The 144,179-nt window shown below is 46.2% G+C and overlaps 2 long non-coding RNA genes and 1 pseudogene across 3 annotated transcripts; 1 reads left to right on the top strand and 2 right to left on the bottom strand.

The window, feature by feature from the left end:
- The first annotated feature begins 20,769 nt into the window (after positions 1–20,769).
- On the top strand, positions 20,770–25,063 carry LOC127490572 (uncharacterized). The gene is made up of 3 exons (XR_007918605.2): positions 20,770–20,992; positions 21,484–21,691; positions 24,947–25,063. It is a non-coding gene; the product is annotated as an uncharacterized lncRNA (long non-coding RNA).
- A 23,185-nt stretch (positions 25,064–48,248) lies between these two features.
- On the bottom strand, positions 48,249–140,211 carry LOC127490573 (uncharacterized). Of its 2 annotated transcripts, none has more exons than XR_011389108.1 (3): positions 139,738–140,211; positions 49,787–50,127; positions 48,249–48,612 (listed from the first exon to the last, which is right to left on the bottom strand). It is a non-coding gene; the product is annotated as an uncharacterized lncRNA (long non-coding RNA). The 2 variants fall into 2 exon arrangements; XR_007918606.2 differs by lacking the exon at positions 139,738–140,211 and adding an exon at positions 50,210–55,876.
- Positions 107,225–109,197, bottom strand: LOC138850005 (thioredoxin-like protein 4A pseudogene; annotated as a pseudogene).
- Positions 140,212–144,179: the final 3,968 nt, after the last annotated feature.

Raw genomic sequence — 144,179 nt, 5'->3', positions numbered from 1 at the left:
TCTGCCTCACAGATCTCAAGGTCTAATGGAAGAGGGAGAATTTATTTCTGTGTTTATTTTTAATGATAAGTTTTATGACAAATCCTGTAGTAGACTGTTGGTTCACCAAGAGCAAAGTCTATGCTAAATAATATCTGTCTTCTTAGAGACAGGCAAGTAGCATGTGTAACACCTAACAAACACTCCCTAGGCAGGTGATGAACAGATATGTGAATGGGAAGGAAGTGGGAGTAAGTAGATAATATAAAGGATCATTGCTGACTTTTCAAAGACGAGCTTCAGCCATGGGTCTGTTGGTTTCCTTACAAACATATCTCTATGATAACTGTGTTTCAAATGTAGTCCTACTTTTAGAAGCTATTAGAAAAAAAAAAAACAATGAAAGGAAATCTGACAGCCTGTGATGTATGCAGGCTAACCTTACTAGCATTTTACGTGACTGACTATGGTGATATCTATAAGAAATTACAGTGTAAGAAATGTAAGAAATTACAGTAAGCACAAGCAATATTGTTAAAAAAAATCCTGACCAGGTTTAGAAGCAGAGGTGATATATCTGATTCTTCCAAAGCCTTACTTTTAAACTGAATCTTTCAAAGGAGTACAATAAAGAAACTATTACTTCCTGAGATAGGCATTGTGATGCAGTGTGTTAAGCTGCAGCTTGCAATGTTGGCAGCCCATATTGGAGTGCCAGTTCCAGTCTCAGCTGCTCCACTTGCAATCCAGCTCCCTGCTAATGTGCCTGGGAAGCAGGAGATGATGGCCCAAGTACTTGGGTCCCTGCCACCCATGTGGGAAACCCAGATGGAGTTCCTGGCTCCAGGGCCTCAGCTGTTGCAGTCATTAGGGGAGTGAACTAGTGGATGGAAGATCTCTCTGCTCTCCCCCTCTATTACTCTGCCTTTCAAATAAATAAAATATTTTTTGGAAAACTTACTTCAGTGCTAAAACCTCACAATATATGACTGCTCCTATTCTTTATCATAAAAATAATAGACATAAAAATCAGACAAAAGGAAACTCAACTCAGAGGAAGTATTAAAACTACTTGTAATATAATACTATGAATAAATGATGGCTAAATATCAAAACTTACCATAGATGTCAATGGCATAAAGCCTTATCACCTTACTTAGAATTTATTATTCTGTTTCACTAAACTAGAGAGAGTTGACCTAAAGGTAATAGCCAGGCAGTTCTGTTTGGAAGTGGTTTATTCACTAGGAAACACATATTTATGGTGTATGGTGTTATTTTATTTTATGTGAAGGTGTGAACAGGGAAGTATGATTTTATTCTTTGCATGAGCACCATAATCAACCCCCCTTTGCTGCTATAAATAGGGAGCAACGAATGAGCCATTAGCTATGTTTAAATATTTGTTCTAAACTTTAGGAATCTAAGTCGCATATTTGCCATTAAAATTGTCATAGATTTGAATGCAGCTTTTTTTTTTTTTTTTTTTTTTTTTGACAGGCAGAGTGGATAGTGAGAGAGAGAGACAGAGAGAAAGGTCTTCCTTTTGCCAATGGTTCACCCTCCAATGGCCGCCACAGCTGGTGTGCTGCAGCTGGCGCACCGCGCTGATCCGAAAGCAGGAGCCAGGTGCTTCTCCTGGTCTTCCATGCGGGTGCAGGGCCCAAGCACTTGGGCCATCCTCCACTGCCTTCCTGGGCCACAGCAGAGAGCTGGCCTGGAAGAGGGGCAACCGGGACAGAATCCGGCACCCCAACCGGGACCAGAAGCCATTGTACCGGCGCCGCTAGGTAGAGGATTAGCCTATTGAGCCGCGGCGCCGGCCTGAATGCAGCTTTTCATTAACAAGATTTATTTTATTTATTTGAAATGCAGAATGACAGAGAGAGAAGGGGAGAGAAAAAGAAATCTTCCATTCACTGGTTCACTCTCCAAATGGTCACAACAGCAGATGGTGGACCAAGCCAAAGCCAGGAATCTGGAACTCCATCCGGGTCTCCCACGTAGGTGGCAGAAGTCCAACTGGCCCCTCAGATGTGGGATAGCAGTTATGCAAGCAGAGATTTAACCCACTGCACCACAACTCCAGCCCTGCAAATGCAGCTTTTTGCTTTATCTCTTCTTTTAAGTGAATCAGATAAACCAAGTACATTAAGTGAGGTTTGTTATGAATGTATATTTAAAATAAGAGTGTTACCATACCAAATATTCTACTAAGATGGGCCATTAAAATATATAACATCAAGGTGGGCATTTGGCCTAGCAGGTTAGGTCACCTCCATCCCACATCAAAGTACCTGGGATCAATTCCCAGCCCTGTTCCCAAGTCCAGCTTCTTGCTAATGTGCACCCTGGGAATCAGCAGCGATGACTCAAACTGAACACCTGTTCAGCTACAGGTCAGGAATGGGTTCCTGATTCTGGGGCAGCAGCAGGAGCATGGGCAAGAGGGCTGAAAAAAGGTTAGATGAAGGTGAGTGAGAGAGAAGGGGACACCAGTAAGGCCGCCCAGTGTAGTTCAGAGGGGAAGGACCCCAGCAAGAGCTCACTGTTTGAGATTCAGAAGGGTTCCTTGTGACCTCTCTGAGAAATACTTCTTTAGGCCAATAGATGATTGTATGAGGCATAGGAGAAAAAATAGGAAGTTCTTTTTTTCTTAACATGGATGAGCTATGAGAGACTCGTTTCTTCTTTTTGTTGCTGTTGGTTTTGTTTTTTAAAGATTGATTTTTTATTTGAAAGTGAGTTACACAGAGGGAGGGAGAGACAGAGAGAAAGAGAGAGATCCTCTAACTTTTGGTTCACTCCCCAGATGGCCACAATGGCCAGGGCTAGGCCAAGCAGAAGTCAGGAGCCAGGAGTTTCTTCCATGTCTCCCACATGGGTAGCAAGGACCCAAGCACTTGAGCCATCCTCCACTGCTGTCCCAGGTGCATTAGCAGGAAGCTGAATCAGAAGCGGAACAGCCAGGACACAACCAGTGCCCATATGGGATGTAGGCATTGCAGGCAGTGGTTTTACCTGCTATACCACAATGCTAACCTAAAAATGAAATTTTTAAAGCCTCAAGAAAATGTGCTGCTTTCTTGACAAACATCAGCAAGCTGTTGGGTATCCTCAGGAATAGTATTGACAATAAAACAAAAAGAATACCTTTAGCAAAATCATAATCTAATACTCCTTGGAATGATGCCTGCAGGCCAGCCAGCAAGCTTCAATGATAGACTGAAGTTCTAGAAGACCCAGAGGATAATGCTAACATAAAATAAGAATACTGTACACAATATAAGAGACAGGTGCAAAATATGCAAGAGGGAAAATCACCCACAGAAAACATGCATTGATTGTTGGGAGAACAAGCTGTAGGCAGACCTCAGGACCTTGAGAATACCGCCTTCAAATCACAGGCAGGACCAGAAGCAGCCAAGGAGAGAAAAGGAGCCTGCTGGAGCGCTGTGACAAAGCCTAGGGGAATGGGGTGAGGGATCCATCGAAGCAGGTAAGGACAGAGCAAATGTGGATGGCAGCAATGAGTAGGTCCCTGTGTTGGGAACAGAACCAAGGAGCAGAGACACGACAGTGAATCAGACCTGAAGAAGGGGCTATGCGGGATGCAGGACAAGACACTGGAGGAGCAGAAGAAGAGACAAGCCCAGCAATGAGTTGATGAATCTCACCATCGAGACTCCCCACTGTGTGTCCTATCTACTACAGCATGCACCTGAGAACCTTGTCACCAATGCTAAAATACACAAGTATGCAAGTGATTTACTCTCTTTTTTAAAAAAGATTTATTTATTTATTTATTTGAAAGTCAGAGTTACACAGAGAGAGGAGAGGGAGAGAGAGAAAGAAAGAGAGAGAGAGAGAGAGAAAGAGAAAGGTCTTGTATCTGCTGGTTCACTCCCCAATTGGCCCCAATGGCCGGAACTTTGCCGATCTGAAGCCAGGAGCCAGGAGCGTCTTCCAGCTCTCCCACACGGATGCAGGGGCCCAAGGACTTGGGGCATCTTCCACTGCCTTCCCAGGCCATAGCAGAGAGCTGGAAAGGAAGTAGAGCAGCCGGGACTTGAACCAGCGCCCACATGGGGGGTTGGTGCTTCAGGCCAGGGCGCTAACCCATTGCACCACAGTACCGGCCCGTGAGTTACTTTCTCAAAAGGAAGGACAAAGAACCCATTATTGTGGTGCCACAGGTTAAGCTGCCACCTGCAATGCATCCCACGTGAGCACTGATTTCAAGTCCTGGTTGCTCCACTTCCAATCCAGCTCCCTGCTAAGGCACCTGGGAAGGCAATGGAAATGCCCACGGGCTAGGGCCCCTGCCACCCACACGGGAGACCCCAGTGAAGCTCCGAGCTTTGGCCAGGCCCAGCCTTGGGTGTTGCAGCCATCTGGGGGAGTGAATCAACAGATGAAATATCTCTCCCTTTCTCTCCCCCTCTCTCAATAACTCTGCCATTCAAATAAACAAAACTAAAATCTTTAAAAAATAAAAAAGGATTAAAAGGAAGAAGGGAGTGAGGAAGGATGAAGGGAAAGGGATGACAGGAGTGAGGAGGGAAGGAAAAGTAGAGCGGATTTAAGGTCACTCGTATTTGCTCACATTCCAATACAATTTGGTGAACTGCTGATAGTGGAAGAGCAGGAGCTGGTGCACTTGGAATCGCTCATGACCATGCCCTGCGGAAGAGGCTGAAGGGAAATGCCAGACAGACTAACAACGTGTTACAGGAATCCAGGCGAGCCAAGGTGGTGGGACAGGCATCCATAAAAACTGTAAAGGAAAGAGCGCCCTGTGCGGGACCGCCGTGGGGGCAGGTGCTTGCCGACCCTGGGAAAGGCGCCGTGTGGCCGGAAGGAGGCTGCCTTATCTCCGCCGGAGGCCTGGCTGGAGCACCGGCGTGGGTGTAGGTGCACTGTGGTAGGGAATGAGTGGTTATGAGAAAGCACCCCGATGCCCTTGGCTTTCTCAGTGACTCATGAAGTGAGCTTGTCTGCTGGGAGTGAGGGGGTGAGCACCAAGCCTGTGTCCACAGAGGAGTTGAGGACGTCTATAAATAGCCTACCTGATAATTAGCCCTGCGGGGTCAAAGCAGAATCCGAGGTCAAGAGGTGGGCACCTCCACTGGGTGTTGCATGGGTGGCCGTGCATCCTTAGCCTTCAGGAAGGGACATGGGAGCCGATGGCTGACTTACGGAGCCTACCCATGACCCAAGTCTTAGCCAACTTCGATGGTTCTAGGGCCTTGAAGAAGCGATTGATTCTCAAGCAGTAGCTTTTCAAAAAATGCTTTGATTTTGATTGTGAGTTTGTGGTGTGTGCTGTCATACCATATGGCATATGTGTGCATGTGTGTATGATGTGTGTGTGTTTGTGTGTATGCTGTAGCAACCATTCACTCAATATATATTTGTTGAGCACATTCTATGTGCCAAGAACTATGCCAGACAGTGAAGAGTAAAACTGAACAAAAATAGATGAAGTGTCTCTCATGGGGTGAATAGCATAATGGTTAATATAAGAAGACACACAAAGTAGTATAAAATTATATTAAGCCTAGTGCTATAAAGAGTAGTAAGAAAGTTCAGTCAACACAGATTAGGGAATGAGGGGGAACTGACCTCATTGCACCCATGTCACACCTCAACATGTCCATATCCTTCTCCCCATTGCATTAAAATTCCTCTGAAGTTTGAACATCGCCATTGCCAACCCCTCTCTGATTATGGCACCTGACTCGTAACTGTGCACACAGCAGGTACTCAATGTGTGTTTGATGACTAGAATAATGTCATGGAATGCTCATCAGCAGTCTTAATTAGAACAGCCATGGGAGACACCAGCCTTGCTTGAACAGGAAAACTGCAGTTGAACATCTATGATAATAATGGAGCATTCCCATCTGTCATGCTAACTTGGCAGGAACGGCAAGTGCAAATACCACTGCAGGACTCTGCTCCCTAAAAATAGAGTGACATTGACATTTTCCTTTTTTTAAAAGTACGAATCAGTGGGCAGATATTTGGCCTAGAGGCTAAGACACAGGTTAGAACACCCGTGTCCCACACTGGAATACCTAAATTTAATACTTGGAGGTGGCTCTTGACTTCAGATTCCTGCCATTACAGACCCTTGTACATAGCAAGTGATGACTTAGATGAATGGGTTTCTATCACCCACATGAGAGACCTGAACTGAATACCGGGCTCCTAGCCTTAACCCAGCCCTGATCATTACAGGAATCAAAGGAGTGATGGGATCTCTCTCTATGTATATAAATATATCTATGTAAATATAGATAGATATAAAACAGCAAATAAAACATAACTTAAATATTTTTAAAATAAATAATTAAAATAAAATCTCTTTTTAAGTACAAATAGCATTATTCTTTATAGCTACATACACTGAGAAATCTGCATGCTTGTGTCTCTTTGCCTTTCAGGGTAATTTCTGTTGGTCCTCAAAGAGCCTTCTGGATAGTAATGTTCATGTGCCAGGGGAATATCCAGGGGGTGAGAGGACAGGGAAGGGTACATGTGAGGGGCAAACAGCAAACAATTTCATAGTCAGTCTAGAAACACTGGCACTTTTTTAAAATGAGGCATAGATATATTCTCATTGTAGTTTTGAAACAATACAGATGATACAATATAAAATTACCCTTCACTTCCCCCCCATGTCTTTCCCTTCATGTGAATACTCTCCTGACCTTTGTCTGTGTATTTATATGTTTGTACATATATAAACAAAGAAGATATCCTTATCTGTTATGGCAGGAAAGTCAGTGTTCCTCCAAACTTCTTACGTAGGAACTTAACCCCCAAGGTGATGGTAAGAAGTAAGACATTTGGAGGTGATTAGGTCACAAAGGAAAAGTCCTCATGAATGGGTAAGTTCCTTTATAACAGGATTTGAGGGTGTGCATTCACCCCCTTTGGCCCTATCCCCTATATGAGGATGCATCCAGAATCAGCTAATGCTTCTATCTTCAACTCCCCAACCTCCGTAACTGTAAGCAACTAATTTCTATTATATACAAATATTACCTAGTAAGGAATTTTGTTATAGCATCCAGAATAAACTAAAGCTTTACCATAAATGCAATCATTTTGTATGTTACATTCTGGACCTGTGCAGTTAACAATATATTTTCAAGATTATTTCATGTCACTATATATTCATCTACTATCTGGCATTTTATGATCTATAAATCACTTCTGTATCAATGAACATTTAAGTCATCTCCAATTTTCACATCCAAAATTGCTTTCCACTTCACAACCCACAAATTTACCACCAAAAATACTGATCTAATTAGTTTTCTCTGCAGTATCCTCCACATCAAAGGACTTGTTTTATACAATTTTATCCAAGTGATAGTTTCTTAGCTTGTTGAGAAACTACCTCTTTCTTGTTGCATATACAAAATAAATTTTACTCTGGCTAAAACAATACAAAAACAAATTGTCTCATACTCACTTGATTCAAAAGGTGGAAAAAATAATAAAATCAGTGATTCAGTGATGTTTCTGCTAATTTGTACAATTGGACATATATTTGCTGCTTGAGTTCAACATCTGCTCCTGACTTGTTCAGTCTCCTGCTATCTTTGATCTGGATGGTTACAGCAAAATCCTCCACTTTTGAGCCCTTCAAATACAACCAGAGTTGTATTCTCTTTTTTTCTTTCTTTTTAATTTTTAGAAGTTTTATTCATATAACGAGAATGTATTTCTAGGTACAATTCTGAGAAGATAACCATACTTCCTCCCTCCTTTCCCCTAACCTCCCTCCTTATCTCCTTTCTTTTTTTCTCTAATTTTTGCAAAAACATAATTTCAATCCATTCAAAAACCACAGACATTTAATGCACCACTAACCATAATATTCCGGAGTCATACTTCTAAAACAGAAATCTGAACAACCTGGTGCTTGCAACATACTAATCATATAGAAAATACTGGTCATGACTACAACTCAATAACCACCAAGAAAAATAACAACAAAAATAACAACAACAACACACAGCCAAACTCAAATGTAGGTGAAGGACTTGAATTTTCAAAAAATGGTATACATATAGCAATGAAGCATATAAAAAGATTCGCAACAGCACTGGTCATTATGATCATGCAAATCAAAACCACAGTAAAATACTACTCACACCACTAGGATGGCTGCAGTTAAAAAATATTGGTGAAGACGTGGAGAAATGGGAATCTTCATACTATTGGTGGGAATACAAAGTGGTGCAACCTCTGTAAAAAAACAGTAGCACAGGTCCTCAAAAAGTACTTAATGACACTGAATTATTCAGTGAATATGGTTAAGATAGTAGATTTTTGTTATATATATTTTGCACAGTAAAAAAAATTACCCCCAAAAAATAAAGCTTGGAAATTCTGATTACAAACGTATGAATGAATACCAGCTTTCTTCTGAAAACCCTTCAATGGCTCCTGATCATTACATCTCACTGTACCAGGCTTGCAAAGCCCTGTTTGTGTCCTGAATCCATCCTTCTGGAATCTTAGGCCAAGCAACTTGCAATGTTCCCATCCTGCATCGCTCTAAGATGACTCTGGTGCTTGGGCAGGGCCTTGCCTCTGAGATGTTATCCCAGCCCCCACCATCCAGCTAAAAACACCCTCTCATGCTCCTCTGTTCGGCCTCCTCTAGAGAACTTTTACCAACACCCATAGCACCCCTCACCCCCAGCCAAGGAAATGACTGTTCTCTTGCTTGCTCCCTCACTTTCCCCTTGTAGATCATTATCACAGCCAATAGAATGTCTAATGCACTAGTTTATTTATAGGCCTGTCTTCCTGTGCTATAACAGGTGGGCGAGGGCAAAGCTTTTGTCTTATTTATGTAGTGTGATATTAACATCTCTGGTTCCAACGGTATGACCTTGGGAAGGCTATTTAAACTTTTTTAGGTGTAAGCTTCATCTTTTACACAATAGGAATAATTATAGTCTCTATGTCATAGAACAGCTATGAGGAATAAATGAAATCATTCAAGTGAGATGCTTAGCAGAATGTCTGACACACAATAAACAATAACATGTTTGAAGAAAGGAAGTGCGTAACAAGTAACAATTGTTCACTGGTTGAAGGCTAGAACATTAAGGTCAAGAGTTTGCAAGAAGAATGAATAACCTCATCCCTGATGTTTGTTTAGAAAGACGTATAATAAAGTGGAGTGACCTGAAGGAGGAACACTATAGGGCAGCTTCTCTTGGTCTGTGTACCATTAACGTGGTCAAAATTCTTCTAGGGACTCCCCCAGGTTTCAGGTTTCTGCCACGAATTCTTCCAGTCCTTCTCAAGCCAGACTACTCCTTCTGCAGAGCTCTCCTTCACCAAAAGAGCACAGTCCTCTCAGAGAAGAAAAACAAAAGCAAAAAGCCAGTGAAACAGAAAACAAAAGCTTACGGCTAAAGGCTCTGCTGCCAAACTGGTGGTAGATCTGCCTGTTGGAAAGACTATAAAATGGTCCTCCTGTAGACTTTTGAGAAATTCTGGAGTAAGTTATCTATACTGACACATTTACACCAAAATAATTGTACAAACTACCCTCACTCCTGGATGTGAAATCAATAAGTAACCCTTTCTCCAAGTCAGCCTGGCTTTGGGCGTGAATTCTTATTTCACATGAGCAGATTTCCAGATATACAGCTGGCCTGTGCCATGGGCCCCAAACAATATATGACACATACACTTCAGTTCTTATAAAGCAAAACTCACTGCATGGACCACTTCCAGTGTTTTCTTGGTCACTGTACTCAGCTTCCATGCTGTCCCTTGAAAGCTGAATCCACACCCAGTCCCAGGGGTGGAGCCTGTGACCCAGACCTAATATGTGACCTGGTGAGAGCACACGAGATGGACAGTTTTCACTGCATCTACTGAAAAAGAAGCTCTGACCTAAAATACAAGATAACGAATGGGTTCACAGAGACACTCCTGGCACCCTCAAAACTTAAGGCCAAAATCAACATAATAGAAGGAAGGCACACAAGGATCTAAAAATGACCAGGGTGCTACTGATATGCCGGAGCCCTGAATGGAGTTAAGCCTGAAGCCGGCCCTCTTCTTTTCATTTGCTTCTGTTTTGATTCAACGAATTTCTTTTGTGACAAAGCCAGTTTGGCTTAGGCTTTCCTGTAACTGCAACTAAATAATCCCAACTGGCATTGGTCAAAGGCACCCGTCCCAAACAAGAGCACCACAGTCTGATTCTGTGGAACAGATAACCGGCTTCTTTAGAGAACTCCTGTGCAAGTGAATCAGGGCACATTCAAGGGACTTGGTGTCTGGGTAAGGCAATCTCTCCTCTGGGGACGTCTGTGGTTCACATTTCTGTGTGGGCTAGGAAACTCCTATAAATTTCACCTGTTAACACATTTTCTTTGCAAGAATGTTGTGCTACTTCATGAAGAGGACCGGAAGCAGGTGGAGAAAGGAAGGCATGAGATGAAATATGAATGATTATGCAGGAAGCCATATAGCGGATGGCCTTTTTGCGAAGGGCAGGCATGTGGGTACATGCGATGTGAATTCCTAGTGGAAGAACTAATCAGACAACGGTATCTGATCTGGCACAGCTGGGAAAGGCGAGTCTCTTTCCTATTCCTCTGGTTTGATATGCCTGAAAGCTGTCACCAAGGTGTTAAACTGGCATTGGAAGTATCCAACCAGAAACTCTCACTCAGGTTGTACTAAAGTGAGGAGCTGGGTTTCAGGTAGTTTTCCAATGATCAATGGTGATCTCATTTTCAGAATGAAGCTGGATTTTGGTTTTGTAAAATCCAGGGCAAGTTCTGTACAGAAAACAAAAGTCAAACATGCTGATGCTTGAATATCAAGAGGTAGCAAGTTTCATAAATTCTTCTCAGTAAAAGAAACTGGTCACCAAGCCTGGAGCTAAGGATAGGTTGTAGGAACAGAACCACAGTCTGTGAGGTGTTTTTTTCCACAAAAAGAAAAAGCCTAAGCAATTCTCTGGAGTAGTCCATGTAAGGCCCCAGAGTTTGCAGGAAAGGGGCTGTGACTTGGTAGCCAGCCTGGCTTCAAAGGTTGTTTCCACCTTAACTGGCTCTGTGGCTTCAGGCAAGTTCATGAACCTCTCTGAAAGAGGATCCTCATCTATAAACCTCAAATAGGTTCTTGGAGAAGCAAGTTTGTTGAATCATACTGAGTCTCATAGAGTCCATGTTCTATAAGAAATAAGATACAATAGCTCTCCTTTAGCCATGGTTTCACTTTCCATAGTTTCAGCTACCAGTGAAATGCTAAATGGGTAATTCTGGAATAAATAATTCAAATTTTTAAATGGTGCACCATTCTGAGCAGTGATGGAATCTTGTGCCATCCTTCTCTTTCCCACATTTTGTCTGGCATATCCACACTATATATACTGCCTAATCATCAGTCGCTTAGCAGACAGCTGGGTTATTTTTTTTTTTTTTTTTTGACAGGAAGAGTGGACAGTGAAAGAGAGAGAGACAGAGAGAAAGGTCTTCCTTTTGCTATTGATTCACCCTCCAATGGCCGCCACGGCTGGCGCATCACTCTGATCTGAAGCCAGGAGCCAGGTGCTTCTCCTGGTCTTCCATGCGGGTGCAGGGCCCAAGGACTTGGGCCATCCTCCACTGCACTCCCTGGCCACAGCAGAGAGCTGGCCTGGAAGAGGAGCAACCGGGACAGAATCTGGCGCCCCGACCGGGACTAGAAACCGGTGTGTCAGCGCCGCAGGTGGATTAGCCTATTGAGCCACGGCGCCGGCCAAGCTGGGTTATTTTTAAAAGATTTTATTTATTTATTTGAAATACAGGACAGAGGACGAGAGAGAGAGAGAGAGGTATCTTCCAACTGCTGCCTCACTCCTCAAAGTGCCATAATAGCCATGTCTGGGGTCTTTCACATAGGTGGCAGGGACCCAAGTACTTGGGCTATTTTTTTTTCTGCCTCCCAGGTACATTATCAAGAAGCTGGATTGGAAGTAGAGCAGCGGGGACTCAAACTGGCACTCCAATATGGGATGCTGGTGTTGAAAGTTAGGGCTTAACCCACTGCACCACAATACCAGCCCCCTATTAAAAAAAGATTTTATTTATTTATTTATTTATTTGAGAGGTAGAGTGACAAAGAGAGAGCCACCAGGGTTTTCAGATCAAGTGTCAAAATATTGTAGTGCTGTGTTTAAGTAACCTTTATTTTATTTAATAATGACCCCAAGGCCACAACCGTAGTAACACTGGCAATTTTATTACATGATGTTGTTATATTGCTCTATTTTATTATTAGATATTTTAGTTAATCTCTTAATGTGGCTAATTTACAAACTGAACTCTATCAACTCTATTGTAGGGTAAACTATAAGAAAATACATAGCATACCTAGGGCTCGGTACTATGCAAGGTTTCAGGCATCCAGGAGAGGTTTTGGAATGTGTCCCCTACAGCGGTGGGGGAGCCACCTCAACACCATAACTGTAGGATGTCATTGAACCTGGGCGATTTACCTGGAATACTGGGCAATAGGTACCTAGATGTTGAGATTTTGTCATTCGACAGCCTGAAGGATTTGGGCTGATTTTTTTTTTTTAAGATTGATTTATTTATTTGAAAGGCAGAGATACAGAGAGACAAAGGCAGGGGCCGGGGCGGGGGATCTCCCATCCGCTGGCTCACTCCCCAGATGGCCAATCCCAACCGGCACTGATCCGAAGCCAGGAGCCAGCATGTTCTTCCAGGTCTCCCACTTGGGTGCAGGGACCCAAGACTTGGGCCATCTCCTACTGCTTTCCCAGGCCTTAGCAGAGAGCTGGATCGGAAGTTGAGCAGCCAGGACTCTAACCAGTGCCCTTATGGGATGCTAACACTGCAGGCGGCGGCTTTACCCCATATGACACAGTGCCGGCCCCTCAGGTTTATCTTAACATGGTTTTCTGCGGAATTTCTATTCCTCAAGAGAAAAATAGCAATTTGAAGTCAAATAGCTATATTTCTCCAACTGCTTCTAAGCTCAGCAAAATCTTGTTCCTAAACTGTGAGGTGAGTGATTCTGCCACACAAAGTCATTCTGGAATGCCCAGGGCATGTCCTCACCAGCTCCATCAGCATAAGGACATGGAAGACAGCCAGGAGAAGCTCGCTTTGTTTTAATGATTGAACTTTAAGGCAGCACACTTGTCATTCACACTTTTGTTCCCATTCCGTGACTAAGACCCTTGTCACAGGACTATACCTAGCAGCAAAGGCAGTTGCAAAATGGATATACAGGGGTCGGCGCTGTGGCGCAGCGGGTTAACATCCTGTCCTAAAGCGCCGGCATCCAATATGGGCGCTGGTTCAAGACCCGGCTGCTCCACTTCCTATTCAGCTCTCTGCTATGGCCTGGGAAAACAGTAGAAGGCCCAAGTGCTTGGGGCCCTGCAGCCACATGGGGAGCTGGAAGAAGCTCCTGGCTCCTGGCTTCCAATCAGCGAAGCTCTGGCCGTTGCAGCCAATTGGGAAGTGAAACAGAGGATGGAAGATCTCTCTCTCTCTCTACCCCTCCTCTCTCTCTGCCTCTCCTCTCTCTGTGAAACTCTGACCTTCAAATAAATAAATAAATCTTTTAAAAATAGATATACATTTACTGTTAAGAGAATTAAAGACATGCCACATGAAATTTGCAAAGCTTAAAAAGGTCTTATACCCAGAATATATATATATATATATATATATTCTTTATATATATATATATTCTCAACATTCAATAATAAAAAACTCTCAACACTCAATAATAAGAAAGCAACATACTCAAAAACAATGGACAAAATATTTGAACTTATACCAAGATAGACAACAAATAAGTGTGTAGAAAGATACTTAACATCAGTAGTCATAAAATGTGAGGGAAACACAGGCTACCACAACACACCTATTAGAATGGTCAAAACTGCAAAGACTGACTACATTGACTGTTGGTAAAGATATGGAGGAACTAGAACCCTCATATGTTTTTAGTGTCTGAGTTTTAAATTGTATGACAAAATAGAAAAGTTTGTCAGTTTCTTGAATATTTCATGACCTAGACTTTCTACTCTAGATATTTACACAAGAGAAATCATATGTTCACACAAAAAGTTACACATGAATGTTCATTACAGCTTAATTTATAATTCCAAAACCCAGACAGCCAAGTGTTGAGCAAAAGGAAAATGGATACACTATGTAATAAATGGCATAATTCCATTTATATTAGACTTTAGGAAATGAAAACAAATATGAACTTACTTCAAAAGTTGGTGAAAAAAAAACAGAATTAAAAAATAAATTTACTTTGGTACAAAAATTTACTTTTAACTCCAAGCATAGTTATTCATAATATACATATTCTACGAACTTTTTTGAAGACCCTGCAGATATTGTCACAGCCTGGGGAAGAGGGGGCAAGGCAGAGAGGGACAGGGGAAAGGGAGATTGGGAAGTGGCACAAGAAAACTTGGTAGAGTAATAGATATATTCACTTTCTAGATAGACAGTGGTTGTGGTGGTTCCATGGGTGCACATGTATGTCAAAATTAGCAAATTGTACACCCTTTAAATGAGCCATTTGCTGTGTGTCAAATTCCACCTCAGTATGAAAAGATTATGTTCTCTGTTTTTATGGATAATGGGGAGAACAGCATTTAGTGGTCCATCAGAAGTATCCTTTGCCGGCGCTGTGGCACAGCGGGTTAACACCCTGGCCTGAAGCGCTGGCATCCCATATGGGTGCCAGTTCGAGACCCAGCTGCTCCACTTCCAATCCAGCTCTGTGCTATGGTCTGGGAAAGCAGTCCTTGGGCCCCTGCACCTGCGTGGGAGACCCGGAAGAAGCTCCTGGCTCATGGCTTCAGATCAGCACAGCTCCGGCTGTTGTGGCCAGTAGGGGCATGAACCAGCAAATGCAAGACCTCTTCCTCTCTCTCTCTCTCTCTGCCTCTTCTCTCTCTGTGTAACTCTGACTTTCAAATAAATAAATAAATCTTTTAAAAAAAGAAGTATTCTTCACATATGGTTTCATTTTGGATATTTTGCTATTGCTAGGGTTTGGATGTAGCTGGTTCCCCAACGGTTCACATCCTGGAGACTTGAGCCCTGCATCGAGGTGGTGCGACCTTGAATAAATGGGCCAAGTGCAAGGTAATTAGGTCACTGGGTGCTGCCCATTGGTCCCTTGTGGTGAGTTAGTTCTCCAGAAAGGGAGCTATCATAAAGTGAGGCCACCCTGCAGGCTTGATCCCCTTCTGCACAAAGCCATTTCTCTTTCCACATCTCTGCCAAGTTGTGACAGAACCAGAGGAACCTTTTCCAAAACTTAAACTAGGGGCCGGCACTATGGCACAACAGGTTAAAGCCCTGGCCCGAAGCACCAGCATCCCATATGGCCGCTGGTTCTAGTCCCGGCTGCTTCTCTTCCAATCCAGCTCTCTGCTGTGGCCTAGGAAGGCAGTAGAAGATGGCCCAAGTCTTTGGGACCCTGTACCTGCGTGGAGACCCAGAAGAAGTTCCTGGCTCCTGGCTTTGGATCGGCGCAGCTCTGGCCATTGCGGCCAATTGGGGAGTGAACCATCAGATGGAAGACCTCTCTTTCTCTGCCTCTCCTCTCTCTGTGCAACTCTGACTTTCAAATAAATAAACAATCTTTTAAAAAAAAAAAAAACTTGCACTAAAGACACTTCTTTCCTTTATAAAGAACCCAGCCTCAGACATCTTAACGTCAACAGACAATGCACTAACACAGTTACAAGTTCTGGGAGCTTCTGGAACAGAGAAAGGAGAGCTCCAGAAGGAAGAGTCTGGTTGAGAAATGAAACTGAAGTGAATGAACTACAGTTCCAGCCCCAGCTTCTGGCTCTTGCGCTTCTCAAATGCCAGCTTCCGCCTCTGGTCTTGATCCCTTTCAGCAAACACATCCCAACCTGTACAATCCCATTAAAATCGCCCACCCACGACCAAGCCACAGCACCAACTGTCCATGACTGCACAGCAGCCTCAGCTCTGCCTGCCAGACCACACCTCCCACCAACACTCCGCCAGCATTGCACCCTGCTGCGAGGCAGTCCACAGAACAAGTTTCTGGCTAGGTCCAGGCTAGCCTGGCACACTGGATGATTTTGCATTCTCTAAAATTTCCAGCAAAGTGCAAAAAGTTACTATGCTGTGTCCCATGGAAAGTTGCTTGAAACATCACCCTAGGTTTTTGAGCAGCGTCAGTGGGACTTTTTCTCCCAACACCCTTTCAAAAGGCTTCTTGCCTAAGCCCGGTGGCAGCTGCCTTGCTCCCTCGCAACAGCACAGCGCATTCTCGGGTGGCGCTTTGGAGACTCCCTAGGTGAAAAGCTGAAATATATAAAGGCATCATAAAAGAATTCTAGAGGGCTTGGGCAGGATTACTCTAAGAATTTTATCCATCCACTTCAAGCCATTTCTTCTGTTGACCTTAGGGATTACTCCCGAAACAGCCAAAGCTTTTACTGATTTATCCCAGAATATCATCCTGTTGATGCACGGTTATGCAGTAGCACAAATGCAAAAGTTTTTTTCCCCTCTGACTGGCTCAAAGTAGGATACCAGAACTAAGTATGAAATAAGCCTCTATAAGAATGAGAAGATTTAAGGATTATAATTGATTCTCATAAACTTAGTTCAGGAGGACTGGGGAAATGATTTTCCTCTTCCTCCTATGCGTATCCAGACCTGGCCTGAGAAACAGAATGTACCAACCTACCGTGCCTGGAAGGCGAAATTTTTCTTGAAGGGTGTGTGTGGGCGTGTGTGTATGTGTGTATGTGTGTGCGTGTGTGTATGTGTGTATGTGTGGGCGTGTGTATATGTGCATGTGTGTGTGCGTGTGTGTGTATGTGTGTGTGCGTGTGTGTGTGGTATGCCAGGGCTTGCCAGCCCTGATCAGTGGAAATTGTGCTAACTGGGGAGAGAGCTGCTGTTGAATCGAGGAAACACACAAGAGAAGTGGCCATGGAAAATGCCAGACGTTAGCGATGGTGAATTACACGGAACAATGAGATCCGGCCGTCCTACCGCCTGAAAGCCTTACCTTTTGGGTTCTCGGAGCAGAACTAGCAAAAACAAACTGCAGAAAAGCCTCTTCTGCAGCCAGCATTCTTAGCAGGCAGTCATGTGGGGGTAATTGAGCCTTTGTCTGGCTCTGGCTCCCTCCTCGCCTTCAGCTCCTGCAATTTCTGCCTGAATGGACAGAACCGTGGCTGTGGTTGGATCTTCACGGAGTCTGCGAGTGGGGGAGGAGAGGGAGCTCCCAGTAGAGGCCCCGCCATTCAGACCCAGGCCTGGCCCGCTACCTTGCCTGCGGGGAGAAGGGCAGAAGGCCTCTGCAGGGACCCTGGGTCTAGCTGCTGACCGACCCGTGCTGGGTGATTTCTCCTTCGATACCTACCTTGCCCTTACAGCGTCCTAAGAGATGGGACTTAAGAAGCCCATTTTCACAGAACACAGAACTACGGAAGAATAATTGACAGAATAATCTCGCCTCAGAATAATTTCATCTCAGGAGGAGCCAGCTTAGGTCTGCAGTTGGTTAAGCCTCTGCCTGCAACACAGACATCCCATTGCATTTGGGCAGCCATTTCAGTCCTGGCTGCTCAGCTTCCAATCCAGCTCCCTGCTAATGTGCCTGGGAAAGCAGCGGAGGATGGCCCAAAGCCATGGCCCCCTGAACCCATGTGAGAAACCCAGAGGAAGCTCCTGGCTTCCCGTGGCTCATTTGGGGAGTGAAACAGCAGATGGAGGATCTCTCAATCTCCCTCCCGTCTCTCCTCTCTGTAACTGTGCCTTTCAAAGAAATGAACACATCTTAACAAAACAAAGCATGAGTTTATTTTTTTAATTCACCTCAGGAAGGTTAAGTTAGTTGCACAAACTTCGCAGTGACAACGTGGTGAGCTTGAGATATGTTTCCACTTCCGCCAGCGTGTGGCCCCTGACTCACCAGTGAGGAGACAGTAGACAGGGAGTGGGGTGGACCACATGAGGTTCAGTGTGGCAAATCAGGAGAGTCAGGTGCTCAGGACAAATGATACCCCAGTCAGGGGGCAGGGGCGAGAGAGAGAGAAAGAGTCCAATTTATTTAACTTTTTTTATTTGAAGGCAAAAAGACACAGAAGCAGAAAGACAGAGGAAGGATCGGAGATGGGAGAGATCGTCCATCACCCGTTTCACTCCCAAAATGGCCACAACAGCCAGGGATGGACCAGCTCAAATCAAGTGGCCAGGAACTCCATCCAGTTCTCCATCGTGGGTGGCAGGGGCCCAAGCACTTGGCACATCCTCCACCAGATGCATTAGCAGGGAACTGGATTGGAAGCACAGCAACAAGGACTTGAACCAGCACTGATCATGCCTGTCTCAGACCACTAGAATATTTTGGTGTGGAGACTATCATTTCCAGATGATTTGTAAGAAAAGGGGGTCAAAATGACATCTGCTGCTATAGATTTTTCCTACCTAAATTTTTTGAGACATTGTTAGAGATCAAGATTTTAGATGTCTAATTCCAGTTAGATTGATGATATAAAGATTAAGAAACAAATTAAACGGAAAGAAAAAAGAGGAAATCATCTGAATAGTAGAATTTTTTCTGTCTCTTGGAACTTCCTTAAGGAATATTCCCAACTACTTTGGGAATAAGCATGACCACCACCAGAGTCAAAAGCCTCGTGACTGCAGCCACAGAAAGCACAGACTATTGGGCATTTGTCCAAACACTAGAGAGACAACAGACGTGAATTTCCCAGCCTCCCCTGCAAGGAGGTAGGGCAATGACCCAGCAATAGTCCTGCTCTGGTCAGTGGGAAAATGAGAAGAGTTAATAGGTATGGATCCCAGGTCTGGATCATAAACCCATATGCAGTCCTCTGCGTACTGTTCTCTTCCCAACTGGCTAGGATGCGAGAGCCCTGGGACCATGCAGGAAGCCACATGTTAAACCTGGCAGAAGGAGTCTGCATGGAGCCTTGCGGTTCAGATGCTCTCATCCCACCTCAGAGTATCTGGGTTTGCTTCCTAGATCCAGCTCCTGACTCCAGCTTCCTGCATTTGCAGATCCTGGGAAGCAGCAAGTGATACCTCAACTGATTTGGTCCCTATCAGCCACATGGCAGACCTGAGTTGAATTCCAGGCTCCTGTCTTCCACCAGCCCCAGCCCCAGCTATTCTGGGCATTTCAGGAGTGAACCACAGGATGAGTGATCTGTCTGTCTCTCTATATGCCTCTGCTTCTCAAATAAATAAATAACCTCCTGATGGAGTTACAAGGTGAGGAGAGGCCAGGCCTTCAAAGTTCGTGGTGAGAAGGAGCTGCCCAACAGGAAGCCCAGCCTTGGAGTGCTATGTGAGTGTGATACATACAATCGTGTGAGGATGCAGGGATGGTTTGGTTGTAGCAGCTGGCATTGCCTTAGTCTGCTGGTCTTGCAGAGGTTAGGATGTGAGTCTAAAACCACAAAGACTGGAAAAATGAAGAGCACTCTTCTCATAAAGAAAACCTATTTCTGAGTCTTCCAGAATTTTCTAAACTACAATTGCATCCCATTTACAGAGTGCAAAGAGTTTGGAAAATATTTATTTGTATGTCTTCAGAAAGCTGAATTTGGGGCCCCCATTGTGGTGCAGTGGGTTAAGCTTCTGCTTGCAACACTGGCATCCCATATCAGAGCACTGGTTCAAGTCCCAGATGCTCTACTTCCATTCAACTCCCTGCTAATGCACCGGGGAAAACAGCAGATGATGACCCAAGTGCTTGGGACCCTCACCCACATGGGAGACCTGGATGGAGTTCCTGTCTCCCAGCTTTGATAAGCTTCAGCCTTACTCATTGAAGCCATTTGGGAAGTGAACCAGCAAATGGAAGATATCTCTCTCTGTGTCTCTTTCTCTTTCACATAGAAACAGAAAAGAAGCAAAGATGGGTTCAACTGTGGCAGCAAAAATATACAAGAGATTTTTAAAAAGTTCTTGAAGTGTGTGTCACAAAAAACTTTACATGGATTTCAAATATTTTTGCACTTAAATAAACATGTGTTTTAATTCCATTTTTCTATGAACTTTTTGAAGTACACTCATACTTTTCTGGAGGGTAAATTCATGAGATCAACCATTCCTTTGCAAGCTGACTATGGAGAAAGTCCAAGTAAGTTAGCCAAAAAAAGTGAAAGATAGGGGACCAATGTTGTGATGTGGTAGGTTAAGCCTCGACCTGCAACACTGGAATCCCATATGGGCTCTGGTTCGAGTCCTGGCTGCTCCATTTCTGAGTCAGCTCTCTGCTTTCTCTCTAGGACAACAATGAAAGATAGCCCAAGTACTTGACCCCTGTACCATGTGGGAGACCTAAGAGAAGCTCCTGGCTCTTCACTTTGGATAAGCCCAGCTCCAGCCATCATGGCCATTTGGGGAGTGAACCAGCAGATGGAAGATCTCTCTTTCTCTCTCTGCCTGTCATTGTAACTCTGCCTCTCAAATAAATAAATAAATGTTAAAAAAGAGTGAAATATAGGACTTTCTGTCATTTTATTGCAGTAAACATAAAGTAGGCTAAACCACCCCCTGGCTATCAGGAATCTTTGAAGACCTTTGTGAATACAGAGGACGTGGGTGTATCTGGCATCATCTGATGGGTACAACATGACATTTTAAAGCACGTGATGGTATTTAAAACAGTTTTTCTCCTAAACACTTTAAGTTCACCCTTCCTACAAATGTGTTTAGCCTAGTAATGCACACAATCTATAATTATCTCAGCAACGAGTAAATTTCATTCCAGCTTCTGTGGCACTACATTGAATGAGGCTTATTGACTTGGTATGGTTCCTATTCACTCAGTGGTGGGAGGAAAGTTCTTGACTGGAATCTCAGATGGATGATGAAAGATCTGCTGTGAAAGCTGTGTCTTCTGCAAGAACCAAAGGAACCGGGACACAGAAGCCTGCAATGAGGTAACCGTCGGGAGGGGTTGGGTGCGCACAGGGCAGGGTTCTCTGAGGTCTTGACTGGTCTCCATGGCGTAGGTAACCAGAGACGATCACTGGCGCATAATTTATCTATGACGGGATACAGGGTGTGCAGCTCAGAGCTCTCCCCAGGGCTGACTCATGCGTTTATTAGCCCAGGTATGGGAAAGAGGCGAGACAGGCCCAGCAACCTGTCTCTATCTGCATGCAGATCCGGAAGAACAGTAAAAACTGACTGCTTCCCTTTCAACACACTTGAGAAGACGCTCAAAGCAGGCCAACGGCCCTCAGCAGAGCCCAAGGCCAGCAGGACTGGCTCCCTGTACCAGGTGACTTTACAACGCTGCAGTGTGCGTGTGGCTGGCCCCGGAGTAACAGCTGCAGGCCAGCGAAACCTCATCCAGCAGAAGTAGTCGGTTTGTTTTAGCAACTGCTTCCCCTGCCCTGGTCTCCCATTACTTTTCTGCATTCCCTAGATGCTGGCCCTGTCCTCCTCAGAGACGGCAGCAGGTCCCCACTTGCTCTGCACAACCTCCAGGGAACTGCTCGTACCCAGCCCTGACAGCCCACACAGTGCCACCTCTGGGTTCACGGCTGGAATCTGATGCCCTCCCCCAGCTTCTCTGGTGGCAACCCTACCTGCCCCAGATTCAAGGCCTGCGTCAGCGGCTGCTCCAGGAGGAGGTAGGGGTGACCCTGCTTGGTCGTGTCTGGGTCCACCTTCCTCAAGCAGTGCCAGGCAGCTAAGAATAGTTCTGAGTCCGGGGGTGGCAGAGTAAGGTTTCTTACAGAGAGCTACACTCCTGCTCTGAGAAACAGTCCCCACTATTGAGTAGGGGGCTTCAGAGACATCTCCTTCCATTAGTTACAACACATTGGATACAAGAGACAGAAGCCTCGTCAAACTAGCTTGACAGGGAGAATTTATTGCTTGGGAAACAAAATGTGCAAATCCAAAGAAACAACAGGAGGCAGGCACTGTGGTGTAGAGGGTAAAGCCACTGCCTGCAGTGCAGATATCCCTACGGGCGCCAGTTTAAGTCCTGGCTGCTCCACTCCGATTCAGCTCTCTGCTTTGGCCTGGGGAAGCAGTGGAAGATGGCTCAAGTCCTTGGGCCTCTGCACCTGCTTGGGAGATCCAAAGAAGCTCTGGGCTCCTGGCTTCAGATCAACTCAACTCCAGCCGCAGCCATTTGGGGAGTGAACCAGTAGATGCAAGATCTCTCTCTCTCTCTCTCTCTCTCTCTCTCTCTCTCTCTCTTTCTCTCTGCCTCTGCCTCTCTGTAACTCCGCCCTTCAAATAAATAAATAAATCTTAAAAAAAAAAAAAAAAAAAAACAAGGAACAGTAGTTATCAGGTAAAATTGTATCCACAGTGAGCTCAGATGTCATTTTCAGGGATCTTTCTCTCTCCATCTGAGAAGTGATGAGTCCACCAAACTTTCAGGATGGCTGCCAAAAAGCCAAGACTTTCATCCCAACACTTAGCAACTCCAGAGAAAGGAGCCAGTCTTTCCAAATGCTCTAAGACAAAATGTTCATCTTAATTGGCCCAGCCTGGGCCACACAGTCATCTCTGCACCGGTCTCTGCAGCCAGGGGAGGAGATCCCTGTCATTGGCCAGACCTGAGCCACACACTCATCCCTGGGGCTGAGACGAGAACTCAGGTACCCCAATCAAACCATATTGAAAAGGTGTTCCAGGAAGAAAATGAGGCTCAATGAAAGCCCATTTTTAAGCCTTAGGCCTTATGCAAAGGGTTAACCTCTCCTTTATCCTTGAACCCCTGTGTCTACATGCCAGCACACCCCACTGGTTTTCCTCTTCCCTGGAATTTTCTCTCCCAGCTGTCTCTGGTCTTCTTCACCTCCCATCGTGCTGGAAGCTCAGCCTTTGGCCCCTCTCATCTATCTTCTATCCACTCTTTCTCTTCTACCTCCTGCCTATCAATAATCGCATTTAGTCTAATGACCCCAATGCCATCTACTCGCTGCAGGCCCCCAAATATTCATCTCAAGCACTGTCCTCTCCAGACTCCACCCCTCCACTTGAATAACCTACAGGCATCTCAAATGAGCACTGAGCTCCCGATTGATCACCCCCACTCCAAACTGCTCCTTCAACCCCGTCACCTGCCCATGAACGACAGCTGCTCAGGCCAACAGTCTCAAAAACACAACTGTGCCCATGCTTTCTCTTGCATGCCACATTCAGGACACCAGCAAGTCATGTCATTCTGCCTGTCGGTCTGGAGTCTGACCATTTCTCATCCCCTCCAGCCCTGTCAATCTGGTCCAAGCCATAGCGTGTCTCCCCTGTGCAATTACAGTCATTTCCCACCTGGACCCCCATCTATGCCCAGGTCTTCTTTTGGTTTTCTCCTTTCCTCGCTGTCAGAGTGAAGCTGAGAATATAATCACCTAAAGACTTCCTCTTATTCAAGCCCTGAGGTGGCCTCCAAGTCACCCATAGTAGAACTCTGGCAGCAGCCTACCAGCCCTAGCACCTTTCCTCCCCCACCCCTCCCTGCTCCCTCTCTGACACAGGATCTACCACCTGCCTCTCCCTAGCTGTAGCTACATAAGTTGCTTTAACAGCTTGCAATTCCCCAGCCCAATTATGCTTCAGGGCCTTTGCACATGCTATCCCCTCTGCCAGAAGTCTTCTTTCCCCGGATTTCTCATAGCTCCCTCCCTTGTGTCCATCAGATTTTCAATCAAATATCTGTGTCAGTGAGCCCTCCGTCCTCCCTGTGTAAAACCGCAAAGCTCATCCACACTCTGGGACTTCCTCCTATAAATATATATATAAAGAGAGAGAGGTAGAGGCAGAGAGAACGATAGAGATGTTCCATCCATTGGTTCACTCCCCAAATGGCCGCAATGTCTGAAGCTGGGCTGATCTGAAGCCAGGTGCTTCTTTTGGGTCTCCCATGTGGGTGCAGGGGCCCAAGGACTTGAGCCATCTTCTACTGCTTTCCCAGGCACATCAGCAGGTGGCTAAATTGGAAGTGGAGCATCTGGGACTTGAACCGGTTCCCATATGGGATGATGGCTCTACACGCTGCGGCTTTACCCACTATACCACAGCACCAGCCCCAGGCCTTCCTCTCTTCTTCACAGCTTTATTTTACCCTACAGAAGTAGTTACATTCCACCACATTTATTCACCGACTTTAAAATGTTTTTTTTCTTTTGCTTTTGCTTATTTCTTTTCTTTTTTTTTCTCATTTATTTTAATTCTGGTTTCCTCAGCACTCAGCTTCCCAGGGAAGGTGTTTCTTTTGTCTGTGTATTCAGTGCTGGAAACCCAGCACCTACTGACAGACTCTTAAGGACTTAATGAATGAGTGAATAAATGAAGGGCAGTCCTGAAATCTGGCTCCTACTGGAGCCTGGTGGCCTTCAATTTCCCTCACCCTCCTCACCCTCTAAGTCCTCCTCACCAAAATCCTGCCTGCAGGGAGCAGGAGGCAGCACCAGGTCACAGCACAGGCCACAAGCAGCTGGCAGCATCTAGCCAGCAAAGGTGAGGCCAGACTGCAGAGGGCAGGAGGGGGTTGGACAGCAGGGAAAACGCAGGGGAGGAATCACATCCCAGTCATGGGATGGGGCCCAATGTGGGGGTGACTGGACGTGGCAGGGGAGTCTGACTGCAGCAGTAGGTGGAAGTCATATGGCCGCCGTTCTCTCTGGGACACAAGGTGATTGCCAGGCCCAAGCAGGGTAAACAAGGGAACAGAAATCATGAGACTTGCTGAGGTCAAAATGAATGCGAAACAAAAACATGACGCCTGCCCAGCCAGCTCAGGCCCAGAGGCAGGACCTGTCTTCCCTTCCATGTGGGCTGTCTCACCCTCTTCCCGGATGTGGGCGCCCCTGCAGCCGGTGCCTTCTCTCACCTTGAAGACTCAGCTCAGCATAGCTTTCATTTAACAGGCTGTGCCTCTGCAGGCAAGACCCCAGTTACTGGTTCTGGCAGCCTCAGGAGGGCAGCTCTCTGGCCTGACCCACACCCTTGAGGGGCACGAAGGTATGGAATGCCACCATATCACCTCCCCACAACAGCCATCAGCTTGGAAGAGACCCCATCTTCCCAACTCCCCTGTGCCTGGAGCAACCTTCCCAGCAGTACAGGATGTAAAGGCACCTTGGTGACCCTCTCGTCCAGTGTTCTCACTTTACCCATCAGAAACCTAAGGTCCAGAGAGTTGAGTTAGTTACCAAGACCTCACAGCTGGCAATGGCCGTGCAGGGTAGATGCTCTGTTTAGCTCTTGACACAGCCCCAAGTTGTCTGAAGGAGCTGTATCTCGGAGAACTGGCTAATGGTGGGCCAGGCCTGGAAGCTCTGTATGTGAATTAGAAGCCCCTAATGTCCTAGGACTCTGTAATGTGATGGGGAAGATAATGAAGCTGACACTGCAAGGAGGCTATTTGCTTCACCCCCTTGCTCTTCTCTCTGCTCCCCATTTCGTGATGGGATCAGATGAGGTCACTCCTCAGGTGGATGAAAATCTCTGCCCTCCCAAGCTGCTCTCTCTCCCTAAGCTCATTATCTGACGGGCTCCTACCTTCCCACGGCTTGCAGAGAGCAGGTAAAGTAATTAAGTGTTTTTCTTAAATGGCCCTTCCAGTTGACAGAAACAGCTGCCCAGGGATACAGTGGCCTCTCCTTCCCTGTTCTCTATTAGCTGATGCTGGAGGGTGCCAAAAGTGATGGAGAAAACCAATGATGGGACTGCTACCCTCTCCAAGCTAGTCCCCACAGCAGAGCACCTGGAGCAGATGATGGAGGAGGATGGCATCACTCTGAGGACCTGTGTGTGCCCAGGTCGGCCTGCTCTGTTCATGGACACTGCCCAACACATATGTCCTTGGGTGCTGGTGGCCCTGATCGGGGACAAAAAGAACCCAAACTTTCCTCCTGCCTTGCATGCCCCTGTTACACCAATGCACTGGTCTAAGCCCATTGTTGGTGATGTTTAGTGTCCTTTTTCAGTCCAGAGCATGCACTGCTGCTGCTTGGAGAATGCACTGTGTGAGGGGAATAATAATGCCCTACTGAGCCCTTATAGGCTGGGGGACGGGACAGAGGACACAGGCAAAGCACAAGGGACACTGCCCCCAGACTGGATGGATGAAAAGGTAAGTCAGCAATCTTCTCGGACAAATGAGCAAAACATGTATTTACACATAAAGATGAACTTGAATGCAAAGGGTCCAGTATCAAAACACAAGGACAAAGCAAAAGAAAGAGTGGAGGAAGAAAAAATACAGTGGAGACAAGCAGGAGAACTTTTGAAGCAGGCAGTTACTTATAAGGTTATAAGTAACTGCTTACATCAGACCCCAAAGAGTTAAGTCCAGTCTTAGCTAACAGAGCCTCCGGTGAGTCCAGAATTCAGCATTATTGTGTCAAAGATAATAGCAGCCTTATTACAACAGAGCGCTCCATATACATTAGTGCCCACACACTGTCACCTATCTGAATTTAGCAGTATTTTGTTCACAGAATAATGCTGAATTGCCATTGTTACATCTTAGAATTACACATTCATTAATGGAAACACAGGATTAGTGGTTCTTCTGTTCAGTGCAAAGTCCCAAATGAAGACTCATTGTGGAGTAGCCCCAAAGTCAGTAATGGCCATCATTAGAAGAACGTGCATCGAAATCAAAGGATCTGTAATTATTTTACATTTTCCTAGTATCATCTGTGTTCCTCCAAATTGTCCAACACTCTTGGTGTAATCTGACATCCTTCTGACCTCTCTGTGCAAAATTTTATTGCAAGCTGTTCAAAGTTATAGAGACTTTCCCAATAGAAAGTTTATTAGCAGCCATTTTGCTTCAAATTGGACCTCAAATTGTAGTTAATATGACTTTACTATCATTAAATAGTACACCAAAAATTTAGCCCAAACAAAATCAACCAAGTTCTTCAGATTTTATCATTGGAACAAACATGCTGAGAACAAAGTTTCTCCCTCTTTTGTATTTTAGGTTGTGATCATTTGAGTTGGCCACCCTAATCTAGGGAAAGGGAAAGAAGCTGATATACCTGGTGACTTTAAAGAGTTAGAGGGAATAAATGAAATTAAAGATAAGTGTATTATGGCACAAAAAACTTTTTTCAATCCTTGCATAAGTTTTTTGGTTTGGGGGTTTGGGATTTTTTTGAGAGGTAGAGAGAGTGAGTGAGCTCCCATCTGTTTGCTTACTCCCCAAATGCTTTCAATCACCAACACTGGGCCAGGACCAAAGCCAGGAGCCAGGAACACAATCCTATTCTCCCATGTTGGTGGCAGGGACCCAGTTATTTGAGCCATCACCACTGCTTACGAGGGTCTGCATTCGTAGGATGCTAGAGAGACACTAAAGGCAATTTTATCAAACCCAGGCACTGTGATGTGGATACAGGCATCTTTACCAGCATCTTAATTACTAGGCCAAATACCCACCCTCAAACACAATGTTTTCATAATATGCATTCCCCTTGAATTTTTGAAGTTCCTTCATACACGAGGAAGCTTGGTGGGGAGGAGATGGTTTTGCCAAAGTTGTGTTTATTGCTGTAGACATTCCTAAACCTTTCCTGTATCCAGTTCTCCCTTCCTCTTAGAGGAAGGCCATTTGACAAGCAAGCTCTGGCCTATGAAACAGCAGTGGAAGTGGCATGGTTGCTTCTGGGCTGAGTTTAGGTAGAGTATGTGCTACCTGAATCTCTTCTCTTCCCTCTTTGCTGTGTCCTTGTGAAAATCCAACGAGGTGTACACTGCAGCGTACTTTTCTCAGTGAAAAGGGTAAAAATAGAAAGCACTCCTGAGTCAGTCTTGCCTTGGTGGGATCCCTTAGTTCTCAAATTTCTACCAGCTGATGTCTCCATCACCAGACTCATCATTTTTATTCACTAGCTAATGTTAAAAATGCCTTCTCCCCAATCAGAGGATCAGGTGCACAGGATCTATCGAGGGAGTGCTTTACAGAAAGAAGCAGCAGGGAGGGAAGGAGTGAAGCATGGTTGAGCAAGGTTGAGTCTAACCTTTGTCTAACCAGTGATGGAATGGGGCAACTCTGGAGCATAAACAGAACTGGAGAACTAAGCTACACCCTCCATCTGATGTAAGAGGTCCTGACTTTTATACTCCAATATCAGTCAATGGCTATGGGTCCTCCTAGCCTGGAGGGGCAGTGTGCATTTTCTGGGCAAAGCTATTCCCATCAGATGAGAAAAAATGAAGTTTTTGGAAAAGCAAGTAATTGATAGCTATTATCTATTGGCACACTAAGCAGCTGGAGCCCTCAGCTCAGGACAGTGGAGCCGAGCAGCACCTACTATAGTCGATCCCTTGACTTCATTTCCACTCTCTCCTCACATTGAGCTCACTTCATCCATATATAGTTTCCACAGGACTCTGTGTAACAATTCCTAAGGGAACTTGCAAGAGGATTGAAGGTAGAATGATCTTCAGCCTCCACTGCTGTAGCTGATCCCAAAGCCATCACCAACAACCATCATTTCCCTGTTCTAGCACTGTTTTAGTTGATTTCTTACTACCACATAACAGAACACCTGTTTCTGAGTAGTTTAGAAAAAGCAAGGATTTATTTATCTCATGGTTCTGTAGGCTGGAAAGTCCAAAAGGATGATTCTGTCATCTGATGAGGTTTCTTCTTGCTGTATCATAACATGGCAGAGGGCATCACACAGTGAAAGGGACCAAGTGTGCTAGTGTCGGTCTATCTTCCTGCTCCTAGAGAGCCACTGATGACACGATAAGGGCTGTTCCTCGTGACCTCACCTAATCCTAACTACCTACCAAAGGCCCTACCACCAAATATCATTAACTTATGACTTTGAGATTAAGTTTCCAACAAATGAATTTGGGGAACACATTCAAACCGTAGTATAAAAACCATCCCTGAGACTCATCAAAATGCCAAACATGGCCCCTTGGCCCCTGTGTGTTTTCAGCGCACGATAATCAGGAACAGTTCCTTGTAGGATGGTAGATGTTCTATGCCTGCTTGCCTACAGGCATCAGAAGACCAAAGTGAACAGAGTGACAACCATGCTTTTACATTAACTGGGACTTTTACTGTATTCCTTGGTGGAAGCAGTCATCTCTGAGAAGCAAGATATCTAAAAAATGGGAATGAAAATAGAAATTTCCCCAGTCAGTTATGATGATAGAAATGATGAACAAAGCCATATTTACCTCCTGGACCCAGGTCTTCTACCTCATATGGATACAGTGTGTGTAATAGCATGAGTTTGAATAGCCTAATGCATCCTAAGTCATCTACACCGGATGTCTTATTCAAGTACATGACTCATCTTCTATTTAGGAGGCCTTTCTACTATTCAGTTTGTTTGTTTGTTTTGCTTTTTTTTTAAAGATTTTATTTATTTATTTATTTATTTGAAAGGCAGAGTTACAGGCAGAGAGAGGGAGAGACAGAAATAAAGATCTTCCATTCACTGGTTCTCTCTCCAAATGGCCACAGTGACCGGTGGTAGGCCGATCCAAAGCCAGGAACCAGGAGCTTCTTCTGAGTCTCCCATGTGGGTGCAGGGGCCCAAAGACTTGGGCCATCTTCTACTGCTTTCCCAGGCCATAACAGAGAGCTGGATCAGAAGTAGAGCAGCCAGGACTAGAACCAGCACCCATATGAGATGCTGGTGCCACAGGCTGAGGCTTAGCCCACTATGCCACCAGCACAAGCCCCTCCACTATTCTATTAGGTTGTCAGTTTCTAAATAGTGAGGCATGCCATGAAACTAGTGGATCCCATGATCATGGGTCATGTGACACATGGCCACACCTCCTTTGCCATAAGTGAGTCTTTAGTTCAAGAAGATGTTCAGTGTGACCCAATGTCAGCAAATCAGACACTCTGTGAGCCCTTGGAGAGTTTGATGGCCAAGGCCTTGTAAATAGGAAAGACAAATCCATGTTCAGAATATGCATCAACCTCAGTGAGTATGAATCACTACTCTATACAGGATGGGAAAGGTCACACAGAACAGACACCACAAGTATCCTTCAGATCTAAAACAAGAGTTGAAGCTTCACTAGGCTTGCAATGGATTGTTGCTGGGCCTGTAGGACACCTCATACAATGCTACCCATAATTACCCAAATAAATGTCAAGGGGGTCTCTTTAGGGAAGAACTGAGAAATCTCTACTATATACACTTGCCTCCGTGTTATAGAATTCTTCCTCACTTGACATGACTTTCAATCCTTGACTCGACCTTCAATCAGTGGGGTTATATGTCTGAGAACAGGCTAATTTTCTAATTTGAACAATAAATTGTGAGTTCCCATTGGGACTTTGCCTTTCTGCTCTCTTCATTTGTGGGACTGATGCTATCCAGCTCACGACAGGCAGTTTGGCATTTATTCACTCAATATCCCATGTTTGGATGCTCTGTCTCTACTGGTGCCAATAGCACAGCAAGAAATGGTTTTCAAATGATATGTAGTCCTCTGCAAATGACTTGAGCTTGTTTTAGAACCCCAGAGTCTTTGCTGGAACTTCTCTTTAGAGACTTCCTGGAGCCTGTACTCAGTATTGTATTCTCCCCAGATGCTTCTAGGACCATGGTGTCTCCTAGGCCACATGGATCACCAAAGGAGTGGTATATGTGCACCTTAGGAATGTCTCTTGTTCTGTAACCAACACAAAACTTTCAGCCTTTCATGTCACTTGATAAGTGAGTTGGAGAAATATTCTCAAGTACAGAATATACTGCCTTTAAAACCCAAAAAGATCTAATAATTGCGGTGCTTCTTTCTGAATAGTAACACGTGCAAATATGCATTTATTCCTGGCTTTGTTCCTTACTAAGAACAAGGCACTTGCTCCTTACCTCAGAAAAACTATCTTAGCATGGCCCAGACCACTGCACATCTATAACCTTCACTAATGTGGCAGGCCCTGGCATCTTTGTTGAGTTTATCTCCCGCTTTTGGGACCATTTGTCTGGTAAGGCATCTGGAGTATTTGCCAGAGTGGAGCAATGTTCTTCAGAATGTTTGGTCAATCCAGATCCTTTCAGATTATTTTATGACAGAACGCATAAGAATCGACATACTTCTGGAGCTCGATCCTGACTCTACAGTGTTGTCCAACCCAGATGGATGCTAACTGCTTCTGTTGCCCCTTCCTCAAGGAAAAGAACACGTTCAGCAAATCTGTAATGCATCCCCCATACGTGAGGCTGTGCTAATCTGTTCTAGTAAAAATAGCACATCAGACAAAGAAGCTCTAATTGTTGCCATTACTTGGTCAAGTTTGTGATAGTTTGTTATCATCTTCCATGATCAAACTGGTTCTGCAAGGACCAGACAGGAGATTATGATAAAAGCCACTACCTTTGAGTCATGTGAGTCATGTAGTATAGCACTTATCTCTGTCATGCTTTCTAGGATACTGTGTGCTTTTGAGTTACTGCCCTGATATGGGAAGGAATTTTAGGGGCTTCCATGTCGCTTTTCCCATAACATTAACTCTTAGTCCCTTCCCCATGAAAGACCACCAAGCTCAGTATACTCCCACCATTTATACAATCAAGCCTTTGGGAGACAGTCGCCTTTTGGTTTATGGACCTAGGAGGCACTGTGAGGTGGATAAGGGCCATGACTCCATTTATTATTACTTACCCTATAAAGTCCTCCTCTAGCAAGGATCTGATAGTGCTTTGGGTCCCCAGGGATCAGCATCTACTCAGATCGGTAACCAACAACTGGGTATAATCTATTCTTGAGGGACTAATTACCCAGGTAAATGTCAAGGGGTCTTTTTAGGAAAGAACTGAGCAATCCCTATTGGATACACTTGCCTCTGTGTTATAGAATCCTTCCTTACAGGGCCTTGACCTTCAATCAGCGGGGTTATATGTCTGAGAACAGGCTCATATTTCTAACTTGCGCAACAGATTGTGAGTTCCCATTGGGACTTTGGCCTTCTGCTCTCTTCATTCTTATTCCTTTCGGAGGCCATATTTCTGAAAAAATAAACTATAATCACTGTTAGAGATATAAGGTGGGACAAATGGTGAAAAAAGTACAGTTCCTCACCTCATGGAACTCCCCGCTCCACCTTTCTATGATGTGAATATTTGTGTCTTCCTCAAAATTCATGCTGAAAGCTTAACCGCCATCATGTCTCAGCCTTTTGACCAAGATCAAGCAAAATCCTAACCCTTAGGGCAATGATATCAGGAAGTAGGACTCTTGGGTGATTAAGTCATGAAGGCAGAGCCCTCATGAATGGAAGTACTGTTCTTACAAAAGAGACCAAAGAGAAGCTAGTTGGCCCCTTCCACCACATGAAAAGAGAGTGAAAAGATGGAGTTTATGAACCAAAGAGTGGGCCCTCACCAGACACTCATTTTGCCTTGATCTTGGACTTCTCAGGCTCATACCGTGAGAAACAAATTCCCATTATTTACAAGCCACCCTGCCATAACATTTTGTTACATCAGCCCAAATAGATTACGACAACCTTGTCTTAACTTCCCAGGCTGAAAAATTGGAATACTAAGATGGAAAATGCTGTAGATTCTCAGTGGCTGACAAAGTTGAAAGGAAAAATGACAACAGTAATAATGGTTAACATTGAAAGATTACCATGTGTTCTAAGTGCCTTACCTATGTCATTTGATTTAATCCTCACAGCCCTGTGAAATGGGTTTCCTCATTCTATGGATGATGAAATTTGCTTTTAGAGAAATGGCCAAAGTTCAAATTGCCTCCCTAAAGCTGTTTGTGACCAAATAAATACAAGATCAATCAACAGCAAAAAAGAGAATTCAAGTTGAATGGTTGGCATCGTGACCAGAGGAGGTCAAATTCTCCAGAACTCCTCACTTGAGTACAGAGTACTCATTTAAATAATTCTTTTTTTATGATTCAAGCCAATCTGGAAATGCCAAGGAGTTCAAAACTCAAGAGATTAAGTCATCTAACTCAACAGTTATCCATTGGAAACACCTGCCATGTACTGAGGCTTGAGGGGGAAAAAAAGCCATTCTGTCCTGAAGGCTCTTGTGTGCACTGATAGGTAATGAGTCACACAAGAACTAAAGACCTGGTTGTCCAGTGTTTTTCAAATCACAGGTCCCAATCCATTAGTGAATCATGACAACAGCCTAATAGGTTTTGACTAGGGTTTAAAAAGATGAAATAGAACTTATTCAAAGTGACTATATAGAAAATACCAGATTGTGTCTTTTGTAGTAAGAATACTGTTTTTGTGAAATTTTATTATTCCAATGAATTAAAATGTATTTCTTAGTGTTGGTTGTGGTCAAAAAACTTAAAAAAAAAATTGCATAGGACATATGTAAAAATACCTAAGGGAACAACACACAACAGACCAACCTCAGATCAAGGGGCAAAGGAGCCACCAAGTTGACATCATTTGAGAAAAAAAAAATTAAATGACTAAATCAGAAGCTTAGGGACCAGAGTTGAAGAACAGCGGGTTAAGCCTCTACCTGTGATGCTGGCATCCCACACGGGAGCATTGATTAGTGTCCCAGCTGATCTGCTTCCAGTCTAGCTGTCTGCTAATGCACCTAGGAAAGCAGCAGAAGACATTCCCAAGTACTTGGGCCTCCAGAACCCACGTGGCAGTATTTCTAGCCTCCTGGCTTTGGCTGGACCAGCCCTGGCCATGGTATCCATTTAGGGATTAAACTAGCAGATGGAAGATCTTTCTGTTTCTCTATCACTCTCCCTTTCAAAATAAAGAAATAAATAGTTTATTTAAAAAAACACTTTCTTGGCTATCTGAGATTAACATAAATATTTCTATAGCCTATGGAGTCATATGTCAAAATTTTCTAGAAAGAGGCAGACATAGGGGTACAGCAGGTTGAGCCACCACTCTGAACATCCACATCCCATATGGGACAGCTTCATTCAAGTCCTGCCTCTGCCTCTGATTCAGCTTCCTGATATTGTGCACCTTGGGAGGCAGCAGATAATGGCTTAAGTACTTTGACCCCTGCCATTTATGTGGGAGACCCAGATGGAGTTCCCAGCTCCTGGCTTCAGGATGGCTCAGCCCCAGTATTGCAGATATTTGAGGAGTAAACCAGTTAATGGAATTCTCTCTCTCTCTCTCTCTTTCTCTCTCTCAAATTCTTCCTTTCTCACTTTCTCTCTCCCATTTCAAAAAACAAATTTTGAAATGGAAGGTTACCTGACACCTAATCCAGAAACATGTTTTTTGTTTTTTGTTTTTTACAGGCAGAGTGGACAGTGAGAGAGAGAGAGAGACAGAGAGAAAGGTCTTCCTTTTGCCGTTGGTTCACCCTCCAATGGCCGCTGCAGCCGGCGCGCTGCGCTGATCCGAAGGCAGGAGCCATGTGCTTCTTCCTGGTCTCCCATGGGGTGCAGGCCCAAGCACTTGGGCCATCCTCCTCTGCACTCCCGGGCCACAGCATAGAGCTGGACTGGAAGAGGGGCAACCGGGACAGAATCCAGTGCCCCAACCGGGACTAGAACTCAGGGTGCCGGCGCCTCAGGTGGAGGATTAGCCTATTGAGCCGCAGCGCCGGCCAGAAACTTGCTTTTAAAATAGCCCTTTCTTTAAAAAACCAGGGCAGGGGGATGGAATTAAAAGACCATGGGCATTTCCCATGAACTTTATGAACACAGCAACAACAAAGAACCCATTTAGGCTTTGACCATGACCATGATGCGGAGACCTCTAGTAGGGATACCTGTAATGCCCAGCATCGCTGCATGACCCCGAAGCACCTCTCCACCACCATTCCCAGTGCTGAGTGCTCATTTCTCCACACTGGGTCTGAGGAAATGGCCGTGGGCACACAGACCTGAGGGGGCAGACTGGACGTGAACAACGAGGACCCCAGAGGCTAACATGCCCTTGAAGGAGCTGTCCATGCTGCTCAAAGGCAGGCTTTTGAGGCTGCACACGTCACTGTTTGTTCCCACTTTGCTATTTATGTTGGCCACTGCTCATAAAAACCCAGATCGCTCCTCCACGAGCCACACCACCACATGAAATCTCCTGCTTGACACGCCAGTGTGGGTCCAAAAAAATGTCTAAAATGGAAAGGAGGAAATTTATAAATTTGCAAAGCACTTTTCACTCGGGCAGGGCTCTATATGAGTCATGCTTCGTATTAAAACAGCACCTTCCTTCCTAAATGGTTCTGAGAGCTGCACTCTGCTTATCACAGTCTCCCATATGGGAAGCACCAACAAAGATCCTTCTTACAGACTCCCAGGGGCTCCAGTCCCTAAAACAGGGTTGGATCGGGTACAGCCTGGAGAAGGAGGATATGCACGCTTCTAACCACCCCCGGGACGCTGCACTTGCAAAGTCACGAAGCACAGGCACAGCAGGCAATTTTATGCTTGATTCATAAACCAGAGCTCTGAAGGGCGGCGGTGTCAGAAACTCCAGTCGCACTCAGCTACCAGAAGGGATCCGCAGAGGGGGCTTTGCAAAAACCGCCCAGGCGTTTTATCCAGAGCTTGCCTAGGCTGTGTCTTCGGCCAGAAGATTCTTCCCTGCCACTCTGTACTGGCCTCATTTCTTCTCATCCGCCATGCAGATGTCACCCTGTCAGAGATCCCCTCCCTGACTTCCTTCCCCAAATCAATTCTCTCTCCATGCATCCTGCCCTTCTCCTTTGCAGCACGGATGGCCGTGAATAATTATAAATGCTGATCTGTGTGCTGAATACCTGTCTTTGCAGGTGACTGAGGTTCTGTAAGAGCTGCAGGCTTCTCCATGGACACCCAGCACCTCGCCGGCTGAAGACCTGAATGCTTATTGAAAGAGTGAATGAGTTTTCTTTGTAAAACTGAAACTTTGTTACCTGGGACTTAGCAGGAAGTGGTTGTTTTGCTATCAAATTTTAAGGAGATAATCATGATTCTGAAAATGTTAACTGGTAGATTCACCCGTGTTCATAACAGCATGGTTCACAGTAGCCTAGAGGTAGAAGCCATCCAAGAGTCTGTTAAGGGATGAACACAAAATGTGGCCAGATGAACAGTTAATGGGATATTATCCAGTCTTTAAAAGCAAGGAAATCCGCTACCTTCTCCAACATGGATGAACTCTGAGGAGGTTAGGCTAAGTGAAATAAGCCAGTCACAAAAAGACAAACGCTATACAATTCCACTTGCATGAGGTACATGGAGTAGTCAGATTCATAGCCACAGAAAGCAAATGATTATTACCAGGGTAGGGGAAGGGAGGAATGGGGAGTTGTTGATTAATGAGAATAGTTCTAGTTTGGGGAGATGAATACTTCTAGAGATCAATGGTGGTGATAGCAGCACAGCTGTGTGTTCAGACACTAATACTCTTAAGCTGTCCACTCAGAAGGGATCTGTCTTCACTTCTTGTTGTTTTTTTTTTTTTAAGATTTATTTATTTATTTGAAAGGCAGAGGCAGAGAGAGAGAGAGAGAGAGAGAGAGAGAGAGAGAGAGATCTTCTATCTGCTTGTTCATTCCCCAGATGGCTGCAATGGCCAGAGCTGTGCCAATCTGAAGCCAGAAGCCAGGAGCTTCTTCGGGGCCTCCCATGCAGGTGTAGGGGCCCAAGGACTCTGGGCATCCTACACTGCTTCCTCAGGCCACAGCAGAGAGCTGACCAGAAGTGGAGCCGCCAGGTCCCAAACCGGCACCCACATGGGATGCAGGCACTGAAGGCGACAGTCTAACCCACTATGCCACAGTTCTGGCCCCTAAATAAATAAATTTTTAAGTAAATTTTATAATATTAAGTATTTACTGCCACAAAAAAATGCATGGTTTTGGTGTCCCAGCAGTATGGGGCATATTGTGTATAAATGCTAACAAACAAATAAGACAAATGTTGGTGACACACTAGGTGAAAGGTTTGAATTCTGGCCGTGGTTCAGTAGAGCTTTCAGATTTCCTCTTCCCTAGCCAGAGAGACCCCATGTGGAGCCCAATGTCCTCCACACAGCAGGTGTTTAGAAATACTCCTTGAATGGGTGGCTGGAGAATCTTGAATAACAAAGACGGAATTTTAAATTGTGTTACACTGTTGTGTTTCTGAAAAGAGTGCTTCACTTTCAAAGGTTAACAAAGAAATCACAATCTTCATGGTGAAAGTTTACAAGATGGCTACCGTAATTAACCACATTTTACAGAGAGGGGTCAGCACCTTGCTTAGGAGCATGCGTCTAGGCTTGGCAGCACCAGATGGCACGTTCTTAACCAGAGCGTTCTACCAGCTCTTGGGAGGGCAAGAGAGGGGAGGCAAAGGGAGAGAAGACAAGCTGCATTTCTTAAAGTTTAAAAGTCAAGACACACTTAACTATTTGACCCATTTTAATGCGCACATCTTGATACAAACAACTAAGCACAGGGTTCCTGTGTTGTCTCCCAAGCCACATCTTGAGTCTTATCCAGCATAGCCACCTCTTGTTTCCCAGGCTGCTGGCCCCAGAGCCTGCGCAGAGATCCTACCCACCCCCCTCCACACACACACACACACACACACACACACAGCCTCACTCACTCTTCCGGTCGCAGATGATAACTTCCCTTAACACCCCACAGTTTCCAGAAGGCTGCATTGTTCGAGTCCTCATTTTGCAGCTCCAAAAGACCTCATTTCCTCTGGCTATTCTTTGCTGCTTCCTTAGTTGGTAGGGAACAAAACCAACCCTCCCATTCACCTCTGTTCTGGTTCATCACTCTCTAGGAACCTTAAAAATACTCTTAAAGTGGTAAGACACACAGCAGGAGCAGAGGCAGAATACAAATGTGGTGCGCCTAGTGGTGGCCGGAGCTGCAAGGCAGGTAGGAGTCATGGAGACAGAACTCTACAAAAGAAAAGTCTCGTGAAAGCCACAGAACACAAAACATCACACTGGGTGCACCCATAAGTATCCTTGAACTGGCGCTTATTCTGATAAATGTTTTTATTATTGATGTCAACGCAAGCCAGTTTGTATGAAAGAACACTCAGAAACCATCATCTAAAGAGAAAGAGGAAAAGACTTGAGAAGGGGAGGGTCTGTGTTTACTAGCCCTCTGCTCTCCTGGAGATGTAATTTATCACCCTTGCTAGGGTGTCTGCCTGGTCTGTATTCCTCTAACGCGTCTGAGGAAGGCTTCCTAGGCCTAAGAGAAACGGCACTTGTGTTCCTCTGGGCAGACACCGGCAGCTTTGTGCTAGCATTTCCATTACACTAGACAGACGGGTTATGTTTTTTTTCCTCCTCTCTCTGAATTCTGGCCATGGCCTGACAATGCAGAGCAGCTCTCAGTAATGGTGAGACAGGGCAGTCACCTGCGGCTGGCAGCAAGGGCCCAGGGCCATTGCACAGCTATTCTCCAGGATCAGATTCAGCACACATTGGCAGTCCCTCTCCTGCTTTAGAGGCCGTGAAATCTTAAAATCACTCTTTGGTGACTTGCCTTCTTTGACTAGTAGACTTTGTAGAGAAAAAAACAGAAAGCGTAGAGAGTCCAGCTGGAGATGCAAACAGTGGAAGGAAACAATGGGCTGTGGTGATTTTGAGCTCCTGAGAACGCTTCAGCCTTGGTGAATGAGGAGATGCACACTCTGCTCTCCTGCCCCCCTCCATCACGGTGCCTAGAGAATGGAAGGCTGTAGTTCTCAAAAGACAAACCAAAGATCAAGTTCAGTAGCCCTGTGTATGCTTGAAGCAATTTGCATCTTTATTTTCAGGCTTAAACAAATTTCAGAGTAACTGAAAAATCAAAAAACACCATAATACATAACTGTATCATAATAACAGGATCACATAGAAACTAATTTCTTTTACTATATATATATTTAAAGGTTGGGGGGGGGTCCCTTCTGCTGGTTCACTTCTCAAATGTCCACAGCAGCTAAAGCTGTGCTGGGCCACAGCCAGGATTTCTCCATGTCTCCAAGTGTTTACCAGAGCCCAGTTACTTGAGCCCTCACCTCTGCCTCCCAAGGCCTGCGTGAGCAGGAAGCTGGAGTCCAGAATTGGACCTTGGAACTGAACCCACTCACTCCAAGGTGTAACTTGTGCATCTTAGCTGATTTCAAAATCAACTGATTTTTCAAAAATGTATCTTTTCAAATAATATTCTCCATGTTTTTCTTTAATCTCCAGATTATCGTTTGAATAAAAGACTATTAAAAGGATTAGGTCTAATTGTCAGTCTGAGAAAGTAGACTGTGTCCACTATGCAAAACATCTAGATACACAGGGAAAACTGTGTGTTTATCATGCTTTTATCCTACATATCCTGATTTTTTTTTGGGTCACCTGTACAAGGGACTTCAAAATGTTTATAGAAAATGGAATTAAAAGATAAGTTTATTTTGGTGCAAAAATTATTGAAATCCATGAATACAAAGGGTCTTCTAAAAGTTCATGAAAAATGTTTACCATGAAAGAACTATGCATGGATTTCAAAAAAGGTTTTTTGACACCAAAATAAACTTTTTTTTTTTTTTGACAGGCAGAGTGGACAGTGAGAGAGAGAGACAGAGAGAAAGGTCTTCCTTTTGCCGTTGGTTCACCCTCCAATGGCCGCCGCGGCCAGCGCGCTGCGGCCGGCACACCGCGCTGATCCGATGGCAGGAGCCAGGAGCCAGGTGCTTTTCCTGATCTCCCATGGGGTGCAGGGCCCAAGCACCTGGGCCATCCTCCACTGCACTCCCTGGCCACAGCAGAGAGCTGGCTTGGCAAAATAAACTTTTTTTAAGATTTATTTATTTATTTATTTGGAAGGCAGAGTTACAGAGAGAGAGAGAGAAAGAGATCTTCCATCCACTGGTTCACTCCCCAAATGGCCATAACAGCCAAGACCCAGCCAGGTCGAAGCCAGGAGCTTCTTCTGGGTCTCCCATGTGAGTGCAGGGGGCTGTGCACTTAGGCCATCCTCTACTGCTTTCCCCCAGGCACATTAGCAAGCAACTGGATCAGAAGCAGAGCAGCCAGAACTTGAATCAGCACCAATATGGGATGCCAGGACAGCAGTCTGGGCTTTTTAACCTTCTGAGTCACAGCCCCAGCCCCAGTAAACTTTTCCAAAAACTTTTTTAAGAACCCTCATCTTTTTCACATTTTTTAAAAGTTCTTCTTTTCCTTTCTGCAGCCACTGTATTGGTTTTCCCTTGGGAACTGCTGAATTTAACTTCACAGACAGCAATTGCAAGGAAAATCAAGTCTCACTCAGATTTTCATTCAAAGTTACACCTACTCTTGTGATACAATGAAGTGGAGTTCACCAAATAACATATGTGGCAGCGAGCATCAGAGAACTGGTAAAACTTCTGCAGGATTTGACTTGCATGTGAAATTTGCAGCAACTAAACTCATGGAAGCAGAAAGTACAACGGTGGTGAGAGGCTGGCTGGTGTGGGGACAGTGAGGAGATGCTGGCCAAATGGTGCAAAATTTCAGTAAAGTGGAAAAATATTTTTAAAATCTATTGTACAGCATGATGACTGCACTTAATAACATTGTATATTTCAAAGTTCCTAAGAGAGTAAATTTAAATGTGGTGGATATGTCAATCAGCTTTATTGAATCTTTCCACTTCAGACATTAAAGCAGCATATTGTACCCCATAAATACACCAAGTACAATTTGTTACTTTATAATCAATTGATAGATACAATTGGCAAAGCTTCTTATCTAGGTATCCCAAATATTCCAAGGTCATTTCTGGCTTCTCAGGCTCTGGGTAAGGAATTGTTGACTTCTAAAGCCTGAAGCTGTAGTCCCAGGGTAAAATTCGATATGATCCTAGCTCTGGACTCTCTCCTTGAACTTGTGGTTGACTGGGCAGACCTCACAGAGCTGTCACTGATAAGATGAACAGACAGAGGACTACTTCTCAACCTCAGTGACTCAGTCCAAGGTGCTAAGACAGGGTTTATTTGCAAGATCCAACAACTGGTCACAGAGTTGAAACTTCGGACTATCTTGTTTATGGATATAAATGTCATTTGTATTGTGCTTGTTGAGTAGTAGCCAGTGGCAAAGACCCTATGCAAGCAGAAGTGACACCACAGGTGTTGAGGGAGGTAGGGGTCAACCGAATCTGGCCAATATCATGACCAGGTTGGGAACAGCTCCTCAACAGTGTCATAAGTCCCTGGATACAGAGGTAATGAGGAAAGACCCACTTGCACTTATCACTGGCAGAAGGCTTCCATCCTTGCCTGTGATAGGTCAGGGATGAAGGCATCTCTTGTGGGAAACCCCCTTGGGTCTTTGTTCTCTCCTGGATCCCACTTCTGTTTCTCCCCTCTCTGAGCTATGCCCCTGAAGGCTCTGTCTTACTTGGTCCAGGTCTGTCCATATGCAGAGAAGAAAGGACAGGACTTCCTCCAGTTGGGTACCGTGGCATTCAGCAGGAGAACCCCTGTGTGGTGCTGGATGACATCTCTGGGTCACCCTCCCCACCATCTGCCATGTGACTTTGTATTAACCTCCCCTGTGGACCCTTACTTCCCACCTGTCCATGCTGGGCCCAAGCCTGGGACTTGTTCTAGGCAATGGCAAAATGTAGAGGTAATACAAGCAAAGGGTATATGACTGTACGCTCTTTTGCATGAGAAGAATACACCAGAATCAGAACCATTTGGACCAGAGCTCAGGTCCTCCAACTTGTGAGAACTAAGAAGTGGCTGTACTTTGAAGCTCATGAGATTCAATAGATAATATTTTGAGGAGATGGCTTATCTCCTCACTACAGCCTATTGTGTTGATCAGTTGCACTATGATTTTATTTAATAAAAGATGCCTCAAAGCAAAAAGGCACTGGAAGGAGAAATAAATAAACTCTCATCCCGGATTGAATACATGCATTAGACAACAACTCTGCACCCCATAATATGGATGACTTTGAAAAAATAACGATTCACCTATTCTCTGCCCTGCCTCTGTGGTCTCCCCTTGCAGGATTTCACATGCTAGATGCAAAAATGGAAGAAATACTTCACACAGAGAAGAGTCATCCTCTGGCTTCCTCTCTTCAAAGTCCAACTTTTCTTTACAGTACAGAAACATGCACTGTATCCCCAGATTCCCCAAGGGATAACTGACAAAGACAACAGGCATCAGCCCATTGGTCAACACCATAAGAGGCTTCATCCCATGGGTTACCCACATAGGGTGATCAGAGTGGCTTCAGAAAAAGACTCACACACATAAGTTATCAAAGGCAGAGCAGCAAGACCCTAGTGGAGCAGAGCTTGTCACAGAATCTAGCCTCCACCCTCTTGCTGGTACTTGGTCTGAGAAAATGGAGCATTTGATGACCAAAGGAGGAAGACCACAGAGCAGGAATGTGTGAGCACACAGCTGAGTCCCCCCCACCCCGATCTTCACCTGCTTCCTTCACCCTTGATGCCCTGACTATCCCGCAGGTCTCTGTGTTGCCTCCCAAGTGGACCCAGCCCTGACTTAACCAGAGCAGAGTTTTGTCACCCTTGATACACCATATACTTCCCAGTCCTGGTCTCAGCTTTCCAGGCCAGCTATTTCTGGCTGAGTGATGCAACTTGCTCCCCGTACTCAGTCCTTTAACACACAATGTCTCTGACCCTACATGGATATCATGTTTCCTTGTCTAAAAACCAAATTTCCACCACTGTATTGTCCCTATATTTTATCTCCCCCCCCCCCTTCAGTCTTTCAACCTAAACCCAGGAAACTCTCAGTCTTCTATCTCCTCTATCATACAATCTTTTTTTTTTTACAACTTTTCCTCTGGTTTCTACTTTCACTTAAGATATATACCAGCTCCTGTTTTCTTGCTTCAACTGCATTTTGCTCCTCATGAAACCCCACCTGTTCTATGGAGAATTACATTGGTAAAAGCCACTAATCACCCTGTCCCCATTCTGGACTGAATTATTTATGCCACCCGTGCTGCTAGGTTTCAAGTTCCTCAATGGCCAGGAACTCTGCAATTTGCTTGGTGTATTTCCTTTGCTGTGCACTTCTGTATAATGACAGAATCACAATGTGAAGCCAGAAGGGGTAAAACGACAGTTTTTGTCAAAGGCGCAGAGAAAAATTGGGGTGTTGTGAAATATTCTGATTCTTTTCACTTTAACAGTGCCACAGAAGTCACCCTTTTAGTATTTTGCTCTGGACAAGTCTTGGTGCAGAGACAGACCAAAAAGGATTTTGCGGCAGGGGTCGGGTGGGGCAGGGTCCTCTTCCTTGGGAGAGGGCACAGGTAAGGTTGTACAAAGAGGGCTGCAGATGCCGTGCTACACTAGGGGCTTCCGGATGACTGAGGCCAGACCAGGTATGCCAAGAAAGGAGGTATGCCAAGGAAGGCAAAGCCAGAGTATGTCTCCTGCCTTCCAGTGACTGCCTCATCCCTAGTCCACCCTCATCAGGCCTTCATCTTCAGCCTGAGAACCAGCTGCCTAGGTACCAGCCCTGGCATTTTACCCAGTGCTCTTCTGACAGAATCTCTCCTTCCTCCCTGTGTCATCAAAATTCTCTTCTGTCTGGGGCCGGTGCTGTGGTATTAACAGGTAAAGCCACCGCCTGCAGTACCAGCATCCCATATGGGCACTGGTTCAAGTCCCAGCTACTCCACTTCCGATCCGGCTCTCTGCTATGGCCTAGGAAAGCAGTAGAAGTTGGTCCAAGTCCTTGGGCTCCTGCACCTGCATGGGAGACCGGAAGGAAGCTCCTGGCTCCTGGCTTCAGATCAGTGCAGCTCCAGCCATTGCAGCCATTTGAGAAGTGAACCAGCAAATGGAAGACCTTTCTCTCTCTGCCTCTCCTTCTCTCTCTGTGTAACTTTGCCTTTCAAATAAATAAATAAATCTTTTTTTAAAAAAAAAAAAAAAGAATTATCCTCTGTCAACTATAATAACTTCAATTTGCCAGGTTGCTCAGAACTTTGCAGACTTGGGGCTTAAATAAGCAATCTCATTGAATCCTCACAAGAACCACACAATGACTTCTGTGTTACTATTATCTTCATTCTATGAAGAAACTGGAGCCTTAACAGAGTTCATACCTGGGCCTGGTGGTGTGGCACAGCAGATAAAGCTGCCTTCAGCAGTGCCAGCATCCCATATGGGCACCGGTTCTAGTCCCAGTTGCTCCACTTTCTATCCAGCTCCCTGCTACTGCACCTGGGAAAACAGTGGAAGATGGCTCAAGTGCTTGGGCCCCTGCAGCCCTGTCAGAGACCTGGAAGTAGCTCCTGGCTCCTGGCTTCAAATTGGCCTAGCTTCTGCCATTATGGTCCATTTGGAGAGTGAATCAGTAGAAGAAAGATCTCTTTCTCTATCTCTCCCCTCTCTCTTTCTGTAACTCTGCTTCTCAAATAAATAAATAAATATTTTTTAAAAAGAGAGGGAGAGTTCATTCCTCATCCAAAGTTACAAACCCAGACACAGGTGTACTGTTCTGTGGTTCTCCTTCACTGACTTTAACAAAGTGTTTGGACAGTGTGGCTGAGGAATATGATGACTTCCAGGTGGTAAAAGAGCCATCGTTTTAGACAGGAACCTTCTCAGAACCTTGAAGAACTTGGTATTGGGTGTACAGTACGTGTTCAATAAATATCTGTTGACTAAATGAACAAGCATTCTTTTGGCAGCCTACTTCTCTTCATGGGGTAGAATCGCACCCTATGGTGGATTGGCCACCATATTCTATAAGCCTGGAGGAGGTCAGACTTTGTACAATAAGAACAAATCACTACGTTTGTAGGAATACAAATGTCAAGCGTGCAAAGATGTAGTCACCATTATTCTCCTGCACCAAATATAATCACCTCTCTAGTTCCCCATTTCCACTGATGGAAAAGTTAATCTCGATTGTGACATAGCAGCATTGTGACATAGCAGGTCAACCCGTTACCCAAAACACCGGCATCCGATAGGGGTGCCAGTTCGAGTCCTGGCTGCTCCACTTCTGATCCAGCTCCCCGCTAAGAAGCCTGGAAAAGTAGCAGAAAACAACCCAAGTGCTTGGGCCCCTGTACCCACTTGGGAGACCCAGATGAAGCTCCTGGCTCCTGGCTTCAACCCAACCCAAGCCTGGCCACTGTGGCCATTTGGAAAGTGAACCAAATATAGAAGATACCTCTCTTTCTCTAAATCTGACTTTCAAATAAATAAATCAATCTTTTATAAAAAAGATATTTTTGCCAACCCATGACAACTCAGTGAACTCTAGACCTCTAGACTTTTTCATGAAACATTTTTGTGTAAAAACTCCACTAACTCATAATTCACTCACCCTGCCTTTTCAGTCCCTTATCCCTAAGGGTGATCTAAGTTTCATGGAACAGAGGGGCTGGTGTTGTGATGCAGTGGATTAAGCCACTACTTGTAATGCCAGCACCCCAACATCCCATATCGGAGGGCCTGCAAGATGGTCCAGGTTTTTGGGCCCCTGCCTTCTCTGACTCCTAGCTTCAGCCTAGTCCAGACCTAGCTGTTGTGACCATTTGAGGAATGAACCAGCAGGTGAAAGATTTCTCTCTATCTTTCTCAATCTCTCTCTCTCTGATGCTTTGCCTTTCAAATAAATAAATCATTAAGTTCCACAGAGAGTAATATTTATTCTAAAATGATTTTTGAATGAAATGCATTACACATATGATCCTGTTAAGGCCTAGGTGGAGACAGGTGTGTGAGCCTCTGTGGTCAGCAGAGAGCTGCCTGGCCCAGGTACATGGGCACGTGCACATACACGGTCTATCATTACTGAAGGAGCATTGTCAGCCAATGGAGGCACAGTGGCAGCTTCATGGAGGAGTGCAGAGAAGTCTGGGATTTCTGCAGGGACACCTTAGACGTGAGTCATCTTCTGTACTTCTCCAAATCTAGGACAGGTGTAGGAGGGCCATCCCTCCCAGGAAACTCTCACAGCTCCTAATGCAATTTACAGCAGTCCTAGAATCACACTGACTGGGCCAAGTGGGAATTAAAATCACCCTAGACCTGCACCCGTGGTGTGCATCCTATATTGGTTCAATGTGTTCGTTCCCTTAACTAATATTTTTGTGATTTAACAAAATCAAACTTTATTTCACACACAAGAATTAAGTTCAACTGCAGGGCAGTCCCTTTTGTTTCATGGTTCTCCCATCATCCAGCAGGCAAAGGAAAGGGAAGGATAAAGGCTCCCTTGATTCTTCTAGAAGCTGCTCTCTTGCCCGCCTCCCTCTGTTCTTCCCCACGTTTGACCCAGTTTCCTGCTGTGGCTGCCAGGGCCCTACAGCCACCCAGCTGCTCACAGGGTACCATGCCTCGTTGGCACCAGGTGGAAACTCATGGTGGCCTGAGAGCTTGGAGGTTGAGAGCTGAATGTCAGTGGCAAAAAGACCCAGATGAGAGCCCTCGGCTCTCCTCTTAGCTGCGTAACCTTCAGCTCCTTACTCAACTGGTGGCAACTGTTTGTGAAACAGAGATAGCATCTCCCTCAGAGGGTTGCACCAAGGCACACACAAAGCACATGGAGCTTGCGTTGCATGCTTGATAAACATGAGCCATCCAGTTTATGGCTGTCTCCTACGCCAACTGCATAGGCACAAGAAGCTTGGCCTGAGAATTTACAGATGGGTGACCTTGGGGAAGTTCCTCAACTTCTCTGCCTTGCAGCGCAAGCCTATGTAAAATGAGAGAACGCTGCAAGATCCCCCTGGAGGCCAGAGCAGGCTGACTCCAAAACACAATCAACTCGGGCAGTGGACGGGAAGGAGAAGAAAATCAACCAAAGGTCGTGGTTTCAAACAGAAACTCTGTTCTGGGTTCTCTGCAAATTCTTTGTCAACCAGAACCTAGGGGTGGGCCCCCTGCAGCTTATCAGCGTTTCTTTGGCAAGAGTTTGCTAAAGGAGACTTGGTGAACAAGAGAGCCACATGACCTCAACAGCTACTAGCAGCATTATCTGGCTCAGCAGAGTCAAGACAGTCATTCTGGGACCCTGCCATGAGGGAAACTCACATTGAAAGGCCGAGGGACCTGTAGAATGGAGATAGAGGTGACCTGACACCTCGGCCATGGCCCGGGCATCTTCTACTCTCAATCCTGTGCGTTAATGCCTGGAATTCTAAAAGCCCTGTCGTCACTAATTTATTGGGTATTCATTGTAATTATCTCACTTGTAATGAATTCATTTGGTATTAATTTCGATGTCATACGTACGGTACTTTCATAAGAATTACCGTATGATTCAGCATCAATTAATCTATCTTTAAGTGAAATGTTAACAATCAATTCATATTACGTGGATGCTTAAACCACTGGCAGAGCCTTTATTATAATTACTATTATTTATGAACTGTGCAAGGTATTTTCAAAAATGTGCATTCATGGGTTTCTCTCTCACCTCCTTCTCCTATCTATACATCACAGCTGTCTGGCCAAATAGATTTGTCTAATCAATACCTCACTGTCCTTATCTTTAAAGATGTCACCTTGTGTTTGTGGCTGTTAGCCCGTCATTACACCTAAAGATTTCTGAGTTGCTTCTAGGGCAGAAAAATGTCTTATATTTTTTCACCATATTTATCTCAAGCACCATCCAGATAGGAAAAATGCTGGAATCTTTTCTGTTAAACCATGAAAATATCCTTTTGATTGATTAACACACCTTATCACAGAGTGGTCAATTCACCAATAAAACAAAATCCTGTTTTTAAATAGGAACATTAGAGTTAGATTACCTTGAAGGCAATAATATTTCAAGTCATGTGACTTCATATGAGTGTAGTTGGTATGTCACCACAAGTATCCTGATGACAAGAGAAAAATGAAAAATCATGCAGATATTTGTCATATCCTAACCAGACACTGGGTACTGAACACACCCAGCTCAACAGCTCCCCAGTGCAAACAGGAATAGAAAAAGACAAGACACATTCCTGCTAGGAAAAGATATTCAGAAATGAATCACGAAATGATAAATTATAAGGCTGACCTTCTCAAACTTGATGTTAAAGACCTCAGCAGCAAAAGAGAGTTTATTTTTAAGCGGGTGGACGTAACTTATGTAGGTGCTTGAGATATGAACCCAAGGCAAGGGTGATATACATATAAAACTTTGACTTGGACAACTCATTTCATTCATTTTATTAATTCTTGACATTTGATTAGCCTTCCAGTATTTAATTCCCAAATCCCAAGAGCAAATAACCTATATGTACTGAATTCTTTTTTAATTCTACAGATGTGTGTGTGTGTGTGTAAAACACAACTTAACACAGGGCAGTGAACAGTTCATTATAAAATACAGGATCAGCCGGCGCCGCGGCTCACTAGGCTAATCCTCCGCCTAGCGGCGCTGGCACACCAGATTCTAGTCCCGGTCGGAGCGCCGGATTCTTTCCAGGTTGCCCCTCTTCCAGGCCAGCTCTCTGCTGTGGCCAGGGAGTGCAGTGGAGGATGGCCCAAGTGCTTGGGCCCTGCACCCCATGGGAGACCAGGAGAAGTACCTGGCTCCTGCCTTCGGATCAGCGTGGTATGCTGGCAGCAGCGCGCCGGCCGCGGTGGCCATTGGAGGGTGAATCAACGGCAAAAGGAAGACCTTTGTCTCTGTCTCTCTCTCTCTCACTGTCCACTCTGCCTGTAAAAAAAAAAAAATACAGGATCCATATTGATGCACATTCTTGCTAGCTTTCCATGGGACCCCAGCCTAAGCCTTCTTAAGAGACACACTGCTTGTCTATCTCTTGGGGTATGACAATGTAATATATATGACCATCATTTTCATTCCCCTCATGCATTCTTTGCCCTGTTGAAACAGAACTGAGATGTTAATCAGATGAAAACTCAAACTGATTTGTTTATTACTGAAGATGTATTTAAGGCTGTCACCATGACCTGTATCCATCAGTAACCTCACACATTGTTAAAGGAACACCAGTAACCAAACCTGACATTTTTCAAAAACCCTGCCAACTTTAGTAAAAAGTCTACATAAAAATGTATCTCCTGGACATTGTATATGGGTGCCTTTTTGTGTCCTAGCTGCTCCACTTCCAATCCAGCTCCCTGCTAATGTGCCTGGGAAAGCAACTGCAGATGGCCCAAGTGTTTGGGCCCCTGCTGCCCATGTGGGAGACCCAAATAAAGCTCCTGGTTGCTGGCTTTGGCCTGGCCTAGCCCTGGCCATTGTGGTCATATGGGGAGTAAACCCACTGATGGAGGATTTCTCTGTCTGTGTCTCTCCCTCTTTCTCTATAATTTTGACTTTCAAATAGATAAATAAATAAATCTTTTTTTTTTTTTTTTTTTTTTTTTACAGGCAGAGTGGACAGTGAGAGAGAGAGAGAGAGAGAGAGAAAGGTCTTCCTTTGCCGTTGGTTCACCCTCCAATGGCCGCCGCTGCAGCCGGCGCACCGCGCTGATCCTGGCAGGAGCCAGGAGCCAGGTGCTTTTCCTGGTCTCCCATGGGGTGCAGGGCCCAAGCACCTGGGCCATCCTCCACTGCACTCCCTGGCCATAGCAGAGAGCTGGCCTGGAAGAGGGGCAACCGGGACAGAATCCGGCGCCCCAACCGGGACTAGAACCCGGTGTGCCGGCGCCGCAAGGTGGAGGATTAGCCTATTGAGCCACGGCGCCGGCTCTAAATAAATCTTTTTTAAAAATGTATTTCTTTGCTCTACTTCTCTACTACCTTCCTGTCCATTTTGAGATTTATTTGAATTTTGTCCACATTAGAGAAATCAAAAATAAAAGCACTCTGCCACTTTTTCAGTGAGATTGAGACTTGATTTGACTTTGACCTGTCTACTTACCAAGCAGAATACAAGAGCAGGGGCCGGCGCTGTGGCATAGCCAGTAAAGCTGCCGCCTGTAGTGTTGGCATCCCATATGAGCGACGGTTCGAGATTTGGCTGCTCTGCTTCCCATCCAGCTCTCTGCTATGGCCTGGGAAAGCAGTAGAAGATGGCCCAAGTCCTTGGGCCCCTGCACTCATGTGGGAGACCCAGAAGAAGCTCCTGGCTCCTGGTGTCGAATCGGCACAGCATCAGCCATTGCAGCCAACTGGGGAGTGAACCAGCAGATGGAAGACCTCTGTCTCTCTGCCTCTCCTTCTCTCTCTTTGCAATTGTAACTTTCGAATAAATAAATAAATCTTAAAAAAAAAGAAGAGAACATGAATGTATAATTTTAAAAAAAAGAATGCAAGAACAAAGAGTCGGACCAATGGTTCTTACCTACTAAACCAAATCTATCATTGGTGCTTATGTGTTCTCCCGATGACAAGTGACTTTAGCTTCTTTGAGGTTACTTGAACACCACATAGGATCAACTCAATGCCCTTGGCATCCAGCAAAGCATTAGCATGGGCTCAAGCGCTCCCTGGGGGAAACAGCTGCATTGATGAAAAGACTGATCAAGCAAGTCTTTCAAGAGCGTTTATTGGTGAGGCCTCTCCTTTCAAGTGCATGAGCAAGAAGCTCTCACCTGAGCCTTCCGTCAGGGTGACAGACAGGTGCATCAAAACCTCTGGGATTAAGTTCGCAGGTCCACAGAGTTTAACTGTTAAGGGTTTGCAAGAGAGACACAGGAAGCGTTCAGTTTGTGGGCAGGAAAGGATCCTGACATGTGCAATCAAATAGAAGACGGCTATTTCCGTGTTCGGCACGGTTTATGCGTGGTGATGCTGCTCCACAGACTTCAGTGCCATGCGGTGGTTTACCGAGGACTCAGTAGTTAGGTCAGGCGGAGCCTCCCTGGGTGCCCGTGAGGAATTCCCCCTCAAAATACCCCATTTCTCTGCCTGGGAAGGTGTCACCAGCTGAGTAGGATCTGTTTAAACTCAGATACCTTCATGTTAATGGTTGGTGGATTAAGGGTGGAGACTTGATGCAATGATGGCGTCTGAGGGGTGGAGCCCATGGGAGGTGTTTACGTCAGTGGGGAGCGTGCCCTCTTGCAAGCGGTTGGATTATGTGTGTTCAAGTTCCGCCTAGGTTCTTTCTGTCTCCCTGCTGCCTGAGTCACCCTGTGGTCATGCCTCCACGCCCACCTAACCAGCCTGCATTGGACAGCTGATCCTGTAACCTCCCACCGTGAGCTGAAATAAAACTTCTCTTTCCCAAAGAAGCTCTTCTTGGGTATTTCTGTTAAAGCAAAAACAGGCAGACCAATACAGGAGGTGAGCTCTTCAAAATAATAGGAGTTGGGGCTGGCGCTGTGGCACAGTGGGTTAAAGCCTCATCCTGTGGCGCCAGCATCCCATGGGGGATACCGGTTCAAGCTCTGGCTGCTCCTCTTCTGATCCAGCTCTCTGCTATGGCCTGGGAAAGCAGTGGAAGATGGTCCAAGTCCTTGGGCCCCTGCACCTGTTTGGGAGACCCAGAAGAAGCTCCTGGCTTTGGATCAGCTCAGCTCTGGCCATTGTGGTCATTTGGGGAGTGAACCAGCAGAATGGAAGACTTCTCTCTCTGTCTCTCTGCCTCTACCCCTCTCTGTAACTCTTTCAAACAAATAAAATAAATCTTTAAAAAAAAAAAAACAAACCTGAAGTTATATGGGAATACACAGATGACTGAGTTAATTTTCTCACCTTCTCTGCTAGTTTGCTATGGCTTCCAAAACAAAATGTCACAGCCCGAGTGGTTTCAACAGCAGAAATGGATTATCTCACATCTAGAGGCTGAAGTCCAGTATCGAGGTTGGGTTGGCTGCCTCTGGGAAAGTGTGAAGGAAAAGATGGTGCCAGGGCATCATCAGCCTGCTTAACCAGCCTGTGTCGGACAGCTGATCCTGTAACCTCCTACCATGAGCTGAAAGAAAACTTCTCTTTCCAGCCTGCCTCTGCTTGGCTTACAGGCAGCCGTCTCCCGGCTGTGTCTTTACATTGTCTTCTGCACCTGTCTGCGTCCAAAGTTCATAAAGACACCATAGCGGATTAGAGCCCGCCTTCCTGACCTCACATTTACTTAGGCATTTCTACAAAGACCCTGTCTCCAAATCAGGTCTTCTTCAGAGATTTCAGGGTCTGGGACTTCCACATCTGAATTGAGAGGGTGGAGCTGCAGGGGAAGCCAACCAGCAACTTTCCTTTAGGTGTTTTGGGTTTCACACCCACAACCTCTTGGTTACTTTGTTTCCGGTTTTCTCTATGAAAGCATAGAGGAGAGCTGGTTTTTGACTGTGTTTCTCCACCAAAACCCAATAAAGAAAAAAAAAATCACCGGATGAGTTGCCATAGCAGGCTTGGGCGAGGCTGTAGTATTCAGCGTTAAGTACTAAGTAGACCGATGGGGTGAGACCACTGACACCTGGGCCAGCACGCTGGGAAGCCCTGCAGCACCTGGCTGGATGCAGAGCAGGACCACTCCCCCTGACAAATCTGCAATCAAAGTCGCCCTTAGTGATCAAGATAACAGCACTAAATGGGCATGACCTACAAGGCCAGGATATTCAGAATTTGCCTTCAGTTAACAGGGGAAGGTAAGAGGATGCCCTCTTGAGCTCCAAACACAAGCAAAATAGTCTTCGGTGCTTCCTCACACCACCCAGCAGCAAGGAGGAAGGCTCCAAGGCAGTCTGGGATTTCTCTGTCAGGTGCAACCCCAGGAACAAGCCCCCTAGCACCTCCTGGTCAGCTCTTCCTGCCTCAAATGAAGGATTTTACTTAGGTTTGACTCTTGCTTGTAGAACATAACGATCTTCAAATCTTGGGATTTGTAGCCTCTCATGTGCAAAAGAACCACAAACTGTGGCTTTTGCTTCTGGTCTGGCAACTTGTGCCTTGCATTTCTTTTCTGCACAAACATCTAAAGAAAATGCTTGGGTATACGGGAATGGCGGGGTAAGGCAGGGGGACAGTTTTCCTTCGAAGGTCAGGGAAGACGAGCTCCTTTCGAAGATGAGAAAAACGCATGAACAATACTAAGCCATGGGACTCGGGACGTGCACTGAACTTTTTCGAGGGGGTCATAGGAGGGATACTCACAAGGTTTGTGGAGGGGTGGGTGCTTGGTTCTGATGGTGTCTGGGTTTGAGTCTCAGCTCTGCTTCTGATTCCAGCTCCCTGCCTGGGAAGGCAGCAGATGATAATTCATGTGGTTGGGTCCCTGCCACCCACAAGGGGGATGAAGATTGAATTTCTGGTTCCCTACTTCAGCCTGACCCAGCCCTGACTGTTGTAGGCATTTGGGGAATGAATCAGTACATAGACAATCAATCTCTCTCTCTCTCTCTCTCTCTCTCTCTCTCTCTCTCTCTCTCCCTCTCTTCCTCTCTTCCTCTCTCTCTCCCTCTCTCTCTCTCTTTCCCCCTTTCAAATAAAAAATAATTATGGACAATGCATAGTATAGAAAAACAATACACAGACTCCAACATTTTTTGCACCAAAGTAAGCTTATGTTTTAACTCCACTTTCCACGAATTTTTTGAAGCCTCTTCGTTTGTATGTTCTCACTCAAAGATATTCGTGGCAAAGCGAACGTATCATCACAGTCCTCCTGAGAAAGCACAAACAGACCATCCTGAACTCAGCAAAAAGCCTACACCACCATCTGTTGCTGTGTTGAAACAAGACCGGGCAGTTGGGACAAGAGCCGGAGACAAGCGCAAGGCACCCTGGAACTCAGAAATGCACCTCCTCCGAGCCCTGAGCTTAGAAACCTAGAGGAGCAAAGGAAGTTCCTGGGAGGCTGTAGGGAAGCTCCGATTATTATATTCTTCAGAAGGTGAGAGCGCGCTGAGTGCACGTTTATGTAACTTTACCAAAGCGAGACAGATCAAACAAAGGCGAAACGGAAGTTTGAAGGAAGGAATATTCTCAAGCTGTTTTCAAGGGATAGCCCCTCCCCTTCAACTCACACAGCTCTTGTCACACAGCCTACATCTTGACGATTTGCTAAACTATAATTTAATCGACAAAAATTTAAACCAGCCTCTTAAATGACATGAGGCTTACGCTGCCCCGCGTCCACCTGAATTTGACACCGTGTCCCAAATGTTAAAGGGGAAGGAGCGCTCTGAAATAAGACAGTCTCTTGTGAAACACAACACATGGCAACACTGGTCATTGTCTTTATCTAAGGGCCGTCCGGCTGCACTGTCTATGACACTGCGAATGTCGCCTGCAAACAGCAGCGTGCGTGAGCAGGGGAAGGCTTTGGGATAAGAAGGACAGGCTTTCCTGACATGCTGGACAAACCGCAGCTCAATTAGATCATCTGGACTTTAATAAAGAAGAATGGGAGCCACAGAACACGACCAAACGTGTTGGATTTGCAGCAGCCAGTCTCTCTGGGCTGTTCCCGAGACTTCAAGCCGACCCTCAATGAGAAAGCCCAAGGGAGCAGTTAGCGCAGTAGCCGAGAGCCCCGTGCCGCCTGTGATTTCTGCAGCGTCTGTATGATGTGGCCACCCTGGCTTTCCCTGCCGCTCTGCACCACCCCCCCACCGCCCCCGCAACTCCCCGGCCGGCGGCAGGTGGTCGGGAGGTCCCCGGGCCGCGGTGCCAGAAGCAGCCGGCAGGTGGCGCCCCGAGCCACCGGCTGGGCCCGGCGAGCCGCGGGCGGCTGAGGACGGCAGGGCAGGCGAGGACTTTGATTCATAAAAAACATAAATTGTACTTGATGAACAATAATAATAAAGGAAATTGACTACTGGGCACCATAGAGATGAATTTTTAAAGCCCAGAAATCAAGTTATTTGAGATTATTTAATTTAATTTACTAAATTTGAGTAACTGTGCGATGTAATGGTGCATGGCGTGGTATTTAGGTTTTATAGCTTCTAAATGCTTCTCTTTAGGGTGATTGCACTCGGTTGCACGGTCGCCAGAGAACTCTGTCCCCATCTCCAAGCTGTGTAAACAAATTGAGGAGAGAATAATTACCCACTGAGAGAGAGGCGGGGACAGCCTACTGAGGGCGGAGAGAGCAATGGCTACAAAATGTCCCCTTTCAAGCTAATACACTGCCTCAAAAGTACTCAGAAATCAGAACTGGAAGCTTCATTCGAGTAAATCCGGCATCCAGGCCCAGTCTAAGCGCTTTCTTGTGGGTGAATCCCTGTCTCTTAATAAAAAGATCTATCATTGTGTTTACATTCCCACCCAGGTTTTTTTTGTTAGATGTTTATTTATTTGAAAGTCAGCAATGCAGAGAGAGATAGAGATCTCCTAAGGGCTTATTTGCTCCCCAAATGCAGGCAATAGTCCAGGGGTGGGCCAGGCAGAAGTCAGGAAGGAGCCTGGAACTCCATCCAGGTCTCCTACATGGGTGGCAGGGGCTCAAGTACTTGAGCCATCACCTGCTGCCTTCCAGGGTATGTGTGAGAAGGAAGTGGAACTGGGAAGCAGAGCCAGGACTCCAATTCTGGCACTCCGGTGTGGGATGCAGGTGTCTGCTGTACCACAATGCCACCGCGAGCTCACATGCTGTAAACTGAAGAATGTGTATTTACAGCAGCTTCCCCACTGACAAACTAGAGACTGCAAAATCTACAATCTCGTCATTTGATCAAAGAACATTTTTCTTGCAAGCAAATACAAAAATTGCTTTCATGAATAAACTGCTCACACACACTGTGTGTCCGTATGAGAGTGCATGTGTGTGTACATGCACCTGTGTACTAACATGAATCTCGATGTGAGTGTGTACGTATACTGGTGTACACGCTGTCTGGGTACTACACTCTTCTATTGTTTTCAGTGGAGCTGATTTTGGCACCAGCTCTTTAGCACTTTGGAAGGGCCTTCATTAGCACTGGGAGAGTATCCAAAAAGAATCCAGAAAAATCAACACATGGCTGCTCTTGTTCTCACGATAAATGACAGCTTTCCTGGAAAACAACAACAGTCAAGAAGCAAAACAAAAACCAAAAAGCAACAACAGTAGCAATAATATGAATAGAGGAAGTCAGACATCACTAACTCGGAATTTTTTTAAATTTTAATTTATTTATTTATTCAATTTTTGCAACTGTCTTCTTTTGCCACAAAGCCCCTGGGTACTTTCACACAATTAAAAATATAAATAATGAAAGTATATTAAGAACCCTAGGGGGAGAAAAGCAACAATGGAGCAGCTACGTCTCTTTGAAAACACAATGTACTGGAGAACTGGGTATGGTATAATTTCCCCATGAAACCCCACCAGACTCCAAGATGAAGTCTGTCTGTTGACACTGTCACGCCAATAATCCACAATTCTTTGGAGCCAGAGTTCCGGAGAAGAGGCTTTCTTGGAAAACAGAATTTTCCTAAATACCTGAAAGTCTTGAAATCATTCACAGAAATTCTCAGGTTGTTCAGAGGCCAGGAGCATGGGCAGGGAAAGTATTGATTCCAGACCAGTCCAAAACGCAGTAATACTCAGAGCGTGTGCGTAGAAATAGGCCCTAATATGTTCTCACGGATTGCTGAAGGCTCTGGGGACAGTAGTTCACCCTCAGAAATGGCCCCCTTGCCTCCAACTGCCAAGCACTATTCTGAATAAGCGAGCACAGGCTCCTGTTGAACACAGGTGTCTGACTTTCTCGTAAGAACCAGAAAGCCAATGGAGTTGAGAATTTGTGTTTCTTATGCTTTAAATGGTAGACAAGAAGTCACATGTGGAAGAGAAGCTGTGACCATATAATAGAAGATGTTGACTCAAAGGATTGATTCCCTTGTACTTCAGCTGTCAAAACTACAGTGGGAAAATGGGAGGCCCTTTGGAGCTGGTGGCTTTGTCCAGGAGACCAGCCATCGCAGAAGAACCCCTTGTGAGTCTAAGGCAAAGAGAAGTTGCTATGCAAATTGCTCCTTCGTTAGCCCCTTACCATCTCTTTCCTGTTTCTCAGTTAGTGGTGTTTGCATTCAAGGGTCTTGGCATTTTTCATGGGAAAGGGGAAAAGGAATAGGAACACAGAGAAAGTTTTTTGAAAGGAGAGGGGCAAGTGTGTGGAATTTCTAGGCACAGGCCTCCATACAGGAAAAGGGAGCGAGCAGCACAGGCTAGAACACCCTTCGTGGGCGCCCAACATGATGCTGGTGGAGAAGGAAACTGCACATCGATGGCAAGAGAACCCTGGGAAAGAGCCAAGCCCAGCACTGAAGACATTCCCAAAGTGTGGCTCCAGAGGAATTCTAAAGACAGGAACAGGCCGAGGCTGTGGCTCACAGCACAGAGGAAGCCAACACCTCCAAAGTCATCCACTCATTGCACAGGTCTTTATCAAATGCCTCTGACACAACAGGCAAAACATTCAGCCCAGATATGCAAAAGTAAACTAGATATTCCTCCGTGGTGACTTCTTACTTAAAAACATGGCTGCCATTTTTTCTGCCTTCAAACTCAGTCAATGCACAAAATCCTCTAACTCAGGAGATGGAAGTTAAAAGCTTCTCAGATCTGTGGAATTAGAGGAAAGCAAGCCACAGAGTAGAGCGTGTGTCTACGCCAACACCTTAAACTGTCTTGGAGTCTGCTGCACACTGAGTGCACACCCTCTTGGGGACCAAGCCATTCTTCCGAATGATAGCTGAAGTGTCTGTTGACAACAGTGCGTCCTCAGAAATGGCTGCGTTTCAGCCTATTGCTGATAATTATTATGAACACGCTAACACAAGCTCGTGTTTGACAGAATTGTCTCACTCTCCAATGAGGGCCAGAAAGTCGATTGAAAGGTTTCCAAAAGGAAGAGCCATTCCAAGCAGAGCTGAGCCTCCTTCTCAAAAGCCTATTCAACAACCCTTCTCTCGTCTCCCCCAAGATGAAGATAGAAGCAGACTGGTGTTTGGCAAGGAGATCAATGTCAACACTCTCTATATTTACTTCTTCATTGGCAGTTTGGAAGGCAGCCACCATTTATGGTCCTTCATTTCCAAACAGAGAGAGAATGTGGTTTCTGCCAACAACGTCTCCGAGCCACCTGACTGACCTCTCTCTGCACAAGCCAAGAGGGGGCATGGGTCCAGGACATTAACTGTTGGCCGCCATGTTTATACCACAGTTAACACTTGCTTTTACTCAAAAAGGGCCCAACCAGAGAAGAACCTGGGCTGCAAGCTCCCTGAAATGTTTTGGTTTTCACAGAAGCAAAGCTTGGGAAGGCAGAATATGCCTGTGTCTATGCCTAACCACACAACCCCAGCAGAGTTAAGTCTGACTGGTGTTCTGTTTGGCTGGTGCAGTTGGACTGTGACAAGAAGACCTTGGAGAAAGTCCCAAAGAGCTTCATGTGCACGTGGTTGTTGATACTTTTGGAAGAATTGTCCTGAGGAAAGGCCAAATAAATTGGAATTTGTTTTGATGGAACAAAGACAGAAGGCTAGAATGGGGAGGTGGCATCTTGTGACAGTCTTTACAATGACAATGGGATAATGAGGCTGTCTTTGACAAAGAGTCAACAGCCAGTCTCAGCTTCCAGCATGGTTAGAATGGAGGGGACTTCAGCATATTTGTGGAAAATGAAATTAAAAGGTAAGTTTAGGGAGTGGGTGTTTGGTCTCACAGTTAAGATGACCACACCCCACATTATAGTGCCTGGGTTCAAGTCCCGGCTCTGGCTCCTGACTAACTTCCTGCTAATGCAGATTGGGGAAGGCAGCAATGATGGCTCAAGTAAGTGGGTTCCTGCCACTTATGTGGGAGACCAGAACTGACTTCAAAGCTCCCGGCTCTGGCTCCAGCCCATCCTCATCTATTGTGGGCATTTGGGGAATAAACCAATGGATGATGGGCTGCTCTCTCTCTCTCTCTCTCTCTCTCTCAAACAAATAATTTAGAAAGATAAGTTTATTTTGGTATAATAAACTTGAAATCCATGCATAGATTTTTTCATGATATGTCTTCCCATGAACTTCTTGATGATACCTCATCCTCAGTAGGTCCTTAGTGATTATTGATTATGGCCTTTCATTTCATGGATAATGATATTTATTTCTTGACTAGAAGTAGATCCCCTGAGTCTATATGGGACATCAGCCAACACCTGCACCAAAAGGATTCATTCAAACATCATCAAAGTGTGGAGCAGGTGTTTGGCTGCTCTGCTCCCAGGTCCAGCTTCCTGCTAATGTACACCCTGGGGAGCAACGGTGATGGCAGAAGCCCTTGGGTTCCTGCCACTAACACAGGAAACCTGGATTGAGCTCCCAGTTCATGCCTCACCCTCCACTCCTACCCCCAACCCACCTCCTTCATAAGGAGGAAGAGGGGTTAAGAGGAAGAAGAAGTAGAGCAGCCAGGACTCCAGCCAGTGCCCTATGGGATACCAGTGCTGCTGATGGTGGCTTACCCACTATGCCATTGTGGGCATTTGGGGAGTGACCCAGCAGATGGGAACTATCCCTGTCTCCCTGTCTCTGTCTCTCAAATAAATGAAATAAATAATAAAACATTTTTAGAAGCACAGACTTGTGGCAGGTGTTGAGACATAGCAAGTTATGCTACCACTTGGGATACCTGAATTCTGTGTGGGAGTTCCCAGTTTCAATCTAATCTGGGCTTTTTTGTTTCTACAGGCACTGTGGCATACCAGGTATAGCCGCCGCCTGCAGTGCTGGCATCCCATATGGCTGCCGGTTCAAGACCCAGCTGCTCCACTTCCAATCCAGCTCTCTGCTATGGCCTGGGAAAGCAGCAGATGATGGGCCAAGTCCTTGGGCCCCTGCACCCACGTGGGAGACCCAGAAGAAGCTCCTGGCTCCTGGCTTCGGATCGGCTCAGCTCCGGCCATTGTGGCCAATTGAAGAGTGAACCAGCAGATGGAAGACTCTCTTTCTCTCTCACTGTTTCTCTCTCTCTCTCTCTCTGCCTCTCCTTCTCCCTCTGTGTAACTCTGACCTTCAAATAAATAAATAAATCTTTAAAAAATGATTTATTTTATTTGTTTGAAAGGCAAAATTACAGAGAAAGGAGAGATGGAGAGAGATCTTCCATCCACTAGTTCACACTCCAAATGGCTGCAATGGCCAAGGCTGTGCCCATTGGAAGCCAGGAGCCAGGAGCTTCTTCCAGGTCTCCCACATGAGTGCAGGAGCCCAAGCACTTGGGCCATCTTCTGCTACTTTCCCGGGTGCATTAGCAGGCAGCTGGATCAGAAATGGAACAGTTGGGGGCCAGGCCAGCGCTGTGCATAGTAGGCTAAGCCTCTGTCTCTGGTGCCAGCATCCAGTATGGGCGCCTGTTCATGTCCCAGCTGCTCATCTTCTGATCCAGCTCTCTGCTTATGGCCTGGGAAAGCAGTGGAAGATGGCCCAAGTGCTTGGGCCTCTGCACCCATGTGAGAGACCCAGTAGAAGCTCCTGGCTTCAGGTCCGCCCAGCTACAGCCGAAGCAGCCATTTGGGGAGTGAACCAGTAGAAGGAAGACCTTTCTCTCTGTTTCTCCCTCTCTCTGACTGTAACTGCTTCTCAAATAAATAAATAAAATAAAGAATAAGGAGGAAGAGGAGGTTAAGAGGAAGAAGAAGTAGAGCAGCCAGGTCTCCAGCCAGTGCCCTATGGGATACCAGTGCTGCTGATGGTGGCTTACCCACTATGCCAAAATGCCAGCCTGTAATTTGTGCTTCTGATACAGCTTCCTGCTAATGCACCTGGGAGGCAGTGAATGACAGCCAAGTGCTTGGGTTTCTGCCACCCACGTGGGAGACCTAGATGGAGTTCCCGGTGCCTGGCTTCAGCCCAACCCATCCCTGGCTGCTGTTGGGGATATTTGGGTATTGAACCAGCAGATGAAAGATACCTAGTGCTTTCTATCCCTTCCTCCCTCCTCCCCCTACACTTCATATCTATCTCTCTTTCTCTCTCTTTCTGTCTCTGTCACTGGTTTTCAAATAAATAAATAAAAATAAATTTTGCTTGACAAAAGAAGAAGCACGGACATTTCACCAAAGACATTGGTGCCTCAGTTGAAATTCTGGACTGAAATAGGCAAGTTCATTCAGTCAAAAGCATAGCACATGCCCTGCCAGGAGCCACAGATCTCCTGAACCTTATGTCAGGGTAAGATCGCTCTTGGAGAACTATTGTGTCCTAGTGCTGTAGAATGCCAACTGCTTACCTTCCGAATAGGGCGCAGGGCGAGTCCTAGTGCAGTTGGACTAAGTGCTGGAGTGAGCCTGGTTATGAAATCCAGACAGCCATCTAGTGAAGCAGCTCAGCTGTGGCTTCCCAGGTTGTCCGCACTTAGAGGCAATTTCACGGGAAGGAGGTTGTGGACACACCGTGTAAGTGACTAAAGCTCAGTTGGCAGCCACCACGGCTGCAGCATGAAATTTCCCGTTTGCTCCACAACCTCCAAATTCAGAGCGAAATTGCCACCAGCTGCGCTCTCAGCTAACTTTGTTTCCTGGTGGCAAGTGAGGAGCAAAACACTCGGATGATCCTGTGTACAGAGGGAAGTTTAGGGAGTCCTTTTCCCACTGAGTTCATGGAAGAGTGACCCAAGCCAAAGTCAACCAAGCCACTCCCAGAGTTGCCACCTGATCTCAAAGGTGATCCTGCTTAGCCCAGGAGATGGAACGAGACTACACTGTGCGTCCAGACAACCTACAACCAAGATGCTGTGGTGTCCATAGGAGACACGGAACTCGACATTTTTCAAGCACATACATTAATCAGTGTTGCAGAAATGAGGCAAGTGGTGCGTTTTCACTTCCTGAAACACCTCCTCTTTCTCACTCTGCATCTCTGCACACACTGTTCATTGTGCCATCCCCAACCCATCTTCCAGCTCCGTGGAGTCAACTCCTGCTCGTCCATTAATACCAAAACAAATGTTACCTTCTCACAGATATCTTCTAATGTCCAGAGCAGAACTGAGAATTCCGTCTCTGTGATTCCAAATACAAAATATATTTGGGACTGATGTTTAGCCTAACAGTTACGATACCTGGGTCCTATAACAGAATGCCTGGGTTCATGCCACCTCTGGCTCCTGACTCCAGTTTCCTGCAAATGCCACTCCTGGGAGGCAGCAGTGATGGTTCATGACATTGAGTTCCTGCCACCCACGTGGGAGACCAGGATTGAGTTCCTTGTTCCCAGCTGCAGCCTGGCCTAACCTTGGCTGCTGCTGCTGCTGTGGGTATTTAGGGGTTGCATCAGCAGATAGAAATATTCTCTCTCTCTCTCAAATAAATGCATAAATAATTTTAAATAATAATAAATATGCATATGCATGTATATTGGACATAATCACATTCAACCGTAAGAGAGAAAACAACATGGGATTCAAAGTCAGAGGTGAGAGATTCCATATCACAACTCCTCCATTCACAAGCTCTGTGTCCCTGAGCAAGTGACCTAGTCTTCCTGATCCTTAGTAAAATCCCACCTTAAAATAGGAAAGATGAAAGTTTGCAAATAAAGCAGCAGCACTGCTCCTGGCTCATGCTCAGTACTCAAGAATGAGTCTCCTGTCCTTTCTCTTGCATCCCTCCCTCCATAGGCAGAAGCGAGCTTTTCACCCAGTGTCCTCAACACTCAGCACAAAACTTTGAACACACACGCAGCCGGGCAACGATAGTGACAACTACTGAGTCCCTCCTCCCCTTCTCCCAGATCAGGGCCCTTGCACCAATTCCCAGGGCTAGCACAAGTATCTGCTTCTGAGGCTTGCACACCTGTGCCTGTGTGGACTTCCTGGGGATGCATTTGCACTGGTTCTTTGCCCTTGAACATGGAGCCCAGGACTAATCTTTGTGCTGCTTTAATATGTGTCCTGCCCTGCTATTAGTGGTTAAGGGCAATTTCTCATCATCTACCCTAATATGGCTTCATTCAAATTGGAAATGATAGATGATTAACAGGCACGAGAAAACATGTTGTGCTACATTCAGAAAGGATGCAAATGACAAAAACATGTTGCCTTCTGGACAGGCAGGGAAATGGCGCAGAGCGGAACGCACCCGGCTCCTTGCACCTCCGTGTCTGGCTAGACGGCTTCATGGCACCGAGCAGCACTGTGCGAAGGCACCCTCGGCGTACCATAGCTCTCACAAAACAGCGTTTTCATGTGCTAATGGCAGCTGAATCAGAAACACATGGATTTAATTTCCTTCAAAATACCCACGGGTATAAAAATCAATGCAGGAAAGCCATTTGGCTAACTGTATTTGGGGGCTTTTCTGAGCCCAAAAATTGTGAGAAATTGTTAGAAGTGACTGCCGTGCCCAAAATCCCACCAGGTTCAGCTGTCCCCCAGCGCTGCCCCAGCCTAATGTGATGTGAAGCCCCGGCTGTCTTTTTGGAGAGAGGCAGGTGCTTGCTGTGTGGTACCTTACCGGCTGCCATCTCTACAGATTTCCTGCTTTGTGCTATTAGTTCATTTACTGGGCCGCTCCCACCACATTGCCGTCAGGGAGATCTCATTTTGGCAGCAGATCGGGATCCCTGCCTGAAAGTTGATAGAGGTTGAGCTATTTGCAGAAATAATGCTTTCCAGACGTACTAAACAGTACCCTTCTTTCCAGATGGAGTGGCATTAGTGTTGCTTCCAGCCATTTCCTCACCTTCTGGTATAGTTGTCAGTTCTCCCATATGCACCACAAGCCTTCCGTATTCTGGGGAATCTCAGAAAACTGCTCAGACCTTCAGCATCTCATCACTTGGGTGCACAAATGCACGCATGCACACACACTTACACAGCCTGCCTTCTCACGCAAGCACATCCACTTCTCTTTCCGCACCCCACCCCCACCTCCTGGGAGTCAACTTAGATTTTGTGACAGAGCTAATCGCTGAAAGTGATATTTTACCAGCACAGGGAATTAGACAGGCATGCGTACATGGGACATGGAAAAGTCCCTGGGCTTTGGTGGCGGTTTCCACCATCAGCAGTCATCGGTGACGTTGCTACGCATGTTGCCTTTTGTTAACTCAATGTCAGAGGGCGCCCTTGGTGCAGAAGCTGCATCTTGGCCCAATATTAACCTCTTAAGAGCTGGATGCAACCTGTTTGTGGTTTGACTGTCCCCTCCAAAACACCTGCTGAAATTAAATTGTCATTGTAACAATGTTGATGGGTGGGATCTTTGAGAGATCATTAGGTTGTAGGAGTTCTGCCTTCATACATTGCCTAATGCCATTGCCTAATGCCATACAATGCCTAATCACAGCTGTGGGCTCCTGATGCAGGGGTAAGTTAGGCCCCCATGCCCTCTCTATCATGCTCACTTGCTCTTCTGCCTTCCACCATGGGATAATGTAGCAGGAAGGCCTTTGGCAGATGCCAGCACTGAGCTCTTGAACTTCTCAGCCTCCATAGCCATGAGCCAAAAAGAATTCTATTGTTTACAAATTATCCAGTCTCTGGTACTTTGTGATAGTGACAGGAAAGGGACCAAGACAGGGCTGTACATAAGACATTGGGATTGTTGGACCCCATGGTCTCACACTCATATGCTATTTCCTTATTGAGAAACATCACTCAGCTCCCCATATTTTATTGATTCTGGGTGGTTTAATCATGCCCAGGCCAGAGATCAGGAACTGTTCCTGTGTTGCAGTCCTTCCCAGCTCTGCAGTTCAATGCCCCTGGGTGGCCTCAGCGCTACCCCAATGAGTCTCGAGCGGCGAGTCTCAATGAGCAGGGGAAGCATGGGGCCGCACCTGTAGAAGGCTAGGACGGAAGCTGCTGCATTTTTCTAATAAGTTATCTCCTTCGGCTTGCCATTCAGTCTGCTCTTCTAACTCCCTTTTGAAGCTGAGCCTTCCTTTTGAGGGAAGAGGAGGTGGGGAGGCCACGTTGTACATGTGGATCCACTTCCCCTTTCTACTGCTCTCATTTCTCAGTGTGGCTCCATTCTGAGGATATTCAGGATAGAAAGGGTCTTGTGAAAACCTAAATGGTGCCCTGTTTCTGCTCTCACGGAGGAAAGATTCTTGTGTCCCAGAATGGAGGAGGGGCTTAGGATCAGCTTCTGAGAATGGCCCCACAGCGGGACCTCTGAGGGCTACTAGATACCTGTGAACACTGGGTTGAGCAGCTGAATCCAGTTACTAAACACAATCAAAACAAGAAAAAAGGCAGAAAACCTATTTAACAAACACGACCATTGGATATAACTTGTCATCTTCCTCTTCTACTCAACCCAGAACCAGTCATTTCCTGTGTGACCTTGAACAGGTAACTTAACCTCCCCGCATCTCAGACCCCTCCCCTGTAAGGTGGAGCTGACACTAGTAAACACGTCACAGACTTGTAAGGAATCCGAGACAAGGCAAATGTCTAGGGTGAGCTAGGAATGTGGTAAGAGGTCTCTAAGTATAGGCTCACAACCAAACCACTGATTTTCTTTCTACCTCCAGGAAAGCTTACTTCCTGTATTTCAGAGACCAGAGTGACCTTGGCTCTCAACTCAGCAATTGCCACTGGTAGATCTGCTATTTATGACACTTTTGGGCCAGTGAGGTCACTGACTTTCTTGTCCTTTCTGTAAAAGTTGAGTCACTGGCGCTGGCACTGTGGCGTAGCAGATTAAGCCTCTGCCTGCAACACCAGCATCCCATATGGCTTCGGTTTGAGACCCGGCTGCTTCACTTCCGATCCAGCTCCCTGCTGATGAGCCTGGAAAAGCAGTGGAAGATGGCCCAAGTGCTTGAGCCCCTGAACCAGAAAGAGGCTCTTGGCTCCTGGCTTCAGCCTGGCCCTTCCCCAGCCTGCAGTCATCTGGGGAGTGAACCACCGGATGGAAGACTTCTTTCTCTGTCTCTCCTTCTCTCTCTGCAACTCTGCCTTTCAAATAAATTTTTAAAATAAGTCAAGAAAGAAAGAGAGGATAGAAGGAAGGAAGGAAGGAAGGAAGGAGTTAAATCACTGACCCTCACAGCTGAGCCACTGTGCTCAGAAGATCTCAAAAATTCCAGCCTGGTTTCTGGATTCCCAGACCTGATGCCTGAATGACGGCAATGGGATCATTTGATGACTGTTGTGCCCAACTGTGCTTCCAATCAGGAAGAATTGGTCTTATCAAGTCATTGCTTCACTGATCAACCATGTACCTTTCCACCTGGGTCAAGTCCTCCTGTGCCTTAAATCTTTCTGACCCCAAGCTTTGCAGTTTTTCCACACATTTTTTAAGAGACCCAAACTTTTTCTTTGGATCACTCAAAACACTTAAAAACAACAACGAAAGAATTTCCACCAATCACAGGGATTTCTTTAAACTTTCAAAACATTCTTTGTTGCCTGATTGACGTGTATATGCAGATAAAGGTGCTAATCCCTTTCCTATATTTATTCTCTGGATGCCCAGACCCTTGAGTTCCTGGAAGTCCCAAAGAGCAAAATATTACCCTCCCTAATTCTTTGCGCTACTGCTGTTGATGAAAGGAAATTAAATGTATTAGTCGGTCACCACCCATCAACTCAGGCTCCTGATGACTTTGGAAGACATGCTCATTAAGGCAGGTACGGGGTGCAGAGCAGCAAGGGGGGGCTTTCCAGTTAGCAGGTGATGGGAGGAACAAGTTGATCAGTGTGACACACCAGCTCCACAGGCTCCACAAGCGGGAATACCTTAAACAATTCCATCAACATTGATTTACTTAAACCAGGTGATATTTTAATGAGCCAACCCCCATGCTCCCTGGATGACATGACTTCTCAAACTAAGAGATCACGCCACCTTTACAGGGGGAAAAAAAAAATCACTAAAAAAGCCAGAGGGTTGACACTTGCAGATGAGTCTAATTCCCTTTGTCCTGTGTGTGTGCACCATGTTGGGAGAGCTCCAAGTGCACTGAGCTGATTTTTGCTGTCATCAGAACTGACCCTCAGTCCCCCAGGAGGCCCACAGCCTGTCTGCTACAATGACAGGGAAAGGAGCCAGACTTCGACTTGGGGTCCTCAGATGTGCAGCACAACAGGCTCCGGCCAACCCCGACGGGGGCAGCTGGATCGCATGAATTTTTAAAAGTAAAACAAGTGATTTGGGCGGGGGAGGGGGAGGGGCTATATTCTTACTTTCTTCCCCCTCTGAAATCCCCATGGAGGAAGTGCACGGAGCAGCATGTTGATTTTGGCATCGGCACACACAGTGCCTCTGTTCCGAAGATGAGCTGACACGTGCAGATTTGCAGATCAGCCATTTCAAAAGGTTAATTAAATATTACCATTGTTTTCCAAGCTATTAATGTATGTTCTTTTATTTCTTCATGTGAAAGGCTTTGCCCTACTCCAAAATCAAGGTTTGAATTTGCTTCTTGGTCCCTTCTCCCTCTGTAAAATCTGGAAAGAGAATGACCAAAGGGTCCAGGGAAAAAGAGAGAGAGAGAGAGAGAGAGAGAGAGGAGGAGATGAGAGACACTGTGACTCCCAGGCCCCAGGCAAAAACGCAGCTTGGGTGGAGCCAGGGAAGGAGGGACTGTGGCCAGCATTGTCTGTGGTCAGACCCTGAAGCTCATTCTCACTCTGGCTGGGGATCACAATCATGTCATTCAAGGAAGCTTCTGGAAAGGGGCTGGGAAGGCAGCCCACCCCTTATTTTGTGACACAGTTGACCATGGTGGAGCTCAGGAACATTGCAAGCCTCCAGAGGTTTAGGGGGAAAGTCAGGATGTGGGACCACCAAATGGCCAGTAAGTACCCACCAAAGCAGGAACACATCCCACCTTGCAAAGCCTGCCTGTGCTCTACCATCTTCTAACAGGATTCTTTCCCTGCCTGGAATGTCCTGTTGGTAGGACAAGCGGCCTCAGTGCAAATGGGAGGGGGGTTTCCAAGATGGACGACAAGACACAGGATAATGAGACAGAGGTCAGGGAGAGGACAAGGTTCTCTGCAGCAGGAAGTGCCACCCTCTGTGCCTGCAGTTTACCAGAATCCTGAGCCACGAAGTGCACAGCGGTCTGCAGGAAATCCCTGCACAGCCCATCTTCCAAGGCGAGCAGGACATGTTTTGTTTGCAAAGTAATAACACCTCCCTAAATGTGGAGAGGAAACAGCTAACCCAGGGGACAATGAAGGAAAACAAAGGAACTGAATGGATACAGGTGATGATGAAGGCTGCCGGGCAGGGTAGGGGCTGGCAGAGACAGAAGAGAGAAGGGGTGCACAACACCAAATCTAGTGTGGATAAAACCCTGGAAAGCATCCACACATAGTTCCCAGGACACAGTCCCTCATGCTGTCTTGCCCTGCTAGCCCATTCTCTGCAGGGGGCTAGTGGCAGTGCGACACAGCACTCACTGGTGCAGACTTTGAAGTCAGGATTCTGGGGTTCAAATGCCTCCTCTGCACCACTCTCTGGCTGGATCTCCTCAGGATTTCTCACTTCCCAACAATCCCATTTTTTATCTGCAAAATGGAAAGAACTATGTCTGTACCATAGGGTTGCTAACAGGATAAAATGGAACAGAGTCAGCGGGTGCTCTTTAAATGACAAGGAAGAGAGGGAGAACAAACAAGGAAGAGATCTTGTGCACGTAGGAGAAGGGGACACACAGAAGGTGGGGAGGGAGCCAGAAAGGTGCTGGGGGAGGAAGGGACCCAGGAAGGAAGAAGTCAGTGCAACAGTGGCAGAGGGAGCACAGGAAGGGGAGCATCCCAGGATGGCCCAGGCCCAGCCTCCCTGGATTCCACCTGCAGTGATCCTGACCAGGCGTCCTGTGGGCCCATTTGCCCAACACCACCTCCCTCCCCACGCTGATAGGCATATGTGCTTTGATGCACTGGTGACCCCCAACCCAGAGCTGAGCTGCTACGTGGATAGGAGGCTGGGTGGTGATGGGGCAGGCTGGGGACTGGAGAGCACCAAGGGCCAATGGATGTTTGCAGAAGCCAAACCTATGAAAAAGTAGAAAGGACCTGCAGTTCGTGTCCTCTCCAGCAAAAAGTGCTGGGTCTCCCAACATCATGGTTCCTGGGGGACAGGTGTGAAAGGAAAATCCTGTGACAGATACGAAGGACTTTGGGCTGTTTTTGTGCCAACCTGATTTGCACTGCCTGCTACTCAAGGTGTGTCAAGGATGCCCTCGAAAGGCCCCAATTGGGCCCTGTTCCCCACATGACTTAGGTCACCCCCCAGAGAACAGAGACCCAGAGAGTGAGCAAGGACAGAAAATCTCACCGAACTGTGCTAAGAGGCAGGAATGTACTCAGGTCATCCAGCCAGGGGGCAGGAGAACCAGAGAAAGCCCCATTCTGGGCAGAAGGACCAGCTAGTAGGGCAGGCATGGTGAGTACCCATAGGATTGTCCAATCAGCATAATTGGGTACCCCATTGCTAATGATTAGCAAGTGGGCAGCAGTAAGGACATAGCCCAGCCCTTTGGCTAATTGCTGTGAGGGTGAACTGAACCTCTATTCCCTGGTTCTAATTGGTCCATAAACAGACTAGGGTTTCCAAGCTTGGCAACCAAAATCACAGGCCATCCAATTAAACTTGGATTTCAGCTAAACAATAGATAACATTTTAGTGTAAGTATATCCCATTAAACTTTTGAGCTATACTTATAACTAAAAAATGCTGAGTTGATCCTCTGAAGTTCTCATGTATCACAGCTTCCCGTATCTTACCTGTCAACTCTACCCTTCAGCCAAACTGGGCCCCCAAGAGAGTGCTTTCTACAGAATCAATTAGCAGAGAAATGAGTTTGCCTCTCTCAGGAGCTGAAACTGCAAGATGTTTTGTGGCCAGTGAAGAAGGCCAACCTGTCAAGGCAAAAGGAAGATAAAGTCAGAATTCAGTGAGATGCATAGACAAATGGAACAGGAGTGCAGATGGCATTTGAGGCCAGGTTCAAGTCTCTTCCCTCTTCTTCCTTCAGCTCAATTATTCTGCCTTCTACTCTGCTGATACCTGACTCCTGGCTTGCCTCCACTGCATCCCCCATCTCCTGTGATCAGGGGAGAAAGCAGAGGCATTTTAATTCATTAGCTCAATGGTAATAAACTCAAAGCAAATGCACCTTTATTATAATAAGGCCGGGTTACTATGCTACATGGTACATAGTCAGAGCCATACTATTAGAAGAAATACTATTTCTTATAGAGACCAGACATGTTCAAAAAGGAGTTTAATCCTCAGGATGATGAATTATATTCAATTTCAAAAATTTAAGGAAACCTCAAGCCAGATTGAAACATACCCCTTCTTCCATCCCTGCTTACAGCGTCAGGAGATTCCCAGAAAACCAAGCAGAAAAGCTGACAGCTTCTAAGGTTCCCAAAATGTGTGGGAAAAAATATTCATCACATATAATGGATACTGGGCTCATATCCTAAAAAGAAGTCCTATAAATAAGCAAGAAAAATACTATCAGGATCTCCCAAAAGTAGGCAAGGGGATTTTTGCAAAAGAGATATAAATTTCTAATCAACATACTTAAAATCACAGTAATAAAAAATATATAAACAAAACACCAAAATACTCTTTGTAGACTATTTGATAGGTTAAGAAAATAAACTCCACTGAATGCTATCAAGGTTGCAATGGAATGTTTTCTCTCAAAAATCGTATCTCCAACATTCAAAGCACTTCCACAAAATAGGAAATGACAGACAGCCCAATGGAAAAATGGGCAAAGGGTTTGAACAGGCAGTTCACAGCAGTGGTGTAACTGGGCAAAACGGACCAGGCATGAACAAAGATTTTAAAAGAGACAGAGATAAAGATTTTAACCAACGCTCTCCATTTCAATTGGGGAAGGTCAAAATAAAGTAAGATTCCTATTCTTGGCCTATGATATCATAAAGACTGATTATTTCTATTTACAGGAAGTGCCTGGGGAACCAGTCAGTCTCACAAACTGTAAGTAGGAGTAAATATCCTACAGCAGAATCAGTAAAACACACCTGGAACTCTGATGTTTTTTCCTTGAAGACAGAAAAATATTGTTCACTCTCCTCTCATTTTCTTAAAGTAAATTCCCAATTCTTACTGTCTTCTTACTGTCTTCTTACTGCATGATCCTCTCTCCTCCAATTTGCAAAACACATTTTTTTAATATTTTCAAACAATGAGGTTATTTTCCCTGTGTTTTGATCTATTTCCTCTTTATTCCAGGCAGTCTGATGAGTCATCTTTCATTTTGTAGCATTCCATAAAGAGCGTGGTGACCAATATAGGTGCCACATTATTCTTCAAAAACAAAGCCTAAGGGGTAGGCTTTTGACCTAGCAGTTAAGATGGGGGTTAGGGCACTGGAGGACCTGGGTTCAATCTATTCCCTGCCTGACTCCAGCTTCCTGCTAATGCAGACCCCAGGAGGCAGCAGCGAGAGCTCAAGAATTGGTTTCCTGCCACCCACAAGGGAGATCTGGACTGAGTTCCTGGCTCCTAGCCTCAGCCTGGCCCAGTCCAGGTCTTTGTGGGCATTTGGGGAGTGAATCAATGCATGCGAGTGCATGCATTCTCTCTCTCTTTCTCTGTCTGTCTCTCTCTCATTATTTTTTTTTTTAATTTTAACGTGCATTTGTAAAAAGAAACCTAAATGCCATGGATTGTAATGCGATTGAGCATGCAATGAAGGAGCCACAGCAGGGACTGCATGTGAGTGAGTGCATGGGGACCTCCTGTGTCCTGTGTTTCCAAGTGGCCCTGCTAATATATGGCCCTTTCCTCCTTTCCTTCCTTGGACGTTTTCCCACTGCCCCTTCAGCTAAGCACATATTCCCTCCTTGGAGCTCCCCTTCGTTCCTGGGCAGGAGTCCCTGTGCTTGGAATCCTGCCCCATCCCATCCCGTCAAGCTGTCTCCTGCAATCATTCCAGCAGCTCCTGAAACCCCATTTCCTCCACAAAGCCCTCCCCAGCTGAGAGCAAAGCGATTGTCCTCCAGCTTCCCACCTGTCCTGAGCGGGAGCAACTGCCTGCCCCCTCCTTCCCTTAGGTTCCTAAGGACCGTGGGCCTCACGTCCTGCTCGCTGCTGAATGGCTGCAGCGTCCTGCACGTCCTTGTCTGTGCCTGCCTGCATCTACGATGGCAGAGGCTCGTGTTTATAAATGTGTTTTGCTTGTATCAGCAAAGCAGGAGAACTGTGTGGTGGCTGCGCGCCTTCTCTGGAAACGACCTTGCAGAGCATCAGCAAGGTCAAAGCCCCATGGCTTGATAAACTAGGCTTGCAACTAGGTCAAGTTCTCTCTCTCTCTCTCTGAAGCTTACTTGAACTTTTCTGAGCCTGCCTCAAGTTTCCTTGGGATAGGATAACCGTGACTCAAACCCACAAAATCTGAAGATTAAGCTAATGACACTGACATTAGTGGAACTAAGGACTTGGCGTTTTTTTGAAGTGGTTAAAAATACTGTTAACAGCCAAATCTAAACATTAGAACCCACATTCCCACAATCCTATTTTCCTCTTCTGCGATTCAGCAACACTCTAATTGAACTGGATCCCACAAGATTAGAAATCTGGCATTGAAGGCTGTAAAACATCTTCAGTAGCTAATATAGATGGGAAGTTTACTTTGAAGCCCTTTTCCAGGTCTTGTCTCTATCCACCATTAAAATTAATTTCACACCTTTCCCCCTCTTTTCACCTTTGGGGAAAATGTGGACTTTTATAGCCTTCTCTTAACGTCAAAACAAAAGTTCCCTTCTACTTCTTAGAATTTCGAGATCATTTTCTGATAAAGAAGAAAACAAATGTGCTTGAAATAGGGCCACCAGGGAGTACTGAATCACCGCAGAACAGAGCCAGCCCTCTCCAGCTTCTAGGAACCAGTGGCTGGATATCAGCAGACAACCTGAGACAGGGCGGTGCAGGAGTCTCACGATGGTCCCTCTCACTGCTTTCATCCTCAGTTTCTCCCTAAAGTGTGGATTTTTGAGAGCCACCTTTTGAGTCCTTTGCAGTTTAAGCTGAGATACCAAGACATGTTTACAGTACCATAAAAAATAATAGTCGGTGGGCCACATACTCCACAAGAACCAAGGATGCCCGTCCTCCTCTTGAAGGGAACAAGATGAACCAAACATGCTCAGGCTCCAAATCTCAGGCCCACGCAAGCAATACGTTTCTGTCTCATATAGGCACCAAGCAAACTATCCCAAGGAGGCCAAACAATGATGCACAATAAATCGGAGATGCTGGGAAATTGAAGCACACTGTGCTCAGCCCTTCTGCTTGCTAATGAACCAGCAGGGACAAGTCGCCCTTCTTCATCTGTCTGCCTGCGGTCGTTTGCGCATTCATACCCACTGTGTCGCGGGTCACCTGCCCAGGACCTCGGCAGACAGGCGGTAAAAGCAGGTGCATGGCCGCTGACTGCTGACCCCTGCCTCCCTCCTCCTCGGGCCATCTGACTTGGTACAAGGGCATCCTTGAGAGTGGGGAGACATGAGGAACGATTCGTCTTTCTAGCAAGGAGCCCTGAAAACCCACAGGACTCGGGCTCCGCACAACCTTTGTCGCCATCAAGGTCTCTCTCTCTCCCTCCCTCCCTCCCTCCCTCTCTCTCCCCCACACCAAGCATCCAGTCCTTTCCCCAAATCCAGAAGATCAGCAATAATTGATTTGGCTTCTGGCCCGTCCCCTTCTGGTACAAAGCCGCAGCACAGCTCACTAGCTCTTTCCGATTTGTTCCTGCCCTCCCTTCAAGTGACTCCTCGCGTCTGATTAAAATCGGTAATGCGCCAGTCCTGTTGTGAAGAGGCGCTATTTATTTCTGTCAAGTTCTGCTTGGAAGGTTTGAGGCTTCCTCCTACCAGACATTTTACTAGTAAACAGAAAAGTTACCCATATTGTCATGCCTGCCCTGACCTGCAAGCCAGTGAACAATAAATCTTAATTATAGTTAAATGCCAAAATCTGCAAAGAATGAGGCAGCACTAGTCAACTGTGAATTGGTCCAACTCCTCCGCCTGCCTTGCCTGCCTCGGGCCGGGGTGCAGCTGCAGGAATACATAAATTAGTTCGTGATTTGTTTGTGCCGGAACAATCAGGCGAGCCTCTTTCTTCAGAGCGTTTCCAGCGACAGTGGACGCACGAGATTTCATCCTATTACCATGTCAGATGCAGGTGGTATCTGGGAAGTTTTACTTCAGAGGACTTGCGGCATTATGCTTGGGTTAATAAGACAGCGCTATTTTTAAATATCTCGGCAGGTTTCCAGAGTAGCACTCAGTCTGCTGACATCTGCTCCGTCCATACTTGCTACCTTTGGGTTTATTCGGGGAACTGCTGAATAACCTTTTTGTTAGCAGTCTCCTTTCTGCACCCCGCAGGTCTACTGGAGTTTCAGGCAGGCAGCCTTGTGGGGGCTCTCCCCCACCACCACAACCACCACCACGCGGCTATAGTGCTCACAAGCTCCTTGGTATTCAAGCATTTGCTTGTCCTCGTGCTAAATAAAGCTGCCCTGTTGTCCCCTCGCCTGGAACCTCTTGACATTCTGGCACCTACAGGCAAGAATTAGAGAGGTGATTGCCGACATAACTCTGTCCAGTGGCTGCAGGTGCTCTATCCATTTTGAGATTGACAGGAGATGGGAGATGAAACCGGGAGGAGAGAGGAGTTGGGTCTCCCCGGTGCTGGGGCCCATGAATCAATCTGCAATCTACTTGTGCTCTCTTAGACGCGGGTCCTGTTGTCATTGGGACTCAATCATCCCCTAGATGCCTCTCTCGGGCAGTTTTCTAAATGAGAAGACAGGCACGGGTTCCGGCCTCTGGCATCGGCAGAGGGTAACGGCAGGCCTGGGGTCCAGGGGACATCCCACTAATTACCAGGTGGATGTGTAATGGGCCGGAGGGAAGCAGAAAAACCCTTTCCCGACAGAGTTGATGGTGGGGGAGGGGGTACAAAACAGGCAGCTTTCTGTTGTTTGGAAAACGAAAACGCCGAGCTTTATAGGGCACTTGAATGGGGATGTAAATTTCACCGCGGGTCCCCGCGCGCGCAGCAGCCTCCTTCCTGCCCCAGGGCGGGTCCTCTCCGCGTCCCCGCTCCGCAGCCGCCCCGCCGCCCCGGGCCCTTCCCGCTGTCGCGGGGCCCCACTCTGTCACCAGCTTCCTGTTTGTGTCGCTGCTTTGTTGCTTCCTGGCGGTCACTCTGAGCCCGCCCTTCTGCCGAGCCTCCACCCTGAGGCTGGCTGCCTTCCCAGCTCGCTCTTTCTCCCTCTCTCTCTCTCTTTCTCCCTCTCTTGTGCTCGCAGGTCTGTGTCTGCCACCATCCAAACCCCACTTTTTAAAGGACCGCGCAAGGTCCCGGAGTCCTCACAGCGGAGCCCTGCGAGGGCAGGGGTGGTCTCTCCCCGAGCTCTCACTCTGCGCCTTTGATCCTAAAAACCGGCCCAATGCATCGCTGTAGGGGCCGCTTCCCTGGCCTCTCCATAAGGAAGGCACAAGAGTTGTTTCCCAGCATTTACAGATTGAGACAGAGAGTAAAGGTTGGAAGTGAGCGCTCTGTCTATTCACCCAGACTTCCTAAAGAGGCGTCCACTGCCCTTAACACCCACCCAGCAGCACCTTGGGTTCCACCATTTGCTGAGCACTTAATACGCATTACTGCGTTTAATCTACACAAGCACCTGGCCAGGTAGGCATCATTATCCTCATTGTATACCGTGGAAACTGCGAGGCTCACAGAATTTATTATCACGCCCAAGGTCCTGCAGCTGGTGCATTTGTCTGACCCACCTCCTCTCTCTGTGGGTACCTTGGAGCTTCCCCACCGACATACTTACTTCACCCAGGTCTCTGCCCAACCACACCTCTTCCATGAGGCTTCTTTGGCTAGCTTGCTGTCTTAAGCAGCACTCTCTCATCTTCAGTCCTCTCACCTGTCTTTGTCTTTCTTTGGAGCATTTATCACTATATGATGTTAATATATAAATTATATAATTTATATATGTCATATGTATATATGCATATATACACTACCTTGTTCTAGAATGGGTATGAGACCAGCTATTCGGACTGTGTAGCTAACTGCTGTATCCTCCTGGCACATGGCAGACACTTAATAAATATCTGCTAAATGAGTGAATGGATGAATGAATGGGCAGATGGATGGACCGATGGATGGATGCATAGCAAGGCTGCATTTCTTTCCAGTTTGAAGCTAAAACAGTCACAATGTTTGGTTAGTGCTGTGGTTTGAATATGTCTCCCTAAAATTCATGACTTGGAAGCTTAATCCCAGAGTCATCTGTTTTTGTTTTTAGTGTTCATTCATTCTTTCTTTGAAAGGTAAAGCAACAGAGACAGGGAGAGAAAACTTCCATCACTAGTTCACTCCCCAAATACCTAAAACAACTCAAGCGGGGCCAAACTGAAGCCAGGAGCCTGGAACTCCATTCTGGTCACTCATATTAGTGGCAGGGACCCAGCACTCGAACCATCTGCTGCCTCCTAGGATTTACCAAGTCATATGTTAACAGTTTCTGGAGATGAGGCTTTGGGGAGGTAATTAGGATCAACTGAGGTCATAAGAGTGGGGGCCCCATGATGACCTTCGTGGTTTTTCAAGAAGAGGAACAGAGGCTTCCACCATGCTTGCTGTCTCGCCGTGTGGTGCCCTCCCCCGTGGAATGATGCAACAAGAGGGCCTTCAGCAGATGTGAGTGTCATGCTTTTGAACTTCCCAGCCTCTAGAACTGTGAGAAATAAATTCATTTTCTCTATAAATTACCCAGTCCAGTCTGTGGTATTTTGTTACATCAACACCAAACAGACTAAGACAGTCAGGTGCCAGGAAAGATGAGTAACAAGGCTTCCTAGATGTGGGAAACTCACGCACAATGCAGACTTGCTCAGGACTATACCATAATAGGACTAAATCACCCCATTGGTGACTAACAGACTGAGCCATTGCCCATTATCCTTGCAGTGGCTTCCTGTATGCTGTGAATTGTGGCTGGGGGCTGCTTTATTAAACTTCTCAAAGTTTCCTTCCTGCAGACTATAAAACTTGCTTAGACATTGCTAGCCAAACTACCAACACTTTGATGGCTCCTGAGAATTAGAGGTTAGTAAGCCTGTTGAAATGGTGCTTGTGTCTTCCAAACTAATCATGGGTAACCCTCACTGCCTTCCCTGTAGCCCCTCCCTAGAGACACACTCTTTTTTTGTTGTTCAACCTTGATCCTTGCAAGTGACCCCTTCCAATGGCTAATATCCCTCAGAGCAAATGTTTGGAGAGCAAGACCCAAGACTAGAAGTGACAAGAGTGCAACAGGGTTCCCTCTAAAACCATGCTATCTTCTTGGTCTTTTTTTTTTAAAGATTTATTTATTTTTTTTTACTTGAGAGTCAGAGTTACACAGAGAGAGGAGAGGTAGAGAGAGAGAGAGGTCTTCCATCCGATGGCTTACGCCTCAATTGGCTGCAACTGCTGGAACTATGCCAATCCGAAGCCAGGAGCCAGGAGCTTCTTCCTGGTCTCCCACGTGGGTGCAGGGGCCCCAGGACTTGGGTCATCTTCTACTGCTATCCCAAGCCATAGCAGAGAGCTGGATTGGAAGTGGAGCAGCCAGGACCAGAATCAGTGCCCATATGGGATGCCGGCGCTTCAGGCCAGGGTGTTAGCCCACTGCGCCAGCCCCTCTTCTTGGTCTTTTAACTGCTTAGCTCTGAGCTGCTGAGAGCCAGTAGTGGAGGAAGATTTGCAAGCCTATTCTTGGGCTTTGCCTCAGGGCCAGAGTAAGAGCAACTGCGAAAGCCAAGAGTGAGGCAATAGATCTGGTGTGTTAGACTAGATCAAGGTACAAAAACCTAACTACATCCCATCCTTACTTTTTTTTTCCCATATATGATCCTTTTAGCAAGGAAAACTTAATAGATGAAAACCAGAAAGGAAGACTCCGGTGAATGCCTTCTCTCGTCCTCAGTTGTGGAAGCGACTCCAGGAAAGTTTACTGCAAGTGGTGGACAAAGGAGATCAAAAATGGGTGAGGCATAGCTTTCTGCTTTGAGGAGATGAGCGTTTTTTGATTAAACCAGAACCCAAGAACTAGAGTTCATGTCAACATGGACTGATGGAAGGCATCAATGTGCTTTGAAGGTTCAAAAGAAAAATTACAGTTGACAGATTGAGAGAAACAGGGAATACTCCCTGAAAGAAACAGCTTCTGTGACAAATACTGATGGAACAGAGGAAGCACAACAGGCAGCAATGCTGTGAAAGAAGCATTCCCCAGATGGAGGAAGACTCACACCCTTGGAAAGCCAAGGGTGCACGGGGTTGGGGATGAGGGCCAAGGCTGGCTGAGTTGGATCATAGCAGGGACACATGGCAACAGACTGCAGAAGAGAAGGCTGCAAGCGCCTAGGGTTGCAGAAAGACAGTCAGCAGAGTTCTCAATTTCAAAGGAAAAGGGGAGTGATCGCACTTTACAACACAATGCTTTCTGCAATAAGAAAAAAGGGATTATTCTGTTTGATTTCATTTAATTTGTATAAATTTAGCTTTCAGAACTGACATTGGATTCAAGTAGTGGAAAACTGTAAGATATGTTTGGACACCTTGATGTGCAAATATTCTCTTACAGCTGCACATCTCATGGAAGTTATGTGCAGAGCAACGGTATCTGATAACTTTAACTTCCACATTGAGACGTGCTGTAAATAAGGAAACACAAGCTGGATTTGAAGTTTAGTGTGAAGAAAGAATATAAAATGTCTTCATCTTTCTGAAGTTCTGGAATGATAGATTAGGGATTTGGAGGATTAAATAAAAATGGATTAAAATGGAAAAAAAATTTTAAGAAAGAGCCTGGTGTCATGTCATGGCAGGTAAAAGCTGCTGCCCACCATGCTGGTGTCCCATATGGGTGCCAGTTCATGCCCAGGCTGCTCCACTTCTGATCCAGCTCCCTGCTAGTGACCTGGGAAAAGCAACAGAAGATGGCCCAAGTGCTTGGGTCCCTGCCATCCACATAGGATACCCAAAAGAAGCTCCTGGCTCAGCTCTGGAAGTTGCAGCCATCTGGGGAGTGAATCAGTGGATGAGAGACCAATCTCTGTGTGTGTGTGTGTGTGTGTGTGTGTGTGTAACTCTGCCTTCCAAATGAACAAATAAATCTAAAAAAAAAATTTAAAGACAAAGGGGATCCGGTAAAGGTTTTTAGCTGGGCTGTCACATAGAAGGATGCTCTACAATAATAACTGAGGAAATATGGGAGACAGATGGCAAGGGGGTGGGACCAGAGACAAGAAAGTCCACTGGAAAAACTCTTGGCTACACCAGGAAAAAGCTGACGGTCAGAGATACATGGACATGCACTTCACTCTCCAGGTGCGGCTCAGAAGCAGACCCCCCACCTTCAGGGACTTTCTCTCTGGGCTAACACACACTTTTAATCACTTGCCAGATACTCACAATCATGAAAATTCTGGGTTCTGTTGGAAGGTTTCAGTTACTGTGAAGGGTCAAAGGTCACCCTGAAGGGTCCTGGACCAAACCTGATCCCTGGTGTAACTTGGAGGGAAACCTGACAAGGTTTAGGATTGCATCCCAAGCTGGAATTTACCATTGGAAATGCAGCCTTTGTCACTGGCACAAGGAGAACTGCTTTGCATTTGATGACATTTTCAAAATGGTGTGAAAAAACCTTGACGTTTTTATTAGAAAATCTATAAAGCCCAAACAAATGGTTTCATGCTGCTATGCCTCATTCTTCATAGGTTCATCAGTAATCCATCATCCCTCTCAACTTTTTCCATGCCCTCCCACTCCCCTTGAACCCATCAGCAACAACATCTTGCTCATGAACAAAAGCACTACTCAGAGGAGCCCTTTGGTTGTCTTTGCCTCTCCACTTTTACCCCTTAGATCAACTACATTCACTGGCTCCCTTCCTGAAAGGCCAATCAGTGGTGTCACCTCCCTCCAGAACCTCGTGCTTTTACCTCTGCTGAAGTGAGTTACAGAAACTTGACTTCCTTCCCTTCAATTAGACGTGGACTTTCCTTTCTCTGGTCTCTCCTGCATTTGCTTTAACTTCCAAGTTTATCCAAATCATTGGATTCACACCAAATAAGTGAATAGTCTCCCTTCTGAAAAAATGGTAAGTCTCTCTCTCTCTCTCAGAGATCTCTCTCAGAGATCTCAGATTACTTCTTTGAATAAAGACCTCATCTAGAGGCCGGCGCTTGTGGCATAGTGGGTTAAAGCCCCAGTCAGCAGTGCCGGCATCCTATATGGCCGCTGGTTCTAGTCCCAGCTTCTCCACTTCTGATCCAGCTCTCTGCTATGACCTGGGAAAGCAGTAGAAGATGGCCCAAGTCCTTGGGCCCCTGCCCCAATGTGGGAGACCCAGAAGAAGCTCCTGGCTCCTGGCTTTGGATCAGCACAACTCTGGCCATTGTAGCCATTTGGAGAGTGAACCAGCAGATGGAAGACCTCTCTCTGTCTCTACCTCTTTCTGTGACTGTCTTTCAAATAAATAATATAAATCTTTAAAAATAAGACCTCATCCAGCCTAAATCTCAAACTGAGTGACCCACCTTGGTCTTCAAATACAGCTTTCCCTGCTCCATGTCTAACCTGACCCACGTAAACCCAACTCCATCTGTCTAATCATTTTGCATCTTCCTACCTCTCCCTCCAGCCTCCCTAAAATGACTACCTTTGGCTTTCTCTCACCCTGAAGTTTCTTCCCTGCTGACTCTTCTCCCTCTCTCTGCCTCCCCCTCAGCGTTTCAGTGGCCAGCTTCTCCAGGCATTGGCTTGCTGCACATTCATCGACTCCTGCCACTCTTCTTGCCATCTTCCAGTGGGCCTGATGACATCACCATTTGATTTTTTTTTCTTAGTTCTCTGACTAGCTCCCTCTTTAGGCAGCCTTAGCCAGTCGAGTAGTGTAGACCACGGCTTTGGGCTTTAAAATGTTTTTGTGTAATTCTTGTCATATCATGGTGAGTAGAGATCATCATTGGCTCCATTTTATAGTGGTAAAAATGAAGATTGCCAAAGGATGTCCTTTCCTAAGGCTCCCAGTTCATAGAGGGCAGAGATGAGACCCTTGTCTTCTGCCACCAAATCACATCACCTTTCTACCATACCCTCTCCTGCCCGCACGGCTCTTGCACATTCACTCTGTGATTTCCAGCTTTCACATCTCTCTCTCATCAGGTCTCTGGGTGGGTGGGTTTCACCCACTTTGCTTCCCTTCCTGTTGTGTGCCTTTTGCACAGTCCCTGCAGTCAGTAGTATCACACTCTAGGGTAAGCACAGCAAATCACCTAGAACTCTTGCTCCATCCTAAAGCTCAACACCCTGAGCTGCCTTCCCAGTAGGATTTTGATCTCAAATGGTGTCCTCAATTGTCCCCTGCCCTACTACCCATCTCCATCCCTCACAAGCCCACCATATACCCCAAGCCACTAAGTGCTTCATGGAAGGACTGTCCCGTGCTTCCCCAAACCATCAGGAGCTGAAAAATTTTGTAGGTTCATCTGTGCTTTTTCAAATCATAGCTTCAGTGTGTTTTGTAGTGCTCCCTGGGGAGAAACAGATACTAAAAAAGAGAGAGAAAAAAAGAAAAACCCAAGCAGACAGCATCTGTCCATGCAACAGACTTTACCTGGGCCAACCAACCGAACAGACACCAGGTGAACCGTCAATAGATCTGTACTACAGGTGAAAGGGAAAGCTTAGAAAAGGATGGCTTTGTTGTGTGGGCTTTTTTCAAATGAGATTTATGGGTCATAGTTGGTGATTCCCCTTCAAGGACCAAGAATAAATCCAAATAGCAGGAAATACATTGTTGCTTTGAATCAGAGGAGGGCAGGCAGTAAATGAATTCCCTCAGTACCCTAAGCCAGGATTTCTTTTCGTCCCGTAATCCACTTCCTGTGTTACCAAGTGACAAAACTACCCAACAAAACCAGAGAGAAGATAGAATGCCCCACCATTATCTCACACTCCAGGGACTGTCAGCACCAGGACAAACACTTGTGTTGTCCTACGAGACTTTGGCCAGGGTTCTGGCATGACATCGAGGTGATGTAATCAAGATTAAATGCATCAGGGTCTGTGCTGTGGTGCAGTGGCTTAAAGCCCCAGCCTGCAGTGCTGTTGTCCCATATGGACTCCGGTTCACATCCTGGCAGCTCCACTTACGATCCAGCTCCCAGATAATGTGCTTGGGAAATCAGCAGAGGATGGGCCAAGTCTTTGGGCTCTGCACCTCCATGGGAGACTCAGAGGAAGCTCCTGGCTCCTAGCTTCGGCTCAGCTCCAGCCATTGTGGCCATCTGGGGAGTGAACCAGCAGATGGAAGACCTCTCTCTCTCTCTGTGTCTCTACTCTCTGTGACTCTTTCTTTCAAATAAATAAAATAAATCTTTAAACCAATAGGTAGAAGATTCTCTCTCTCTCTGTCTCTCACATACACACACACACACACACACAACCCTGAGGCCTTCGAGTTCTTTCTGCATCCATTCTGCTTGAATACTAGACCATCTACTTCTGACAACAATCCCTTGGATATCTGAGTGTGTGTTGTACTGTTTCAAAGGAAACAGTCCTGGGAGTTTTTTCATTTCGGAAGAAAAGAGCTTGGCTGCAGCATGAGTGAAGGTGACAGCCTCGCTTGTCATAGGTGGAACAGCTTCTGAAGAGGGAAGGGAGGCCGGCGCCGTGGCTCAATAGGCTAATCCTCCACCTTGCGGCACCGGCACACTGGGTTCTAGTCCCGGTCGGGGCACCGGATTCTGTCCTGGTTGCCCCTCTTCCAGGCCAGCTCTCTGCTGTGGCCCGGAAGTGCAGTGGAGGATGGCCCAAATGCTTGGGCCCTGCACCTGCATGGGAGACCAGGAAAAGCACCTGGCTCCTGCCTTCGGATCAGCGCGATACACCGGCCGCAGCGCGCTGGCTGCGGCGGCCATTGGAGGGTGAATCAATAGCAAAAGGAAGACCTTTCTCTCTGTCTCTCTCTCTCTCTCTCACTGAAAAAAAAAAAAAAAAAAAGAGGGAAGGGAGTGTGCTTCAGCCTGTGCTCAGCTGGGGATCCTGCCTTGCTGCCAAAACCATCCCCTTCCCAGACAGGCAGCCCAATTTTTGTTCTTTGTTGGGCCATGAGAAAGCTATGACACATCGGGACTGTGACACCTTGTGGTCTCCTACCCTCCTCCCATTTGATTTAATTCTAATCAGTGCAGATTTAGCAAATATGCATCAATTTTAAATATTTATACATAAAGTACACCGATATGCATGTACACGTGTATGAGAGAATTTCAAAAAGCTCATGGAGAAATGGAATTCAAATGTAAATTTAAGGGCCAGCACTGTGGTACAGTGGGCTGAACCACCACTTGCAACAACTGGCATCTCATTGGAGGGCTGCTTCGAGTCTTGGCTGCACCACTTCCAATCCAAATGACTGGGAAAACAGCAGAAGATGGCCCAAGTGCTTGGACCCCTGCCACCCATGTGGGAGACCTGGCTCCTGGCTTCAGCCTGGCCCAGCTCTGGCCATTGCAGCCATTCCTATCTACCTAGTAGGTAGAAGATCTCTGTCTCTTTCTCCCTCTGTTTCTCACTGTCTCTCTAACCCTAAGTTTCAAGTAAATAAGTAAATAAATCTTTTTAAAAAGTTTATTTGCATGCGAAAAATTTTGAAATGCATCGTTTTTTTTTCCCTTGATTACTTATTTTATTCATATTACAGTCTCAGAGTTTAGGATCCATTAGATAATTAAAAATAAATATTCTGAATTAATTGATAATCACATTAATCTGTATCTCATAATTTCACCTATTGATAACCTTATAAAATACCCTGAAAGTTATTAAAATAAATGTATGAAACACTGTAATGGTTTTTTATAATATGCATTTTCCTTGAACTTTTTTAAAAAGATTTATTTATTTATTTGAAAGGCAGAGTTACAGAGAGGCAGAGGCAGAGAGATAGAGAGAGAGCAAGAGAGAGGTCTTCCATCTGCTGGTTCACTCCCCAAATGGCTGCAACAGCCAGAGCTGTGCCAATTCGAACCCAGGAGCCAGGAGCTTCCTCCAGGTCCCCAATGCTGGTGCAGGGGCCCAAGCTCTTACACCATCTTCCACTGCTTTCCCAGGCCAAAGCAGAGAGCTTAGTCGGAAGTGGAACAGCCAGGACTCGAACTGGCGCCTGTATGGGATGCTGGCACTGCAGGCTGCAGCCTTATCTGCTACCTCACAGCTTGAACTTTTGGAGGAGCCCACATATGCGCATACACATACACTAAAGATGTGCACGGTTAGCTGGTTTTCGGGTTTGCTCTGAGCACCTGCTCCAGATGCCGAGGCTGCAGACTGGTATTTTCGGCAAGGGTGTCCTCCAGTCCTTCCTGGATGCTAATTGTGGCAGCTCCCAGGATTCCCAGCATGTCTGCCCACTCTCTGAAAGCTCAGGGAGGGCTTCTCATCATTAGAATTCCCTGAGTTTCCGCTCTTTCCTTGCGAGCCATCTGGCCTCTCTGCACTGCAGCTGCAGTCCGCCCTCCCCCTGCCACCCACACCTGAGCCTCCCCGGCCCCCACCTGAAGCAAACCCATCCGTCAAGAAGAGCCAGGATTGCAACCAGGAATTATTATCCCCCAAAACATCTAGAATTACTTTTCCCTGCCTTTTAAACCTCCACTCAGGTTCAGGCGTAATTTTTTTTTCCACACAAATTCATTATTTGTTCTCTTGAAATATGCATGGCTGTGTCCTGGAGGGGGAAAATGTCCCCCGCCATTTAATCATGTTGCCCAATTAGCTGAGGCCTCTTGCCTCAGTGGTGTGCCTCTTGAACATTTATAATTGTCATTAACCAAGAGCGCGGAGAAGGTCAGACTGGAGAGGCCTTGGGAAGTCAGAGGTTCCAGGCAATTGTGCAGGGCTGGAAAACCTCTCTCCGCTTCGCTCCGGAAGACGCTTAGGTGCCAACTAGCAAGTCCTTGCTCGCAGTCATTAACCCCGGCTAGAGGGACATTTTGAGTGACAGAGCCACCGGAGCATCACACAAAGGAATACATAACTGCTGGTGGCATTTGTAGGATGCAGGATCCCAGGGACACGAAGAGAGAAAAGAGAGACTCAAGGCCCACCAGCAGTGGCTGCTCCTGTTCTGAAGCTGTTGGAGCTGCAGCCGGTGGTAAAATCCCCAAGAAATGCACCCTAGTAGCCAGAAATTTCTCACTAGACTTTGGAAGCAAGTAGCTCCTGCCCTTTTTTCATTTCTGTTGTTGAAGTCATTACTGCTGTTTGCTTGCTTTTGTCTCGAATGAGAGAAATACTGAAAAGCTATTTCTGCAAAGATGTCACAAGCAACCCCAACAGCTCAGGACAGATTTGTTCCTTTATTCATAAGGTAACAACTAGGATCTTGTGCCCCAGGGACATGGGGCATGTGACCAGTAAAAGCAAAAATCCAGCCGCACATCCTAAAACCCTTAATAATATGCAGCCAAAAGAGACTTACTAAAGTGATTTTTCCACTGAACAGAATTGCCGCCAAAAATATATTGCTTTTTCAAAGTTCTTAGCTCTCCATTCATTGACCCCTTACCAGTGGTTGGCACATCAGGTAAACAGGCACAGACACCAGAGATTTGCACTTTGGAGTCATAGACAATAAGATCTGATTGCCAATTCAGAGAAGTCACAGTGGCAGCTTCTGCCCCCTTCACAAACCACAGGTTGTCTCAGCAAAGCACAATGCTGCGATATATGTAACTCCCAATCAGCAAGTGCCTGCCTTTGGCCAAGTTTGAACATCCAGGTTCTCATTCAGCCTTCTGTTAGGGATAAAATTGTGTCGTCTGTCCCCAAAATGTATGTGTTGGAATCCTAACCCTCAGCACCCCAGGATGTGATTGTATGTGGAGATAAAGCCTTTAAAGAGATTATTGGGTTACAATGAGGTCGTATGGGCAGGCCTAATCCGATACAACTGAGGTTCTTCTAAGAAGAGATTAGGGCACACGGAGGGCAGTGTAAGGACAGGCAGGGAAGGTGGCCACCTGCAAGCCAAGCAGAGGCCTCTGAGAAACAACCTGCTGGTATCTTGATCATGGACTTGCAGCCTCCAGGACTCTGAGGAGCTAAGTTTCTGCTGTTTAAGCCATCGGTCTGGAACTTTGTTACAGCAGCTGGAGCAAACTAATACGTCTTTCCAACAGCCTGTGTACAGAATCTCCTCACTCCAGGAACAGGTGACATCCTGACAAAACCTTCCTAGATTGAAATTCTGCCTTTCACAACAAAAAGCCAGTCCCCAAAAAGACAAATACCATATGTTTCCCCTGATTTGTGGTGACTAATATACAGAATACACACACACACACACACACACACAAATATAACGTATATGAACAAAACTGACATTTTGAGATTTGATTATTGTTCATAGCCCTTGTCTATACACTTGAGGAACAGGGGTATTTCTGCTTACTACTTGCTGATTCCTTTATTTAGTGGAAGGCTAAGCTTATGATTATAAAGAAAATTGAAAGTATGCCATTGAAAAATTGAAAGGAAATAAAAAAGGAAAGAGGAGGGAGGGTAGGAGTATTGGGAGGGGAGGGTAGGATGTATCATTATGCTGTTAAATCTATATATGTGAAATACATGAAATTTGTCCCTTTATATACATTTTTTAAATTAATAAAATATTAAAAAAGAAAATATGGTAGGTGGAAAATGCGCTGACTGCACCTAACCCACCACACCTCCTATCTGAGCAGCGTATCACACTGTAGAGCATGGGTAGTGCCTCCAGTGACTACAGGGCTCACTGGAGCTGCACTCACTGCTGCAGCCCAGCATGGCCAGAGAGGATCAGACTGCGAAGCACCAGGTCACAAAGATCCACACGCAACAAAGTGTGGTGTCCCCTGAGTGCCCACTGCTTTTCCACCATCCTAAAGTTGAGAGATCATCATTTGAATCATTATGAGCCATGGACCATCTATACTAAGTATAGAAGAGAGGACACAATGGGAGCCCAGGGGTGAAAGCAGATCTTCTGACTTTGACTAAGTGGCCTTGGAAAGAAAGTGGCATTTCCCAGCCCCCTAAAAATGAGAATGGAAGAAAGCAAGCTTCCTTGCCCCACGAAGGGGCCCTTGAGCCTGCCACCCTTTGTAGCTCTGGCGAAGTTACCAGTGGGGGAGACCAGCAAGAGGTGGTCCTGGACCCAGCAAGGCCAGGCTGCATTTAGGCTGACCAGGCCAGCCACATGAGAGAAGCTCCCCTCCTGCCAGGCTGCTGGGGCAACTGGAAAGCTCACACTCTGAGCTGCTGGTGTGGATAAGGTGTCCCCTGTGGGTTCCACATGTCCAAAGCCAGATCATCCTCACCACAAGCAGTGAGTCTGGGACTTCAATTACTCCCATTTCATAGACGAGATGCTCAAAGTTCAGAGGTGAAGTTCAAGGTCACCAGACAGCCGGAACCCAAACAGGACCTAAAGAGCCTCAGTTGGCCAGGGCCCATGTGATTCCCAGGGCCTGAAACCACACCCAGAGGGCAGGGCGCCTGAGCAGAAGTTCCCGCTGGCAGCTTGATAGGAAAGAAGCCTGGGGCTGTTCCAACCTGATTGTCTGGTGGGGGCCCCCCTTATCTGATGTACCCCATTCCAGCACACCAGGGGATCCTCAAAATGTACATAATCCTGAGTCCCTTATATTCTACATGCTTTCCTCCACATTCACAAGCAAATTCAATGGCTTTTCCATTTTAACTGAGGACCTACACACAGTGACCCTGACTTCTGCAGCTTGAGATATGACAGCAAAACTAGAGCAAATTTCTTTTTTTTCTTCCCCACAATTTCGCAGGTAGAAGATTTGTCCTTACCACAGGTCTTAGAAACCTCAGCATAGGATTTTATTTCTTTCCTAATAAAGTCAAGACACATTTACTTTTCATTTAAATCAGGGATAGGGAATGCTAGCCCATAGGCCATATGAAGCCTATGAAACCATCTGGTCTGGCCCTACAGAGGCAACTGCAGATGGGGCTCAAAATTCAGTAAATCTCCAGCAGGCTAATTTTTAAGTGCATAATTTTGTATGGCTCACAAATGATGTTCTAAATATTTATTTTTTAAAGATTTATTTATTTATTTGAAAGAGTTTCACAGAGAGGAGAGGCAGAGAGAGAGAGAGAGAGAGAGAGAGAGGTCTTCCATCCGCTGGTTCACTCCCCAAATGGCTGCAACGGCTGGAGCTGTGCCAATCCGAAGCCAGGAGCGAGGAGCTTCTTCTGGGTCTCCCATGTGGGTGCAGGGGCCCAAGGACTTGGGCCACCTTCCACTGCCATCCCAGGCCATAGCAGAGAGCTGGATCAGAAGTAGGGCAGCCGGGACTTGAACTGGCACCCATATGGGTTGCCGGAACTACAGACAGCAGCTTTACCCACCATGCCACAGCACTGGCCCCATGTTCTAAATATTTAAGTGATCCTTGTCAGAAAAAAACAATTCCCCATCTCTTACTTAAAGGGAACACTTTACAGCTTCTTTTGGCATATCTGAATTGCCAACATCACTACTCTTACACTTTGGGGCCATTATTAAGTAAAATAGGAGTTACCTGAACACAAGCATAGTGATACTTCAACCATGGATCTAACAACCAAAACAGCTCCTAAGTGACTAACAGGTGGGTAGCATATACGGCATATACAACATGGATAAAAGGATGATTCGCCACCTGGGCAGGTCAAAACAGCACACAATTTAAAACGCATGAACTATTTATTTCCAGAGGGTGACTGAAGCTGTAGAAAGAGATACCTCAGATAAGGGTATATCAATTAGCCATTGAATGATCATCTAGTGTGGGGAGATGCTGTAAACTGGTCTTCACAGCTCCAGAAAGTCAATGAGGGACTAAGGCCAAGCTACACTTAGGGTTTCCCCTCCTCACCGGGCAGTAGTAACTGTAGTCATTTTTACACCAAATGCAATGGAATTTGCAGAAAGAAAAAGTTAAAGCTACCAGGAGCGCCACAACTTCCCAGGTGCTGGGAGTCTGTCTGGCACCTCATGGCCTGCCTATGAGGTAGAGAAGTGGTTTTCTCAGTGCGCACCCTTCTTTCCTCCTGTCTGCCTGTGAGGAGGAGGCTCAGTGGAGCAGAGGGCCTACTGCCAAGTCAGGTCTTCCTAAGGGCCCTCCACTGGGTTCCAAGGCCCCTCTGAGACCTCCCACACTCCCTTCACTGCTATTTTCTGTAAAACGCTTCCCAAATGCACCTCACGGTTCTCCCCACCTCAGGTGCTAGCTTTCACAGATCATGTCTACTACTTCTGTTTGCTTTGTTTGAGAACACCTTAAGTGCTTCTTAAATCTTCAGATTTTCAGAATCCTCAAAAACCAATTAAGTCTACTCAGGAAACAAATGCACACACACGCACGTGCACACACACATATGTATATATGGAAATATTTCCATGGAAGTTATCCTGAAGTTTGTAGAGGTTCACAGATCTCCAGAAATAAGGACACCTCTCAAAAACAAACAAACTTTCCTTTTATGTTTCTCTTTGCTTTCTTTTCATTTGAGAGACAGACAATGAAATGTACAGGCAGAGAGAACCCCATCTGCTGCTTCACTCCCTAAATTACTGCCCTGGCTGGGGCTAGGCAGACGTAAAGCCTGGAACTGGGAACCCAGTACAAGTCTTCCATGTGTGTGACAGAAGCCCACCTACTTGAGCTGTCATCACTGCCTCCCAGAGTCTGCATCAGCCGGAAGTTGGAATCAGGAGCCACAGCCAGGGATCAAATCCAGACACTCCAATGGAGGACACTGGCTTCTTGACCACTGGGCCAAATGCCTGTCCCTCCTGATTTTTTCTTTTGAATAAGCTACAAATGTCTATTCTGGGCCTCTTTTTTCCTCCACAGTTTTCCTCTCTCCAGTGCAAATGTTTGCCCTCCCTTGAACTAACTCAAGGATGGTCTCTGCCTTCGCTGGCTCCCCTGCTCGTATTTTCTCTACTGCTGCTGCAGGTTCCTCCTGATCATTCTAGCAGTCTTTGGCCTCATTCACTTCTCGAGGAAACTCTGTCTTCTCTATCTCACACACATGCAAACTGACCATCTATTTTCTCTAACTGTGACATTCTAAACTCCCTTATATATGAAGCTTAGAAATATGGAATGGAACACACACACACACACACACACAGAGATACAGCTGTGCTCTCATAGAGTTTACAGATGTGTGAGAAAGATTAACTCAGACAATTAGAGTCAAGAGCTGCACAACAACAATTGGTCAACTACAGACTTGCCACATAGGATTAAAATGGAGCTGGAACATTCCTATTGCCCAGTGATGGCATAGTCATTGTAACATTATAGCACAACACACTACACCTTTGTGGTGATACTGGCATAAACAAACCTAATATATATGCTGCCAGTCATGAGTGGCAGAAACCTAATTATTTGAGTCATCACTACTGTGCCTACAGTTCAGCACGTACGGTTATGTTCAGTAGATGACACTTGATAATGATCAACAGCTATGTTACTGTTTTACATACTTACTATATGACACAAAAAAAAGTTATTCTTTTGGAGGTTTCTCCTTTTACTTATAAAAAAAAGTTTACTGTAAAAAAGCAGCTCCTACACCTCATACTTACTGAATCTGTTGAGTACATGAAGGGGCCAATTATGAGGGCAGGTGTATGGCATAGGATCTAGGCCAATCCATGTTCCTCATTGGAGTGACTGGGTTTGATTCCCAGCCCTAACTTCCAACTCCACCTCTTGTTAATGCAGATCCTGGGAGGCAGCAGTGATGGCTCAAGTACTTGGGTCTCTTCCCCCAACATGGGAGACCTGGAGTGAGTTCCTGGTTCCTGGACTCTTGAGTTTTGGGCTTCTGGCCCTGGCTCAGCCCCAGCCAATGCAGGCATTTGGGGAGTGAACTTGCAGAAGAGAGTGCTTGCTCTCCCTCTCTCTCTTTGTCTCTCTTCCTCTTGAATAAATAAAAAAAGAGAAGAGGTCATGGTGAGTGATTAATCTACACCCCTAGGTTTGAGTAAGTGTGTTCTATGATGCTCACACATGATGAAATCACCTAATGACGCATTTCTCAGAACATGCCTCTGTAGTTCATTGACAGGTGACTGTGCTTTCAAATGGAACATGTTACCAACCAAAAGAGATATGTGGTGGTCTTTGGAAGAACACAGCAATGAAACCTAGAGCAAGGAGCAGAGTGGGCTCAGAGGATTCGAGGAGGTGAGAGAAGGCCACCGTGAGAGAATAGCTTCTCAGGCGAAACCTAAAGGAGTCAGTCAGGCCAAGCCGGGAAGGAGAACAAACTGGCAAAGCAGGGCATGTCGGATTCCCGCATTAGAACAGTAGAGAGCCTGCAGAGTCCGCTAAGGTAGAACTCAGGGCTCGAGTGATGATGGCCGACAAAAGGAAAGGACGTGGAAGACAGACAGTGACTCTCCTGGAAAGCCACAAACAGGACTTGAGATTGTAAACCAAGGGTAATAGAGCCTGGGTAAAGATCCATATGAGAGAGGAGCTGAGAGCGTTATTCTTAGGTTTTTTGTTTTTTGTTTTTTGTTTTTTGTTTTTTTAAGATTTTTTTATCTATTAGAGGGAGAGAGAGTTCTTCCACCTGCTGGTTCCTCCCCAAATGGCAGCAAGAGTAGGGCTGCAGCAGGCTGAACCCAGGAGGCAGGAACTCCATTCAGGTCTCCCATAGGGGTAACAGGAACTCAAATATTTGGGCCATCATTTTCTGCTTTCCAGGCTCATTCTCAGTGAACTGGATTGAAAGTGGAGAAGTTGAGATTCAACTGGCCCTCTGATAGGGGATACAGGCAGCAGCTTAACTCTGAACCACAATAGCTACTTGTAGCATTTTTTAAAACTTGTGAATATGCAATACATTCCCATCATTTTTTAAAAAGATATTTATTTATTATTTTAAAGTCAGAATTACAGAAAGGCAGAGGCAGAAAGGGAGAAACAGAGAGAGCTGTCTTCCATCTTCTGGCTCACTCGCCAAATGGCCGTGATGGCCAGGGCTGAGCCAGGCTGAAGCCAGGAACCAGGAACTTCTTCCAGGTCTCTCATGTGGGTGCAGGGACCCAAGTACCCAGGCCACACTCCCCTGCTGTCCTCAGAACATTAGCAGGGAGCTGGATCTGAAGTGGAGCAGCCAAAACTTGAGCCAGCACCCATATGGGATGCCAGCACTTCAGGCAGATGTTCTACCAATTATGCCACAGCACCAGCCCGCATTCCCATCTTTTAAAAAAAGAAAACAGTGAATATAAAGGCTCGTCAGTAAAATATCTCCCTGGGACTTGTTCTCCTCTCTCTTAAATAAATATTTCATAGTTTCCTACATGCTGTTCCTGACTTTCATTTTCCCATACAAGCACACGTAACTACAGACTCTTCTCTTTCTCCTTATATATTCAAAAAGTAGTATCCCATGCACAGTGTTCTATATCTTCAACTTAGGTTTATATTTTATTTGAAATCTAGAGTCACAGAAAAGGAGAAAGAGAGAGAGAGAGAGGGAGAGAGAGAGAGAGAGAGAGAGAATCTTCTATCCACTGATTCACTCCCCATATGGCCACAAGAGTTAGGGCTGGGCCAAACCAAAGCCAGGAGCCAGGAGCTCCATTTAGGTCTCCCACTTTGGTGGCAGGGGGCAGGGGACCAAGTACTTGGGCCTTCTTCCTGCTTTCCCAGGCAGATCATCAGGGAGCAGAGTAGCCTGGGACCCAAACTAGTGCTCCAACGTGGGATGCAGGCACCAAGGGTGGCAGCTTAACCCACTCTACAACAACTCGGGCCCTGTGCTGGTTTTCGGCTGCTTTGTTGGCAGCCTATAATGCTGACTTCTTCATTATTATTATTTACCTTTTCACAAATATAAGCCTCTGCTCCCTCCCAGATGGTAGACCTGGTGGGACAGAAACTGTCATATTCCATCTCACATAAGGTAGATATTAAGTTAAATGTCTGTTCATTGCAGTAGGTGATTTTTAAAAATCCTTTGTTGGATAAATCAGTTACAACTGAAAAGAACAAACACTTCATCTGGCCTAGTTTCACAAAATTTTTTACTTTTGATTATGTCGCTTTCCCAACATTCACAAAAGCAGACAGAATATACCATAAACCCTCCTTGAACTCATCCCTAACTTCAACCAGTGTCAACATTTTGACAAACAAGATGCTCATGTGTCCCCACCATTTTTTGACTTTGGGAAAAGAGAAGGCTGGGGATTTTAAAGCAAAGCCTAGATGAAGTCATGTCATTTCCTCTACAAATATCCTGGCATGCTCCTCTAACCTATAGACTGCTTCGATAACCTCAGAGTATGCCAAAGAAATTAATAGTTCTTTGGAATTAGCTAACGTCCAGTCCATATTCAGATTTCCCTGATGTCTTTATACAGCTGATTGGCTCAGGAAAGACAAACAATCCACAATGGTCATTGTATTTCTACTCTTAGTTCTTTTTGATTCCGTCATAGCTTCTTCATCTTCCCTCCATCTCTCTCCTTTTTTCTTTTAAGATTTTTATTTTAGAGATAGAATTACAGACAAAAAGGGAGAGACAGAGAGAAAGGTCTTCCATCTGCAGCTTCACTCCCCATACGGCTGCAACAACCAGGGCTGGGCAGATTTGAAGCCAGGAACCAGGAGCTTCTTACTGGTCTCCCACACTACTGCAGGGGCTTACGCATTTGGGCCATCTTCCAATGCTTTCCCAGTCCATAGCAGAGAGTTGTACTGGAAGAGGAGCAGCTCTTCCAGTTAGCCACTGCACTGGCCTCCCTCCATCTCTTTTATGTCACTGATTTGTTAGAGAAACCAGGCCATTTGTTCACTGCGCATTTGCTCACTTCCTTGCAGTATCAAGCCTGTATGTGTTTTCTGTTCTTATTTTCCTGGAAACTAGCAAGACTTGTGATTTGAAAAGCTCTTCTTAGCTGCTGCATGGAGAATGGGTGAGAGGTTGGGAGAGTAAGCAAGGCCACAGAGGGGTTGGTTACCCTGAGACCTCACATTGCAGCTCCCTGGACTGGAGCGATGGCACATAGCTTCAAGGGGTGCACAGGCAGCCGAATGAGCCAATTGCAAAAATATTTCAGGGAGCGATCGTTGCCATGGTGTAGTGGGTAAAGCCACCACCTGTGAGGTTGGCATTCCATATGGGCACTGGTTCAAGTCTTGGCTGCTCCTCTTCCAATCCAGCTCTCTGCTATGGCCTGGGAAAGCAGCAGATGATGGCCCAAGTGCTTGGGCCCCTGCACCCACATGGGAGACCCGGAAGAAGCTCCTGGCTCCTGGCTGCAGATGGGCTCAGCTCCTGTCATTGCGGCCATCTGGGGACTGAACCAGCAGATGGAAGACCTCTCTCTCTCTCTGCCTCTGCCTCTCTGTAACTCTGCCTTTCAAATAAATAAATAAGTCTTTGAAAAAAATAGTTCAGGGAGAGGATCAACAAGCCCTGTTGACTAACTGGAAAAGAGTGTGCTTCTCAACGCTCTGTTAAGAATCTGAGCCTCAGTGTGAAACAAACCAAAAGAAAGCTGCTCTCCCTTGGAAAAACACACACATGTTTACTGACATTCTTATTGCAATTATCATTTATGGCAATTTTAAAGGCATGCAAACTTGTAGTATTATTGTTGGTGTTAAATTTTATTGCTGTGACTTTAAAACATAAACAAAAATAATTCCTTAAGTAGTTGGAAATTGTCATGACACTCTGGGGGATAGATTTTACTGCTATGCATACTGTAAAGCACAAAGATAATAAATTTAAATTGCAGTATTAGTATTGGGAATAAATTTTATTGCTCTGGCTAGAACACAAAGAAGCAGGATTCATAACTCTCTTGTTCTCTTCTCCTGGCCGTGCATTCACCTATAAAGGCGCTGGGTCTAGTGTGTGGGGCAGATGCAAGGTCACTGGTATCACACATCCAGGGGCAGGCTGAGGAGAAGCAGAGGTGGATATGGGCACCCAGCATTGAGCAGGGGTCCCCTGAGTTGCTAAGAACCCCAGGGATGTCTCTGCATCCCCAGTCCATAAACCTGCTGCTCTGCCCGGTCCTGTTTTGTAAAACAAGCACTGCATGACTTGGGATTTGGTACTGGATGTGCAACCCTTGTGCACATCCTCTGCTGCTCATTCTGTTTCCGGCTCAGGGAAGGGACCCTCCACACACCCCGCCAGACCCTTGGAGGTTGCTCTTGAATCTCATCCCCACCCCATCACCACTGTCTGAAGCTCTACCGCCCACCAGCCCTGCGGAAGCTGCTGTCCCCAGAACTCTCAAATGATTGCCCTCTGCCCAGCCCATTTCCAGCTGCCACCACCTCTCACTGACACTTTCATTGCAGCCTCTTTGCTCCACACTGATCATCATAGCAGTGACCAGTGATTGAGAATGAATAAGACACTGAGGACTGAGCAAAGTACCTGACACTGGAGCCTCACTGCCATCCTAGGATCCGGAGGGAGCAGTGATCTCCCTTTTCCAAAAAAAGAAAGAAAATCAGAAAACTGAGGCTCAGAGGCTAAGCAGTAAAAGAGAAAACATTTTTAAAAATGACCAGGCACAACAGGAGCCTAGCCTTAGATCCTTTCCTATTCTTTAATGATTCCATGCTGTGTTTCCTTCTACTCCTCCTTTCTTCCATCCATTCTTCTCTCCCTCTTCCTTCGCTCCATCCGTCCTTCCTTCCACAAACGAACTCCTTTCCTGGAACACGAAAGCTCTGCCAAGTACTCAGACCCAGCCATTACCACAGCCCAAGTAGCCATGGCTTTCACTAATACAGGAACTGTACATTCTTAAAATGCCCATTTGCTCTTGTTATTTCTCTTATTTAGCACATGGAGGTCCCTTCCCTGAGCCAGACACAGAGCAGCAGAGGATGTGTTTCCCTTTTGTCATCTGACACCTTCAAAAAAGTTTGTGGAGGCTAGCGCTGTGGCATAGCAGGTTAAGTCGCCGCCTACTGTGCAGGCGACTCCTATGTGTGCTGGTTGGAGTCCCGGCTTCTTCAGCTTCTCCGTTTCCAATCCAGCTCCCTGCTAATGCACCTGGGAAAGCAGCAGAGGACAGCCCAAGTCCTTGGGCCCCTGCACTCAGGTGGAAGACCCAGATGAAGCTCCTGGCTCCTGGCTTTAGCATGGCCCAGCTCTGGCTGTTGTGTTTTGCATTCATTTAGGGAGTGAATCAGATGTTGGAAGATCCCCCCCTCCCCACACACACACACACTCTGCCTTTCAAATAAATAAATTTTTTTTAAAAAAAAGTTTGTGAAAAATTGGAATTAAAATATAAGCTTGTTTCAACACAAAATTTTTAAATCCATGTATTGTTTTGTTTATATTAAGTTTTTCCTATGAGCTTTTTGAAGACCTGCCAGTAGGCATGGATTTAAGAATTTTTGCGCTAAAATAAACTCACCTTTTAACTCCATTTTCCATGAACTTTATTAAATTTTCCTCATGCGGTGTTGCAGATCGGATCTGCGATTACTCAGCTGTTTGCTTTGTAACACCAACACCATATCACCTATCAACTCACGGTGTGGTATAATTGATGGAGAACACGCACTTGCTTTCAGTGCCTGAAAAATACCTCGCTAGCAACCACACAAATAAACACTGGGGGTAATGTTTACCGTGCCACAGCCAACTTGGAATGCTTCAAATAGTTAAAAGAAATTAGAAGGTTTGCTAACCTTGAATCCTCCCAAACCTCAGAGCTGGCCTAACTTCTGTGAGCTTTTTGTTTGAGGAAAAACTCCTAAAATCTCCAGCTATGTGGAGCTCTTTTCTTTACAAATGATCCCCCACTGAGGTCATAAACTGCCAGAGTCATAGCGTATAGAATTCCAGAATATGGAAAGTGGGAGAAGCTGACATGAACCAGGCCTCTGACCCCGGCCACTCGTGGCTGGTTCCTGCCTCTGTTTCTGTTTCCGTAGAAACAACCATTTAATGGACAACAGCAAGTTCAAGATTCTTTCACTTTGTTTTCCTGTCTCCTTCCTCGGAGATAACCACTCAAGGTTTCGCTAGAGAAAAACGGGCCTGTGGTTGAAATCCGGAATGTTTCCGAAGCTAGACATTCTCCACGTAGACACAGCACCGCAGCTCTACCCACACACAGGCCTGCTCCCCCGGAGGCTGTCGGTCCTTATCTGGGCCGAGGCCTTCACAACCTCCGGATCAACAATCGCCTTCCAAGTCACTTACAGCAGTTGGATCACCTCCATGACTGCACGCCTTGCCGGGTATTCACGGCAGACCCTATCAAACTGAGATGAATGCGTTCCATAATGCCTGTTTTTATTACATTAGTCTGGGAAGATGGAATCAAAAGGACTACTTTCAACAAAAATGTCCTGTGTCGACAGTTCAATACTCTTTCTACAGGCCTTGCCGATTGCCCTCATTGTGCGCTGGATAAAGGCTAAACGTGCAGCTACCTGCTAGCTTGACAAGGCCGCTCTCTCACCAGCAGGTTGCTGGGCTTTTTTTTTTTTTTTTTTTTTTTTTTCACAGCAGCTCTCTAATTCCACCAAACCCACCGGATTAACAAAAACCTGAAAGTAAAACAGCACAAAATGCTGTCCCTGCATGAGCTACTATTATACTTCACAACCTACAATTACAAGGGTTCGATCTCACTGCCCCCAAACATTATTTCATTAATTCAAGCCATTTCAGAACTGGTAAATATTTTCTCTTCTTGGGTTTTCTATTACTATTCTTTTTGGCAGCAGAGAATGATGAAGTAGGCAGAGGCAAACTTGAAAGATTGTGGTGTGGAGCCAACTACAGTCAAAGTTGACAAGGAAGGGAGGAGCTGGCACGGGGAGGGGGACCAGAAGAGAGACAGTCACTTGGGCGGGGGTGGGGAGGAGGTACGGAGAATGAAGAAAAGGAGAAAAACACCAAACAGAGAGCACCCAACGGCAATCCAGGTGACACACTAGGGGTGGTAGATGGAGATGCTCTACTGTCTGCGGCTGGCCCTGGTTAGCCCTAAAGGTCTGCCCAGCTCATCTGAATGCCATGGACATCAGGCATGGCAGGGCTAGGGACTCCTCGTCGATCTAAAGCCAAGAAGTTGAGACGTCCTTGGTCTCCAAGTCAAACCCTTTTAAGCAAGTTCCTTTCTGACACAACCCTTGGACCTGAAAATCAGAAGCACAATTTATAGTTAATTGACTTTGTAAGAGAATAAAATAGACTAACATTCTATTTTTGAAAAGATTTGTGTGTGTGTGTGTGTGTGTGTATTTAAAAGGTGGAGTAACAGAAAGAGAGAGACAGAGAGACAGCATCCATTCACTGGTTCATTGCCCAAATGGCCACAAGGGTTAGGGATGGGCCAGGCCTAAGCCAGGAGCCTGCAGCTCCACCCAGGTCTCCCACACGGGTTCCGGGGGCCAAGCACCTGGTTCATCTTCTGCAGCCCTCCCAGGCACATTAGCATGGAGCTGGATCAGAAGCAGAAGAGCCAGGACTAGAATCAGCACTCTGATATGGGATGCCAGCATTGCAGCTTTAGCTGCTGCACCCAGTGCTGTCCTGGAGGCTGACATTCTTAGTTGATCCCAAATCTCCCCTTTGAAAAACAGCTTTGTGAGTTGGTTAAGAGGATTTGGGGGAGGATGAGGAGCTTGGATGAACATGTGTGTGTTGGTCGGAAGCTTTGTGTCAGGAGAAGAGGAGCAGACAAGCACCAAAAAATACCTCGGTCACTGATTCATCCTGGAGACAGCGTAGGGGCATAGAAGAGAGATTTTTGGAAGGAGACAGCCCTGGATTCCAGGAGCTCAGCCACTTCCTGGCTGTGACCAGGGCAAGTGATTGGATTTCTCAAGCCACCCTTTCCTCATCTGTAAAACGGAACTAAAGGCCGGCAACGTGGCTCACTAGGCTAATCCTCTGCCTTGCGGCGCCGGCACATCGGGTTCTAGTCCCGGTCGGGGCGCCGGATTCTGTCCCGGTTGCCCCTCTTCCAGGCCAGCTCTCTGTTGTGGCCAGGGAGTGCAGTGGAGGATGGCCCAAGTGCTTGGGCCCTGCACCCGCATGGGAGACCAGGAGAAGTACCTGGCTCCTGCATTCGGATCAGCGCGGTGCGCCAGCCGCGGCGGCCATTGGAGGGTGAACCAACGGCAAAAAGGAAGACCTTTCTCTCTGTCTCTCTCTCTCTCACTGTCCACTCTGCCTGTCAAAAAACAAAAACAAACAAACAAACAAAAAAACAGAACTAAAAATGACGCCCACCTCTGAGTGCACCTGTGCAAAATTAATGCAACGATCCAGGTAAAGAGCTTAGCACATAGCTGGCCATGAACTTGACCTCAAAAGAAGGTTACATAGTTTTATCTGAAGCCTTTTATAAATGATACGAATAGAGCTGGACCTTATGACTCTGTGAGCAAAAGGGGACTAAATTTAATTTGGTGATTTTGACTCTCATTAGCAAATACTGGGACAAGAAGCTTCATGTTGCAGGGCTAAGGATGGTAGATTGGGAAGATGTCCTAGGTAGAAAGGGGTTCACCCAGTGAGGATGTGGAAGGGTATACGAGGGTGGGGGACAGGAAGTGCTTGGGAGGGGGAGATCAGGGTACAGGGCAGGCTGGGTCTACAGCCAAAGGAACCCAGCTGGACTGCAGTTAAGGTGGACGTTTTCCTTTCCAGAAAGACAAAATGTTCCTCCTGGAAAACATCACGTGCTAAATCTCCCCAGAGAGGAGTGTCGAGATGTGTTCTACCAAGAGACATGACCTGCTCCCAGGATCTCCTGGGCCTCTGGTTATTGTGTGGCTTAGATGATTGGCTACAGCCTATGGGGCGTTGTGCTATTGTGGATTTCACGCTGTTTGCACAATTGCATAACACTGGAAAAGGTGCTGTTTCCTTCTTCCGTGGCACCCCAACACCCTCCATTCCTAGGGCTGGTACTCAGCTCACAGATGCCACAATCGTCAGCCCCCCTCCCTTCTCACTGCCTCCTACCGCTCCCATTGCTCCTCAGAGGCATTCCACACAGGACTCCTGGCTGGTTAATGGGCCAGCTCAGAGGGACAGTGCACGCCTCCACGGCAGCAAAGGCTTTTGTAAGTGCTGGCTTCCTGGTTCCTGGTCCTCCCTGGCTGCCAGGAGAGGAAACCAGCTGCATCCCGGAAAACAATTCCACTCCTCCAACAACGTAGTGCCCGGACCAGTCATAATGAGTCTGGTTCAAATGTTGGCACACACACAACACATTAATTAAAATAATGTGCATGATAAATAATGTTGGGACCCAAAGCACAGGACTCCTCTAAAAGCACGGTCCGTAATTGTGTGAGCACCACTAGCACACACTCGGAATCCCAGTGATGCTTACGTGACAAAATTAGTCAACAGGCGGTGACCTTGAGAGGTCATCCTGTGCAAGCTGCCTCCTGCTTATGGACTGAACGATAGCTGAACAATCGTGGAAGAGGAATATCCATCCTAAATTTTCAAGCCCTAAGGGAAGAAATTCCTTCAGAGACCCCAATAATTTGATTTCATAATAATTATTTGAGTACCAGTCGCTCTGTTTAGCCCTGGAGATAAGGGTTTGGGATAGGGGAGGGGGCCTAGGTTCATGTTTTCAAGAAGTTCCTGTCCCAGACAGGAAGTCCTTTTTATTTATTTATTTATTTGTTTATTTGCCAGACAGTTAGACAGTGAGAGAGAGAGACAGAGAGAAAGGTTTTCCTTCCAATGGTTCACCCCCCAAATGGCCGCTACAGCCAGCGCGATGGGCCGATCCAAAGCCAGGAGCCAGGTGCTTCCTCCTGGTCTCCCATGCGTGTGCAGGGGCCCAAATACTTGGGCCATCCTTCACTGCACTCCCGGGCCACAGCAGAGAGCTGGCCTGGAAGAGGAGCAACCGGGACTAGAACCCGGTGCCCACATGGGATGCCAGCACCGCAGGTGGAGGATTAACCAAGTCAGCCATGGCCCCAGTCCCGGAAGTCCTTCTTTAGACCTTCCCTGAGTTTTTCACGCTGCTGCTAAAAGCCCATTGCACTTGTTTAGTGCTGAGCTGGGGACCTCAAGAGATTCCAGTTCCAGTGTTTGGAGAGCATTTATTAGGTACCCAGGGTCGGGGAAGAGGGCTGACAGCAGGCAGGGGTCGCTGGAAAGGAACTACTGTTCACCACTGAGCTCCTGGCCTGAGGATGCCCACCCATTCCCACAGAGCATGGCAACTGTGTGCCCCAGCTTCTCTAGACCTTTTAAATTACCACCAAATTTGACATCGATTGGTTCAGTTAGTACAGAAACCTAACCGGGGAAGGGAGAGACCCCATTATCGTGATTCCAAAATCATTTTCCATTTGCGGCTCCGTCAACGTTTCAGCATCTCGTTAAGTGGATTTAATTTCATTCCCTCAACAGTAACCCCTGTACCACACCAGTGACCACAACTTTGGTGCCCCAGCTCCTAAATTCTATTAGTGTTCAGAAAGCCTCTCGGTTTCCACATAATGTTCAATCAGTGCAGAGAAATTAATTAAATTAAAATTATTTTTATTGTGATTTAATTAGGTTGATTTAATTACTTTGTTCAGTGACTGAGCATTCTGTTGTTACGGCCAGACCCCCGCTCTCATTCGTGGCATGAATGTTCTCATAGAATTACTCATTCTCTCTGTTCAGCCATTGGAGCGGGCTGGCGGAGTTCGCCAGAAACTCACGATTTATCACAATCAGCATCATCACAAATTATAGGAAGCATCCAGCAATATGATAACTTCTAAATGAAGTGTCTGAAAGCAGGTCACACCACCAGCCTCGGCTGTTAATCCGTCATATTTCATAGTCAAGCTGACACCCCATCCAATTTGCTGTGCCTGCCTTATCGCGCCTTGCCTCTCTGAGTGCCCGTGTGAGGGACCTCGCTTTTGCACAGGCTGCCGCCCTTACAGAAGCCCTGCTGACCCCCGGCCTCCCTGAAGACCCCACGCTACCTTGGCTGTAGGCCTGCAAGCTGCTGCTCCTTCATCCTTGCCCCCTCCCCATAAGCCGGGGGTCTTGTGTCTGGGGGTCATGAACTAGAATTCATCCTTCCAGGCCCTGGGAGGCAGCAGGTGATGCCCCAAGCAATAGAGTCCCTGCCACTCATCTGGGAGACCTGGACTGGCTTCCCCGTTCCTGGCTTCAGCCTGGCCCACCCTGGCCATTGTGGGCTTTTACGAGGTGAACAGTGAACCCTAACGGATCACACTCCCTCTCAGTGCTACTTAGAAACAACTGGAGGCAAGAGACTCCCTTAGCATGTGACACAGACCTCCACTCTTTCCCACAAGCAAATTCCAGCGTTCAGTGAGTGGATGCAAGCATGCCCTAGCAGCCTATTTTGAAGCCACTGTTGTCTTTCTAAAAGAAAATCATCTTTAACTTGCTTGTGTTTGAAATGCATCATCTTGATTAAGGTGCTCAAAGCCGCACAGCTGCGTTTTCTGACATTCTAGCAACTGTATTTCCCTAGATGTGGCTTGCTGCATAAACCTATATGTTTCTCTGTATGACTTAAGACCATTTTTGCAAGGTGGGATGGCAGGCTTGGCCAGACTGCCCAACAACAGAGGCCCCGTGTTAGTTTCCTGCAACTGTTGTAACAAATGACCATGCCCTTGGTGGCTTCAGCAGAAATGTATTCTCTCACAGTTCTGGAGCCAGAAGTTCAGCATCCATGTCATGTCACTGGGCTGAAATCAAGGGGTCCCCAGGGCCGTCCTCCCCTTGGAGACTCTAGAGAAAAAGCCACTCCTGCCTCTTCCAGTTCCATTCTTTTGCTTTTAACCCCATTCCTCCAAATTGCTGCTTCAGTCTTCACCCCCTCCTCCTCTTCTGTGGGTGTCATCTCCCCCAGCTTCTCTCTTACCAGGTTGCTTATAAGATGTCTGTAACTTATTCACTTTGCAAAGACCCTTTTTTTTTCTTAAATACGATGACGTTGACAGTTCGCAGGGATTGGCACCTGATGTCTGTGGCTAACGTTCTGCCCACTAGAGTGCTTGTGTTTCATTCTTTCCTGACCAGAAAATGCCAGCCTCGAATCTTAGGACATAAAGAGCATAAAATGATTTCAAAGATGTGATAGAACAGATGCCAAATTAAAATAGATGTCCATGCCAAACTCCATTCAAACACAGATTCTCCTTGCCTTGTGTCTTGATAAACCCATCATAACTTGAAAATAGCTTATGTTAAAAGTATATTAAACCCACTTTTAAAAAAATATTTATTTATTTTATTTGAGAGGCAGAGTTACAGACAGAGAGAGGGAAAGACAGAGTGTGTGTGTGTGAGAGAGAGAAAGAGAGAGAGAGGTCTTCTACCAGCTGGTTCACTTCCCAAATGGCTACAACTACCAGAGCTGGGCAGATCCAAAGCTAGGAGCCAGGAGCTTCTTCCAGGTCTCCCATGGGGGTGCAGGGGCCCAAGGACTTGGGCCATCTTCTACTGCTTTCCCAGGCCATAGCAGAGAGCTGGATCGGAAGTGGAGCAGCCAGGACTTGAATTAGCATCCAACAGGGGATGCAGACACTGCAGGCAGAGGCTTAACCTACTATGCCACAGTGCCAGCCCCACATCTAATCCACTTAATCCACTGCACATTAGTGCTCAGCAGCATAATGCACTGTGGAGCAGGAGTTGTCCTCTTAGGACAGTGGGGTGGACTGGGAGCTGCACTCCACACCACCACCCAGTATCGCAAAAGAGGATCAGACCTCAGAGCACCAGCCAAAAGTGCCAAGTCCAAAAGCGAACACCTTGAAGTTTCTACTGAATGAGCACAACTTCTACACAATCCTAAAGTCAAAAAATCATAAATCAAGCCATCTGTAATTAGTTAAGAGGCAACGTGATATTGAAAGAAAAGACCTGCACCCAGGTCTAGGGGAGGAAACAGGCCTGTTCCTTCACCTACGCATGAAGAGTACACGCTTTGCAAACCTGGCCACTAGCTGTAGTGCAGTTCCTGGACTGGAAGGCTTCCAGGGCTCAGGTCATTAGTTCTGCCCACTCCAACCCCCTCTCTCATCCTTCCCCGAGGGAGCTGGATTGATATCTTCTGCAAAGCGATGAGTGAGGCATTCATACTGCCAACCAGAAGTAGAAAAGGGCAGGGACTGTATCTTTTCAACTGAACAGAACAAGAAGTAAAAGTTAACTTTGGGGGCCAGTGTTGTGGTACAGTGAGTTAAGGCATCATCTGCAATGCTGGCATCCCCTGCTTCCTGGCTGCTCCACTTCCCATCCAAATCCTTGCTAATGCACCCAGGGAAGCAGAGGAAGATGGTGCAAGTGCCACCCTGTGGGAGATCCAGATGAAGTTCCAAGATCCTGGCTTCAGCCTCACCCAGCCCCAGCCCCAGCCCCAGTTGTTGTGGGGATTTGGGGATTTGGGGAGTGAACCAGGAGAGGAAAGATTCTCTTTCTCTCTGTCTCTGTCTCTCTCTGTCTCTGTCTCTCTTTCTCTCTCTCTCTCTGTAACTCTGCCATTCAAATCAATAAATAATTTTTAAAAAAGGAGTTGACTTCTATATGAGATATTCAGGTTATTGATTAGAACTACAACTTTACATCAAGGTGCACAGACCAGAGTTCATTTCCAAAAGAAACTCAACACCTATCTCTTCAAATAGGCCATTTGACTTTCATGTAAATAAAAAAATGTATTGTCTCTTGGAGTCAGCATTGTGACACAGCCTGTGACACCGGCATCCCATATGGGTACCAGTTCCTGTCCCGGCTACTCCACTTCCGATCCAGCTCCCTGATAATAGTCTGGGAAAAGTAGCAGAAGATGGCCCAAGTGCTTGGGCTCCTGTCACCCACATGGGAGATTAGGATGAAGCTCTTGGCTCCTGGCTTTGGCTTGGCCCAGCCCTGGCCATTGTTGCCATCTGGGGAGTGAACCAGCAGATGGAAGATGCCTCTCTCTCTGTGTGTGTGTAACTGAGTTCATAGAAGATAGAATGAAGAGGTAAGTTCATGAAAAATGTATTATCTCAAAAATGAAAGGAAGGAAGGAAGGAAAGAAGGAAAGAAGGAAGGAAGGAAGGACGGAAGGAAGGGGGGGGAGAGAGAGAGAAGGGAAGGGAAGTATCATCATAGTCCCAGAATTTTATCCATGAGCTACATTAAATCTATTCTCTTTATATTCACATCACAATAAAAATTTTAAAAAGAAAGAAAAATGGGCCAAAGCAGAACAGCCTGATAGCTTTGGTCTAGAATCAGATTTGGCTTCTTATCCCAGCCATGTGATTTTGTTCACAAAACCCCAGATTTTTGGAGCACTGTTTTCCTCACCTGCTAAGTGGGCCTCCTACAGGCAGGACTGGCTCTCATTTGCCTATGTGCAGGTTCAAGCACATTGCTTGGCACACAAAGGGCCTCCCTGCAGGTCAACCTTCCCCGACCCGCAGACTTCCATCAGGCCTGGGAGCGAGCTCCTGGAGAGAAGTCCGCCACACTCTACGCAGGCAGAAGGAATCTGCACTGCTGCAGAAGCGGTTTCTCTTGTACTAAGTCATTTCTCCAGGTCCCTCCCAGCCACATGAAACATCCATCACGTTTAAGGTTAACCTTGCTGGAAATGAGTTAGAAAGAGGTCTCAGCTTTGCATGCTCTTCTGCTCAGAGGCCGTGCCCTACCAAGGGAACTGTGTGCAAACCTTGGTGCTCCTTGGGCGAGAAGGGACATTGAGATCACCTAATGCAACATTTCTGGGGTGTGTAGATGGCTTGTTGGAATGTGTACCCCAAGGGCTCATGCTTTGGGAGCTTGGCTCCAAGGGGGCAATGTTGAGAGGGACTGGACCTTTAAGAGGTGGAGTCTAGTTGAAGGGTCTCAGTTCACTGGGGGCACTGACTGAGGAGCCTTTGGGAGGAGACTTTTCAAAGTGCCTCGGGTACTTTGAAAAACAGATTAATACTAATATCCCTCCTTAATAGAGAAGAAAACAGAGTTGTCTGATATCACGTGGCTTGCAGGCAACTGGAACCCACTCCAACTGGCTTTTAGTCCAATGCTTCCCCATTCTATTATCTAAGCTCGTTCTTTTTTTAAAAAAAAAAATTATTTATTTTACTTGAAAGTCACAGTTACACAGAGAGAGGAGAGGCAGAAAAAGAGAGAGAGGTCTTCCATCTACTGGTTCACTCCCCAGATGGTTGCAACGGCCGGAGCTGCGCAGAGCCAAAGCCAGGAGCCAGGAGCTTCTTCCAGGTCTCCCATGTAGGTGCAGGGGCCCAAGGACTTGGGCCATCTTCTACTGCTTTCCCAGGCCATAGCAGAGAGTTGTATAGGAAGTGGAGCAGCCGGGACTTGAACCAGCGCCTATATGGGTTGCCGGCACTGCAGGTGGTGGCTTTACCCGCTATGCCACAGCACCGGCCCCTAAGCACGTTCTTTAACCCAAGGTCTGTACTTGGCTTTGTGAAGCTGGCTCAGTGCACTGCCTCAGTTTACCAAAGTCTAGACTATCACGTGGGCTGAGCTGTGGGACTCTGCACATAAAGAGTTGTCAGAGGGGACTCTAAGACTGCCTCTGGCCTCTGAGGATTCTGAGGAGCCGTCAGCTGTGGATCTTATTGCGGATCTCTTGTGTGGAGAAGCGCTTCTCTCTAGTTGCTTTCAGATTTCTTCTTATCTGGGTCTCAATCATCTGGTGATAATATATCTCCGTGTGGACCTCCTTGAAGTCATTCTCGACGTGTCTACTCGTGTGTTTCCTCAGATTCAGGAGTTTTCTTAAAATATTTTCTTCAAATATTTTCTTCCCCTCTGTGACTTCTGTAATATGTATATTAGTTTGTTCAGTGGTATCTCATACTTCCCTCTTGCTATTTTCATTTCTGTCCTTCTTTTCTGTTCCTCAGACTGGATGATTTCAATGTTTTGTGTGTGTGTGTGTGTGTGTGTGTGTGTTTACATACATAATTTTTTTTTTTTTATTTTTTTTTGGACAGGCAGAGTGGACAGTGAGAGAGAGAGAGACAGAGAGAAAGGTCTTCCTTTGCCGTTGGTTCACCCTCCAATGGCCGCCGCGGCCAGCGAGCTGCGGCCGGCGCACCGCGCTGATCCGGTGGCAGGAGCCAGGAGCCAGGTGCTTTTCCTGGTCTCCCATGGGGTGCAGGGCCCAAGCACCTGGGCCATCCTCCACTGCACTCCCTGGCCACAGCAGAGGGCTGGCCTGGAAGAGGGGCAACCGGGACAGAATCCGGCACCCCGACCGGGACTAGAACCCGGTGTGCCGGCGCCGCTAGGCGGAGGATTAGCCTAGTGAGCCGCGGCGCCGGCCCTACATACATAATTTTTTATAATTGGCATTTTCTGTAAACTTTTTTCTATTTATTAGAAAGGCAGAATTAGAAAGAAAAAGAGAGAGAGAGAAGAGGCAGAGACAGAGACAGAGAGAGAACTCTTCCATCCACTAGTTCACTCTACAAATGGCTGCAATGGCAGGAGCTGGGCTGATCCAAAGCCAGGAGTCAGGAGCTTCTTCCAGTTCTCCCATGTGGGTGCAGAGGCTCAAGCACTTGGGCCATCCTCCACTGTTTTTTTCAGGAACAATAGCAGGGAGCTGGGTTGGAAGTGGAACAGCTAGGACTTGAACCAGCTCCCATATAGGATGCCAGTGGTGCAGGTGGTGGCTTTACTAGCTATGCCACAGCGCCATCCCTAATTTCAATGGTCTTAATCATCAAGTTCATTGATCTTATCTTTTCCATGGTCAAATCTGCCATTAAACCCATCCAGTGAATTTTTCATTTCAGTTCTCCCACTTTTCCTTGTACCTGTTTGCTTCCTTTCCCCAACTGCTCTCCTCCACTTCGAGTTCCTGTATTTTTTTCCACTGGCTGGGCTGGAGAACCACATTGCAAAGACATCTCTGGCCTGCATTCTTCATGTAGTTTTCCAAAGGCTCGTAACAGTCTGAACTATTTCCACATGAAAACTCCCACAGCATCAACCGACAAGACAAGACTGTAGAGAGGAGAAGAGGAGACCGGTTCCTCAACACTGGTATTTAATGGAGTAGTCCTTGAGAAACACGCCCGGGCCCTTGCAGGCACTGCAATACGTCGTCTCTATGATGCGCATTGTCTCCTGCTTGTCCATGGCCCAGGCGATCTTGTTGTTATTGCCACTGTGCAAGTTGACCACGATGTGTCTGTTCTTAAAGAAAAACATGACAGCCCACAAGTCGTACATCTCTTATATCTTGTTGAAGTCAGGCACGTCTGTGATGCCCACAAGATAAATAACTGCAAAATTTAAGATCTGTTTCTTAGCTAAGAGCATCTTGCTGAGCTCTGCTTAGCCGTGGACATCCAAGGGCCCCCACGTCTCCAGCCACACTAGCCGCAGATGAAGGCAACAGGACATGACCCCACCTGATGTTAGTGATGTTGGTGCCATCACTTTCTCTGCTGTGCAGTGCAGGGCCTCGTCCTTTCTCATACAGTTAGGGTTCCAATCTGAAGCAAATGATGGTGACCTGGTCCTCCTCTGAGAGGATGGTTTGGTCTACCTGCCAGTCCCTGTGCAGGTGCGGGAGCATGTGTGACGTGGTGGGCCCCGCAATACCTGCTGGCTGCACCATGGCCTCCCATGTGATCTGTTTGCTTCCTTTTTATACTTTCAGTCTCTTTGCTGATACTCCCAGTTTGCTCCTACATTACATTCCTGATTTCCTTCAGTGCTTTGTTCATGGTTTCTTCTAGCTCATATTTAAGGCAGCCTATGTAACATCTCTAATTCCAGTGTCTGAGATTTCTCAAGGATTATCTGTGTCAAAATATTTTCCCCTGTGAATCGGCCATATTTCCTGGTTCTTTGCATATTTTGTATTTTTGTTGTTGTTGAGAACTGAACATTTTGAGTAGTAAGTATGTCATTATGGTAACTACAGAGATCTAATTCTGTCACACCTCAGGTATTGCCAAATTTTGCTCATTGAGGGCTCGAACCATCTGTTTGTCACTTTTCCAAACTATTTTTGTAACATGTGTATTCTTTGTTTTATGTGGCCACTCAAGTTTCTGTTGTGTTACCTCTGTGGTCAGCCACTGACCTGACAAAGATTCCCATAAATGTCTGCCTTCCCGAGGGCATGGGGAAAAAATGAGAAAAAAAGGTACTGTTTTTGTTGCAAAGTTCTTGTTTTCCTAAACACGAAAAAAGCATTTTACTGATGTGGGTTCTTGACTTTTTTCTTTTCTTAAAAAAAATTATTTATTTATTTATTTGGGGACTGGTGCTGTGGTGCAGCAAGTAAAGTCACTGCCTGCAGCCCCGACATCTCATATGGGAACTAGTTTGAGTACCGGCTGCTCCACTTCCAATCCAGCTCCCTGCTAATGTACCTGGGAAAGTAGCAGAAGATGAACCAAATACTTAGGCCCCTGCACCCACACTGGAGACCCAGAAGAACTTCCTGGTTCCTGGCTTCAAATTGGCTCAGCTTTGGCCACTGCAGCCATTTGAGGAGTAAATCAGCTAATGGAAGGTATCTCTCTCTCTCTCTCTCTCTCTCTCTCTCTCTCTCTCTTTTTCTTTTCTGCCTGTTTGCTCTGCCTTTCAACTATTTATTTTATTTGAAAGGCAGAGTTACAGAGAAAGAGAGAGAAGGAAAGAGAAATCTTCCATCAACTGGTTCACCCTCCCACCCTCCAAATGGCCACAACAGCCAGGGCTGTATCAGGCCAATGCCAGGAGCCAGGAGCCAGGAGCTTCCTCTGGGTCTTCCATATGGGTGCAGGGGCCCAGGGACTTGAGCCATCTTCCACTGCTTTCCCAGGCACATTAGCAGGGGGCTGGATCTATAGTGGAACAGCTGGGACTCGAACCAGCACCCATGTGGGATGCTGGCACTGCAGGCCGAGGCTTAACCTGCTGCACCACAGGGCTGGCTCTGGTCTTGACTTCTTTCATGGTCTCTTGTGAGAGATTAAGCCATCCAGCAGCTTTCATTTGGATCTTTAAGTCACATGTATACTAAAAACTCTTTTAGGAATTTACATGCTGTAAACTTGATCTGGGAAAAAAAAAAAAAAAACTGAAAAGTCGACTGGAGGTTCAGCATTGAGAGACCAAAGTGATGTCACCAAAGGAGATGTATCTTCCAAGGCAAGAAGAGAGGGCAAGTTCTCAGGGCCCAGGAAAGTGCCCTCAGAAGGACCGCTGAGTCTGAGAGCAGAGAAACCTGCTGAGACTTACTGTGGTCTGTCTTAGCACTTGACTGCCTGGCAGCCTGTGGCTTCCTCGTTTGGGGTCCTGTTCAGGTCCTGTTCGGTCACCTAACTTGACTATCATTGAACTTCTGTTGGGACCTATGTACTTTGCAACAGCATAATTAGATCCTTTTTTAAGTATTATCATGAAGCTAAAGAAGTAGGAGGAGGAAAGAGGAAGAAGGAACTAGAAATGGTATGTTAGATTTCCATGGCTGCCGTAACACATGATCACAAACTTGGTGGCTCAAAACAACGAGCATTTATCATCTCCCAGCTCTGGAAACCAGAAGTCCAAAATCAAGGTGTCAAAAAGCCACAGTCTCTCCAAGGGCCCCAAATACCTTCTAGCCTCTTCCAGCTCCTGGTGTCTCCAGATACTTCTTATCTTGGAAGCATAACTCCAGTCTCTGTCTCCTGGCCTTCTCCCTCGTCTGTCTTTCTCAGATCCAATCTCTCATAAGTCATCAGATTTGGGCTGCACCCTAAAACCAGGATAATGGCATCTCAAGATCTTTAATTGCACTCACAAAACCTTATAATAGTCCCTTCTTATCCCAGGAGGATACCTCCCAAGACCCCAGTGGATGCCTGAAACCACAGAGAGTATTGAATCCTATACACACTATGGTTCATACACACCTTTAATAAGATTTAGTTTAAAACAAGATGCAATGCTTAATGAACAATAAAAAAGTAGGACAAATATAATAATAAATATTCTATAATAAAAGCTATGTGAACATGTTCTCTTCCTTTCTCACTCCCTCCTTATCCCTCCTTTCCCCTCTCAAATTATCTCATTGTACTGTGTTCACCCCACTTCTTGTTTAGATCTGGGATGACACGAAGCCTCTGTGGTGAGACGAAGAGAGAACAACACAGGCCTGTGATACAGCATGAAACTTCCATGGACCTGAGGATCCGCTTCAGGTGATCCTGACCATCCGTCCCCGACAGCGCCAGGCAGCTCGTGTATACCGCACAGACCCGCTCGTTGGGCCACAGGATGAGCCACATATCGGATGGGACCGACGGACAGCAATTTAAAACTGATGAACTGTGTATTTCGGGAATTTCCCTTTCAATGTTTTCAGACGCTAATCGATGCTGGATAACTGAAACCAAGGAAAGAAAAACCAGGAGAAGGGGGAAGACTGTTTCCAAGTAAGATGAGATTCACAGGTACTAAGGTATGGTGCAATACAAAACGACATTTGGTCTTTGTCCCTGGTTCCTGACACAGCTCCTAAAGCCCTTGGATTTCTTGAGCTGTCGGAGTCTTTTGTTCTTCATAATGGGTACCTTATGAAGTTTATGGAGTTTATGCTAATAAGATGCTTATGGAGCCTATGCTAATGAGATGACGTGGGGTGGGGCCCCCAGACAGCCTCAAGAAGGGCTGGTCACCAGATAGACAGAGTGATTAGAGGCCTGGAACTTCCGGCCTCACATACCTCCCCATTAATCCTGGATTTATTTTGCAGGTCTCTTGAGAGGATGGGCAGGAAGCTTGAATAACCTCATGAGAGTGAAACCTGTGAGCTAACAGCTGGGCTGTGACTGCTGTGAGAGTCCAGGAAGCTCTCAAAGAGCTGGGACCCACATGGAGTTCCCCTACATTACTGGAACATCGCTTGCAGCTTGTTGCAATTAAAGAATCAGGGGGGGGGGCGGCGCTGTGGCACAGCGGGTAAAGCTGCCACCTGCAATGCCAGCATCCCATATGGGTGCCAGTTCGAGTCCCAGCTGTTCCACTTCTGACCCAGCTCTCTGCTATGGCCTGGGAAAAGAAGCAGAAGATGGCCTAAGTCCTTGGGCCCCTGCACCTCTATGGGAGACCTGGAAGAAGCTCCTGGCTCCTGGCTTAGGATCGGTGCAGCTCTGGCAGTTGTGGTCATCTGGGGAGTGAACCAGCAGATGGAAGACCTCACTCAGATTCAAGATTCTCAGAGTGCTGAATGCCAACATTACCTGAGGAGCTTTTATGAAAGCTGATGGTGGGGCCCATCCAGGCCAGTGAAGTCATAGCCTGGACATCAGCATTTCCTCAATGCCCTTCTCACTCCCCAGCTGATTCTGACGGATTGGAGCCACTTGCCCCTCTTCTAGCCATAGAATATAGGACATTCTCTCTTCCCAGCATAACCAAATTCTGGAGCATTTCTTAGCAAATGCAGTTGACTGAAGCCAAGAACAAAGTGACCACTGAGACTAACAGAAGATACCTGAATTTATATCTGCAAAGCCCCTCCCTTCCCAAATCCTCCTTGGTGACTAGGGGAAGGGGAGGCAGTTAGGCAGGGGTGGCCCCTCTTAAGTGGGGAGAAAAGTCTACAACATTAACATAAAATAAGAAAGACAGTATCTGTGGGCTAGAAACTGAGGAAGCCTGTGTGATTTGGTGCCAGTGAAAAGAGATGATGGCTCAACATGCTGTCAATCATTCTTTAACACTGACAAGAAAGACATACAAGGACGGAGCTGGGCTGATCTGAAGCCAGGATCCAGGAGCTTCTTCCAGGTCTGCACATGGGTGCAGGGGCCCAAGTACTTGGGCCATCTTCTACTGCTTTCTCAGGCCATAAGCAGAGAGCTGGATCAGAAGAGGAGTAGCTGGGACACAAACCTGCTGGCACCCCAGCCAGAGACCTAGCCCACTACTCCACAGCACAGGCCCTGATTGGAAATTCTTCCAGCTTGAGCTGGAAGACAAAGAACAGGAATGTAGCCCAGCTGTGGGTGGAGAGGGAGGGCCATTTAGCGACTACACTGGTACCTCCCCAGCAGAACTAGTGGCTACCCAGGTAGGGACTTAGGGAGTGCTCCCATTGTCATCTCCACACACAAGCTTAAAAATAACTATTTGAGGGTCAAGGTCCTGGTGCAGTGGGTTAAGCTACTGCCTGTGATGCCAGATCCCAAATCGAAGTGCCAGTTTAAGTCCCAGCTACTCCATTTCTGATCCAGCTCCCTTCAAGTGTGCCTGAGAAAGTAGCAGATGGCCCAAGTATTTGAACCTTTGTGGGAGACCCAGATGGAGTTCCTGGCTCCTGGCTTTGCCTGGTCCAGTCCCAACCATCATGGCCAATTGGGAAGTGAATCAGCAGATGGATGGAAGATTCTCTTTCTCTCTCTCTCACTATGCCTTTCCCATAAATGAATCTTTTTTTAAAAAAATAACTATTTGAAAAAGCAGTGAATTCCTGAGGACAGCTGCCTTCCAACCAACTTCTCCCAGCTGAATATGTCCCTAAGCCTGGAAAATAAAAATGCCAAATAAATAAAAGCTTAAAAATTACCCTTGAGGTCTAAGAGAACGGGAAACAACACAATTGCTGGCAAAACCATCTCAAATCTCCAAACTGAATAAATACAGATCTCCTTCTGAAAGAAAAAGCAAATCAGAAAAAACAAATAATAACCATAGAACATACGAAATGATTTAACACCCAAATGGGAAAGAAAACACTTTGAAAACTCCAGGCAAATGTTCATCTATGAAATAAACATTCCCAAACATTGGGGCTCAGTCTAATATAGTCTTTAATTTGGATTTTGCATAATGTTGAAAGGACATTACAGAGAATAGCCACAAAAGGAAAACCATCGATATGTATTCCTACCAAATGAAAATCAAGCTCACTAATATTTTTAAAATTAGCTTTCATCCAGGCAGTGTGGAGATTAAATTATTTGAAGATGACGATCTCTCAAGCCACATGCACGTTTGCAATATGACCTTCCTCTCCCCTCAGAGGGAGGAATGTACTTCATCATACCTTGAATCTGGGGGAGGATAGGGGACTGTGACTTCTCTGACAATAGAATATGCTGGAAGCAACACCGCCAGCCGTAAGCACAGCCCTCAACTGTCTGACACTGGCAGCTTTTTCTTCCTGCTCACTGGAAGTCAGAAGCCATGTAGAATGTGACCACACCACACCACCATGCCAGCCACACATAGACCCTAGAGGGTGAGATATTATGGAGAGAGAGACAGACAAAGAGACACCGGTAAGACAGGGAGAGACACAGAGACCCAGGAGCACCAGCCATGGGTGGCAAAGCCGACACAGAAGTGGACTCTCCATCGCAGCTGTACCAGCTGAGGCCGTGTGATCAGACACAGCACCAGCCAAGTTTGCCAAGTTCCTGACTTTGAAAACCATGCACAAAATCAATGGTTGTTTCAAGCCACAATGTTTGGGGGCATTTTGTCATACAGATGTACATCCCTGATAGTGACAGCCAACAGTAGACTGGGGTGTCTTACAGAAACAGAGAAGTCAGGTGAATATCCACATGCAGAATCTCTTCCCAACTTGATTCCCAGGGTGCTGGCAGTTGGGATGTTATCCTCTCACCCATGAGAAATCTGAATGATCAGAATCTGAAATCAAATCTGAAAAATCAGCCAGCACTGCGGCTCACTTGGCTAATCCTCCACCTGCGGCGCTGGCACCCCGGATTCTAGTCCCGGTTGAGGTGCCGGATTCTGTCCCGGTTGCTCCTCTTCCAGTCCAGCTCTCTGCTGTAGCCTGGGAAGGCAGTGGAGGATGGCCCAGGTCCTTGGGCCCTGCACCCCATGGGAGACCAGGAGAAGCACCTGGCTCCTGGCTTTGGATCAGCGCAGTATGCTAGCCATGGTGGCATTTTGGGGGGTGAACCAACGGAAAAGGAAGACCTTTATCTCTGTCTCTCTCTCTCTAACTCTGCCTGTCAAATAAATAAATATTTAAAAATCTGAAAAATCAAAATGATCACTACTGTCCTTGGAGACAGAGATACAGAAAACACCACACCTGTAAAACAAGAACAGGATACTATTAAAAAGAAACCAGAGTCACAGAACCAAAAAGAAAATTTGGAAATTAAAAATATAATCATGTAAATGAATAACCTGTCAGAAAATTCGGAGGATACATTGAAGAAACATTTTAGAACAAAAGAGCAAAAGACAGAGATATAGAGATAAAAACCAGACCTTAAGAGAACCATTACAAACAATTATCTCCAAATGCTAAAGAGTTCCAGAAAATGAAGCTTAAGAAATCACCAAAAACATCACTCAAGGAAATTTCCCAGGAGTGAAGGCCATGACCTACACCAAGTCACCTCACCATGACAGTCCAGTGCATTGTGTGAGAAGAACAAGATTCCACGAGGACAGAGAACGAGAGGGAGGAAGGGGAGGAAGGAGGCAGGGGATGGGTTGCAAGAGAAAGGTCATGTACCAAGATTAAGAAATCGAATGACTCAGAGCTTCTCACCAGCAACACGGGGAGCCAGAAGACAATGGTGCAATGCCCTCTGAATTCTGAAAACTTATTTCCATACTGGACTCACCTCTCCAGACAAACTAGGCATCAAGGTTGTGTATAAATTTTCAGTCATATGACATTGCAAAAAATAAACCTCCCACACACTTTTCTTAGGAAACTCCTGGAAAGTGTGTTTCAAAAAACAAAAGAATTAACCAAGGAGGGGGAAGATCTGAGATCCAGGAAATGGGTTCCCACAGAGTAGAACAATAATAAAGGGAATTCCCAAGATGTTAGTAGAGGAGGGATCTTAAGAGTGACAGCAGCCAAACCAGATGAGAGCCAGAGGGCAAAAGAGACAGAAGGGCTGACAGGAACACACATTTCAAGAGATCCAAAACACTGGCATGAATGATAAATGCCTAAAAAACAAATAAACAAACAAAACAACTAGAATCCACAGCATCCTTACCCAGTAGAAACATAATGTGAGTCCCATGTATCATTCTAAATGTTTTATAATCCTATTTTTTTAAAAAAGTTCAAGTTTACTGTAATATCATATTGAACCCAATATATGCAAAAATTATTTCAACAAAATCAGTGTGAAAACTACTCACACTTCATGTTATTTTTATTGATAAATCTTGGAGAACAGTATGAATTTTTCATTTAAGCCCATTAAAATTTCTCAGAAATACTTGATTTCTATTACATTGAGAAGTGATACCCAGGGGCAAGGGTTAGGGCACAGTAGGTTAAGCTGCTGCTTGGAATGTCCACGTGTCCTATTGGAATGTCTGATTCAAGGCCCAGCTACTCTACTCTTCTGATCCAGCTCCCTGCTAATGCACCTGGGAGACAGCATGCTGGAGACCCAGATGGAGTTCTGGGCCCCTGCCTTCTTTGTGTCTCAGTCCTGGCTATTGTAGGCATTTGGAGAGTCATTTAGCAGATGAGGGGTAGGAGGGGCAGCGCTGTGGCATAGTAGGGTAAGCCTCCACCTGCAGTGCCAGCATCCCACATGGGCTCTGGTACAAGTCCTGGCTGCTCCACTTGGGTGCTGATGCACCCGAGAAAGCAGTGGAGAATAGCCCAAGTGTTTGGGACCTTGCACTCATGTGGGTGATGCAGAAAAAGCTCCTGATTCCCGGCTTTGGGTCGGCCCAGCTCTGGTCATTGCAGCCATTTAAAGAGTAAACCAGTGGATAGAAAACCTCTGTCTCTTCCACTCTCTGTCTGTAACCCTGACTCTAAAATAAACAAATCAATCTTTTAAAAAAATCAGCAGATGAAGATGTCTCTCTGTCTCTCCCTCTCTGTCACACTACCTTTCAAATAAAGTAAGTAGATTAAAAAAAAAAAAGGATACACACAGCTAAAGGAGTTCTAGACATACTTAAACATTTTCCAAAAGACATGATTATAAATTTAGTGTAAAAGAATTAAAATGAAATATTAAAAATTAATTCAACAGTTGCACTCCCCACATTTCAGATGTCCAGTAGCCATGTGGCTATAGCCTTGCACAGCATAGATCCAGAGAGATCAAAAAGTTACTCAGAAAAGGAAAATTAATCATAGTTACTGCATGGCTCAGCTGCGAATAACATACTCTGAATATTGATCTCACCAAAATTACAGTACAAACTACATTGGAAAGATGGGGGATGGGAAATGTTCATTGTCAAGGGAGGAAGTGAAAAGAAAATTAATTAAATGCTTTCCATTATACAAAGTCCATGGATAATGCTTAAAACCAAAAAAGAAAAGAAAAGGAAAGTTACAATGTCACCCCATTAAGCAGAAATGTAGAAGTCAATACAAAAAGAATCTATCAATATAGCTCCAAGAAAGTGTCTCTTAGCAGGAAGAAGTGGAGTGGAAGGAGGCACCATACTCACACATGTATGATTTTCAGTTTTAAAAAGATCTTTAAAATGATCACTGGGAGATCTGTCCTGCAGTGTGTGCAGAATGTTTTTTTCTCATTTTTGTTAAGATTTATGTATTTATTTATTTACTTGAAACTCAGAGTTACAGAGAGAGAAGGAGAGACAGAGATTTGCTGGTTCACTCCTCAGATGGCCACAATGGCCAGGGCTGGGCCAGGCTCAACCCAGGAGCCAGGAGTTTCATCCAGGCCTCCCACGTGGGTGGCTGGGGCCCAAGCACTTGGACTATCTTCTACTGATTTTCCCAGGTGCATTATTAGGGAGCTGTATCTGAAGTGGAGCAGTTGGAACACAAACCAGTGCCTATAATGGATGCTGGCATGGCAGGTGGTACTTAAAGCTATGCCACAACACTGGCTCTCAACAACCTCTTATTATTATTATTTTGGTTTCTGTGGCTCATGTGGTGTGTCTTCCACAGTTTGGGTCTTAATTATAAACTGTTTTGAACTGCATGTTTGATTTCCCATGTAATTTCCAAGGTGCATAAGAACAAGGATGATGTCATAGGCTCTTGGAATCTTCCATCACCTGGAGCCCAGAACTAAACTCACCATATAGGTCTAAAAATCATTTGATGATTGATTATTAATAGTGATATTATATAGTACTCATTATCACAGAAACTATAGTATTTTATAGGTTGGCATATAGATAAGAAAGAGAGAGAATACACACAGGAACTCAAGTGCAAAGCTTGTTTCTTTGGTTCATAGCACATTGTCATAATTAATCATCTCAGATTCCTCTTCACTTTTAATTTTATCTAAATTTTCCCCCTCTGTCCTTGATCCCCGCGATCTGTCCTCTTTTTCTTTCCCCATCCAATAGACAATCATCTAATGTCTTAGGAATTAGCCCCTTGGAAATGCAAAATTTATTATTGTTTGAATGTGTATGCTTTTCTTAACATTATTTAAGTGATCTATGCTAAAGAGATTGTTCTATTTGCTACATTCCCATTCAACAGTCTCTCTAAAAAACTGTGTCCATTCTATGCAGCATGGGATTCCACCATAAGCTCCTGCTATATTTTAACCATTCCCCAAATGACAGCTTCCCTATGTTGCCTCCAACTCCCTGGAACCCAAGACAATACTGTAAGGAGTGTCTGTTTCCATGTGGACCTGCGCAAGAGTTTCTCAGGCATCTGTTGGGATGCTGTGTCACCCCATCCACAGGCCTTTCATTTGCTTCCACTTTTGAATTGTTCCCCAGGATGGATCCACCCATCTCCGTGTACCAACTGTGTGTGAGATTTCACTGCCATGTAATTCAAAAATTGCTGTGACAGAAACAGCTCTGGGAGCACAGTGGAGCACAACAAGAAGGTAAGTCTTGCGATTCTTGTCATTTCCACAGGAAGGAGGAGGCAGAGAGACTGAGGCTGCTGTTTGAGGGCCCATTTCCCTGAGACACAGGACTTTCATGGGGATAGAAGTAGGCTCTGTAAGAGCCACTTCTAGGGCCTGTGACTTAGTGGGTTATCTGCAGCACCAGCAGCCAATATGGGTGCCCGGTTTGAATTCCGGCTGCTCCACTTCTGATCCAGCTCCTTGCTAATGAGCCCCAGGGAAAGCAGATGAAGATGGCCCAAGTGCTTGGGCCCCTGCACACACGTAGGAGACCTAGATGAAGATACTGGCTCCTGGCTTCGGCCTGGCCCAGCCCTGGCCATTGCGGCCATTTGGGGAGTGAACCAGAGGATGGATGATCTTTCTCTGTCTATCTCTGTGTGACTCTTTCAAATAAATGAATAAATCTAAAAAAAAAAAAAAAAAAAAAAAAAGCCAATGCCTCTGACTCCTACACTAGGTAGGGGACGGGACAGCTTATTTGTTTTTTGTTTTTTTTTTTTTTTTGGTTTTGTTTTGTTTTAGATTTTTATTTATTTGACAGATAGAGTTAGACAGTGAGAGACAGACAGACAGAGAGAAAGGTCTTCCTTCCATTGGTTCAGTACCCAAATGGCCACTACGGCCAGCGCTGCACTGATCTGAAGCCAGGAGCCAGGTGCTCCCTCCTGGTCTCCCATGCGGGTGCAGGGCCTAAGCACTTGGGCCATCCTCCACTGCTTTCCCGGGCCACAGCAGAGAGCTGGACTGGAAGAGGAGCAACCGGGACTAGAACCCAGTGCCCATATGGGATGCCGGCGCCGCAGGCGGAAGATTAACCAAGTGAGCCATGGCGCCGGCCCCAGGGGACAGCTTATTTGGATGGCAGTTTGCACTCATGTCTTCAAAGATCCTCCACCTTGGGAGAAGAAAGAGGGAAAGAGAAACAAGAAAGTACTAATTGCAACTGGTGACTAGCCAGCTGTGAAGATTCCAAAATCTCCTATCAGAGTACCTGGGCTCAGTCACTAGCCGACTCAATACACCAGTTTCCTGCTAATGCAGACCATGGGAGGCAGCCAGGCTGACTCACATAATCAAGTCCCTGCCAGGGAGACTAGGAATATGTTCTCAGCTCCTGGCCCTGGCCCCAACCCTGCCCTGACCTTGGGGGCATTTGGAAAATGAACCACCAGATGGGAACTTTTTCTCAATCTCTTCTCTTGCTCTTTCTCATTCTCCCCTTCTTTTTGTCTCTCTCTTTCCTTCCTTACCGCCCTCAAAAAAATTTTGGTAAACAAATGGATTAATTAAGAATGTGTGAGGGGGCCAGCACTTTGGCAGGCAAGAAAAACCGCAGCCTGCAGTGCGGTCATCTCATCCACTTCTCAGGTATGGCCTAGGAAAGCAGTAGGAGATGGCCCAATCCCTTGGGCCCCTGCAGCTGCATGGAAGACCAGGAAGAGGCTCCTGGCTCCTGGCTTCAGATCGACCCAGCTCCCACCATTGAAGCCATCCCACTCATCGGGAAAATCTGAGCATTCCTTCCAACCATGGGAGGATGGGGGCAGGGAAATTCTGCAACTGATGCAAATTTGAGGATTATCAACTGTGAGAATATTTGAATAAAAGCCATCTGGGGAGTGAACCAGCAGATGGAAGACTTCTCTCTCTCTCTGCCTCTGCCTCTCTGTAACTCTGTCTTTCAAATAAATAAATAAATAAATGTTAAAAAAAAAAAAAAAAGAACCCACAGTTCCTTTAATGATAAACATACCCTGGCACAATTAGCTAGAAGAAACACAACTCTGGGGTGCACGTTTGCTCCCTCCCGACCAGTGAATTGCTGAGCCCGTTGCCAGGTATGGCTGAGTGACATGTCTCTGTCTTTTCCTGCCCACTGTGTTTCATCATGCAGATCCTGCCTGCTCCCCTGAGGGGCTCCTTTGTTTTCACTCTCCTGGCTTCATTCCAGGTTTACCTGATCATGTCTCCTCTGAGCCTTCTTGTGCCATCACCTCTGTTCTCCTGTGCCCTCCTGTGGGTCCTGTGCCCTCCACCTGCCCATACGTGAGCTGGATTCCCCTGCCTGCAGAGCCCAGCCAGGGAAAGGCAGATGAGGCGTTGACAGGAAGCAGAACACCTGAGAAAGAGCCTTCTCGAACCTTCTCCTGCCTCCTCCCCACCCCCCACCCACCTGGCCCCTTTGCATTGTGAGTACTACCATCTGGGGTCCACCTCGAAACTGACAAACTCCTGCTTAGTCACATCTGGTGGAAGAGAAAGAAACAAGGAGTTCGGAGACCTAAACTAATAGGCAGCACTTGGCACACACAATAGAAGCAGCTGCTGTTTATAGCCTTTTCTAAGGGTGGCCTCAAGCCGGACCTCACACTTGCCCTCCCTGTGGGGCATTGTTTTACACAGAGCATCTGGAACCTCGAGATCTTGCAACCCAGGGAGGAAAACTGCGTGCCTCCCCCTGAATCTATGAAACTATAACTAACTCTGCTCCTGGGAAAACATCCCAGACTTGCTCCTGTTTTTCTTTTATTCCAAGACCAAGGCGGGTGGTTCCTAACGCCTCACTTTCTCTGTCCCTTAAATGGGAATATAAAGAGCTGCCGGTTGGCTATCCAGTACAACTGCTAACCCGGGAAGCCTTTTTTTTTTTTTTTTTTTAATAACAGCTGATCCAGTTGAAGAGCCTTCCAATTTCTGCACCAGGAGAAAGGCAGCATGGATTCCGGTTGTCAGCTGAGGACTAATATCACCGCCTAAGAGGCAAGTCGCAAGGCCCATCCCGCTTGGTATTGTTATCAGTGCGTCTTTCCTGACCCCAGGGTGTCTTCTCCCTGGCCTTGTACCCATAGAAACAAGCGTGGAGTTGGCAGGCAGCTGGAAGGCTCCACATGCATCATCTGACTCCACCAATGCCTTTCCAATACCCAGCCTTGATTTCAGACGCCTGAGCGGGCTCCGTTGGGCAAGGCGGCGCCTAATTACCTCCCTTCTGTTTTTTTCCCTTCTCTCCTCTCTTGTCCTCTCCCCTCCCCACCCCCTCAGAGGACAGCCTTTCCAAGAAATCACACGCACACACACACCTGGCACGGTGAGATAGGGAAGCTCACCATGGATACCGGGCCACCATTCCCACTCTGGCGGCGGCTCCTGGGAATAAGTAACTATCTCTAGAATGCTACAAACTCCAGATGTGCACCGCCTAGTGCCTGGAGACCCGGCTTCCCTGTCTCATTATGCCTATTTTTTTTTCCCTACAAGTTTCATATATGCATATCCAGCTTTCAGAGGGGGAAAAATTGGAAATGGTAATCTTCCTTTTAATATGCTACCACATGCCAGCCCCGCACAGCTGTGCACACACAACACGTTGGACTGGACATGAAATATAGCCCAGGACCATTTTTTAAGCATTCATTCCCAGGGCTCACAAAACACATTTACTTGGAGGGAGGTCACACAGTCTTCCTTCTGCATAAAAAAGGTGGCTTTGAAATAGGTACAGCCATCTGGAAGCAGGCTCCTCTGCTATTGATATGTAAAATGCACATATTACAGCATCTTGCTTGGGACCGTGCAGCAGGAGGCTGAGACACACACAGGCCCATAATTGTTTAAATATACAGCCTCTGGTTCTCCATAGGGCTTACCTTGCCCCGAGAAGCCATTTGCCAGCAGCCTAGGTGACTCTGGACTGGCTGGCAAAGCAATTTGTTCACAAGGGCATTCATCTGTGTGCAGGCGGACTGTCATGGAGCCCAGATTTGGGAGAAATCATTGGAGCGCCTCTCCACTGCGCCTCCGGGTTTGCTAATAAGAATATGTCAAGTACACGACCAGCAGTAAACAGCAAACACACCACTGATAGAATGACCCCTGCTCTTTTGCTCATTATAGCCAAGCACTTGCCTCCTGCCCCAGCAAGGCTTAGATACCGTTCTAATAACTGGGTTTGGCCTGCATTTAAAGAACAAGAGCACAGGGTCTTCTGTGGCTAATTGATGTCTATGTGGTCAGGGGGCCGACTGCTACTCTATTAACATTTGTTCCTCCGAATGCGTATCTTTCCCCCAGTAATCTTTTCATTGTGCAGACCTTACCCAGATACATACATACATACATGCCTTGACCTCTGGAGCTACTCCTGAAGTTTTGTGTTGTTTCTTCCACTTTTATTTCCTGGGCTTCTTCTTTTTAATCTCCATTTTATTTTGTAGATACATATATATGATATCTATAATATAAATCAGCTGGTTTTTTTCTAATAGTTTCCATTTGTTTTTATTTTTTTTTTAATTTTTTTTTTATTTTTTGACAGGCAGAGTGGACAGTGAGAGAGAGAGAGACAGAGAGAAAAGTCTTCCTTTGCTGTTGGTTCACCCTCCAATGGCCACCGCAGCCGGCGCGCTGCGGCCGGTGTATCGCGCTGATCCGAAGGCAGGAGCCAGGTACTTATCCTGGTCTCCCATGAGGTGCAGGGCCCAAGCACTTGGGCCATCCTCCACTGCACTCCCGGGCCACAGCAGAGAGCTGGCCTGGAAGAGGAGCAACAGGGACAGAATCCGGTGCCCCGACCAGGACTAGAACCCAGTGTGCCGGCGCCGCAAGGTGGAGGATTAGCCTAGTGAGCCGCGGCTCCGGCCTGTTTTTATTTTTTGAAAGGCAAAGAGAGAGAGAGAGAGAGAGAGAGAGAGAGAGAGAGAGATCTCCCATCTACTGCTTCACTCCCTAATGCACACAAGAGCCAGGGCTGGCCCAGGCCAAAGCCAGGAGCCCAGGGCTCAATTCGGATCTCCCACGTGGATGATGGCAAGGACTCGAATACTTGAGCCATCACTTGCTGCCTCTCAGGATTCCCGTTAGCAGGAGGCTAGATCAGAAATGGAAGTGGAACTCAAATCAAGATACTCTGATATGGGGTATGCACATCCCCAGTGGTGCCTTAACCGCTGCACCAAATTATCACCCCAAATCAGCTGTCTTAAAATATAAAATATCTGGTCAAAGAGTAGAGTTTCAGTGTTCTTGAACACCATGGTGATGATAGTTAATCATAATGTATTGTATACCGGAAACCTGCTAAAAGGGTAGATCTTATGTGTTCTCACCACCCACACCAAAAAAAAAAAAAAAATTGATTAAAAATGCAAAACGATGGCTATGTTAATTAGCTTGGTTGTCATAATCATTACCCAATGTATACATAGACCAAAACACAACATTGTATGCCCTAACTACATACACCTTTTAATTGTCAGTTACACCTCCATAAAGCTGGAAATAGTTTTTAATGCCATCCCAAAGGAAATCTCAGCAAATGCAGAGTTCTGGCATCTCTGAAAGGGTTAAGCTGTTAAATGCACAAATAGAGCTCCTGTTACAGCAAAGACTGTTGCAAGGAGGAGACAACTGTAGGTCAGCCTGTCCTTTACATCGTCAAGAGCTTGAAAGGGGCTAATAAACCCAGCAGCCTATGGCAAAGGGAATTTATTTTACATTCCTAGTCATCATGTGCCATGTTTTTTAGAGGGGGAGAGCAAAGATAATTCAAAGAAAGTAATAAACAATGAAAACAGTATCTAATGATGCTTCCACCCCAAGTTAGCAGACCGTGTGCCGTTCTCTCTCCCTCTGCGGTGCATGTGGCATCTTTTTGTGACCAGTCACTTGGAAGTGGCTGCCTAAGAGGCTAGAAGGGGACAGGGGCAACGCCTAACCCCTGTGGTCCTTCTGGTGGGGTCAGTGGTGGGCACAGCACACAAATCGCTTGAGATAAGCAACTTCCAGGTGTGGACACACGTATGTCTGCACAGGCACCTCCTCCCCTGAGCTCTGAGTCAGCTCCTGGCTGGGAGTGATCACACAGCCGACAGCTCTCAGGTTGATTTCCAAGCCCAAGCAGAGGGCCAGGTCTCCTGGACTCCAAGGGGGAGGCTGGGCCTGCTCAGTTCCCAGCTTGCACTTGCTACATTTTACGTGGATGAGGTCACTGGGCTCCAGATGAGGTAACGGTGCAGGCTGCCCGGGAGCTGGAAGAGGTTACCATATGACCGTTCATGTAAACACAGCAAGGTCCCCAGGGCCACAGACAGCTGGGCTCCGCTGCTGGCTGCAGAGCTGCGGGCGCTGCAGGACTCCAGAAGCCTGCCGCTGCTCTTAAAGGAGCCAGAGCACTGCCTGAGCTCAGGTCACTCTGACATCAGACCTCAGCCTTAGCTGAAAGTTGTAGCCCTGTGGCCAGTGCACACAGGGGCATGGATGAGCACAGAACACCATCCACTGAAAGAGGACCTGTCCGAGACAGACAGCTCCCACTCTGCACTCACCTGACCGAGGTGGCCCGCCATTCCGACATATGGACACGTCTCCTAATAGTCTCTAATTTAGAAACATGGCTGGGAAACAAGCCCCCCCCCTTTTTTTTTTACATTTTTAATTTATTTAAAAGGCAGAGAGAAAGACAGAAGTCTCCCACCTGCTAGTTCACTCCCCAAATGCCCACAACAGCTGGGAGTTGTGAAGCCAGAAGTGCAGAACTCTACCTAAGTCTCCCCACGTGGATGGCAGGGACTCAAGTACTTGAGCCTTCAATTGCTGCCTCCCGGGGTGGCCATCAGCAGGAAGTCCGAATCAGGAGCAGAGCATGGACTCGAACCTCGGTGCTTCAGTAGGTGATACAGGCAATCCAAGCAGAGACGTAACCACTGTATTAAATGACTGCCCCCAGAAATAAAGCATTTTATAAAACCAGTAAGGGTGGGCCCTGTGGCCCAGAGTTAAGTCGCTGCCTGGAATGCCCACATCCTGTATCAGAGTGTTTGGGATTGAGTCCTGTCTACTCTGTAGTTCTGATACAGCTTCCTGCTAATAAACCTGGGAGGCAGCAGATATGGTTCAAGGACTTGGGTTCCTGCCATCTGTGTGGGAGACCTGGATGGGGTTCCTGGCTCCTGGCTTCTGCATTGCCCAGCCCAACGTGTTGCAGACATTTGAGAAGTAAACTGGCAGATGGAAGATCAATCCCTATCTCTCTCTCTTTCCTAATCTCTGTCACTATACCTTTCAAACAAAATATATTAATCTTAAAAATAAGTAGATAACCAATAAACATCAGGTTAGGTGACTGCAAACACTGGCAGAAACAGCTCTGTCCTCTCCCCAAGCACTGGCTTCATTCCAGGTTGACAGTAATGATAAGACACCATGGATCAGGAGATGCTTCCTGATAGCAGAGAGCCAGAAATGCACATGTTGGAATCAGGGAAAGACAGCAAAAGCCCTTGTACAAACGACCTGCAGTCTCTTCAAGGACTTACCTGTCCTGTCACAGAACTTGCATGGCCTAAGATTGCAAACATTAATAGTCCCTCTGGCCATGTCAACAGACCTTGACCTTCACACAGCTAAGTTTCCTAAGGTGAGGAAGTCACTGGAGCAAATCAAGGCAAACTTTCTTGTGAAAGTCAAAATAAAATGCAATGTGAATCTTTAAAAAGAAATGTACAACCAGACATATTCTAAACTACAGAACGACAGGTGCATCTATAGCGGCAGAGATGTGCTGCTCAGGTATTCCAGGGTCTCATGGTTCTCAAGGCTTGAACCTGCTTTCCAGGGTCAGATCAAGTTAATGAAATTCTTCATCTGTTTCATGCATTCCTCCTTTATGCCTTTTTAAAGGTCTTTTTTACTTACTTATCTTTATTTATTTGAAAGAGATAGATGATATATAGATATAGATTAAAAATAGAAATAGATACAGATAGGTAGACAGAGAAAAATCTTCCAGCCACTGGTTCACCCCCCAATTGCCCACAACAACCAAGACTAGGCCAGGCTGAAACCAGGAGCCAGGAATTCAATCCAGGTCCCCCACATGGGTGGCAGGGACCCAACGAATTGAGCTATCACTGCTATTTCCCAAGATGCAGATTAGCAGGAAGCTGGAGTAGGAAGCAGAGCCAGGATTCAAACCCAGGCTCTCACATGGGTTGTGGGCATCCCAAGTGTCATAGTAATCACTGTGCCAAATGCCACCCCTCATTCGTTTCTTTGTTCTGGAGCCCATCCATGTACCATAGAAACTGGGAATGTCGTAGGAAACCAGAAATTGACATGCAAGCTAGGAGAGCTGGTGCACCTGCAGACAACTCAAGATAACTGTGGAGGGGAAATGTGGGAGCTCCAAGCGCAGAGGGCATGGGAAGTTACCCTGAGAAGCTCACTAAATAAAGTAAGTTTATAAAAATGAAAAAGGCAGAGAGTTTTAAAAGTATTAAAGCACACCCAAGAATTTAAAATGTAAGTGCCTCCTCAAACCCTCACTTCTCAGAGCCACTACATAAGACAAGGAAATGATTGTACCTAGAGGGTCTCGTCCTCCTAGTTGCTCAGCTGTGTGCAGACTTGTATAGCATTCAGGGATTGATTTGTTTTGTTTGGAGGTTGGTTTCCTCCTCTCTCTCTCTCTCTTTTTTTTTTTTTTTTAAGATTTATTTGTGTGTTTGAAAGCTAGCATTACAGACAGGAGAGACAGACACAGAGAGAAGAGAGAAATCTTTCATCTGCTGGTTCACTACCCAGATGGCCACAACATCCCAGACTGGGCCAGGCTGAAGCCAGGAACCAGGAGCTTCTTCCAGGTCTCCCATATGGGTGACAAGGGCCCAAACACCTGGGCCATTTTCAGCTGCTTTTCCCAGGCCATTAGCACAAGCTGGTCAGAAAGTTCAGCAGCCAGACACAAACCTGTGCTCATTTGGGATGCTGGCTAATGCAGGTGACACGCTGGTCCCAACACCCAGGTTTATAACACTTAACTTTTGTAATTAGCTGGACAGACACACAGTCCATGAATTATGATGTTCAATTTTTAGTTGCTCAATTTCTCAGCTGTACGATGGTGTGAAAGCAACACACATTCAGTAGAATCTGTGTATGGAGTGCTGAATTTGGGTCCTCTCCCGGGCTTGTGCTGTATAGTCTGATCCTCTTTGGTAATGCTGGGTAGAAGCAGTGAGTACAGCGCCCAGTTAACCCCTCATTCATGAGGGGAACATCCTATGCTCCACAGTGTGCTGCGCTATGGAATACAGTGTGTGGTGGGTAAGGAGGAGTCAAAGCATTTATTTTTTAAGATTTATTTATTTATTTGAAAGAGTTACATTGGCGCCGCGGCTCAATAGGCTAATCCTCCACCTAGCGGCACCGGCACACCGGGTTCTAGTCCCGGTCGGGGCGCCAGATTCTGTCCCGGTTGCCCCTCTTCCAGGCCAGCTCTCTGCTGTGGCCCTGGAAGGCAGTGGAGGATGGCCCAAGTCCTTGGGCCCTGCACCCCATAGGAGACCAGGAGAAGCACCTGGTGCGGTGTGCCGGCCACAGCGCGCCAGCCGTGGCGGCCATTGGAGGGTGAACCAACGGCAAAAGGAAGACCTTTCTCTCTGTCTCTCTCTCACTATCCACTCTGCCTGTCAAAAAAAAAAAAAGAGTTACACAGAGAGAAGGGGGGTGGGGGGCGGTCTTCCATCCGATGTTTTATTCCCCAAGTGGCCTTAACAGCTAGAGCTAGGCCAATCTGAAGCCAGGAGCCAGGAGCTAATTCTGGGTCTCCCATGTGGGTGCAGGGTCCCAAGGACTTGGGCCATCCTCTACTGCTTTCCCAGGCCACAATAGAGAGCTGGATAGGAAGAGGAGCAGCTGGGTCTCAAATTGGCACCCATATGGGATGCCGGCACTTCAAGCCAGGGCGTTAACCCACTGCACCACAGCGCCTGCCCCAGAGCATTTTCCATTTATGACATTTTCAACTTATAGTGGATTTATCAAGATGTGACTTCATTGTAAGTCACGGAGCATATGAATTTATATTTGGGTTCCTTGCTTTGCAAATATAAATTAAATCAAACCTTATCTTCTGAAACCACATCTTTTAATTATCCCAGTGTTATTGCATAAATACTATCTCCTGGGGGCTGGCATTGTGGCATAGCTGGTACAGCTGCCACTTGCAATGCTGGCATCCCACACTGACACCAATTTGTGTCCCAGCTGCTCCACTTCTGATCCAGCTCCCTGCTAATGGCCTGAGAAAATCTATGGAAAATGGCATGAGTACTTGGTGACCCTGCCACCCATGGGGGAAACCTGGATGAAGCTCCTGGCTCCTGGCTTCAGCCTGGCCTAGCCCTGGTCATTGTGGGCATTTGGGGAATGAACTTATAAATGGAACACCTCTGTGTGTGTGTGTGTGTGTGTGTGTATCTTTCACTTTCAAATAAATAAATAATCTTTAAAAACAAATAAATAAATATCTAGAGCAGCACTGAGGAACATGGTTGCTCACAAAGAACAACTGCTTTCTGCTTAGCAGAAGAAGTGCGCCCATCCCGTGAAGATCTTGCAGTTCTCAGTCACGCAATGGGTGTCAGGTACTGACCTCTTTTCTTATTCAGGACGTTCCTTCCCAGGCCCCTCGGCTTCCCTGCCCTCATTTGGACCAATTGTTTTGCAAGACGGCTGCACAGCTGTCAGCCCAGGCTCCTGCCATTGTACTCCTAGAAGAGTCCCACTGCCTCTCAGATTCCCATTCTCCTTGTTCTTTGAGTCCTTTTTGTTTCCGTGTTGCTATTACTGTATCTCAGCCACACTAGCATGCTCTTTGACCTTGGAAAATACCAAAAACATTCCTCTCTCCTGCCTCAGATCTTTTCCTAACTTACTCCTTTATTTTGATCCAGTCAGGTTTAAATGTTGCCTCCTCACAGAGCAACCATCCCCATCCTATCCAAAGCAAGGGAATTAAAAAAAAAAAAAATACTAGCCATTCTCTATTAAAACAGCTTCTTTACTTCTCAATACAATACTCTCACTTCCTGATATTTTTCTGGTTTATTTGCTTATTTCTTTTTTCTGTCTCTATTTTTTTTAAAAATGCCAGGACCAAAAAAGGAAGGTTTTGTTTTTTTACTTTTTCATGCATGAATCCTAGCCCCTTAAAGTAGTGACAGGCACATCAAAGAAGCCAAATAAATATCAGGAAAAGAGCTCTACAAAGTCCACATTCATAGCACTAAGTCTTGTACAGATGGTCTTTGATTTATGATGGAGTAACAGCCCAATAAATGCATTGTAATTTTAAAATATCATAAACCAAAAATGCATGCACCATGGAGCTGCAGCATCCTATATCAGAGTGTAGATTCTAGTCCCAATTGCTCTGCTTCTGATCCCACTTCCTGCTAACATACCTGAGAAGGCAGAGATGATCCAAGTACTTGGGTTCCTGCGAACCTTGTAAGAGACCTGGATGGAGTTCCACGCTCTTGGCTTAAGCCTTACCCAGCCCCAGCCATTGTGGCCACTTGGGGAGTGAGCCACCAGATGGAAGATCTCTCTCTCTGTCTCTCTCCCCTTCTCTGTCACACTGCATTTCAAAATAAGCAAATCTTTAAAAACAATGTATGCAACACATCCAAGCTACCAAGCATCCCAGCTTAGCCAAACCCACCTTAGATGTGCTCACAGCAGTGTGTTAACCTACAGTTGGACAAAATCATCTTACACAAACCCTGTTTTACGATAAAGTGCTGTACATCACTCATAATTTATTGAATATTGCACTGAAAGTGAAAAAACAAAATGTTGTGTGGGTACATTTTTGAACTGCTGTGACATTGCAACACTTTAAGTCAAAACATTCTGGGGGTAGGCATAGGGGTGCACCAGGTTAAGCCACTACATATGATGATTATGTCCTATATCAAGCTGCCAGTCCAAGTTCCAGCTATTGTGCTTCCAATCTGGCTTCCTGCTAACGCACCTAGGAAGACAGTGGATGTTGGTTCAAGCACTTGGGTCCCTGCCACCCATATCCATGTGGTAGATCCGGATGGAGTTCCTGGCTCCTGCCTTCAGCCTAGTGCAGCCTGACTGCTCTTGGCGTTTGGAGAGTGAACCAGTAGATGAAAAAGTCATCTTGAGTGCACATGCTCTTGCTTTCACTCTCGCTCTGCCTTTCAAATTAAAAAATCTTTTTTTAAAGACTTGTTTATTTATTTGAAAGTCAGAGTTATACAGAGAGGAGAGGCAGAGAGAGAGAGAGAGAAAGAGATCTTCCATCTGCTGGTTCACTCCCCAGTTGGCTGTAAGGGCCGGAGCTATGCCGATCTGAAGCCAGGAGCCAGGAGCTTCCTTCCGGTCTCCCATGCAGGTGCAGGGGCCCAAGGACTTAGGCCATCTTCTACTGCTTTCCCCCAGGCTATAGCAGAGAGCTGGATCAGAAGTGAAGCAGCTGGGAATCAAACTGGCGCCCATATGGGATGCCGGCACTGCAAGCGGCAGCTTTACCCGCTACGCCACAGCGCAGGCCCCTAAATAAATCTTTTTTAAAAACCATCCTGGGAGCCAGTGCTGCGATTCAATAGGCTAATCCTCCACCTGCGGTGCCGGCACCCTGGGTTCTAGTCCCAGTCGGGACGCCGGATTCTGTCCCGGTTGCTCCTCTTCCAGACCAACTCTCTGCTGAGGCCCGGGAGTGCAGTGGAGGATGGCCCAAGTCCTTGAGCCCTGTACCCCATGGGAGACCAGGAGAAGCACCTGGCTCCTGGCTTCGGATCAGCGCGGTGCGCCGGCTGCAGTGCTCCGGCCGCAGAGGCCACTGGGGGGTGAACCAACGGAAAAGGAAGACCTTTGTCTCTGTCTCTCTTTCTCTCACTGTCCACTCTGCCTGACAATAAACAAACAAACAAACAAACAAACCATGGGGGGGGGGCAGCTCGGTGGCGCACTGGGTTAATCCTCCGCCTGCGGCGCCGGCATCCCATATGGATGCCGGTCCTCTTCCAGTCCAGCTCTCTGTTGTGGCCCAGGAAGGCGGTGGAGGATGACTCAAGTGCTTGGGCCCCTGCACCCACATGGGAGACCAGGAAGAAGTACCTGGTTCCTGGCTTCGGTTGGGTGTAGCTCCGGCTTTGGCAGCCATTGGAGGAGTGAACCAATGGAAGGAAGCCCTTTCTCTCTCTCTCTCTCTCTCTCTCTCTCTCTCTCACTGTCTGTAACTCTACCTGTCAAATAAAAAAAATTTTATAAAAACCATCCTGGGAACCAGCACTGTGGCACAGCTGGTTAAGCCATCATCTGTAGTGCCGGCATCCTATATGGGCATCTGTTCGATTCCTGGCTGCTCCATTTCCAATCCAGCTCCCAGCTTATGTGCCTGGGAAAGCAACAAAAGATGACACAAGTGCTTGGGCCCTTGCACTCATATGAGAGACCCAGATGAAGCTCTGGGCTACTGGCATTGGCCTGGCACAGTGCCAGCTGCTGAGGCCATTTAGGGAGTGCACTAGCAGAAGGAAGACCTTTTCTTCTGTCTGTCTGTCTGTCTCTCTCTCTCTCCAATTGTGCCCTTCAAATAAATAAATAAATCTTCAATAAAAAATTAAAAATCCATTCTAAGTTTGAGGACTGTCTGTTCTCCAATCTGTCATGAGAGGGAGAAACCAGAATTTTGGTAACTTGCTTTTGAAGTCCAGGCACTATGCTAGACTCTATGCTCTGTGCTCTACTCTGTGCTGTCAGAGGGAAGAGGAGCTGCAAACTGTCCTGACACAACGCCAGAAGACTAAAGGAGGCACTTGAGAAAATATATGTGCTTGTCATTTGGCACATTTTTTAGATTTTGTTCAAAATGTGTTAGATGGAGGACAGGGGGAAACTATCACTTTTGCCATTAGAAGAATAGAAGACTAGATATTTTGAAAATCCCTCCATTGAAAATCAATGAAATACTAAATAAATTGCAACATTAAAGAATTCAATAATTCTCAAGAGAATAAGGGAAAGTCCCAGAAACACAAAACAAAGTAAAAACAAAACAAAATCAGCCATGAGAAGAATAATAGAATGCTCAGGAAACAAACATGAACACCAGAGTTCCACAGCGGGGATGGCAAACCACACCTTAAAGGGCAAACACCTGCTTTTGTAAATAAAGTTTTATTGGCACATAGCCATGATGCTTTGTGCTACAACAGCAGAGTCAAGTGGCTACAACAGAGACCATATGGTCCACAGGCCTAAAACATCTATCTGAACCTTTAAGAAAACTTTTAATGGTTGTTCAGGGAAATGGAGTGTTCGGGTCTTACACAAAGAGGGGGGATGAACCTGAGACTCATGTAAAACTTGAACCTTCGAGGGAGCTCACTCTCTAGGGAAAGCATGGACTAGGGGAAAAACACCTGCTAGCAAAACAAGCCAGAGGGAAGTCTGCCTCCATCACAGCTCCAGGTGGGGAATATTATGATAATCGTAATAAAAATAAAAACAGCCGTGATGGTCTCCCCCGAGAAGTTGTAGCTGTGGGCCTGCTTTCATGTAAGCCTCACGTTCACATTTTCTCTGCTCAGCTAACCTTAAAATCCCAGACGGAGAAAATAAATTTCAGGCAAAGGGAGATGCAAATACTCTCCCTAGCAAAGCATTCTTTTCCCAGTCACATGAGGATTTCCACAGTTTAGGTTCAATTAAAAAAGTTTTTAAAGGGGCCGGCACGGTGGCACAGTAGGTTAATCCTCTGCCTGTGGCACCACCATCTCATGGGGCGCTGGTTCTAGTCCCAGCTGTTCCTCTTCCAATCCAGCTCTCTGCTATGGACTGGGAAAGCAGTAGAAGATGGCCCAAGTCCTTGGGCCCCTGCACCCACATGGGAGACCTGTACCCACGTGGCTCCTGGCTTCCGATTGGAGCAGCTCTGGCCATGGCGGCCAACTGGGGAGTGACCCAGTGGATGAAAGACCTCTCTCTCTCTCTCTCTCTCTCTCTCTCTCTCTCTCTCTCTCTCCCTGCCTCTGCCTCTGCCTCTCTGTAACTGTCTTTCAAGCAAATAAATAAGTCTTTAAGAAATAAATTAAATTGAAGGAATATGTTTGAAACGAGGAAAGAAATAAAAGATGATAGGAAAAATGACCAAAGAAAAGAGAACTATCAAAAATAACCAAACAGGTAGCTGTTTGACACAGCAGGTTAAGCTGACTGACACCTTATCCCTTATCCCATTTTGGAGTAACTGGTTCTAGTTCCAGCTCCTCCACTTCTGATCCAGCTTCCTGCTAATGCACACCCTGAGAGGCAGCAGATGATGACTCAAGTACTTGGGTCCCAGCTACCCACAATGGAGGACCTGGATTCAGTTCTGGGCCCCTGGCTTCAGCCTGGTCCAGCCCTGGCTATTGCAGGCATTAAGAGAATGAATAAATAGGTAGATGATCTCTTTGTATCTCTCCCTTTCTGATTTTCAAATAAGAAGTGAAAATAATTTTTAAAATAAATTATCGGCCAGCGCCATGGCTCAATAGGCTAATCCTCCACCTAGCGGCGCCGGCACACTGGGTTCTAGTCGGTCGGGGTGCCGGATTCTCTCCCGGTTGTCCCTCTTCCAGGCCAGCTCTCTGCTGTGGCCAGGGAGTGCAGTGGAGGATGGCCCAAGTCCTTGGGCCCTGCACCCCATGGGAGACCAGGAGAAGCACCTGGCTCCTGCCATCGGATCAGCGCGGTGTGCCGGCCGCAACGCACCAGCCGTGGCGGCCATTGGAGGGTGAACCAACGGCAAAAGGAAGACCTTTCTCTCTGTCTCTCTCTCTCTCACTATCCACTCTGCCTGTCAAAAAAAATTTATCAAACATATTTAAAATATCAAATAGAATTTATGGAAATAAAACTATATATATAATATAATATACAGATATATATGTAAATATATTAAACAATACATTCAAGAGGATTTCAAAAAATTCATGGAAAAGATAAGATTTTTTTTTACAAAATTTGAAATCCATTGATAGTTTTCTCATAATATGCTTTCCATGAACTTTTTGAATACTGCTCATTTACACATATCCATGTGTATAAATAGAAAGATTAGATGCTAAATGAAAAGAGCATATTAAACATGAATGAAGAAATTATTAGTGAACTGCAAATAGATCTGAAGAAAGCACTAGATGCAGTACAAAAAGATAAGAAAATAGAAAACAATGAGAGGAATGGAAGAACAAGAAGTTCTTACACACATAAGAGAGACTTTGAAGAGATAATGCTAAGAAAATTCTAGAACTAATGAAAAACATGATTCCTCAGAGACAGGAACCATAATGAATCCCAGGCAGGATAAGTTTTCAAAAAATAACCACACACTAAGCACAACACAGGAAATGGTAAAACACCAAAGCCAAAGGGAGAAATTTTAAAGCAATAAGGAAAAGACAGATCATCCACATGGGAGACCTGTACCCACATGGCTCCTGGCTTCCGACTGGAGCAGCTCTGGCCATTGTGGCCAACTGGGGAGTGAACCAGTGACTGTAGTCTGACAGCAGAAAATGACTGTAGTCTGACAGCAGACTTCCATCTGGAATAATGAAGTAATACGGCAGTGGAATTGTGCTGTCAAAGGCCGGAAGAAAGTTAACTGTCAATCTAGAATGTTGTCCTCATCAGAAATCTTACCTTTCCAAAATGCCGGGAACATTAAAACTTTTTGACATATCAAAAGTGGAGAAGATTTCCATTTGTAGAGCACTATGAAAGAAATACTGAAGCATGGGCATGTGAAATAAAGAACATGGTCTTCGCAGAGTGCTTTGGGAGAGAACCAGAAATGCTGGCAAACTGCTCAGGAAAATAGACAGGATTTTGCAGCACCAGAAGAGGAGACAAGAAATCTGGCAAAATAGAAACAGTTTGTCAAACAAAGGTCTACTGTGGTCTTTTTTATTGTGTTTTTGCAGTGTGGAATATATTGCAGATTCTTCCTTCTGATTTCCCACGATATCTTCAGTGGATATATATTGCTCTGAAGTATTTTGTGGAACTGAATCTATTTCCTGAGACAGGACTAAAAGCCAGATAAGATCTCAGTGTGTATTCAAGTACAGGGTTACACAGGTCCTTTATGTGGGTTACTGGTAGAGGACTGGACACTCTAGACTGTCCCTAGCTCTAGTGCCCACAGACAAAGGGTATGTGCAGCTTCCAATGGAAACTACTGGTATTATTTCCAGAGCGTACTTTCATAGCTTTTCTTTCTATACCACTTAACATAAGCAAAATGTTTACTCACCAGGTTGGAGTGTAGCTAGACTACATCTTAAAAGTAAAGTTTAGGGGCCAGTGCTGTGGTGCCACAGGTTAAAGCCCTGGCCTGAAGCGCCAGCATCCCATATGGGTGCCAGTTATAGTCCCGGCTGCTCCTCTTCCTATCCAGCTCTCTGCTGTGTGGTCTGGGATAGCAGTAGAAGATGACCTAAGTCCCTGGGTCCCTGCACCCACATGGAAGACCCAGAGGAGGCTCCTGGCTTCGGATTGGCGCAGCTCTGGCCGTTGCAGCCATCTGGGGAGTGAACCAGCGGACAGAAGACCTTTCTCTCTATCTCTACCTCTCTCTGTAACTCTTTCAAATAAATAAAATAAATCTTAAAAAAAAAAAGTAAAGTTTAGGGGCCAGCTCTGTGGTGTAGTGGGTAAAGCCGCTGCCTGCAGTGCTGGCATCCCATATGGTTGCCGGTTCAAGTTCCGACTACTCCATTTCCAATCCAGCTCTTTGCTATGACTAGGGAAAGCAGTAGAAGATGGCCCACAAGTCCTTAGGCCCCTGCACCCACATGGGAAGACCCAGAGGAAGCTCCTGGCTTTGGATTGGCGCAGCTCCGGCTGTTGCAGTCATCTGGGGAGTGAACCAGAAGATGAAAGACCTCTCTCTCTGCCTGTCCTTCTCTCTTTGTGTAACTCTGCTTTTCAAATAAATAAATAAATCTTTAAATTTAAAAAAAAAAGAAAAGAATTAAAGTTTAGTAGCACCTGCATTTCTACCAAGGAGAGTCCTTGGCAATGTTGATGACAGATTCCGTGCACAACCTTAGGAGGATAAGGGAAGCAGAAAAATAACAGTCACTGAGTACTCCTATGACCAGGCACCAGGCCCTGCTCTTTCCCCATACCATGCTATTTAACCCTCCCATTCAAGGTACAAAGAATCCTCAACTTACAACGGCTCAACTTAAATTTTTTTTATTTAACAGCCATTCTGTTTTCCAGTTTCAACATAGTATTCAAAGATTCATGTGAGATATTCAGCACTTTATTATAAAACAGGCTTTGTGTCAGATGATTTTGCTCAACCAAAGGCTCATGTAAGTGGTCTGAGCGTGTGAAGGTAGGACAGGCTAAGCTATAATGGTCAGAAAGTGAAGTGCACTAAATGAATGTTCAGCTTGCAATGGGTTTATATGAATGAGACACAAAGGAAAGGGGAGCAAAAGTGAAGTATGCTCTAGAAATTTGAGGATAAACCTGCTCCTCATCATTACATCACATTATTAACATATAACAGAAGAGATCAATGCTCTAAGAAGTTTTCTAACTAGAAACACCCTGACTATTGCCTAAATGAGAGGTGAACAAAGTGTGACCTCTACCCAATCCAGCCCACCATCTGTTTTTGTACAGGTGTGAGCTTAGATTGGTGTTCACATTCTTTAATGATTGAAAAAAATACATGAAGAATAGTTTGTGGCAAGTAAGAATTGTATGAAGTTCAATTTCAATATTTGCTGGAGTCTGAATGTGTATCCACCCCCTCCCCTAAAATTACCTGTTGAAAACCTAATCACTTCTGTGCTGACATTAGGAGGCAGGGCCTTTGGGAGGCGATTAGATCATGAGGGTGGAGCACTCATGAGTGGGCTTAATAGGAATGGGATTAGTAGCTTTATATCAAAGACACTGGAGACCTGCCTTGTCCCTTCCACCTAGGGAAGACACAACAAAATGAAGATGACCATCTACAAACTAGGAAGCCAGCTCTTACTAGATACCGAATCCACCAGTGCCTTTTGTTTTAAAATAGATTCATGGGACTAGCATTGTGGCCTAGCAGGTTAAGCTATATTGGCACCAATTTGAGTCCTGGCTGTTCCACTTCCATTCCAACTCCCTTCTAATGCATGGGGGAAAGTAGCAGAAGATACTCCAAGTTCCTGATCCCCTGCACCCTTATGGGAGACCCAGATGAAGCTCCTCACTCCCGGCTTTGGTCCAGCCCAGCCATTGTGACCATTTAGGGAATGAACCTGTGGACTTAAGATCTCTCTTTCTCTGTCTTTCCCTCTCTCTCTGTCACTCTGCTTTTGAAATAAATAAACAAAATAAATCTTTTTAAAAACTTCAGGGGCTGGGGCCGGCACTGTGGTGTAGCTGGTAAAGCCGCTGCCTGCAGTGCCGGTATCCCATATGGGCGCTGGTTCGAGTCCCAGATGCTCCACTTCCGATTCAGCTCTCTGCTATGGCCTGGGAAAGCAGTGGAAGATGGCCTAAGTCCTTGGGCCCCTGCACCTGTTTTTGAAGACCCAGAAGAAGCTCCTGGCTCCTGGCTCCTGGCTTCAGATCAGCGCAGCTCCAGCGCTTGCAGCCAATTGGGGAGTGAACCAGCAGATGGAAGACCTCTCCTTCTCTCTGTGTGTAACTCTGGCTTTCAAATAAATAAATAAATAAATAATCTTTTAAAAAAAATTCAGGGGCTGGCTCTGTGGCATAGCAGATAAAGCTGCCGCCTGCAGTGCTGGCATCACATATGGGCACCAGTTCAAGTTCCGGCTGCTCCACTTCCCATCCAGCTCTCTGCTATAGCCTGGGAAAGCAGTGGAGGATGACCCATGTCCTTGGGTTCTGCACCCAAGTGAGAGACCCAGAAGAAGCTCCTGGCTCCTGGCTTTAGATCAGCACAGCTCCGGATGCTGCAGCCATTTGGGGAGTGAACCAGCAGATGCAAGACCTCACTCACTCTCTCTCTCTCTGCCTCTGCCTGTCTGTAACTCTGCCTTTCAAATAATAAAATAAATAAATCTTAAAAAAAAAGAAATTAAAAGATAATGAGGGTTTTCTAAAAACTTTTTGAAGACTCTTTGTGTAGTCTAGGCTGCTTTTGCCCTGTAATGGCAGACGTAAGTCACTGTGACAGAAACAAGAGAGTAAGGCTTGAGGACACAGGTGCGACTGCGTTCCAATGGAGGGAGTGTCTGTGTGACAACAGGGTCCTAGCACCCACATCTGACACTCAGGCATATCTTCCCCTTCTCGTCCCTCCCCCAGGTCTGAGGTATGACAGGCTCCCATGGCTTCCCCATAGTTCACATGCCTGTTAGGAGGCCAACACCACAAAGCGACATATTTGCCTTGACCGTGACCACAGGCTCAGTGTGACTCCCACGGACTCAGCTGACTCAGCCCTGGTCAAGATGGTCAGTGTGCAGAAGACACTTGGTTCTGCCACAACATGAGTCATTCTAAATAACTAGAAAAGCTGATGAACTCCGCAGGAACCAAGTCCTCCTGTGCCGTGGACCAAGCCACAGAGGTCCCTGCTTCTGTCCTGCTCAAGGATAACAGAAGGCTCTGGCTAATTTGGCCCTCCCCAGGGCTCTGCAGCTTCTGTGACTGCCTGCTCTCCATCAGGGAGCCACGAATAACGCCCATCCTGAATATGTACTCTGGTATGCCTTTCTGTCCCGAGACAGCGTGGTCACCGGTGAAGCTGTTTTAAATCCTAGCTCACCCACCGGGCTCTGCAACCTTTGAGAAGTCACCTCCCTTCCCTGAATCATGATGTCCTCCTCTGCAAAATGAGGACAGCAAGGCCCTTCCATAGACAGTAGTGAGCATGGCTTCTGCAGTGCCACCCTTCTGCCCCACCCTCACTTGCTACTCCCCTCCTCACTGGATCTGCCCCTGTGCCTCCCTGCCTCTGCCTCTGTATTCCTCACCATGTTTGTGCTTCCCTCCACCTGGCCCAGCACGCATCCTTTACCTTCAGCTTCTGGGCAAAGTTTACAGCAAACACCCAGGCTCTCTTAGGAGACTTTTCCTGCATCGCAGAGATGCCCCTGCCTACCTCTTTCATAGCCTTTGCCTCAGTCCCTCAAAGTCACCTCCGCGCCTGCCTGCTTCGCCTGCTTTACCTGTTCACAGAGTCCTCCAAGGCAGGAAGCTGGATTCTTCATTCTCCATGTCCCCACTCTAATGCAGGGTGAGGGGGACGGGCTAGCGGAAGGTGCTCAGATTCGGCATTTCTGAGTCCTGCAAGTCGATGCCATGTGTCCCTTTCAGTGTCTCTGACTCTCCACATCTGATCCCTTGAAAATGAAAACTGCCCTTTTAGGGCACTCTGACACAAAGCATGGAGACTCTGTGTGTGCAGCTCCAGGCCCAAGATCACCAAGACTGCGGGGGCGGAGTGTCCATTCTGGAGCCCCTCATGTGCACGCACAGTCAGCCGCCTCTCCCGTACCAACAGTCCAGGAAAGACAATGCCCATCTGTTCCCAAGAGAGGGGAATGCTAAGCAGTTGCTGCTTCCTGGAGGACTGAGTATTCTCTGCTCTGACAACATGGGCAGCCTGAACAGAGTTTATTCAAAAACATCTTCCCCCCCCTAGTTTCAAATGAAGAGGCACAATGTCACCTCTGACGGGTGTGTGATAGTGATATTGGGAATAGGGAGGCTTCCCAAGAATATTTACTACTGCCACTTCCAAGGAGTATGCAAATTCAGACGTAAAAACCAGGGATGGGAGCATGGGGAAGAAGGTCGAGTGCAGACACACGCTTTCTTGGTGACCTGTAGGTGCAGTTTCCAGCTCCAATCAGTCTCAGGGTGCAGATGATTTCACATGTACGGTACAGACTTTTTTTTTTAGGTTGAATATCAGGCTAAGGAGAAAAACACTGCGGCCTTTTGTAAGGGCAAGTGTCTCCCTATGGAAATAATTGAAGGCCCCAATTGCTCAAGTCTTTCAAAAGAGACCGTACAAAGCACCCCTGAAACACAGGGGAATCAGTCTGTGTTCCCTGGGGAATTGGCTAGATGATCTAATAGGGCTTTGCCCTGAGTCTAATTTCCATGATTCATGTGTGACTTATTTAATTGTTATCATCTATTGTAGATATATAAAAGAATGCTTTTATTCCCCCCAAAATCTAAATTCAAATCATCCTTAATATCACCAAATTTCTACTCCCATCACCCTTCAGAACATTGACATATTAACTTTTTGACCTACCCTGAACCCTCCTGCTACCTCCCAGGATACAAAAAGTACATCTGCAGAGCAGCTGGGGATAATGGGGAGCCCCCACCCAGCGGAGTATTGGAAACAGGTTTGGGAGAACAAAGGGTTAAGTGAAATCCCCCAGGCATTCCAATCTGTTGCAGGCTGCTGATTCAGAAGCTGCCTGGGGCCTAGGTGTAACCACAGCTAGGAAAACACTGCCTAACTGCCCTATGCTCCCGGCAATCAGCATTTATCATCGTCACAAAACCACCTGTTACTGGGGAGAGATTTGAAAGAATCCTGAGCCATAATTAAGGCAATAATGAACAAAAACATATTGTGAATTGCTACCCAAACCCCAGGCAGATGTGTTATTGAACTGTGGGCTTGATCTGTGCTATTAATTTGGAACAAAAATAACAGACAACAAAACATATACCAAACCAACACCTTGCCTGCCCCAGGGTTTTGTTTCTTTTCAAGTCCTTGACAGTTGTGGTTAGTGAACTAAATGCAAGCAGAGCTGACATTTCTTGCAAACCGGAGTGTGTCTGATGATGCTTTAGAGCAGAGCAGCCAATCGGAATCAAACGGACCACCTAATGGCTGCAAATATCCATAAATGACAGTTGAAGGAGAAACAGACGCAGAAGCTAGTCAGGCGTGGGCCCTGCACTGCAACGGGCTCATCCCTTCTCCAGCTCTGTTTCAGTCGCAACAAAACAACCAACAGTGGCCCCACGAGATTCTAATCCAGCTCAACAACCCTACAACTTAGTGACCTCGCAGAGGTCATAAGCTTGTAACACAACACATTGACACCTGTTTGCGGTGATGCTGGTGGGGGTCAGCACAAGGAGCAAGTTGGCTGAGACACAGTTTGGGATGCCTTAGTCCACATCAGAGTGCCTGGATTCAAGCCAAGTTCTGCCTCCAGGCCCAGCTTCCTGCTAACGCACACCTTGGGAGGCTCAAGTCCTTAGGTCCGTGCCAGCCAAATAGGAGACCCACATTCACTTCCAGGCTCCTGGCTTCAACCTGGTGTAGCCCCAGCTGTTAGGGGCACTTGATTAGTAAAGTAGCAGATGGAAGATATCTCTCTCTCTCTCACTGCCTCTCAAATAAATTAAAAAATTTGTAAAACAAGACAAGCTTATTTGGGTGCAAAAATTTAAATCCATGCATAATTTTTTCATCCAAAGCATTTTCCATGAGCTTGTTAAAGTACACCTGTACAATTACATATAATACGTAATAGCTGAGAAAGATAATAAATGACTGTCACTGGTTTATGTTTTTATATGCTATACATCTTACCATTATTTTAGTGTAGTCCTCCAACTTATAAAAACTAAAATTTCCTGTAAAACAGTGTGCTGGGTTACACTGGTAGCTGCCTCACACATCTCGTGTTTACTGCATCTCTTGACTGTATCAAGAAGCCACGTCAAGTGTTGGCCCACACCATCTAGGTGAGTGTAAGCATAACCCATGAAGCTGGCACATAACAACATCTCCTGATGACACATTTCCCAGAACACGTTCCCAGCAGTAAGTGATGCCTGACCATAACGCTCTGAGCACTCAGACCCAGCTGGGACATACTTTGGGTGTTTTGCTGCGGGACATCAGGAGGGGCCTGCTTCTACCAGGAAGTTTCGTTCTGCTTGGCAATGATTGGTTTGGTTTTTGCTCTCATTGCGCATCCTTAAGCTCCTTCCAAATCTTCAGCGAGAAACATGCTCCTGAGAGGGTGAGGGGAAGGGCATGGGGGTGTGAACTGGAGAACAGAGGGGCAAAGCAATTTTGTGGCACGCGGGTGTTCGAAGCTTTGTATTCAACACTACTCTTAAAAGAATTCAGGATTCGGTTGACAGATCTATGCAAATGCGTGGAAAGTGGAGAAAGACAAGCTAGCATTTGTTTCAGAGGTTGAAAGCATCACTTGGATTTGCAGCAATCTTTAATCTATCTTTTACCACAAGGAAACACTGCGAAGACAAGAGCCCCAGATGTCATGGAACAAAACCTGCCAAGGTTCTGTTGGCATATATTTTAATTCTTGAACAATTACCCTGCCATATATGTGCATTCTTGAGTTGTATATGTTGACACATTGAATTGTGAAACTGAAAGAACAATGGCATGTGTAAACACTCCCTGATCCAGAAGTGACTTTAAAATGCAACAATGATGCATGTGTCTGTGGGTCTATGCTTCTGTGCACACTAAGTCTGTGAAAAGTACAAATTGCTGGTTTATTGCCATGGCTTAATATTACTCTTAAAGACTATATGTTCCCATGCCCTGAAAAAGTCTTGACTAGATCTTTTCTTGGGTAGTCTGTCATTTATATGTAACACATTCTCTGATTGCAGGGAAAAACAAGTCATATTAATAGGAATTCATAGTCAAGAGCAGACTTGGGTGGCAGCTGTGGTGTAGTAGATTGGGCATCTGCCTGTGGCACAGGCATCCCATATGGGCACCGGTTTGAGTCCTGGAAGATTCACTTCTGATCTAGCTCCCTGTTGATGGCCCGGAAAAGCTGTGGAGGACAGCCCAAGTGCTTGGGCTTCTGCACCGGCGTAGGAGACCCAGAGGAAACTCCTGGCTCTTGGCTTTGGATCCACTCAGCTCTCGCCATTGAGGCCATTTGGAGAGTGAAGCAGCAGATGGAGGACCTCTCTCTCTCTCTCTCTCTCTCTCTCTCTCTCTGTCTCTCCCTCTCTTTGTAACTCTGCCTCTCAAGTAAATGCATAAACTTACAAAAAAAAAAAAAAATGGTCTTTTTGTGGTTGCAAACGTGTTACTGCCATTCAATGGCTCACCATTGCCTTCAAATTAACTACAGACTTTCATGCAGGACTGCACAAACGTTGCTCCCAACACTTTTTCTGGAGTCAACTTCTATCACTCCATAAACTTCACATCAGCCACCGTGGACTCCCAAATGCTTGATACAGTTTGATTAGCTCGGTTCATCTTTATGTTTCTACCCACCCCCTTCTCTAAAATAACCTTTCAAACTCTCCCTATTCCAATGGAATTCTCATCCCAAGGACCATTTCCTGGATGTCATAACTATGTTTTATCCATAGCTGTATCCCCAGCACCCCGCACAAGACCTGGCAAAGGGTGAATTCTCAATATGAATTGAATGAATGGATTTCCATGTTCTTCTCAAAAACCAGATTTTTAATTAAGCCTTTTTGGATCCCTTCCTCTATTGAACCCCAGAGCACAGCATTAGAATGCCTTTGTAGGGCTGTCCATATTTGATCTGGTTCTGCAGTTACTGGTCTACTCTTCCCCATCCCCCCAAGCCTCCTTGATTTACTGACATTCAGT

The sequence above is a fragment of the Oryctolagus cuniculus genome, chromosome 6, assembly GCF_964237555.1.
Source record: "Oryctolagus cuniculus chromosome 6, mOryCun1.1, whole genome shotgun sequence".
Classification (NCBI taxonomy): Eukaryota; Metazoa; Chordata; class Mammalia; order Lagomorpha; family Leporidae; genus Oryctolagus; species Oryctolagus cuniculus.
The sequence above is the reverse complement of the archived record's forward strand: the minus strand, read 5'-3'. Positions and strand labels throughout refer to the sequence as shown.